This window comes from Lampetra fluviatilis, chromosome 3 (assembly GCF_964198595.1).
Source record: "Lampetra fluviatilis chromosome 3, kcLamFluv1.1, whole genome shotgun sequence".
Taxonomy (NCBI): domain Eukaryota; kingdom Metazoa; phylum Chordata; class Hyperoartia; order Petromyzontiformes; family Petromyzontidae; genus Lampetra; species Lampetra fluviatilis.
The window spans coordinates 30,838,925-30,957,286 of record NC_136277.1 but is presented as its reverse complement, the minus strand read 5'-3'; the positions used below and the strand labels follow the sequence as shown (position 1 = coordinate 30,957,286).

At 51.3% G+C, this 118,362-nt stretch overlaps 2 protein-coding genes across 5 annotated transcripts; one reads left to right on the top strand and one right to left on the bottom strand.

Annotated features, from left to right (window-relative positions):
* Positions 1–59,653: 59,653 nt before the first annotated feature.
* Positions 59,654–75,615, bottom strand: ISYNA1 (inositol-3-phosphate synthase 1). 2 transcript variants are annotated; one of them, XM_078854840.1, is made up of 11 exons: positions 75,295–75,615; positions 70,410–70,541; positions 69,748–69,909; positions 69,292–69,421; positions 68,617–68,810; positions 68,115–68,264; positions 66,509–66,727; positions 63,480–63,644; positions 62,623–62,736; positions 61,922–62,145; positions 59,654–60,829 (listed from the first exon to the last, which is right to left on the bottom strand). In XM_078854840.1, the coding sequence occupies exons 2-11, from the start codon at positions 70,521–70,523 to the stop codon at positions 60,571–60,573; spliced, it is 1,731 nt and encodes a 576-aa protein (XP_078710966.1). In that variant the 5' UTR covers positions 70,524–70,541; positions 75,295–75,615; the 3' UTR covers positions 59,654–60,570. The 2 variants fall into 2 exon arrangements, with proteins under 2 accessions (XP_078710966.1, XP_078710967.1); XM_078854841.1 differs by lacking the exon at positions 75,295–75,615 and adding an exon at positions 73,546–73,780.
* Positions 75,013–118,107, top strand: LOC144930995 (retinol dehydrogenase 13-like). 3 transcript variants are annotated; one of them, XM_078854843.1, is made up of 7 exons: positions 75,013–75,128; positions 108,388–108,528; positions 109,186–109,377; positions 110,602–110,763; positions 112,393–112,509; positions 113,560–113,767; positions 114,929–118,107. In XM_078854843.1, exons 1-7 carry the CDS (start codon positions 75,101–75,103, stop codon positions 115,035–115,037), a joined length of 957 nt encoding a protein of 318 aa, XP_078710969.1. In that variant the 5' UTR covers positions 75,013–75,100; the 3' UTR covers positions 115,038–118,107. The 3 variants fall into 3 exon arrangements, with proteins under 3 accessions (XP_078710969.1, XP_078710970.1, XP_078710968.1); XM_078854844.1 differs by lacking the exon at positions 75,013–75,128 and adding an exon at positions 75,651–75,656; XM_078854842.1 differs by lacking the exon at positions 75,013–75,128 and adding an exon at positions 99,352–99,522.
* Positions 118,108–118,362: the final 255 nt, after the last annotated feature.

The window sequence follows — 118,362 nt, the reverse complement described above, 5'->3', positions numbered from 1 at the left end:
ACGCGTAGAGATAATCAGAATTAAGTCGGCGATGAAATCAGTCGCGTCCTTCACTCATTCAAAGCACGTGTTTATTCATTCCCCATCACTGCTGCTGCGCTTGCCACAATTCCCCGAACGAAAAGCACCGTCGACTGTACCTTCATCCCGAGATAGCTGACAGTCATCGTCGAGCTCCCGGGTCGATACAAAATAACTCGCCGCGTTTGTGTGATTTGGTGCTTCGGTTAAGAAGGAAGCAACGCCATCGACAGCGACCGTCTCTCGACTCGATCCCAGGTGTCCTACGGGCGCCATGCAGCACGTGCCACGCGCTTCCACAACGGCATGTCGCGTCACTGGTGTCACGTGATGCGGGTGACACAGTTGCCATGGTTTCCAGGTGACACCCGCGCGCCGTGCCACGTGTCGTCACGTCTCTCGGCTGTGGGGGGCAGGGGGCGAGGTCTCCCCCCCCCCCCTCCACCCGCCGAGAAATGCTATGTTAACGCTATTCACCAGATACAATAGATTGCCTTTTTGATGTAAGGCTCTATTTAATTGTACATGCCCGATATCAATGGAGGGACATATTTTAAAAGCTTGACATTTCGGGACCCCCCCCCCCCCAGCCTCCCTGCCCCCACCGCCGCCTCTCTTGCACTCCCTTGGGAAGTGTCTAAACCAGTGAATCTTCTAAACCAGTGGTTCTTCTAAACCAGTAGTTCTTCTTTGCCTGGGAAGCACGCATCCTCTGGGCGTGCGAGATGCCATTTCTGGTGGTGCGATACATGGCCAAATTTTGTTTTTACTGGTAGGAACATCCTGGTTACACCAGCCCACAGGGGATTATTGTGTTCGTCGTGCAGGGAGGGGCTGGGTGGGGAGGGGAGGGTGGGGAGGGGCTGGGTGGGTGGGGAGGGTGGGGCTGGGAGGGGAGGGGAGAGGAGGGTGGGGAAGGTGGGGAGGGGCTGGGTGGAAAGGGTGGGGAGGGTGGGGCTGGGTGGGGGGTGGGAGGGGTGGGGCTGGGTGGGGAGGGGCTGGTCACCCGGTGGTGCCCTTATAAAACTCAACGTTTAACCTACTCACGTCGGCTTGTGCCCGCCCTCACAGTCGGGCATATTTGCGGAATACACCATGCCGCCGTTCACCCTGGCCATTGACCGAGCAACCCAACGTTCCTACCAGCTCCCCCCGCAGGAATTTGTCATGTATATCATCGAAAAAAACACAAATTATGCACGGGCATGTAAGTACAACTACTTTGTTTCATCAAAGCTACGTATGTATTAACATTACTACAGAAAAAATTAAGAACCAAAGGGGTGCAAGTCTTGAGTAAAGGTTTAAGAACCACTCTTGTAGATCCACGTCTGACCCGACGCATCGCCATCCTCTGATTCTCCCCCCCCCCAACACCGTCACCATCAACCCGGGCTCGCTCGCTCACACATTCACCAATCTTACGTAACGCGCGCGAGCAACCACGTGCGCGGCCACGTGCGCGCGCGTGGACCGGCATCTCACGTGCGCCAATTACAATTCGTCATCGGCGGCATCGTCGTCATCATCATCAGTAGCAGCAACAGCAGCAGCTACGTAAACATTTCAAAATGTAAATCATCTTGCCTTGCCGTTCTCGCGGAGCGCTCCCACGTTACCATCTCGTTGAAACCCCCCACGCGCAAACAACCCAGCAAAAACTACCCGACAGCTGTCATCATCCATCATCATCATCATCTATCCACTGCTGGATTACTGGATGTAAGACACCCCAAAACGATCGTCGTGCGTGAGCCATGCTTGACAATAGACCATTTCAATACAATTGTCATCGAGCTATTATCTTTCCACTATCGGATGAAGGTCTCTTCCACGACAGCTCCATCCCCCCAAGATCTTATCATTACCATATTCGACGTATCACTTCTCTCCATCTCTCACACACACACACACATCCACACATTTTTTCCACGCATGGGCTTCTATATACTGTTGGAGCAAGCGGTGATAGCGAGCACCTGTTAAAATCGTCCGCCTTTGTCCAGGTATGCATTTAAGGCTAAGTCGACCTAATGGAGGCAAAGGCCAAGTTCTGACATAACACACCCGCACACAGAAGCGCACGTATAAGCGAGTCGAGAGAATTGTGGAGCCGTGGCACGGCGGTTAGCGTGCAACGCGATGAGACCCCAGAGTTCGATTCCCGGCCACGGACGGAGCTAGCACCTGCAGTGGCGATGGATATCATAACCGGTCCAGAACCATCCGTTCCCCAATCCGCACTGACACAGCCTGGCTAAGCATGGGCGGGGGGGGGGCTCCATAACCGACACATCTTGGGGAGGCTTTCATACATTTGTAGATTGAGAATGGCTGGAATTAATCTTGTTATTGTTGTAGAAATAGGCTGTCGCGATATAGAGAGTCAATGCATAAAGGCTGACCCACTTAAGAACAGCAATCGCATTTACTCGATTAAATGTGTACAGAGGGCCCATTGAATAGAGGACATTCTTTCCAATCCATCGCGTTAAGTTCAAATCACTCAAATATCTCACGAGCTGCGTTGATTCGCGCGATGCCATTGTGTTGCGCTATTGCACAAAAGCAGTGCCAGAGCGAATGTGGGATGGGATGGGGAGGGGGGGCCTTCGGGGGAGGGGGGGAGCAAGGGGGGGGGGGGTCGCCCCAGGCGTCCCATCCCTACGAGGAGCGGTGAGTGGAGGGGGGGGGCTTCGTCGAATTGTTGAAAACGAAGCCAGCAGTGGCTGCTGGTTTGGCTCTCGTTTTTGGTGGGGCGGTGCCGACGCCGCAGCAGGCGGCTTAATCACGGTCGGTGGACGAGGGGGGGGGGGGCGGCGGGGGTGGCTGAAACGAAAATTTCAAACCCAGGATCTCAGCGGTGCCTCTCCGCAGTGTCTCTGGACGTCTCCGCATCCCAGCCAACCTTCACCGAACCTCACTCCTCACCAGCCGTGGTGAAGTATGGTCAAACAACCTCCCGTGAAATTTCGATTTAAAGCTTTCGTGACTGCAGGGATTCATCTTATTGGCTCTTTCGGTGAAGTCACGTAGAAGGGAAGTAATAAAATAATAAAAATAAAACATAATAAAATATTTTATTATGTTTTAAAAATAATATTATGTTTTAAAAATTAAAACATAATAAAATATTTTATTATGTTTTATTTTTATTATTTTAACAGGACCCTGCGGGGTGGGCTGGTAGGAATAATACTAATACCGGTACAGGGATATCGACCGCACACACACGCGCACACACACACGCACATACGCGCACACACGCACATACACGTACACACGCACACACACGCACACACACCGCACGCACACACACACACACGTACACACACATGCACGCACGCACACGCACACGTAATGAAGTTGTGTTGCTACGCTTCCAGTTCGCCGTGAATAACGATCCGAAGCCCAATAGCGCCCATTCATCACGCCGCTCGAGTAGGCCGGACACGCACACACGCACGCACACACACGCACACAGTCACACAGATACACACACGCACGCACACACGCACACACAGACACGCACACACACGCGCATACACATGCACACACACGCACGCACGCAAACACACACGCACACACACACACACGCGCATACACACGCACACACACACGCACACACATACACGCACGCACGCGCACACACGCGCACACACACACACGCACCTCTCACCTGCAAGGCAGCGGTCGCCGCTTCTCCTCAATTCCTCCTCCACCCCTCCCCGCCACTGTTCACCCACCAGAATAAATGAGTTCGCCCATAGTCAGTCGATCAAAAAGTTTCGCCGTGAGGCGCCGGAAGCGACGGCCATCTTGTTTAATTCACAGATCGCAGGGGGAGCGGGCGGCCATCTTGTCGGACAGGGTCATGCCAAGTGTTTGCAGTAGGGGGCGATGTTGATACACGGACGGACGGACGGACGGACGGACGGACGGACGGACGGACGGACGGACGGACGGACGGACGGACGGACGGACGGACGGACGGACGATATAATCTATTGGTGGTCTGGTCCACTTCGTTCCTACCAGTATTACTTCCCTTCTACGTGACTTTACCGAAAGAACCAAGAAGATGAACCTCCCGTGAGTGACACGTTGCGAGGAGGCTTTGTTGGTGTGACGTTCTGGCCCCGTGCCCCTACTGGACATCTGTGAAAAAGAGCTTAATAGCTCATCGGATTCCTCCAGTATTCATAAATATTCTTTCTTTTTTAATTAAATATGTATATGGATGAGTGCGCAAGGGTTCGAGGGGTGGCGCAATGGTGAGCGCCCCGCGCTACAAAACCAGGCCGACATGAGTTCGAATCCCGGCCACGGCTGACATCAGCGGCGAGTGTGCTCTCTCAATCGGTCCTGCCCTCTCACATTTCATCCCAGCCGCCCTGACCACTGGCGTGCTAAGGTATAGCTGCCACATTATGAGGCTTTCATCCAGCTGTGGAACTAACAAAAGGGCTGTGTATTAACATTAACCCCCACACACACACAAAGACGCGTGCGACGCTGGACATTTGCATGGAAATGGAGCGAACGAAGATGAAAGGCAGGCGGATGAGCACGCATTTCAAATCCACCCACCCGCTCCAGCCCCGGCTCAAAGTACCCCCCCCCACCCCTGCCATCTCCCCCCCCCAGCTTCCCTCTCATGCCACGTTCCCACGGCCACTAACAAGGAAACGGGCCTGCTCGGGCCAGAATTGGACTCGCGCAGGCCCGGACGCAACACAAGCGTCCGTCATCAGGTGAGGACGGACGCTTGTGTGAGGACGGACGCCTGTCGTGTTCTTTTATTATTTTTTCTATCTACGTGACTTTACCGAAAAAACCAGAGAGCCTGCTGTATATTTGGAGTTTGCGTGTCTCTCTCTCGCTCTCTCATTTTTTTTCCTTTGGGTTTTCCCCTCCACATGTAGAATCAACATCACGCGTTTCGAGACATTTGGCTACTGCTATGCATTTCCACGTGATAAGCCACTTTACTTGGTTGAGCAATCATTTGTGGCAGCCAGGTCGCTTCTGAAAAAGAGCTATAGAACTCAGTGGGCCTTGCTTAGTAAAATAAAAAAAAACATTATTTAGTTTTGTTTATGTGGGCCGCGGTGCTCGTTTTCGTAAGCAAGATTCCCGATTATGATGTTTTATTTTTATTATTTTATTATTTCCCTTCTACGTGACTTTACCGAAAGAACCAAGAAGAAGAAGATGCCCGACCTTACCCCAGCCGACCTCTGAGCAAGTCGAGACATCTATTGGCTTCCACGCCTTAACCTCACATTTCAACTCTTAACTTATACCAGCAGTCAAACTCTTATTATCCGTCATCTATCCAGCTATCTTGACTCTGTACCACCTACCGACGTTACCTGCCTACCTATATTCTGACTTTCGTTTAACGCACGGGATCGGCAATCTGCGGAGCGGCATGCGGCTATTGAAGGTCTCCTCGTGTTCACATTGCGGCACATGATTATAGTGAATTGTTTACGGAATTCGAAAATCAAATGTCTCATGTTGTTATTTGGGTTGCCGATCGCCTGGTCTAACAGAGGACTCACCCAGCTACCTGTAACCTGCCTTATTAACCATATAGATAATAATGACTTTCTATAAATCTAAACGCCGCCCTGCCTACCCAACTACCCCTTGATATACAGCAACGTATCTGTGTGCAGAGACCGGCTTGTGCTGCTGGAACGCAGGCAGGCGTGGGAGAGGGGAGGAAGGGAATGAAATGGGCTGTGACATCGCGACTTTTAATTGAATGTCGATTCATCGATTCGACTGGCGTCCAATCGCAGAAGCGGTATGACACGCGTTCTACAGAGACGGGCAGGCAGTCACAGACAAGATAATGGAGAACTGGAGGAACGTGTTGACCCAGGACTTGAGCCAGGAGCATGGGAGCCGACCGCACATGTGTCTGGCGTCTGGTGGAAGACGGATTTCCACAGCACGGGCAGTGCAGAGGAGAGGGAGCGACCTCCCACTGAGAGAAGGTTCACTGGGAAGCATGGACCGAAAGCCGCGGTTGCTGGAACGATCCCCTGGAGGAGAATTTAGTTTTTTGTGAGAGTCCGTGAGTCCGTGCGAAGGCGCAGAATTCTGTAAGGGCCGCGCTCGCCGCGGGCCAGACGTGAACTCTACCACGCTGTGGAGAGAGGGGGGGGGGTGTGGGGGTGTGTGGGGGGCGAGGGGTGGGGGGCGAGGGGTGGGGGCGGGGCTGTGGTGGTGGTGGGGGGAGGCGCTGGGGGGAATAGGAACTCCCTGGTGAGACACGGGGCGTCGAGCGAGGAGGCCCTTGTTAACATGTAGTCGGAGCTAAATGTGATTTGTAAATACCACGCGGAGTGGCTGGTGCTGTCTGCTTTGGTGGGTGGGGTGGAGGAGGAGGACATGGGGGGAGGGGGGGAGCGGCAGTGTAGCGGTTAGCGCGCTGCGCTACGAACCCGGCCAGCCGAGCTCGATTCCCGCTCGCAGGCGATTATCCGAACCGGTCCTGGGCATCCCCAATGTCGACTCAGCCTTAAATGAGAACCTGGTGTGGTGGGTAAGCATCAAACATCGGCATTGGGGACTGGGGAGAGAATGGCGGCTGGGTGTGGTTGCCGGTCACCTTCCCCCCGTCGTGGGCCGTGCCGGCCTTAATAGGTGCTCGCTAACAGCACTGGCTCCCAACAGTCTGTTAAAGGCTATCTAGCGGATCTCTGTTTGCGCACGAGTGTAAGTGTGCGTCCGTGTGTGTACACGTGCGTAGGGATTGTATGAGGAGCTCACAGATCTTTTGAAAGATCGAAGCACAGTCGCATCAGTAAGCATACTCGGGCACGCTTCTGTTTGGCCGGATAGAGGGGGCTAATCGGGCGCGGCACAGGCGAGAGAAGAGATGGACTGATGCGGTACGGGATGATGTGGAGCTGAGTTGACTTGCCGATGTCCGATACCAGCAGTGTCAAGATCGGTCAATTTGGAGGGGGTTCGTGAAGGACGCTCCTGGGCAGTTGGAGGCAGTCGCTCACCAACAATAAGGGAGGGCGGAGGAGCGACGCTCACAACAACGAGCGGAGCGCGTGGCGTATAAAACACAGCAAGCTGGCACAGTAGGTAGCACAGATGGTGCGTCTGCCAGTCATCTCAGCCAGTCAAACCATGGCACCTGCTGGGTCTGTCCCGTGACCTGCCAACAGCGAGCCCTCCACATTGCAAGCGAAAGCCTTAAGTGCACCTAGGCTGGCGTGAGCTCTGGTGGTGTCGTCACCGCCACTTAGTGGCGAATGACGGCTGCTGCTGCTGTTGTGTGTGCACGTGTGCGTGCCTCTCTCAGTTTCCATGGTGACCCATCCACACCAGGACCATTCCTCCCACCCACCCATACAACATCCAACACATAGCACGGTCCCTTTATATATTTCATGTTTTGTCGTTAAAAAAAGAGAAATGTATATCACGTGCAGTAACATACCCATCATCATCATCATCGTCCAGCTACATACACGATGTAGGCTCACACACACACACATCAATCTCCGTGTCCACCCAGACAAACCCATACTTCACCCACCCGGCTCCTTCCACCGACACATCAGCACGGCTCCTAACAGAATCAGAATATTTATTCATACCGGATAAATCCTGTGAGCTGTGAAGCTCTTTTTCACAGTCAAATCAACGCACCATCAACTACTGAAAGACAAATCCTTTAACAGACTTTTGGGGCAAGTGATGTTAGCGAACACCGATACGAAAGCCACTACTACCACCACCACCAACAACAACCGCCGTTTGCCACTAAGTGGAGGTCACGTCACCGCCGCGCTCACGCCAGGCTAGGTGCACTTTGCGGTCACTCGAAGTGTCGTTCACTCCTCGTCACCGCAACCCCCCCCCCATCCACCAGCAAACCAAATCCATCACAGCCGTTGCTGTCAACAAAGTTGCCACCACCACGTCCATCGCACCCACCACCGATACCACAACCGCCATCACCACCAGCAGCATTATCCAACAACCTCGCTTTTCCACCTCCACCAGTCCAACCACTCACACTCTCTACAACCTCCGGCAAGCACACTACAACATCAACAGCAACCCACCACCACCTCCACACTCACCACCACCCACCCTGCCTCGCGTTAAACGGGAGCAAAGAATGAGGAAGTCATTTGCAGGCGATAATTAAGGTTGGCCGTGGCGATAGAGGGACGCAGGGCGGTTGGGAGGCGAGAGGGGGGAGCGGTGGTGCAGTGCTTAGCACAGCTGCGCTACGAACCGAGTTCGTTTCTCGCTCACGGACAACCCCAGCTGACAAATATCTGAACTACCCGTGGGCCTCTCATCTAGGTCCACTCAGCCTCAAATGAGTACCTGGTTCGGTATAAAAAAATTAGCACTAGGAGAGACAAAGACGGCCGGGTGTGGTGCTGGCCACCCACACCATCGTGTGCCGTGCCGGCCTTCATAGGTGCTGCTCGCTAACAGCACTTGCCCCAAAAGTATTTGAAGGCTATACGGGCGATCTTTGTCTTTGGGAGGTGGGGGAGATCTGAGATGTAATTCGGGGTAAGGGATCTCCGAGGAGATGGAGCGATTACATCAGCTGGGTGTGCAGGTGCTGGCTGTATTGTTACATCGCTGGATCGCGAGAGATGACGGTGGATTGGGGGTGGGAGGCCCTCATCCAGCAGTGGATAGAACATGGATAATGATCAATTTAACACGTAGGCTTTCGCGACCAATATTATTCATAATATAGGTTTTTGGGTCAGATCGCGTTATTTATAAATGTGTCGTAACCCTCCACCACCCGACACGGCCAAACAGTAAAAAATGTGTCACGTTTTTCAAAGGACAAAATAATTCACTTATTTAGCCCACCGGTGTGCTGAAGAGAGAATTATTTTGTCCTTTGAAAAACGTGACACATCTTTTACTGTTTGGCCGTGTCAGGTGGTGGAGGGTTACGACACATTTATAAATAACGCGATCTGACCCCAAAACCTAGATTATGAATGGATAATGATGACAAAAGTATCTTGGGGGTGGGGGGGGGGTGGTTTAGATTCAGACGCCCCCCCCCCCCACCACTTACCCCCCTCGCGATGAAATTGAGTGTTGCCTAATATATTAACTAGTATACTGTTAACAAGTACACTCTTAACTAGGACACTGTTAACGAATATTCTTCACAAGGGAATGGGGGACTTTAATTAATTGGGCTGGGTTGGTATTTGCCGTGTATCGTTATTATATTAAAGTATATTGTATTTAAACCCCTAATATTCGTTAGCTAGCGTCTCACAGGATTGGACTGTGTCCACGCAGCGCCGGATTAAGCGAGTGCGGGCCTGTAGCATATGTTGTTATAAAGGGGCCCTAAAATAAAATAAAAACCACGTAAATATTCAAACACACAATTTTTTACTTGCACAGTAAATTAATTGTATTTTTTCACTTGCTATACAGCCAGATAATACGACGAATTGCTAACCATAAACACGCAGTCGTTCATAAAAGTTGAAGGGCGGTATAGTACTATAGTAATAGAGCAAGTGCAGAATCACTGAACCGGAATTGATAGCTTGAAAGCATTTAGCGCGGGGCCCTTGAAAGTGCGGGGCCCGTAGCTACTACATATGTAGCAGCTACATATGTAGTAGCTACTACACATGTATCTACTACTACACATGTATCTACTACTACATATGTAGCTACTAATACATATGTAGCTACTCGTGCTACGATGATAATCCTACACTGTGTCCCCGTAAATCGCAGGGTCAAGGTGTGCACGAGCACGTGGGTGGGGGGGAGGGCGGCCAGCGAGACCACGTGACGCCGGGTTACGGGGGGTGAGGTGCAGGGGGGGGGGTACGGGGGAGGGGGGGAGGGACGAGTGGGGGATTGAATGAATGACATTGGATCGGATTGGCATTTCAGTGTCCACCGATATTTCGATTAATCGATTCGTGCTACACGATGCTAGCGTACGAATCGATTACCTTATTTCGATCGTTTTTTGCACGCGATATGAAGAGGGACGGACGTTCGTCCGAAACGTCGAGCTCTTCGATTCCCTGAAGCCTATTTACGATGTGTGCACGTGGGTAGGGCAATGCCACACGACTGACGCAACGCAATCGATGCACACGATGCAAACGAGACGGAACAAACGAGACCAACGTTGATTCTTGATTGCAGTACTGCAGTGGGGATTCGGACCTCGAATCGTGATAAATAATATGATCGAGGAGGCGGATCAGCCTTAATCGTGAAACGCCGAGTACACAGAGGTGGTGTTTATACCTTTGTTGATATCGAGACGAAAAGGCCTTTGACGAGATGTTAACTACCTCGCCTGGTATACAGGAGGTCGTGGGTTCGATCCCGACCCTGACGCCTGCTGTATATTTTGAGTTTGCAGTGTCTATCTCTCTCATCATCACGGGGGCTAGGAGATGTTAACTACCTCGCCTGGTATACAGGAGGTCGTGGGGTCGATCCCGACCCTGACGCCTGCTGCTGTATATTTTGAGATTGCGTGCCTCTCTCTCTCCCCATGGTCGCGTGGATTTTTCTCCGGGTCCTCCGCTTCTTTCCCCCTCCACATTTAGAATCAACATCACGCGTTTCGAGCATTTCGCTGCAATACATTCACTTCCACGGGATCATCAGCCACCTCGTGGAGCTACCATTCGTGGCCAGGTCGCTTCTGATAAAGAGCTACATAGCTCAGTGGGGCATTAGCTGGTCAAATAAAAATAAAAAAATTGGTTTTAGATTTGACTGTTTGGGGCTTGGACTGGACACGAGTTTGATGGCCGTTGGTCGAGACTAAGGACGGAGCGGCAGTCAAAGGACGGAACCAACGTCCAGGGGACATCAGCCCGTGGTGGTGCGTAGCAAAGACCACGAGAGATGGCGACAAGCTTTGGGGACGGCGTAATCCAGTAGATGGATCACGGCTGCTTCCGTAGCAGCTGATGATGCAAATTCCGTTGAGTAAAAAAAAAACACCTTGTTTTAAAATATATACACAAGGACTATCTGCCTCGAGGGAGACCTGGGTAGGTCGAATCTCATCGGTTCGATCCCTGCTCCACTGAGAGTTCGAACCGCAGTACTTCTCGCCACGCGTGTGATTTTTGTATCTTTCATTCGCTAACAAAAAAAATTCTTGTTGTGTCGTTCCGGAGCCGCTATTTCGAGCAAACCCACGTGGCGTCGTGGCCTTGGGCGCTGCTCAGTCCAATTACAGGCGCGCCATGTAATGCATGGAAAAAGACAAAGATCCCCCGTGTAGCCTGAGCAGACTGTTGGGGCAAGTGCTGTTCGCGAGCGCCTTTGAAGGCCGGAACGGCGCACGAGGAGGTGGGTGGCCAGCACCACGACCGGCCGCTTTTGTCTCCCCGAGCCACGATGTTTACTACAAACCGTACCAGGTACTCAGTTGAGGCTGAGTCGACCTAGGGAAGGAGGCCCAGGTCCATGTTCAGATAATCGTCACTGGTGTGCGGACCCTGAGCGGGAATCGAACTCGGAGGGTCGCCGGGTTGGTAGCGCAGCGCCCTAACCACGACACTCAAGCAATGCGAGGCACACACACACACTCATGCCTCGCTCCTTCCCCTAGCTCTCCCTCCCTCTCCCCTCTCTCCTTCCCTCCCTCGCCTCTCTCCCACCCCACCCCACTCGCTCGCTCGCTCTCTCTCTCCCCCTGCTCAAACACAGCAAGAAGCTATATGCGGCACACCACGTACGCGTGCATGCGGCACACCACGTATACACCAATGCAAGTGAGGCCACGCACGGTGTTACCGCTGCACACGGTCAGCGGCTCCGTTGCAGTACACGGAGTACGCGCATGCACTCCACCAGAGGTAGACGATGCACCACGGACAGCCCTGTGCATGCTTGCACAGCGCACCGGCTACGCGCAGTGCACCGCGTGCAATGCCGAACCCTGCCGCGCTGGTCAGACGCGCCTCGGGAGGCGTGGGGAGTTACCCCACCGCTCGCGACCCGCCTGCCGACGATCGGACCGACTCCTTTGTGACGTAACCCCCACGCGTCCTTGTTGGGTGGGTGGACAATGGTGGGGGCGGGGCTGGGGGGAAGGGGGCAGGGGGGGGGGCGATTTAAGAGACGTGACCATTCTTTCGACTGCCGCGTCGGAGATCGAAGTGGGCGTGCTTGCGATCAATGCAAGCCCAGCGTGGCCAGCCAATTTACCCCACCACGGCATCACACTGGCAAGTGTGCTGTGTGTGTGTGCGCGCACTGTGCACACACACAGTGCGCACACATACACAGCACTGTGCACACTGCATTGGGAGCGGTGGTGCAGCGGTTAGCGCTACGCTGCGTTACGAATCTGGCCACCCGAGTTCGATTCCCGCTCACGGCCAACACCGGTGACGATTATTTGAACCGGTCCTGGGGTCTCGTCCCCTAGGTCGACTCAGCCTCAAAATTAGTACCTGCCGCGATGTGTAAAATCATCGTCACTGGGGAGACAAAGGCGGCCGTGCATGGTGCTGGCCACCCCCCCCCCTCCCCCTGTGCAGCTCCGGCCTTCCTATATAAGTGCTACTCGCTAACTGCACTTGCCCCAACACTCTGCTAAAGGCTACACGGGGGATCTTTCTCTTTGTGTGCATACTGTACGTATATCGCTGGGATCGGGCAAGGCACGTCGGCGACGGCGAGGATTGCCGGCCCGTGGATGTGCAGAGAACAGCAACGACGGGAGCCGCGCCGACGAAGCGCGGCTGTCTACGTACGGCGCAAAAGAAGTTCAACATTCACACATTGCGCACGGGGGGTGGAATGAAGCGCTCGAGAGGAAATGGGGGCCGCGAATGAATGAATGGATGAATGAATGAACGGATGAATGAATGAATGGATTAATCTCGCGTGCCCTGTCAGCAGGGCAAGGGTTACTGCAGCGCAGGGTGGCAGTGACTGGGGGGGGGTGACCAGGGCCTTCATCCAGCAGTGAATGGACCATGGATGATTATAATGAGTATGATGGATGCCGACGATAAATAAATGACGTGGGCTAAAATGTTAGTTTTATATACGTTACTGTACGTAATATATATAGAGAGAGATTTGTTTTGCGCAGATGGAACGCGAGTGGCTAAGAGATGGAGTTGTGTGTGGGGGGGGGGTGGAGGGGTAGGCGATGGATGTGGTGTTGTGAGCCGACATAAATTGGTCCGATAGGACCAGACGTCCTAATTCTTACTGGGAGCACGACTACTGCCTTCACGCGGCTCGTATCAACATTATCCAAGTGACACCACACACGGCGTGATTGTGCACCAGCTACACACACCCCCCCCCCGCCTCTTCTCCCCCACCACCCACCAACTCCGACTCTCCCACCCATTCCGCGCTCGCCACGATATATTCACCCGCGCGAGTTAATTGCGTGATTAGCACGGCCGCCGACCGTTGCGCTTTGCCGCAGGCTGGTCGAGGTGCGGTCTGGTTCAGTCACTCGCTCACCCCAGCCCAGCCAGCCCTCGTGTGCCGCCTGCAGAGGATCGGTGCTGAAGCTACTCGCGAACTGCAATTGCCCCCCCCCCCCAAAAAAAAAGTCTGTTAATTTTGTGTCTTTGGCGTAAAATATCAGCGCTTGAAGTTAGAGAGACAAAGGCGGGCAGGTGTGGTTCTGGCCACACGACGGACGCGACGTGGTGTCCCGGCCTTCATAGCTGCTCGCTAACAGCACTTGCCCCAGCATTGTCTTAAAGGCAACACGGGGACATCTTTGTCTTTGTTATCTGGAGGAAAACAATTGGCGTGTTTAGAGACGACTACGGAGGCTGTCGGGGCGAGTGCTGTTCGCGAACACCCATGAAGGCCCACACGGCACACCACGGTGGCCAGCACCACGCCCGGCCGCCTTTGTCTCCCCAGTGCCGATGTTTACACACCGCACAAGGTACTCGTTTGAGGCTGAGTCGACCTAGGGGAGGCCCACGAGCGGGTCAAAAGTTCGCCACTGTTAATGGCCGTGAGCGGGAATCGAACTCGGGTTGCCAGGTTCATCGGTCAACGCGTTAACCGCTACACTACATTTCACCATACACAAAAAAAGACAAAGATCTCCCGTATAGCCTGTAACAGACCGTTCGGGCAAGTGCTGTTAGCGAGCACTTATGAAGCCCGGCACGGCACACGAGGGGGTTGGGTGGCCAACACCATGCCCGACCCCCTTTGTCTCCAAGTGCAATATTTACACACCGCATCGGGTATTCATTTGAGGCTGAGTCGACCCAGGGGAGGCCCAGGACCGGTTCAAATAATCCTCACTGGTGTTGGCCGTGAGCGGGAAGCGAACCTCGGGTAAGCCAGGTTCGTAGTGCAACGCGCTAACCGCTACACTACCGCTCCCCCTACGAATTTATACACGCACACACGTATACGTGCACACACATTCCACACGTACCATACTAACGAAATGTGTTTGTACAGCCCGCTATACAATAGCGTGGAAGGTGCATTGACAGGCGAGCTATGCGATTGGGCACGGCCTACAGAGGAAGAGAGGGGATATCAATCTTGGTTTGAAATTTTCGTGACTGCGGGAATCCATACCCTTTGGTTCTTTCGGTAAAGTCACGTAGGGTAGAAAAAGAATAGATCACGACGTTTCGATCGCAACACAAGCAATCGTCATCAGGTGGGATAACCACAGCAAGAAAAAACTGCATTACTCATTTGAGGCTGAGTCTACTTCAGCAGTTTTCTTTCTTGCTGTGGATGTCCCACCTGATGACGATTGCTTGTGTTGCGATCGAAACGTCGTGATCTATAATTGTTCTACCTACGTGACTTTACCGAAAGAACCAAAGAGTATAGTGGGGATATTGCGCGATCGCCGTATTCCGGGGGGGTCACTGTTTGGCACGTGGTGGGTGGCTGCTGCTGCTGTTGTTGTTGCTGCTGCTGCTGTTGTTGTGTTGCACGGGGGAATTGTCTTCGTCACCCTCAAGCACTTGTCTTTCGAGATCCAATCAAAGACGGGAGCGACGCCGCCACGTGGCCCCGTCACGTCGCCGCGTGTCAGTGTGCCGCGTGTCAGTGTGCCGCATGTCAGCGTGCCGCGTGTCAGCGTGCCGCGTGTCAGCGTGCGGTGCGGTTGAGCAGTGGGCCCGTGCGGCCACTGCTCGGTCGCGTCCCTACGCGCGAGACGCGCTTCGCTGCTGCGTGGCTGTCTGGTGTGATCGTGGGGTAGCGGTAGAGGGGTTATCGCACTGCTGCCCCCCCCCCCACCCCCCACGAAAACTGGCGTCCCGAGTTCGGGGGGCGAATGCGGGTTTTTGAAACCGAGCCGAGGGTTTCCCCTGGGTCGACTGAACCTCCAATCAGTCGCTGGTGCGGTGTGTAGTAAACATCGCCGCTCGGGGAGACAAAGGCGGCCGGGCGTGCTGCTGGCCACCCACCGGCCTCGTGCGCCGTACAGACCTTCCATCGGTGCGTCTCGCTAACAGCACTTGCCCCAACGGCCTGTTAAAAGGCTATACGGGGGATCTTTGTCTTTGTGTCACAGCGTGGTTGACCGTGTGTCACCGTGCGTGAATTAGCGTTGGTTGAGCGTGGCTGGGCGCCGCATGACCCCCACCCCTCCACCTCCCCCCGCCCCTCCACCACCACCCCCGCCTCTCCACTACACCCGCCCCTCAAAACCCCACCACCGCCTTCCATCGATATGTTCTTTTGGCCGAAAGGAACGACAGCCAACTTTGTAAAATGTCAAGATGCACGCACGCACGCACGCCCAACCAACTATCCACACATCGACACCACACAGACAAAGATCCCCCGTATAGCCTCAACAGACTGTTGTCGTGGGGGGGGGGCAAGTGCTGTCCGCGAGTGGCGCCTATGAAATGCGGCACGGCACACGAGGGAGTGGGTGGTCAGCACCACGCCCGGCCGCCTTTGTCTCCAACCAACTATCCACGCGTAGACAAAGACAAAGACCCCCCCCCCCCCCGTACAGCCTCAACAGACCGTTGGAGCAAGTGCTGTTAGCGAGCACCAAGACACACACAGACACGATAGCGCACGCGTACGCATGCAGACAAACGGATATACGCTGGACACACACACACGCATATACAGTAATGTACATACATGGGACCGACATAAAAAGACACACAAACACATGTCCAGCAAGATCTCTCGCGACAGGAGCGCGGATTATTCTGGATTACGATTGCGGATTATTGTGGATAATGATGGTGGATAATTATTGTAGATGATTGTGAATTCTTCTGTATGATTGTGGATGATTGTAGACAATGATTATGGATCATTCTGGATAATGATCGTGGATAATGATTGTGGATTGTTCTGGATAATTATTGTAGATAATGATGGTAGATTACTGCGGATAATGATTATGGATTGTTCTGGATAATGATTGTGGATAGTGATTGTGGATCATTCCGTATAATAATTATAGATGATTATTGCGGATAATGATTGTGGATAATGATTTCGGATAATGATTGCGGATAATGATTGCGGATACTGATTGTGGATAATGATTGTGGATAATGATTGTGTATCATTCTGGATAACGATTGTGGACAATTCATCCAAACCCCGGCGCCGCGATGGCTGTTGCGTGTAGTGGCATCACCAACCACGTGGTGGCTCTTCGAGTGCTATGCCTTGCCAGGCTTTGCATTGCTAGGCTATGCGTCGCCATGCAATGCCATGCATTTTTAAACCCCAGGGAGTGCAGACTATTGACCGCTCGGCGCTTCGCTCCCAAATTGCCGTGTTCAGCCCATATGGCGATTTAACCACTCGCGTTCCCACACATCCAGTCGACCACCACCACCTGCCTACCGTGTAGCCCCCCCCCCCTCCTATCTCCATCCCCCCACTCCCCCTTCCTTACAGGGATCGATCCAAAATCCCCGGCTCCGCCTTCCCCCATCCTCGGGTCCCCTGCCTCCTCGTCTCCATCGTGTGTTTTAGCTGCCACTCCCCGCCGCTGCCAATCCCACGGTGACGCCGACCCTCCAACACCGGCTCCCCTCCCCCCACTCCCTCATCCCCTCGCTTCTCTGTCCTCGCCTTCCCCATCCTATATACCCCCCCCCACCGCCCCCCCCCCCTGCCCCAACCTCCCACCGCTGCTCCACCATCATCCACCCACCCACCCACCATCCTCGACTCCCCCTTACGAACATTGCTTATAAATAACTAAGACTTTGTGATGCGCCGTGTGACCCGCCCCACCTCGCCATACACACACCGCGTGTGCCATCAACCGCAGTCCTGCAGGACCCCCACACTGCGTGGGGAGGCCGTCATCCAGCAGTGGATTGGCCAAGGGTTGTACTTCCGTGCCATCGATTGCAAGAGTGAACATACGCTTGTTCACTCTTGCCCACCCAAATCCGCCCGCAAATGTCACCTGGAACTGGCAGTCACGACGGCTGCGATTTGCAACTCTTCTCGTCGGCAATTTGCTCAGAATTTAATAATCACCCAGGATGGGTGGAGGATGGTACAGAGGGATTTCCTGTGGAGTGAGGATGGGTGGAGGATGGTATTAAGGGATTCTCTGTGGAGTGAGGATGGATGAGGCATGGATGGAGGATGGTACAGAGGGATTCTCTGTGGAGTGAGGATGGATGGGACATGGGTGGAGCATGGTACAGAGGGATTATCTGTGAAGTGAGGATGGATGGGACATGGGTGGAGCATGGTACAGAGGGATTATCTGTGAAGTGAGGATGGATGGGACATGGGTGGAGGATGGTACAGAGGGATTATCTGTGGAGTGAGGATGGATGGGACATGGGTGGAGGATGGTACAGAGGGATTATCTGTGGAGTGAGGATGGATGGGACATGGGTGGAGCATGGTACAGAGGGATTATCTGTGAAGTGAGGATGGATGAGGCATGGATGGAGGATGGTACAGAGGGATTATCTGTGGAGTGAGGATGGATGAGGCATGGATGGAGGATGATATAGAGGGATTATCTGTGGAGTGAGGTTGGATGGGACATGGATGGAGGATGGTACAGAGAGATTCTCTGTGGAGTGAGGATGGATGAGGCATGGATGGAGGATGATATAGAGGGATTCTCTGTGGAGTGAGGATGGATGGGACATGGATGGAGGATGATATAGAGGGATTCTCTGTGGAGTGAGGATGGATGGGACATGGATGGAGGATGGTACAGAGGGATTATCTGTGGAGTGAGGTTGGATGGGACATGGATGGAGGATGGTACAGAGAGATTCTCTGTGGAGTGAGGATGGATGGGACATGGGTGGAGGATGGTACAGAGGGATTATCTGTGGAGTGAGGATGGATGGGACATGGGTGGAGGATGGTACAGAGGGATTTTATGTGGAGTGAGGATGGATGGAGCATGGGTGGAGGATGGTACAGAGGGATTATCTATGGAGTGAGGATGGATGGGGGATGCGTGGAGGATGGTATAGAGTGATTCTCTGTGGAGTGAGGATGGATGGGGGATGGGTGGAGGATGGTACAGAGGGATTATCTGTGGAGTGAGGATGGTTGGGATATGGGTGGAACATGGTACAGAGGGATTATCTGTGAAGTGAGGATGGATGAGGCATGGATGGAGGATGGTACAGAGGGATTATCTGTGAAGTGAGGATGGATGAGGCATGGATGGAGGATGGTAAAGAGAGATTATCTGTGGAGTGAGGATGGATGAGGCATGGATGGAGGATGATATAGAGGAATTATCTGTGGAGTGAGGTTGGATGGGACATGGATGGAGGATGGTACAGAGGGATTATCTGTGAAGTGAGGATGGATGAGGCATGGATGGAGGATGGTAAAGAGAGATTATCTGTGGAGTGAGGATGGATGAGGCATGGATGGAGGATGATATAGAGGGATTATCTGTGGAGTGAGGTTGGATGGGACATGGATGGAGGATGGTACAGAGGGATTCTCTGTGGAGTGAGGGTGGTTGGGACATGGATGGAGGAGTGTGTCGCGAGAGAGAGAGAGGCGACAGGGGCAGGCGTGGTCTCCCGACGTCCGCGTCACTCGTTGCCCACAGCGTGCAAGGGATTGCGCCTCACACGAAACTGATGTAAACGGAGCCGTCAATCACAGAATTTACTGCACGAGGAGACGTCGACGCGGCGGGGTGGGGCGGAGAGGAGGTGGGGGGAGCCAGCTGCCGCCGGAAAACCCGGGCCGTGGACTACACTTTCAGCTGGAGCAACATTTAGAGACGGCTTTCGTGACTGCAGGGATTCATCTTCTTGGTTCTTTCGGTAAAGTCACCCGCGTTGGGACCCCACGGCGCCTCTCCGCATCTCGCTGCTCCGCGCATCATAACGGGTGCACACCATGTCCGTGTCTCCGCGTCTCTCACCGTCTCCCCCGCATCCTCCAATTAGCACGGGGTGGGATACGTACGGTGCGAAAGAAGTTCAACATACGTACACACGTAGACTCACACAGAGACCCATAGACTCACACAGAGACACATATACTCACACATAGACACATCGACTCAAACAGAGACCCATAGACTCACACAGAGAAACATAGACTCACACAGAGACCCATAGACTCACACAGAGACCCATAGACTCACACAGAGACCCGTGGACTTACACAGAGACCCTTAGACTCACACAGAGACCCATAGACTCACACAGAGACCCATAGACTCACACAGAGACCCTTAGACTCACACAGAGACCCATAGACTCACACAGAGACCCATAGACTCACACAGAGACCCATAGACTCACACAGAGACCCATAGACTCACACAGAGACCCTTAGACTCACACAGAGACCCTCAGTTTGTTGTCCTTCCCCCCGCACCTCCGATTAGCACGGGGTGGGCTGCGTACGGTGCGAAAGAAGTTCAACATACAGTACATACGTGCACAAACAGACAAGTTTAAATGCGTCATTTGAATTGTTGGATCGGGGGAGTGGTGGGGCGAGGGGGGGGGCGGGCGGTAGGTGTGTAGCCGTTTTTGACATCGCTTTTGCAAAATCCACTGCTGGATGACAGCCTCCCCGCGCCGTGCTCATTCGAAACAGCAGGTGTGAAAATCCGAGCGAAACAAAACTGTGAGATCGATCGCGGTATCGATCATTCGTCACCTTCACCGAGGAATGGATTGACGCGCACGGGGGGGTGGGGAGGAGTGGGTCTCGCTGGCTACGCATTGTGCTGCCCGATCTCCCGTCGCGGCATCGCGATGAGGGCACCAGCGGCTAGGTGGGCGAGCTCTTCGTCCAGCAGTGGATTGAACACGCCTTCTGCTCTGAGCCGTCCCTAGGGCACGGCGAACGAATCGGGGCGACCGGCCTGGGCCCCGCGCGTCTGGGGGCGGCGGCGCGCTTTCGACGTTCCCGGTGTCAGAGGTCACAACTTGCCGGTTAGTTCGGGAGTCGTCTTGGGGGCGCACACACAAAGCGCAATTTGCCCCGGGCCCAGAAACAGCACCCCCCCCCCGCTCCCACTCCCCCATGGACTGCCCCCCACCTCCTCCTACCGCCGATGCTCCCGCTGCTGATCATGATGATGATCATAATCAGAATTTTTTTTTACTGGAGGAATCCGATGAGCTATACAGCTCTTCCCCCCCCCCCACTACCACCACCACAGATGTCCAGTGAGCGAGAGAGTGAGCGAGAGGTGGGGGTTTACATAAAGCAAAGTTATTATTAAAAACAATTACGAAATGATGAACGAAGCAAAGTGCCGACTACACCGAGCATCTTCTTGTTTCCACTGATCGTACAAACAAAGGTGACAACGACGTACACAACGCAGTGTTCGACGAAGAGCATTGGGGATGCGAAGCGGGCGTCTGTGCTTCGAATCGACCGCACTGCGGGTGAAGAGATGCAGCGAGGGCGCAGAATGTATTTGTAGTTATTTATTTATTATCTATCCGCCTTTAAAGGCGTCTGGGCCGGCGTTGTTGCGGCAGGATTATTTATTCGCTTGCTCTGCCGTGCTGCTTGCTGCTTGCTGCCAGCACCGCGAGGCGCGGGCGCGACGAGAAGACGGAGAAGGGGGTGGGCGGGGGGGTATGAATGCAGAGCACGTGGCGGCGGAGAGCGGCAGTGGTCATTCTGACGTTGAAGGCCCCAGCAACGGCGTCGAGAGAGAGAGAGAGCGAGAGAGACTTTGACTTTTAAACAACTTTTATTGCCGCTAGCAGCAACAGCACTGGAGGCGATTTCGATATGAAATACACAGTCACCAGCAAACAAATGAAAATAAACGCTACAAATCCACACGCTGTGGCGCTAAATGCACCGCGCACAACACGAAAAAAAAGTCACGTGGTGGTGGTTATCGCGCACGCCACGGTGACGAGCGAGCACTTCAGAAGGTGAACACGAGGGTGCCGTCCACGCTGGTACAGAGAGGGGCTTGTCCGGCTCCCCAGCGTTTCTTAGAAAACGTGCACATCACCGACATGTGTGTGGTACGCGTGCTCCAGCCGGAGCCGCGCCTTGAGCAGGCCCCTGAACACTGGAAGCACAGAGCAGCCGTCAGTGTCACCCTCCAGCATCTTTTTCCTCGTTCTGTATACCCCCATCTTCGCCTGAGCACAGGCGAATTTGGCGAGGTCATGGTGCTTGTTAGCCAGGTAAGGCACCATACCATATACGAAGCTGCTGTTGTAGAAGGTCACCCCCAGTTTCCTGAAGATGTCCCCCAAAAGGCAGAACATTGGTTTGAGCCGCTGGCAGTGTAAGTACTGGTGGGGCAGATCATCCCTTGCACCGCAGGAAATGCACAAGTCTGTTACCCCTGGCGAGATTCGGCTGAGCCACACGGACGATGGCAACGTGCAGTGTGCCAATCTCCATTGGAGGTCACCGCAGCGTTTGGCTACGGGGGAGACTTAAACATTTGTTTCCACTGGGGGGAGCGGCCGCTATGAGGAGGAGCGAAATGGTATCTCCATTTTGTATCCTGTAGGTCGGCCAGGTCCCGGGAAATGCAGCGCCTTGACACAGCCACGTGTAGAGCGCCTTGACACAGCACGTGTAGAGCGCCTCGACACAGCCACGTGTAGAGCGCCTTGACACAGCCCGTGTAGAGCGCCTTGACACAGCACGTGTAGAGCGCCTTGACACAGCCCGTGTAGAGCGCCTCGACACAGTCACGTGTAGAGCGCCTTGACACAGTCACGTGTAGAGCGCCTCGACACAGCCACGTGTAGAGCGCCTTGACACAGCCACGTGTAGAGCGCCTTGACACAGCCACGTGTAGAGCGCCTTGACACAGCCACGTGTAGAGCGCCTCGACACAGCCCGTGTAGAGCGCCTTGACACAGCCCGTGTAGAGCGCCTCGACACAGTCACGTGTAGAGCGCCTTGACACAGCCCGTGTAGAGCGCCTTGACACAGCACGTGTAGAGCGCCTTGACACAGCACGTGTAGAGCGCCTTGACACAGCCACGTGTAGAGCGCCTTGACACAGCCCGTGTAGAGCGCCTTGACACAGCCCGTGTAGAGCGCCTTGACACAGCCACGTGTAGAGCGCCTTGACACAGCCACGTGTAGAGCGCCTTGACACAGCCCGTGTAGAGCGCCGTGTTCGGGGCGCTCTTCAGGGGCACGTTCCTGCAGCCTCGGAGCTTCAGTAGCTTGCCGGAGTCGCTGTGTCCAGGGGGCTGCGCGCATGAGAAGCACAACTCCGGGAAGGAGTTGTGATAGCAAGAGAGAGAGAGAGTGAGATAGCGAACAAGAATATTTGGAGCGAGAGAGCGGATGGCTAATGACAGGTCCCCCCCCCCCCCCCCACGATTGTAATACGAAACTTTATTTTCAGTCACCAGTCTCGTCCATCGCACCTAACTTTGCTGCGGTGAATAATCCCTGCTCTCTTTGGGTCCTCATCTGCTTCAACAAAATGCGCTGTATGTTGAACTTCTTGCGCATCGTACGTAGACAATCGCACTAATCGGAGGCGCCGTGGGGGGAGGGGGGACAACAAACTAAACACAACAATAGCGGCTCCTTAGAAATGAGCTCTCAATCGAGAAGCTTTAAAAGTGCGTAGCTCCAGTGGCTTCCTAGTGTCGGAAGGAAGCGAGAGCGTTCCAGACGGCCGCTGTAGCGCATCTGAAAGAGCCGGGCGACGACGCGGCGACCGCCGCCTTTGTTCGAGGGCTGAGCAGCCAAAAGCCGCCGCCGCTGCCGCTGCTGCTGCCGCTGCTTCTGCTGCTGCTGCCGCTGCCGCCGCTGCTGCTGATGCTGCAAGGATAAGCGCAGTCCGAGCGACGCTTTTCCTCTCCCTGACGAGATCAGCAGCGACGAGCTCTTGTGGTTCATTTGTGGCAAGCGGCGTTGTTTGCGGTGTAATGAGTTTGAAAGGAAATGTTGGAGTGACAGCTCGCAGCGTCTGTTTGCGGAGATTTCTCACTGAGATGGGGGTGCGGGGGGGGCTGTAGAGAGATTCGTGTACGCGTTTAATCCCCGTCACACATCGCATTTGCCGTGTAGAGGTGATTATGGTAGCGGATGTATAAATGTAACCGCCCCCTCCCCCCCGACTACTCGGTATGCTCGACCACCAGCGTTATCATCATCATCGCATACCTGTCAACCCCTTGCCAGTGCCCTACCTTATCGCAGACCAATTCAGAGATCGTATCTGTCACCCCGCGTTCCTTATACATCTCAACGTTCGCCCCATCACAAGGGAGAAACACAAACAAATAGACAAAACGGTGTTTTGTGTTGCCCGTATTGCAACGGCTGTACGCCGTACGGACCTGAAAACTAAATTTCCCTGTGCAAGAATATGGGGTGACCTGTATGGATTTACAGGTATGCCATCGTCATCTTTATAGTATCATTATCATCGATAAGGTCATCATCATGAAACTCACTGATAGTTCCCTCCTCTTCTCCCTCTCAATACCGCCACCGTCACCGTTCCTTCTTCATATTGCTATCGCGTGAATTTCACTCATTCCCCATCCACTCAATCCATTCACGATCACCATCGTCATCATCATCATTTACTGTCATCAATTTCACTTTCACAGAATTCCCGCATCATCGCAGATTTGGCCCCCATCGCCTCCTCTCATCTATTTCATTCAACTCGTCTCCACCGTTACATTCATCATGTTCATGCACCATTGTCAATTAGTTTAAGATAACAAGATCACCGTCAATTGACCAGTTACCATCGCTGTACCGTTGCTGCACCTGGTCCCACCACAGTCATCGCGTTGTCGCCTCCTGTTGCTTGTGGTCATTCACGAGCCGCGGGTTCCATACGCGACGACTTGATCAATGTCATTTGGTTCATTAATCGATTGATTTGGTTCATTAATCGATTGAAAAGATTTCTCCGGATCTCACGCAGAACTCTATCGAGGCCTCTTAAAAAAACTCTTAAAAACTATAAAATAAAAACTCTTTAAAAAACTCAATCAGCACTGCAGTCACAACGATTAAAACCCCCAACCACTCCAATTTACCCCTCAAAGCGATTCGATTAATTCTCCCGATTTCAGATCGATTTTAGATTTGAGAATCGATTATGTTTGCATTTGACCGTCTCGTTTGTGTTGTTTCTCGGCTGTTGTCTCGTCGATGCAGTCGTGTTCGTTCTTACTCGCCCGAGGTGTAACTTCGGAATGTAATTTGATGAGCGTAAATAAAAAAAAAACATCGTTCTTTGATCTATCGATTTGTTTTCTTTCATCTGCATCTTTCGATTTAAAGCTTTCGTGACTGCAGGGATTCATATGCTTGGTTGCTGTCTTTCCGACAGCTCTGTTCTTCACCTGAGGACGGCTGCTTGCGTTGTGGCCGAAACGTCGTGAGAATGTTTTTGTATTATGTTTTATTTTTTATTATTTTATTGTTTCCCTTCTACGTGACTTTACCGACAGAACCAAGAATATAATGTGTGCATCGTTGGTGGTTGGTGGTTGTCGTTGGTGGTGGTGGTTCTAGATTTGAAGCTTTCGTGACTGCAAGGATTCATACTCTTTGTTTTTTTCGGTAAAGTTACGTTTTCCCCACCTGAAGAAGGACGCTTGTGTTGCGCCCGAAGCGTCGTGATTTAACTTAGTTGTTTTCATTTATTTTATTTTTTACCTACGTGACTTTACCGAAAAAACGAAAGAGTATAGTTGCTGGTGGTGTTGGTTTATGGCCGTGGTGGTTGTTGGTGGTGGTTGGTGGTGTGTGGTATTGGTAGTTGCTGGTGGTTTGTGGTCGTGTTAATTTGTGGGTGGCAGTGGTGGTTGATGTGGTGATGGCAGTGATTTCGGTTGGGCGTTGCTGATGGGGGGTGGTCGTAGTCTCTGAATTTGGTAGTGCCCCTAATGGTGTTGGGCTTCTGATCCCTGATTTGTGGTTTGTGGGGCTGCTTGTGTTGCCGTTGTGGTTGGCGGTGGTGTTCGTAATTTCGTGGTTTGTGGTGATGATCATGTTAGTGGTGGTGGTGTTGGTGTCGATGTTGATTTGTGATGACTGCTGGTAGTCATTATTATTCATTGTGATGATGACGATGGCAGTGTTTGTGATTCGATGATGATGACGATGATGATTTTTGTGGTTGGGCGCTAGTGAGTGGTGGGGGTTTTGGTGATTTGTGGCGATAATGGTGTTCAGTGATTGTGTGGTTTGTGATTGTGGCGGTGCAGGAGAGAGGGGAGGGAAGGGGATAGTTGGGGTGGAGTGGAGGGACGGAGGCAAGGAGCGAGAGCAAGAGAGGCAGGCAGCGAGAGCGAGGACATGGAAGGAGGAGGAGGAGAGCGAAGGCGAGGGAGGCATCTCATCTCTGCGGGAGAAGCGTGGGTCTCAGCGTGCGTGGGTCTCAGCGTGCGTGGGTCTCAGCGTGCGTGGGTCTCAGCGTGCGTGGGTCTCAGCGTGCGTGGGTCTCAGCGTGCGTGGGTCTCAGCGTGCGTGGGTCTCAGCGTGCGTGGGTCTCAGCGTGCGTGGGTCTCAGCGTGCGTGGGTCTCAGCGTGCGTGGGTCTCAGCGTGCGTGGGTCTCAGCGTGCGTGGGTCTCAGCGTGCGTGGGTCTCAGCGTGCGTGGGTCTCAGCGTGCGTGGGTCTCAGCGTGCGTGGGTCTCAGCGTGCGTGGGTCTCAGCGTGCGTGGGTCTCCTCGTCTCGTCGCGGGAGCCCTCGCGTCGCGCCGTTTACGATTCGAGGCGTCGCGGGTGCCGCTGGCCCCGTGGCTCCAAAATCAAAGCCACGACCGCCCTCGCACCCGGGGGACAATTTCGCTCATTTCTTCTCATTTGGCTCCGCGTGCAAACGCGCAATGTTATTCCCCGCTCCGAGAGATGACGACGACGATGATGATGATGATGATGTTCATATGATGATGATCATGTTTATATTTACGTGATTTAACCCAAAAAAACACTATTTTATGGATTATATTGGTCGCGAAAGCCTACGTGTTAAACTGATGATGATGATGATGTTGTTGCAAACCATCATGGATGATGATGATGATGATGACATAGATGATGATGGCTGGCTATGTGTCGTAATGATAATGAGCTGTTCATTATAATGAATGCCTAATGATGAGGATTATAATCATGACATATTTATTCGCACGATTACAGCCTCATGTTGATGATTAGCTAACTGAATTAATTTTGCCGATTAATAATGATGGAGCATGTGTGCTCATTCTGTGTCGCTTTCAGCTCTCGGAGGGCCGTGATGGTGATGACTTTGATGATGCTATTGCTGATGATGATGCTGCTGATGATGATGATGACTCTGATGATGATGATGCTATTGCTGATGATCATGCTGCTGCTGCTGCTGGTGATAACTGTTGAATATTTATCGAAATGAATATCGGCTTCTGATCATAATTGGTGTTTTTATGGCTATGATAATGAGCTATTATCAAACCACAAATGCTGATGTTAATGATGATGATATATTTAAAACAATGTTCATTGGCGATTATTTGTTTCAGATGAAGAGCTACGGGCCAGCAAATACGTATGCAGTCCAGTACTACATATATTGTAATACAGTATAACTACATACTGTACAGGACATCCTTCGTTCAGATCGAGAGCTTGTGGGGGCAGACTCAGCGAGCGCATATCAAGAGCGGCACGCAGCACACATCGCACCATCCAATAGTCACTCGCCACTGACGTTATCCGTGGCAATGAATCAAAGTCAAGCCGTACGGGCTTTTAGCGCAGTGCGCTAACCACGGCGCCACCGCTCCCCCCTTCTCCTTCACAACACACGCACAGTGGTGAATGTGTGACACGTGCGTGCGTGAGTGTTGGGTAGCGTTGACGGATGAGCCGAGAGGGTGGGGGGTGGAGTGATGAAATGGGGGGGGGGGAAGGGGGGGGGGCGGTGGAGGGGGGAAGGGGGCCGGGGGGTGGTGGTAGAGGGGGAAGACTAAATAAATAAATAAGGGGTCAGGGTTGTGAAGGGTGGTAGGGGAGGGGTTGCTCGCTTACGGAGTGGGGCATTATCGACTAATTAGCGGCGATAGCCACCACCCGTCGTCATGGTTACGCTTAATAAGCTGCTTCCTCCGCACACGCCCCGCCCCCACTCCATCACCCTCAACCCACCAAGATGCCTGGCGCGCCACGTGATTGGCTCACGGATGGGTCCCTTGAGTGATCGATTGGGAGGGCCTCTGATTGGCTGGTGGCTGAGGACGCCGCTGCTAATTTAACATCCACGGGATGAGAATCGGCGCTCATTAGCTGCTCGGGACAGATGCATTACCCGGTCCGCGTGTCACGCGCGTGACACGGCGGCTGTTAAGCACGCGCGTGCGCGTGCTCGTCTTGTAATTGATTTCGTACCCCGCGCGCGCGCGCGTGCGTGCGTGCGTGTGATATAATAATCTCCAGCAGCCCGTGATCAAATCACACAAGGCGCAGAGAGCGCATCGGTTTCTCGCGTCAGATCTTGAGATCTCAGAAGGCTAAACACGGGGGGGCAGGGGGGGGGGGCAGGGGGGGGCTGAAATAGCGAGTGCTCAGATGGCAGTGCGGTTAAATAAATAAGAATCAATTGTTGGACTGCACTATGCTACGATGTCTATCCCCCCCCCCAACACCACCACCCTCTTTACCAACCAGTACTGTGACCAGGTGTGGTGAAGTATGGTCAAATAAACGTCCACGATTCGCCGAATCGTTACAACCCCCTAGCGTATAGAATGTTGCGTTCAATCTTCACGCACGAAGGCAAAGTTCCCCCGTATAGCCTTCAACAGACTGTTGGGGCAAGTGCTGTTTGCGAGCAGCACCTATGAGGGGCAGGCACGGCACACGGGGGGGGGGGGGGTTGACCTAGCAACCATGCCCGGCCGCCTTTGTCTCCCCGGTGGCGGTGTTGACACACGGGGGGGGGGGGGGGGGTTGACCTAGCAACCATGCCCGGGCGGTGTTTACACACCGCCCTATGTACTCATTCCAGGCTGAGTAGACCTAGGCGGCGGCCCATGACCAGTTCAGATAATCGTCACGTGTGACATGCATACGTCACACGTGTACTGCGAATGCATTCGGTGCATATGGAAGAACATCGATCCGCCGCTGTCTATTTTCGGGACGGATCTATAATATGTTGAGACTGTGACGAATGCAATCATCTACGAAGTGAGGATGCAGGTTACCGCGTGCTCGTTCATCATCTGATCGATTCACAGGAATGCGACGTCTGGCCCCGCACGCAACGCCACCTCCCGGCGATGCGATTAATAATCACCTTGGTCGGTGATGCTGCTGCAGAGTTGATGTTGGTGGGCGCGCGACATCGACAAACAAAGAATGCACGCGCACACACACAGAGAGAGAGAGAGTTCTTGAGGTTAATACTGGTTGGAACCTCCTGGTTACACCAGCCCACAGGGGATTATTGTGTCCGTCCGTCCATCGTGCAGGGAGGGGCTGGGTGGGGAGAGAGGGGTGGGAGGGGTGGGGCTGGGTGGGGAGGGGCTGGTCACCCCGTGGTACCCTTATAAAAATCAACGTTTAACCTACTCACGCCGGCTTGTGCCCGCCCTCACAGTCGGGCATATTTACGGAATACACCACGCCGCCGTTGACCCTGGCCATTGACCGAGCAACCCAACGTTCCTACCAGCTCCCTCCGCAGGAATGTGTTAGCATCGAGGTTGCAGATACGAGGTCAAGGACTTCCCTACCCCTCGGGGGCTCATTGCCAGCAACGTCGCCTGTCACGTGTTTTATTTTTAAGGCCACGGTGTTGTTGGCGAATGTGTTGAGTTTGTGTTCGATTCATTACCAATCATATCTGGATTCGTATTAGTTTAACAATATATTCGCGAGTGTAGTGGCCGCTCGTGAGATAATTTAATGACAGCACACTGATGAAACAATTCAGAAGTATTGTCATCGATTCGTACCCGCGCGCGATTCGATGCCGTGTCTTACGAGCCTCACAGTCATTATTCATCGACGAGCCGATTAGTTTAATCGTATAACGATCCCCACTGCGACAGGGTCTGCCCTCTGCTGGCTCGCGTCGTAACGACGTCTCCGAGGGACGCAACCGCCCAGGCGAATCGGGGGGTGGGGGGGGTGGGTGGGGGGTGGGTGGGGGGTGCGGGGGTGGGTGGGGGTGGGTGAGAGGGTGGGTGAGGGGGTGGGTGAGGGGGTGGGGGGTGGGTGAGGGGGTGGGGGGTGGGTGGAGGGGTGGGTGGGGGTGGGTGTGGTGGGTGGGGGGGTGGGTGGGGGGGTGGGGTGGTGGGTGGGGGGGTGGGGTGGTGGGTGGGGGGGTGGGGTGGGGGGTGGGGTGGTGGGTGGGGGGGTGGGTGGGGGGGTTGGTGGTGGGGGGGTGGGTGGGGGGTGGTGGGTGGGGGGGGTTGGTGGGGGGGGGTGGTGGGGGTGGTGGGTTGGGAGGGTGGGTGGGGGGGGGATGGGTGGGGGGGGTGGGTGTTGGGTGGTGGGTGGGGTGGGGAGTGGAGGGGAGGGGAGGGGAGGGGGGTGGTGGGTGGTGGTAGTGGTGGGTCGAGGAATTGGATTGACGAAGCAGCAGAACAGTGGATAGAGACTGACCGTGATGATGCACCGCGGCAATTATTGCCCTCCCCCCCCCCCCAGTCAAACGGCGCTCGCAGACTCAGCTCGTTAAACCCTAAGACCATCAGAGACTTTGTCTTTTATAATATATAGACAAAGGAACTCTGCTTTGCGTATGCAAACTGCATAACAAACAAAAAAAAACATGCCGCGTCCGTTTCAAAGACAATGCCATATACCATCGGAGTTGGTTTGCATGTTCACCACAGGAACTGTGTGTGGTTAACGCAGACTGGATGCCTTGCGAAAGGGTCTCTATCTGGAGTTTGAAAAACCTCCCCGTTGTCTGTGCCAGAAAGTGTAAAATATCTTCGTGGTTTTAATATTTTATCTCGCGCGGTTCGTCGACTCGACTTGCAGAGAGCTTTTATCGGTGCAGAACGGAACGGCGCACGAGGGAAGAGGTGGCATGGATAGCAAAGAAGCCCGGCCGCCTTTGTCTCTCCATTACTTTTCGTCTTCGTTGTTTTTTGTTGTTGTGGTCGTGCCTGGGACAAGTACTGCACGCACAGCGAGGGCTGCTTAGTCGACATCGGAGAGGCCCAGGGGAGATTCAGATTATCATTCGTCACTGATGGTAGCCGTGTCCCCGAATCGAACTCAGGTCCGTGAACCACCACGCCACCGCCCCTCCCACAACGCACGGCCACAACATGATAAACAAACAAAGATAAAGATTCCCCCGTATAGCCAAAGCAGACTTTCGGGGCAAGTGCTGCTAGCGAGAAGCACCGATGAAAGCCTGCACGGCACACACGGGGGTGCGGTGGTAGGTGGCCAGCCCCCACGCCCGACCGCCTTTGTCTCCCCGGTGGCGATATTTGTCACGTCCTACCAAGTACGTATTTGAGGCTCAGTCGACCTCGTGGAGGCCCAATTCCGATTCAGATAAACTCGGGTGGTCGGTTTCGTAACGCATCGCGCTAACTGCTGCGCCACCGCTCCCCACACACACACACACATGCCAGCGGCCACAACAGTGTTATCGCTTGTATAAGAATCAATGTTGTTCGATGATATTACTGTTGTATGTAATGAGTTAAATCTTGACTGCAGGAATTCATATTATTTGGGTCTTTCGGTCAAGCCACGTAGATATATCAAATAATACAAAATAATATCACGATGTTTCGATCGCAACACAAGCAATCATCATCAGGTGAGAAATATCGCGAGAGAGCTGCTGAGAATATTTTTATTATTTTTATTATTTTTCATCATTTGATCTATCTACTTGGCTTCACCGAAAGACCCAAAGAATGTGTCACGAATGAATGAGTTCACGTGACTCTCTCCAGGCACGAGAGGGCGCTACATTAACGATATCTCGCGGGGGGAGAGAGAGAGAGGATTGTCGCCGATTATGATTGGGCAGTTCACCAACATCGTCGGTGGTTCAGGCAAAAAACTGACTGCTGACGAGACGCCCAATGTCGAAATCGGCCCAGAAAAAGTGCTTGTATTAAAACTAAACTTGATTTTTTTAACCAGGTATATATAGCTCTTTTTCAGAAGTTGACCTGGCCACAAACAATAGCAAAATTCCCACACACATCGCGTGGAAATGTATCGCGGCCAGATAGTCTGAACGCGTGATGTTGATTTTTTTTACTGTGGAGGGAAAACCCGGAGAAAATCCACGCGGCCACGGGGAGAGCATGCAAACTCCAAAACACACGGGAGGCGTCAGGGTTTGGGATCGAACCCACGACCTCCTGCACACCAGGCGAGGTAGTTAACATCGCGCCTCCGCGGCGCCTCTTGTGTCGCTGTTAGACGAACAACACAAGCGATATTAAGCCAATACAAAGCAAGGCCATTGCCCGAAACGTCGCATATTATATTTGTTTGTTTTAAGGCCACAATGTTATTGACGAACGGATTTTTTTGCTGTTGGAGTCTGCGCTCGTGCACCATTACCAACGCAACTGCAGCAGCATCATCACCAACTAATTAGTCAAATATATTACGTGGTAAAATAATAAAAAACGATTCATTCTTAAATCACGTGTCTATTAGCCGGCCGGGGATGGCTATGCACGTGGCCTACAATCCGGCACTGTAGGGACTCAGCGAGGGGGTAGTGGTTCACAACACAACACAAATGTTGTGTTGTGACAACACAACACAACACAGATGTTGTGAACCTCCCTTCTCGTGGACGTCGAGAAGGTATCCATATACCCTGGCTCGCCAGGTCGCCATCGGTGTCCTCATGTATACGCACGTGTGTAATCCGCACCTACGATTTGCACTGATTGGTTCCGTACGGTGCGAAGGAAGTCCAACAACATACGTACACACATAAACTCACACAGAGACCCATAGACTCACGCAGAGACCCATATACTCACACAGAGACCCATAGACTCACACAGAGACCCATAGACTCACACAGAGACTTATAGACTCACACAGAGACCCATAGAGTCACGCAGAGACACATAGACTCACGCAGAGACCCTAGACTCACACAGAGACCCATAGACTAACACAGAGACCCATAGACTCACACAGAGACCCATAGACTCACACAGAGACCCATAGACTAACACAGAGACCCATAGACTCACACAGAGACCCATAGACTCACACAGAGATCCATAGACTCACTCAGAGACCCTTAGACTCACACAGAGACCAATAGACTCACACAGAGACCCACAGACTCACACAGATATCTATATACTCACACAGAGACCCATAGACTCACACAGAGACCCATAGACTCACACAGAGACCCATAGACTCACACAGAGACCCATAGTTTGTCCTCCCCCGCACCTCCGATGAGCACGCTTGGCTACGTACGGTGCGAAAGAAGTCAAACGTACGTTCAACCCCCACTACGCGCGCATCCCCTTGCGATGGGCGTCTCTGCACGACGGCTTCCGTCACGACTCGGCAGGGAAGCGCAATTCGCGAGCCCATTGAGACTTGTGTTACTATATTCATCCTGGTGAAGGTTTGGTTGAATAATTATATTTGTTGGGAGGGGTCTCTTTTTTTTGTGTCCACACTTCTGATTTTGAACCGTCTCGTGCAGGTGGTTCTTTACCTTTCACTGCAGCCTTGCACCCCATTGGTTCTCGATCGTAAAACAATAGATATGTTAATAAATGCACAGGGTTTGATGAAACTAAGTAGTTGCATACTCTTTGGTTCTTTCCGTAAAGTCACGTAGTTCGAAATAAAATGAAACAAACCACGACATTTCGATCGCAACACAAGCGCTCGTCTTTGCCTGATGACGACCGCTGGTGTTGCGATCGAAACGTCGTGATTTGTTTTATTTGATGTTATTTCTACCTACGTGACTTTACCGAAAGAACCAAAGATTATGGATTCCTGCAGTCACGAAAGCTTCAAATCAACGTCGTTGCAACTGACGTTGCCCATGCTTAGCTCAATCTCGATTTGAAGTTTTCGTGACTGCAGGGATCCATACGTCACGTAGGTAGAAAATAAAATAAATTCAACCACGACGTTTCGGGCGCAACACAAGCGTCCGTCATCAGATGGGACAACCACAGCAAGAAACAATTGCTGAAGTGGGAAAAAAAAACCCAAAGAGCATGCTTAATTTGTTTCGATCATTTACCTTCTAAACAAAACACGTCTCGCGCCTCGGGAAAGGGCTTCTGGCACCCACAGGGGATGCGTGCACCCACAGGTTCAAAACTCACTTCTCCAGTGTCCCACTGGCCCGTTTGCTCTGTCTCGATTAGTATCGTTCGTCTAGTTTGTAGCGTCTTGTCTGCAATGTCTTGGTCTCGTTAAAACAAAGTCTGGCTAATAGGGTTAGAGTTAAGGTTTGGGTCTGGGTGACACACGTGGTGATGATTAGCAATAGAGCTATCGAGTCTGGCTCATGTGGTTAGGGTTAGGGGTACGGTCGGCTGGTGTGGTTATGCGCTCCGAACTCGGCATCGCGAGTTCAATTCCCGCTCGCGACCGATAACAGTGGCGAATGTCTGAGCCTCCTCTGGGTTAACTCAGCCTTAAATGAGTAGCGCCTTTGCGCGGATTGTGAACATCGTCAACTGGGGCAAAGGCCCCCGGGCGCGGCGGTGACCGGCCACACCACCACCTCGCGTGCCGTGCAGGCCTCCGTCGGTGCCACTCTCTTGCAGCACTTTCCCCAACAGTCTGCAAAGGCTATACGGGGACACTTTGTCTTTGTGTGTGTGTGCGGCGCGGTAGTGTAGTGATTAGCGCGCTGCGCTGCGAACCCGGCGACCCGAGTTCGATTCCCGCTCACGGTCAACGCCAGTGACGATTATCTGAACCGGTACTGGGCCTCCCCTAGATCGACTCGGCCTCAAATGAGTACCTGGTGCGATGTGTTAACATCGCCACTGGGGAGACAAAGGCGGTCGGGCGTGGTGCTGGCCATCCACCCCCTCGCGTGCCGTTCCGGCCTTCATAGGTGCTCGCTAACAGCACTTGCCCCTACAGTCTGTTAAGGCTATACGGGGGCTCTTTGTGTGTGTGTGCGCACCGCGTAGGCTTGGGTTTACGTGCGTTCACAGAGGGCAAAACTGCGGCACTGATGTAACGCGACGTGTCTGCACGCACCAGCGATCATCGCTAAATGAACGCGTTAGCTCTTCCACCGCCACCCTCACCTTTGGCAGTGGCGAGCGCACGCGCACGCAAAGGTGGGGAGGGGGTGGTGGTGGGGAGGGGGTGGTGGTGGTGGCCCCTGCACTTGGGCTGCGTTGAAGTACGGTCCCACCCCCCCACAGTCCGTCGTGTCGAGCAGCTACGCGGGGGAACACGTTGACAGGCCCCCCCCATCCCTTCACCCCTCCTCCCACTCATGGTGCCCCCCCCCCCTCCGTTGACAACGACCATGTGAGAGATGTTTTGAACAACGGTGTAAAATAACCAATATTTGCGTGTTTTTTTATTCATTTTGAACGCGGTTTAAATTCGGTTTCTTGGTTGTTGAATGAAATGCGCCCCCCCCCCCATCCAGCGTTAAATGCTCGAGACCGTGAGCGTGACGACGATGCGATTGGGGCAAAGAGAAGCCGCGATCGAGAAGAGCATCTAGGGTGCGAGCGTGCGAGACGGATCAAATATTGGGGGCCCCAGCTGACCGATTGCCGCACCCCCTGAGCTGATAATAACGTCGTTACTACACCACTGATAATGTAGTTACTACACCACTGATAATGTAGTCACTACACCACTGATAATGTAGTCACTACACCACTGATAATGTAGTCACTACGCCACTGATAATGTAGTTACTACGCCACTGATAATGTAGTTACTACGCCACTGATAATGTAGTCACTGCTTCACTGATAATGTAGTTACTACGCCACTGATAATCTCGTCACTACACCCCTGATAATGTAGTTATTACACCACTGATAATGTAGTTACTATGCCACTGATAATGTAGTTAATACATCACTGATAATGTAGTTATTACACCACTGATAATATAATGTAGTCACTTGCGTTTAATCGCCCCCACGTCTCGGAAGCCCAGCTTGGTTGAGCCTGGATCGTGCTCGGATTGGGCGCTGGAGTTTCTCGTTTGCAAGTCGTCACCGAGCCAATCATCAGCGCGATGCCGTGGCGACATTCCGGGGCAAAACAAAATTAAATCCAACTCGCGAACGAGGAATGAGGTGTGAAGAGACAATTTGTACAGACGGGGCAGCCCGAACAACGCGAACTGCCACGTGTCATTTTCAATAGATTCGTTTCCCGTCTCGTTTGTATTGTCTGACTCGTTTGTATTGTCTCGTTTGTATTGTCTCGTTTGTATTGTTCTGTCTCGTTTGTATTGTTCTGTCTAGTTTGTATTGTTCTGTCTCGTGTGTATTGTCTGTCTCGTTTGTATTGTCTGTCTCGTTTGTATTGTTCTGTCTCGTTTGTATTGTCTGTCTCGTTTGTATTGTCCTGTCTCGTTTGTATTGTTCTGTCTAGTTTGTATTGTCTGTCTCGTTTGTATTGTTCTGTCTCGTTTGTATTGTCCTGTCTCGTTTGTATTATTCTGTCTCGTTTGCATTGTTCTGTCTCGTTTGTATTGTTCTGTCTCGTTTCTATTGTTCTCTATCGTTTGTATTGTTCTGTCTCGTTTCTATTGTCAGTCTTGTTTGTATTGTTCTGTCTCGTTTGTATTGTTCTGTCTCGTTTGTATTGTCTGTTTAATTTGTTCCGTCTCATTTGTATTGTCTGTCTCGTTTGTATGTCTCATTTGTATTGTCTGTCTCGTTTGTATGTCTCGTTTGTATTGTCTGTCTCGTTTGTATTGTTCTGTCTCGTTTGTATTGTCTGTCTCGTTTGTATTGTTCTGTCTCGTTTCTATTGTCTGTCTCGTTTGTATTGTTCTGCCTGGTTTGTATTGTTCTGTCTAGTTTGTATTGTCTGTCTCGTTTGTATTGTTCTGTCTCGTTTGTATTGTCCTGTCTCGTTTCTATTGTCTGTCTCGTTTGTATTGTTCTGCCTGGTTTGTATTGTCTGTCTGGTTTGCGCTGTCTGTCTGGTTTGTTCCGCCTCCTCTGTACATTCCGTCTCGGCTGGCTCACCTCTCGTTTGCTCCGTCTCGTCGCCCTTCTCCCCAACAACGCCTCGAGGTGACATTCTCAGTCCTCTTTGCACCACCAGACATTCACACGCGCGCGAGACAGAGACACACACAGACACACACAGACAGACATGTCGACGAACAATCTCGTCCCGTCACGCGTCACAGAAGAAAAAAATGCGTCGCGTGTGCTGCGAGCAAACAACGAATCGATCCGCCCCATCGATGAAAGCAGCAAATCGACCTGTCTGTGATTATTAGCCGTCAGACGCCGAACCACGTGGAAACACAGGGACGAGGCCCCCCGTGTGCCAATCGCTGCCGGCTGTGGTGGGCACTCAAGAGGACCACATCGGGAGATGGAATGGGGGTCTCGGCTCAACTTCTCTAATGATACGCACTGGGACCCTTTCGGTTTTTTTTTAAATGGACCGAGGAGGTCGCTTTTTGGCCAGCATTCCGACTCGTATGGGGAAATCATCACACGAGCAACGGGCACCGCTGGAGATTTTTAGGAATGCGGTGATTCTACGGCCCAGCAAATGACGACGAATCGCCACGGCGATTTCGAATCAATAATCGATTTGTTTATTTATTGTACGTGTGTGTGTGTGCGTCTTAATTTCCACCGTGTCGTTCGCCATCGTCCCACCACCGTCCTGCCCAATCTCTTTTTTTTTTATTAACAGTCAATGTGTTGCCGCTGATGTGCAGTGCATATGTTCGCTTCATCCACGTGTTCCTCATTTTGACTCTCAGTGCGCGCGTGCACGCACGTTGAACTTCTTTCGCACCGCACGTAGCCAACTGCGCTGACGTCGGAGGCGCGGGGAATCGGCAGCGCAATATCTCCCAGCGCCACTGCTCTCCAAGCCTCTGTTGCATCTCGTTTGGTAGCGCTCCGTGTGTTTCCGGTCCGTGCCAAATGCCAGGGATTGTCCGCCAGCTACCAGCGACTAACGAGCAATGAATTATTCAATTCCTTCGACAGCTTCTCTCGCCAGATCTCTCTCGTACTTGGATAGAATAAAGGGGCGCGTGCATGGTCGCATGCATGTCGAACTTATTTCGCATCCGTACGCAGCCAGCCGTGCATATCGGAGGTACAGATGGAGAATGATAATAACAACAACAATATTTGTAATCATTCAGGAGAGACCCACACTGAGTCCTAACGACTCTGCCACGTTGGGTTAAATTTTGAGATATTTTGAGCCAATAAATGATTGTATGTTGAACTTATTTCGCACCGTACATAGACAACCGTGCTAATCAGAGGTGCGGATGGGGAGTGATTTTAACATACTTGTTTATTCGGGAGAGGCCCACACTGAGTCCTAAAGACTCTGCCACGTTTGGTTTTATTTTGAGATGTTACGATCGAATAAATGTATGTACAGTATGTTAAACTTCTTTAGCACCGTACGTAGCCAGCCGTGCTAATCGGACGTTGCGAAACTGAGTGGTGTTTATTGTTCACGCGTGGGGAGGAAACCGGAGCAACCGGAGAATAAAATACCCACGCCTTGCGCGAGGGGGCAACGCTCTATCCCCATACAGATGGCCGCAGGTGGCGATTGGTCCACTCGCTGTACTGCCTTCAGACGGGAAACCAATTGGGAGTGACTGTCGGAGCACTTTAGCACAAACAGCACGGAGATAGAGAGAGAGAGGAGTGAATTATTTTTCCTTTGTAAACGTGACACATTTTTTTACTGTTTGGCCGTGTCGGGTGGTTGTAGGGTTACGACACATTTATAAATAACGCGATCTAACCCAAAAATCTTTATTATGAAGAGAGAGAGAGAGGAGTTAAGGCTCTGGAAATGCGACGAGAGACACGGAGAGGCGAAGCGACGTGGGTCGTACATGGGAGACATCAGCTCGAAACGCACCGAGAGATGTCAGAGTTGGTTTGGCCAGACGATTATTTCCTTCCTTCCGATATTGGGGAGCCACTGGGAGCGATGCACTCTCAAATCTGGATTGAAAGCTCGTTTATTAACAACCGATTACTGTTGTGCTTAGTTTACAGCGCTTTGTCTATGTACGGTGCGAAAGAAGATCAACATACAGCGCATGTTGTTGAACCAGACGAGAAGGAATATTCACCGCAGCGTCGTCAGGGCCGACGGTCGAGACTGGTGACAAAGATTCGTGAGACCCAGCGAGGCATTGCGGGGTGAACAACTTTAACTAGTAACATTTTAGAACGGCGTACATTTCTTGACAACTCCTGATTAGTCTGAACAGGCTTTCGCCCTCGTTAAAATTGCAGAACATTCATGGAAATGAACGCAACTTTGGTGATGTTGCTGTCAGCGCTGCATGACCGATAACAATCAACGAACAAAACCCAACGCGTGTGGCTCACCAGAGGGTGGTGGTGGTGGTTGATGGTTGATGGTGGTGGTTGATGGTGGTTGATGGTGGTGGTGGTGGTGGTTGATGGTGGTTGATGGTGGTTGATGGTGGTGGTGGTGGTTGATGGTGGTTGATGGTGGTGGTGGTGGTGGTTGATGGTGGTTGATGGTGGTTGATGGTGGTGGTGGTGGTTGATGGTTGATGGTGGTGGTTGCCTCGGGGTAAATTACGATATTGCTGCTAGGAACCGGTCAATCGTCCCAACGCAAACATTTGTTTAAACTTTAGGTTGCAATAATAATAGATTATTGTAGATGCCTCCTAACCGGCTCCAGTTGATGCTGGAAACAGATGATGATGATGATGATGTCGATCGTGCCAAACGATGATGGGTGACGAAGCAATAATTGATTAAGACAATGACTGACGTTGAAAACTGATGATGATGATAATACATGATCGTTGAAGATGATGACAATCATTTAATCGACGAGAATTTAACATTATATTGATGACGCATGTAATTGTTGATGGTAACGACGATGGTAACGTGATTGTTGATGACTGAATATATTGGGATATGATTGACGATTATATGATTTTAATCATAATATAACGATGACGAAAATGGATTAGCACTATTATAACCGTTAACAATTACAAACTATTATTGACGACAATACATTGCTGACGATGGGATATCATTAATGATGCTGACGACGACGAAAACGATGCCGATTATATTATTCACGTATACTGTTTAAAAGCGTTTTTCTATTAAATACTGTGATGATGAATTCTGAGCGAGACGATATACAGTTTAATAATGAATGAGTCTCGGCATGGCGCGTGTGGTGGGGGTTATGCGGGAGAGGGCCAGACGGGTTACATAACCAGGCGGGCTCTCTTGTTGGACTGGCTTTGCCGAGGCGATTTGTGGCACCCACAGTCACGCAACCTGCCGATCTCCACCCCCCGCTCCTAGCTCATTAGTTAGTCGCTTGAGCGAAGGCGACGGTGTCAGACAGAGAGTGCGCAGTCTGCGACGCAAATCACGCGGCGGCCACGCGGACTCGCCGAGGGAATGGAGAAACCCCCACTGAAAGACGGGAATAAAACAAAACAAAAACTCCTCTTATCCGCGATACTATTGCCCGCCGCAGCTGTAGGGGTCCGCGGATATAGGCCGCGATCATCCGCGGCCCTTATTTCTTCCCGTTATCCGCGATGAGACCCACGATGGCGTAGCGAAGCGGCTTCCTGGCGCGTTTGCTCACAAGATTTTTTGAAGAAAAAAAATCGTGGTTAAGAGGAGTCACGTGGTAATTACATCTTGTTACCCCGAGATGTTGTGCCCCGGCGGAAAACAGGGAGCAAGTGCGCGGAGAACAGCAGCATCCGCGAGATTCCTCCCGCGCATCGGAGGAGTTCTCCTGGTAGATATGTTGTTGAGAAAGAAACCTGTCAAACACCCTGAAGCTGTAGGTTCAAATCGTGTACTGGGTTGACTCAGACCATCACCAACACCGCAATCATCACCACCGGGCTCACAACTGCTTATCGAGGCCGCACCACGTGGAACGGGATAGGGGCAGCGACTACCCCCACGAGCTCCCTCCGTGGTCCCCGTCATAAGAACGTGGAAATGTTCGCCAGCGTCTCAGCACAGCCGCATCCGACAGAGGTTTGAGTGCCACCGCCCCTTCGTATGCGTGGTGGGGTTTTTCCTCCGCGGGGGAAGGGGGGGGGTCACCAATTGCCTCGGAGGCGACGCGAGCGAGGGTTTGCCACGCACAACAGAAAACAAATAAAAAATCATCGTCACAATTGGTTGCTTGCCGTGCCATCGTACTTGCAGCACCACGTCTGTTGACCACTCATTGATATGCTAATTTTTTCTCTAACCCCCCTCCCTCTCTCTGCCTCCGCCCCCCCCCCCTCTGTCTATTTAAGGCCACCCCACAGAGACGATCACCCCTCTCTGTTACCTGTGTTGCTCTCGCTATGTATCTTGGTGATATCTGTCTGCTAATATGTCTGTCTATAGTTTTCTGGTTAGATTTTATGTCGCTATTTCATTATACCTGATGATGATTGCTTGTGTTGCAATCGAAACGTCGTATTCTATTATTTAATTTAATTTATTATTTTATCTTTAGACGTGACTTAACCGAAAGAACCAAATAATAACAATTGGTGGAGTTGTGGGGTTAGGGGGACGGCGGAGTCCGCGCGCTGCGCCCACTGAACTCGACCGCCCGAGTTCGATTCCCAGCCAGCGGCGAGCGATGTCTGCAACCGGGTCGTGCCCTCTCTTCCCCCCCCCCTCACCGCCCCGTCCTCTTCGACTCGTCGCCAAGACCCGACAGAGAGGTCAATCATCCGACAGTTGATTGAAAATTCGTTATAACGATAAAAAAAAATAGAGGGATTATCATTGACCGCAGAGTTGGCGGAGTCCGGGTTCGAGCCAACGGCGACATCTGGGGGGGGGGGGGGGGTGTGCCGGGGTGGGGGCCCTCGTACTCGAGCGAAGTTCGTAAATAAACGCCAGCCCGTGTTGCGTAATTTCCTCCCCCACCACCACCATCAAGCCCCGGGGCCGTCTCTGCCGCCGCCGCCGCATTTACGTAACGCGCACGTGCCGATCGGCCTGACACTCGGCTGACAACGTGACAACCTCCCGGCGTCCCAACGCTCGCGCGGGGGTGGCAATTCCACGTTCGTGTGGCCGGAGACAAGAGCGTCCGGCAAAGAGGCGCCCCACTGGGTTACGTGACAATGATTGGAATTCACGTCCCCCCCTCCACCTCCCCTCCCCACCCACGCGAGTCCGGAACCGAGGTGGCTTTCCGCGTGTCCGTTACTCGTGGACGACGTCATACGGCCGGTGGAAACTGTACGTTCGTGTGGCAGGGGCCAGGTACGTCCACGTGAAGCGCCACTCTTAATTTTGCTTGTCAACCACGCGACGTTTAGCATCGCTTGTTTTGTTGGTGCTCGTGGTGTTATCGACAGCACCCCCCACACCCTCCCCCGAGAAAGGTTTCGCCGATTATCCCACACGACCATTGGCCAGCGCTTATACAATTAGTCGGTCTTCTCATTCATAATAATGTGCAGCCCCTTTGGCAATGCACCGCTGGATGAATGCCTCCCGCACTACGCCGTGTTAGTCGTGGGTGCAGCTGGGGGGGGGGGGTGTTTGACGACGTTTCGCCACGCTGGCCAGCGCTTGCTGGTGGAACGCGTGGGAGATTTTTTTTAAAGATCGCGCGCCAGCCGATGCCAAGCGAGGTGTGGGAATCAAACTCGGGGTAAGGGGCTCAGGCTCAGAGCGCAGTGCGCGCGTACACCGTCCGCGCCCGGCCTGCTTAGTGGCTATATAATCGTAACAGCAACTACCGAGTAGAGAACTTCCGAGTCAGCGAATAGCTCAGCAAACACCACCGCCGGTAGGGATCCTGTTGGGTGCACATCACCCGGCGTTTAAACAAAACAAAAAACCCGATCGTCACACTGCGACCCGCTGATACTTCGAAGAACAAAAGAAATGACAGCGACGTCCACTGAACGATATTTTAATCAACTGCAGGCCCTCCCCAGACGACTAAAAAAAAGCAGCGTTCACTAAACAAACAAATATATAAATATTTATGTAATATGTTATTATGGGGAGGGGAGAAGGGGGGGGTGTCTGGCGAGGCGGTAGGTGGGGGAGAGAAATTATTAAAATCGGGGGGGGTGGGGTATTGGTTGAAGAGTTTTGGGCTGGGAGTTTCTGCCTGGTCGAGGCGAGGCGTGGCATTTTACTCGAATCTCGATGAGCAGAGCGACGGTTGCGCTCCTATATAACACACGCGCACGCGCACGCACGCACGGAGACGCAGAGAGGCGGTCACAGCATCGTCTGCTGTCTAGAGAAGTTCCCCCAGATGACATAGCCCCCCCCCCGCCCCCTCCCATAGTCGCAAGACTCACTCGCTATCACGCGCAGACAAAGATCCCACGGAGAGCCTTTGAGGACTTATTTTTGGGGGGGGTGGGGGGTAAAGTGCGGCCAAGCGAGTAGCACCAGTGAAGGTCGGCACGGCACACGAAGGGGGGTTGTGGTGGCTGGGCCAGCACAAGGCCCGTCCGCCTTTGTCTCCCGAGTGGCGGTGTTATGCCAGATCGTACCAGGTACCTTTTTGAGGCTGAGTCGACCTGTCGGAGACCCAGGACCCGGTTCAGATAATCGACAGCGGTGTTGGCGGGATTCGAACTCGGGTCGCCAGGTTCGTAGCGCAACGCGCAAACCGCTACACCGCCGCTCCCCGCGCTCACTATCACGCGCACTCACACTCCGACACACACGCACGCACCTGCGTACAAACACAATCACACACTTATACACTCAGGCTCGCTCACACTCACTGGGTCATACGCACTCACACTCTGACACACACACGTACGTACGTACAAACACAATCACACACTTATACACTCAGGCTCGCTCACACTCACTGGGTCATACGCACTCACACTCTGACACACACACGTACGTACGCACAAACACAACCACACACTTATACAATCAGGCTCGTTCACACTCACTGGGTCATACGCACTCACACTCGCCGACTCACACGGACTTACACAAAGACAGACTCGCAGACACACACACACACACCCTCTGTCTCTCTCTTACAGACAGCTACGAATACGCTCACTCACTCACACAGATACTCATACATTCACACTCACTGACATGACTCACACACTCTCACTCGCATACACTCACTCGCACATCGACACCGTGCAGACCCATACTCACAATACATACAGACACGCACACACTCACTCGCACTCTCCTACACTAACCGCAAACAAGTCAGGGCTCGGCACGTGGCACAGCTGTGCAGCCTGGCCGCAGTGAGAACGTTTCTTAGCCCCTGCAGATGGAATGAATATGATCACAATCACCATCATCATCATCACTTGCGACGATCATCACTCGCGATGCTGATGTTGGTGATGGTAGCGACTGTGAATATTCCTGTGCCATCAGATGGGGTTTTGGAAAAGTCGAGATTTTGAGACCGACATTTGTTTTTTCGTGAAATAAAAAAACATCGAGATGTAAAAAAGAAGAGTAAGATTGCAGCTGTTTGTATTTAGCTCACACACAGTAGCCCAGGCAAGGCGATTCGGCGTTCCAACCTCGGGGTCGCTTTCCAAGCGGCGCTTACGAGGAGCGTCCAAGGGGGCGAGGGGAGAGCGGCAAAGACGGAAGATGAAGATGATGTGACTCTAGATTTGAAGCTTTCGTGACTGCAAGGATGCATACTCTTAAGTTTTTTCGGTAAAGTCACGTAGGTAAAAATAAAAAAAAATAGAATAGAAATAAAATAATAAATCACGACGTTTCGGAGGCACTTAATACAGTAAATTAAGCTGTGACGGTCCCACCTGATGACGGAGACTTGTGTTGCCTCCGAAACGTCGTGATTTATTATTTTATTTATATAATATTTTTATTTATTTTTACCTACGTGACTTTACCGAAAAAACCTAAGAGTATGATGTGACTCGTGCAGGTTCAGTCTCAGCGCGCGAGGTGTCGTCACGACGAGTATCATCACACGAGGTATCACCACACCAGGCATCAGCTAGGCATCACCACACGGGGCAACGGCGTGCTCATCACTCACTCTCGCACACGAACAGCCTTAGCATCATTCGACTTTTGCGAGCAATTCCTGTCGGCGATCAGCGATTACGGGCGATCGGCCGGCGTCCACGCCCTGTCGCCCTCGTTGTCTCGCCCAGCGCGGACGTGAACACCCGCGGCGCATTCAAGGCAAGCAGATTCACCGCAGGCCGAGTCGAGCTAAGGTGGGAGACCCGAGGACAAGTTCAGATACACACGCACACACGCGCGCGCACGCATCAAAGTGGCACTGTGATACACACGCACGCTCACCCAATGCCAAATTCCACAACCGCACACACGCGCACGCGCGCGCACGTGCCAGCGGGTAGTTGTGTAACGACAGGGGAGCGGAGAGGCAGTCCTTTGTCAATCCACTGCTGGATGAAGGGGGCCTCTCCAAGACGCGCAGGTCGTGGGTGCGTGGGGTTGTTTGACCATACTTCACCACGACGGTCAGTGCGGGTTGGTGAAGGCGGTTCGTTGGGGGGTGGGGGTGGAAGAGGCAGGACCGGTTCAGAGATCGCTACATCATGTTGGTCTTCACATGCGACAAATACGAACACCATCGGTGGCAGTGTTCTCTACTCACGTTCAGAGGTGGGGGGGGGAGTCACTTTTGGCGACGAATCATCGTCAGCGTGGAGTGTTTGCACAAAGTCGCCCAATGTCGGGGGCTGCACTGAAGTCCAACTAGGGGCCCCGCGGGCCTCGCAATGAAGAACACCGCGACGTGGGTTTCTAGCCGAGAGTTAGCGAGTGCCTATTAAGGCTACGGCGAGAGGGCACCACGCAAACGGGCGTGGAGTGCGGAGCCAGCACCACGCCCTACCGCTTTTGTCTACCGAGAGGGGATGGTATTTCACTCCGCGCTCGGTACTCATCTCTGGCTGAGTCGACCGAGGGCAGTTCCAGGACCGGGTTCGTAGCACAGCGCGCTAATCGCTACCCCCCCCCCACTCACACGTGCACCATGACTCACACGTGCAACACGTGCACCATCACTCACACGTGCGTCGTCACGTGCACCGTTCAACTATTACTCGCGCGGCCTCCGTGAGAATGAATCTTGATCGACAAACGGAGAAATCGGCTCGGTGATGTTGCAGCGATAGGTGACAGTGGTGATGGGATGGCAGGGGGATGGTTGATGATTGATAGGTGATCATGATAACGATGAACGTACCAGTTTTGATGATTGATGATGATGAGATCACATTGCTGCTGATGATGATGAGAATACTTATGAAATCCAGTTCAACATAGCAAACACACAATGCCGACATTATACAAGTGAATCGCTATGGGTACGGATTATTGTGAAGATTTAGTGTCAATAATTTATAGCGCTGTCGGGATTATGACTGCGTGAGTGACGATAATATGGACGGAAATATTGAGGACGATTTGATTACTGATTTATGATCATGATGATGATGAATTCAAGTGGAATGCGGCACAACGTTGGGAATACGTGATAGTTCCGTGAACGATATGTGCACGATGTGACTTTCTAACCACCACAACAACAACAAAAATGATGATGATCACTGCCCATTTACCCAGGAAAGTCTCGCGCAGTCCGAAGCATCTGTTTTTTTTCTTTCAGGTGGGACCTCTCTCCAATTGGCATTGTTTGGATCGACCGCCGGTCATGTCGAGTTCCTGTCTGATGACGGCAGCAACACTGAGAACCCACGGGAGGGAGATGGGGTGGGGTGGGGGAAACCCCCATACAGAGAGGCACGCCCGAAACACGACTCGAACCCAGCTCTTAATGATGATGATGATGACGTGTAAACAGCTCGAGGAGGAACTACTTTTCTCTCTCTCTCTGTCTATATCTCTGTATCTCTCCCCCATCTCCATCTCAGAATCTCTACACATATTTATCGGTCGATGGCGCCCGCTCCACACGCGCCTCGCCGCCCTCCCTTATCACTCGTCTGCTCCAGCACTGAGGTTTTATTCCGCTGGACGGAGGACTGATAAGTGTGGGCGGGGTGCCAGTCCACCCCATCCAGCCCGTGCCGAGAAGTCAGCTCCGTCGCGTCGCGCGAGCAGATTCCACGCTCTCGAAATCGCCTGCGACTGAATCATCGCCTGCAACTGCTTTGTCCGCATCCGAACGAGTTGTAGCGCAGCGGAGGTGACGACGGTGATCGCGAGCGTCAACGATTGCGAGGTGCCGATCGTAGTTCGCAACTGAAATCGCGCGTGCGGTGCGGACGCGTCTGCAACAGGTTGCTCGCAGCAGCGCTTTAACTCACCAGGCTAAAACGTTGCTTGGCTTTCGAGTGGCAATGAGATCGCGATGTCGTTTGTGATGCCCCTCTGCACATTGTCGGATGCAGGTGCGTGTGTGTATTGTGAAGATTCATAATCGATATTAATCGACGAGTCGTCGCTGCACTCCCAATGTGAATATTGTTGCGTGGGCATGAACACGTGGGGAGCGGCGACGTTGTGGTTAGAGCGCTACGCTACGAGAATCCGGAATTCGATTCCCGGCTAACATCGGCGGCGTAGTGATGTGTGAACCGGTCGTCGGAGGGCTATTGGCGAATGTGGGGAATTATTGTTACGTAACGAGGTTTTTTGGCAATATTCGTGGTCTGTGCTAGGTATAATTCTCACGGTCTTAGAGATGGCTCAGTGGATTCGCGCTCGCGTATTAATTTAGGACGCGCCTTTACGTTCATATCAGCGATGCGGTTGAAAACTATAAACATTTTTATTTTATTTTACCAGGTAAGGTCCACCTGTGCTGTTCAACTCTTTTTCAGAAGCGACCCGGTCATCACAAATCATAGCTCAAAGAAGTGGTCTAGCATCGTGTGGACATCTATAGCAATAACCCAATAACTCCGAGCGCTGCGCTTTGAATCTCAATGTGGAGGGGAAAAACGGAGGACCCGGATGAAAAAAACGGGGGGGAGAGAGAGAGAGAGACACGCAAACTCCCAAATATAGAGCAGCAGGCGTCAGAGTCGGGATCGAACCCACGACTTCTTGTATACCAGGCGACGAGGGTAACATCTCACCACGGCGGCGCCCCATCGTTACAATCGTTATCATCAAAACACAAATGTGTACAGTGTGAGATGGGTAAAGCAACGTGCGCTTCGAAAAACCCAAAAGTCATCCGGAATTCCGAACGGCGGTGGTGGGTACGCTGCTGCTGCTGCTGCTGCACGTGTCCTGTAACCCATCACTGTGCAGACAACGAATCACACACAGAGAGATGTCGCGGGAAATCTCTTCGCCGTGGGCGTCAAAGGGGAGCCGTAAGGACCCCCATGCTCACCATGAGAACCCCCCCCCCCCAGCCTGTTCAGACTCTGCGCTGATAGAGCAGTGGTTATTCTGAACCTTTGTTTGGCTCCCTGTACCCCCCTTGATGAATTGTGTTTCAAGCCAGTAACCCCCCCCCCCCCCCGCGGTTCCCACTTGTCTGACCCAACATGGTTCTGAGAAATAAACGTACGAATAATGAACGACATCATGGGACCTCCTTTGCCAGCACCAAAATATGAGAATAGGGTTTTCCCCTTTTATCTGGCAACACAACAGCTGTGTTAAGTTGTTAAAACACCAAACTGAAACCTTTTACAAGGAATCATGTCTGCATTAACCACAATACTTGTGGCCAAAATGCAAACAAGAAACACACTCTGATATTATATGCATTGTCTTTGAAACTGATTGGTCCACACCAGAGACAGCTTTCTTTTGAGCCTCGTCTCAAAACGGTGTTAGACCAAAGGACGCCTTTTGACGTCCTCTGTGAGGTATCCTAACTAGCGAATACAAATATTCAACGGACGCTCTCTGCACGCGTGACATAATTAGTTCTCTTGGAAACCACAATGAGTTTAGAGAGGTTGTTTTTATCGTTCTAAGCTAACAACCATATCGAGTCAAATTGTATCGTAGTTATTTTACATTGGCAGATGCACACGTGAGAATTCACCAATGACTCTCACGGGTGATGTCATTTCACACGTTTATGATGAATCACCTCGCGTACCCCCCTGGGACGTTGCCACGTACCCCCAGGGGTCCGCGTGACGCCGGGTGTAGAACCACTGGGATAGAGTGTTTCCCCCTCGCACGCGTGCGTTTTGGCCAGGCGCTCAGATTTCCTCCGACATGTAAACACTCATTTATCGCCCGATTACGCGTCAACGCGTAGAGGACCGCAGACCTTGGGCAATTGTTAGCGCAGGCTCATCGCGTGGCCGATGCTGCCTTCTGCGCCCGTCAGTGCTCCCTCCTCGGGCCTCTGAGTCGTCCCCTCTACGAGAGTGTTGTGCAAATACTGAGCGGCGGCTCGTAACAAGTTGACGATTAATGATAAATAATTGTCGGTCATTATAATTCATTCATAATCAACGTTTTTGGGTTTAGATCGCGTTATTTATAAATGTGTCGTAACCCTCCACGACCCGACATGGCCAATCAGTAAAAAAGTGTCACGTTGACAAAAGACAAATTAGTTCACTGCTTTAGCCCACCGGTGTGTTGAAGCGCGAAACCACAACATTTACAATTTGAGTACGACGTTTCGCTGGTAATTGCATCCAGCATCATCGGGCAATTCGCCAGAATGGTGATAATTCGATGGATTGTAACGTCGCGTGCCCGTGAGAGACGGCGACGGCTTTTGGGGGAGGCCTCTGTCCAGCGGTAGAATTGATGACAATAAATTCTAATAATGGATCCATAAAAGGCACCGTACGTGTGCACGTATCATAACCACCCCGACAGCCTTCATCCGCCATCTCACGGCAGTAACGCGTTGTCACAATTGGCCGATAGACCATTACCAATGTAGTCATATTAGAGAACAAAAAAGTTTTATCCCGAACCCCCACAAATATCAATATCAATACATATATATATTTGGCTTGGCCAGTACGCGGCGCTCGATGGGACAGTGGCCGAAGGTCGCGGCGAGACTGGTGACGGATTGGCAGCCAAAGGAGGGAAATGCACCCCCCGCCCCCCCCCGAGAGATGGGACGTCCGGCCGCTGCACAGGAATGGAATCAACTCGGGTGCCGCCGGATGGATTGTAACGCCGCGTGCGTGTGAGAGATCGGCGCTACTCGCTCACGTCGCTTGCCCCAACAGTCTGCTCAGGCTATATACGAGGGGGCTGGGAGCTGCGTCTGTGTATATCTAGATATGTATGCTGAGTGTATGGTATGTATGTGTATGCGGGGGAGAACCTTTGTCTTTTGTTTTCTTTTTAACCCGAGGGTAAAAGCAGAGTAGAGTGTCTAGACTGACAAAGACAAAGATTCCCCTATAGCCTGAGCTGACTGTTGGGGCAAGTGCCGTTAGCGAGCACCTATGAAGGCCGGCACGGCACACGAGCGGGTGGGGGTGGCCAACATCACGCCCGGCCGCCTTTGTCTCCCGAGTGGCGATGTTTACACACCGCGCCAAGTACTCAGGTCTCGACTGACACACACACACGGACTCAGACAAACTTTATACGGCTCGCGACGCGCATTTATCTTTGGGGCATTCATTTTTTGGCGTCGGTTGCAGCCGTTTACCGGCGACGTGTGAAATAAACCGCATCGATTACCTTCTCTCTATATATATACTATTACACTATGTGTGTGTGTGTGGATAGTGCAAGACGGATACACATTGGGACCTTTTGTGCCAGTATCAAAGTATGGAAAAAAGGAAGAACGTGTGTTTGACCCGTCCTGGCAATAAAACACGAGTTGTGTTAAGATGTTCTAACACCAAAAATGGAAACCTTTAGCAAGGAATCACGTTACTGCATAAACCACAAGCAGTACTTGTGATGAACATGCAAACAGACGTGGCCCTGATGATATACGCATTGTGTATGAAACTGATTGGTCTACAACAGAGACGGCCTTCTGTAGGGCACAGTCTCACCACCTATGTTAAGACCAGAGCACGCTCAGAAGGCGAACAGTTTCAAAGACAATTCCATATATATATTCTTGGTTCTTTCGGTGAAGTCACGTAGAAGGGAAACAATAAAATAATAAAAATATAAAACAATAAAATTCTCACGACGTTTCGACTGCAACACAAGCAATCATCATCAGGTGTGAAATCCACAGCAAGAAATGTTGCTGTGGATTTCACGAAACGTCGTGAGAATTGTATTGTTTCATATTTTTACTATTTTATTGTTTCCCTTCTACGTGACTTTACCGAAAGAACCAAGAATATGAATCCCTGCAGTCACGAAAGCTTTAAATTAAAAAATGCCACATATATTGATTATCAGAGCATGTTTATTTGCACGGTCATCACAAGTACGTCTGGTCAATGCAGACTTGATCCCTTGCAAAAGGTTTCTGTTTGGTATCGAGCATCCTTAACACACCTCCTGTTTTATCGCCAGAACGGGTCAAACCTATTCTTTAATTTATGTCCCCCCATACGCAAATTCACATACAACGCAGCGTAGCGCAACGCGCGCGCACGCGCGCAGAGCACGTGGTGGGAGAAACACCCCCAGCCGGTCCGTCGAGGCGGCGATTCGCGAGCTACGCGAGTCGCTCGGGTCGCCTTCTGCCTCCCCCCTCCCAGCGCTGACGTTCAACTCAACAGAGCGCGACAGAGGTGACTCAAATCGCTCGCACCGCACCTCGTCTCACGGACGTGGAAGGCCGCGGGGTGCCCGGGATGGCGAGAGGGCACTTGCCAGGCTTGGCGCGACTCACTCCCGGCGGTCGAGTGCTGCCAGGTTCACACCCCCTGTCGCGCAGGTACACACTTCATATTTGTGCGTTTATTTATTTCCTCCCTCGAGCGAGTGAGCCGCATTCTCGACAGGCTCGGCGGGAGGGTGGGGGGGTTTGGCTGGGACCGAGACGAAATTAGCGAGCAGAGGGGCTCCTCTACTTACGAACGAGTTCGGTTCCAAGAGGTATAGTAATAGGTTTTTACCCTTTCAACTGGTACAAAAACTGACACCTTTATACAAGGCATCATGTTTGCAATAACCACAACACAAGCAGTCAAAATGCAAACAAAAAGAAACAATTCTGATGATGATATGCACTGTCCTTGAAGTTGATTGGTCCACACCCGAGACAGCTTTTCTTAGAGCCTAGTCTCCATTGGTGTTGGACCAGATGGCGCCAAAAAGCGTAACTGGTCCAACACCAATGGAGACTAGGCTCTAAGAAAAGCTGTCTCGGGTGTGGACCAATCAACTTCAAGGACAGTGCATATCATTATCATTATCAAAGTTGTTTATTTTTGTTTGCATTTGACTGCTTGTGTTGTGGTTATTGCAAACATGATGCCTTGTATAAAGGTGTCAGTTTTTGTACCAGTTGAAAGGGTAAACACCTATTACTATATTTTTCCACTGGTAAAGGAGATGTCTCATAGTGTAAATCCAAGAGGTATGTTTAACACGTGCGCTGCCGCCTGATGATGCCGGTTGTAAGTTGTAAATACTGACGAAACGTCGTACTCAAGATTGTAAACGTTGTGCATTTGCTCTCCAACACACCGGTGCATGTGCTGAACTAGTGACGAATTGGGCACGTTCTGTGGACGTGACAACCCCCCCCCCCCCCTTACTATTTGGCTGTGTCGGGAGATGGCGGCTTCACCGACACATTTATTTATATTTACGCGATCTAACCCCCCCCCCCCCCAAACCAAACACCTCTATTATGAATTCCAGAGGTCTGTTCGTAAGTAGAATGTTCGTAAGTAAAATGTTCGTAAGTCAGAGGAGTCCCCGTCCAGGCAGTTTCTCCCACAACGCTCTAGTTGCGTTCCTGAAGAACACCACGTTATGGATGAGAGACCAAAAATATAATAATAATCGGCGCTATAATTGAATCATATATAATATAGGGGGGAGGGGGGGTAAAGCACAGTCACGCAATCCCACGTGAGATTGCGTTATGCGGGCTGAACAAAGACTGAGAGGCCACGTGGGTAGCGTCTAGAAGCATCTAGCAGCATCCCAATGCGATGATGCTACGCCGAGGCAGCGGCGACCACCGCTCTACCCCGACTCGCGCGCCACGTCGTTCCGTTCACTCGATCGCGTTATATCCAATTCGCAGTCCGCGTTATAACAACAACAAAAAATGCGTTCCCTAATACATTATGGCGTTCTATCCAATGAAAACACGGGGCGTTACAGGAGAACAGACAGTACCGTATCTAACATCATCAGTAGCAGCAGCTATGATCTATCCACAGCTGAATGAAGACTTAACCCACCCCGCCCCGACAAAGGCCGTTGCCGTTTCTCGCGGTCGTGAATGATTTGTCCGGCAGCCGTGGCGGTGAGCTGTGGCTCCTGGATGTAGTTGTGTGACCGGGTATCGGCAAGACATTTTTTGTAATGTCCGGGTCACTGACCTGGGGCCACGACCGGCTGAGAATAAGCCCTGGATGCAACGATTCGTCCAGCGCCTGCGCAAATGGACAATTCCATCGCTCCGTCTCCACCGCGAGCATCCCTCCTATTTTTTGGGACGCGATCCACGCGTTTGGTTGTCGCTCCGTTATTAAGTCTCGACCACCGGCCGATTTAAATGTTGGTGGGATAGCCACGCCGTTGGAAGGCGTGCGTTCAGCAGTGGATAGACCATGGCTGATGATGATGATGATCACGGTTGGAGACTGCACCTGTCGCAGCAGCCGACATGAAATTGACGTTTGTTGGGGTGGATGATGATGATGGTGGTGATGGCGGTGGTAGTAGTGGTGATGGTGGTGACAGTAATGAAGCTAGGACGTGGTGGCTATTGGTGATGTTGACTGTCAGAATCAGAAATCAGAATGTTTATTATTATTGGAGGAATCCGATTAGCTGTAAAGTTATTTTTTTACAGATGTCCAGTCGGTTTCACAAATGTGGTGGTGGTGGTGGTGATAGAGTGACGGTCGTGGTGCTGGTGGTAATGTTGGTGGTGATGATTATGAATTTCGTATTGGTGGTGATTACGGTGATGGTTGCGGTAATGACGAGGACAGTCGTGGTGATGATGATGGTGATGATCATGATGACGATGATGGTGATGATGGTGGTGGTAATGAAGACGATGATGATGATGGTGATGATTGTGGTGATGATGGTGATGACGACGATGATGAAGCCTGGACCTACAATAATGAGGAGCTGGTATTTGTCACCAGCACAAGCAGCGAGGTTTAATGTCAGCCGCTTGAGTTCCATCCGTGCCAACTTCTCCAGCCACGCAATATGAGAAGTCCCGGCGACTTTGAGGTTTAGAGAAACCCAGACTGCAGAGGGGATTTAGCACACACACACACAAAAAACACTGCGAAGGAAATGAAAAATAGAAGAAAAAAAACACGAGAGAATTCGCGTGCCGCACACACATGCTTCTCAAAGGGCCAGCCCGTGTTGTACTGTACATGCACAAGAGCCTTTGTCCGCTCCACTGCTGGATGAGCCGTGCGGGCCCTCTGACCCTATACTTCGCCGTTCTCGTGCTGGTGAAGGAATGAACGAAGGGAGGGGCGGTGCGAGCGAGCGAGACGCACCACCGGATCGGATTCATCACTCGCCACTCGACGTTGATCCTGGCTGGGAAGAGCAAAGCAGAGTGGTAACCCAGGTGCCGGCTGCTGGATGTACATCGCGGCGCGCTAACTGCGGCGCCACCGCTCCACACATCTCACCCCCCCTCCCCCCACCGTGGCATAGGGGTGCGCGTTTATTGTCTGCGCTGTTGTGTGCGCGTGCCAACTAAAGCAACACACACACACACGTGGAAAAACTCATAGAAATACCAAACAGGTCCTAAACATTGGGGGGAGCGGGGGGGTTAGGTAACACGATTGAGACCCCCCTCCCCCCACCACCCCCGTCCCTCGATCAGTGATTAGAAAAAACTAATCTGGCGTGTTAGGGTCGCGAATCGATTCTTAAAAAAAAAAGCTCAACGCATTCGTCGATTGAGCAATGCGCCCTTAAAACGGCATTTGATAGGCGACGTTTCGGGGTAACGGCCCTTCATTGCGGGGACTCATGTGGTGATATCCGCACCTTCGATTACCACGGTGTGGTTACGTACGGCGCGAAAGAAGTTCAACATACACGCATGCAAATTATGAAGGGCCGCTGAGCGTGCGTAAGTAGAACTTCCTTCGCGCCGTACGGAGCCAACCGTGCTAATCGGAGGTGCGCGGGAAGGACAACAAACTGTGGGTCTCTGTGTGAGTCTATGGGTCTCTGTGTGAGTCTCTGTGTCTCTGTGTGAGTCTGTGGGTCTCTGTGTGAGTCTATGTGTCTCTGTGTGAGTCTATGTGTCTGTGTGAGTCTATGTGTCTGTGTGAGTCTATGTGTCTGTGTGTGAGTCTATGGGTCTCTGTGTGAGTCTATGGGTCTCTGTGTGAGTCAATGTGTCTGTGTGAGTCTATGTGTCTGTGTGAGTCTATGGGTCTCTGTGTGAGTCCATGTGTCTCTGTGTGAGTCTATGGGTCTCTGTGTGAGTCCATGTGTCTCTTTGTGAGTCTATGTGTCTCTGTGTGAGTCTATGGGTCTCTGTGTGAGTGTATGTGTCTCTGTGTGAGTCTATGGGTCTCAGTGTGAGTGTATGTGTCTCTGTGTGAGTCTATGGGTCTCTGTGTGAGACTATGGGTCTCTGTGTGAATCTATGGGTCTCTATGTGAGTCTATGGGTCTCTGTGTGAGTGTATGTCTCTGTGTGAGTGTGTGTATGTACGTTGAACTTCTTTCGCACGTAGCCAGCCGTGCTAATCGGACAAGAAACTAAACACACCAAAAAAAGCAAATCTAAAGAAACGAGTTCTCAGTCTTGTGCTATGAAGATGGGCCACTTACCGAAACGTCGTCCCGTATATATTTTCCACTTTAAGGCGGCAGTCGTGCTGAGGACTGTGTCGTCGTCGTCGTCGATGTTGTGCTAATTGTGCGATCGCAAACAATGCCATCAAATAAGCTCCGCACGTATTCGAGCGCACGGTTGGGCAACGTACGGCGCGAAAGAAGTTCAACACCCCCGCACGCACACGCGCACGCGCACACGCGCACGCACGCACGCGCTTTCTTTTCTTTCTCACAAGCACCGGCGAGTTTAGCGACCCCTAGCGGCCACGAGAATGATCGCAGCCGCTCGACGCGATGCCGAGGAACCGTCACACGTACGCGCGTGTTGTCGATGTCGCGTCCATTCTCGCGAACTTCCAAGAATACATGAGTAGGTTTTTTCACCCTGTGTGGCAATTAAACAGGTGTGTTAAGATCCATAATAGAGGGGTGCGTTTTTTTGTGGCGTTAGATCGCGTAAATATATAAATGTGTCGTTAAACCCGCCACCACCCGACACAGCTATAACTAGTAAGGGTTGTCACGTGAGCAGAACGTGGCCAATTCGTCACTAGTACAGCACTAGTGTGGAGTGTATAGTAGTATAGTGTATAGTGTAGTGTATAGTGTAGTGTATAGTGTAGTGTACTAGTACAGCAACACCGGTTGTGTGTTGGAGAGCCAAGCCACAACATTTACAATCCGAGTACGACGTTTCGCCAGTAATTACAACCAGCTTCATCAGGCTGTGCTAGTGACGAATTGGCCGTACTTACTCTGGTGCTTATAAGGGTGGCCCAGAGTCAGGACACATGGGATTATTATACAGGGTGGTCCAAAAGTCAAGAAACATAGGGTAATATAATTTAACACTGGCATTAAGACATTTAAATTGTTAATTATTTAAGATAATATTTTATCTATAATCATTAAGGTAAAAAAAGTATTCCTTTTCAGATGACATTTAAAAATGTAAAGAAAATGTACTCATAAGCCGAACGATTCAATTCGTTATGTGTTCTAAAGAAGGTAGCTGTAATATTTTTAAAAAGTCCTAAATTAATTAAAAAATAATCATTCGTTGCACCATTCATTCATGTTGATGATAGTCAGTTTGAACGTGAAAATTTACCAAATATCCCGATGTGATTTGTTGAAATAAATATAACCCTGTGTCTTGACTTTTGGGTCACCCTGTCTCTATCTTTTACTTAATTAATATTTCCGTTTTGCAAAAACCCAACATTCTTCGGGAGTTTTTTTGCAAAGCTCCACGCCCTCCACTAAACTTTTTCTCACGACAGGAGTGTTGGCAGCATCATTGCCGCGGAGGTATCAAGCACGGCGTGGTGGTGGCGGCAGTGGCCGGCTCGTTTAAAGAAAAAAAATCATGAAAAATATCGCGGACGCGACACCATCACTCGTGTTCTCCCCTACCCCAGACGTGTTAGGGGGGGGGGGGCTCCGATCGACTGGACCGGAGAGCAATGACTGTGTAGCGTGCGCCGTGCAATCTAAAGTCGAGACAATGCAAGGGCAGCAACGGGGATGGTCGTTTGCATTTTTTTTTGTGTCTGGGCGCCTCCGTTCAAATTAAATGCGGCGTGCGCTGATTTTTTTCCCCCCTTCCCAAATCCCACGTCTGTGTTTTCAAAAGCGCTGTGAACATTCCTCAAATGGCTTCATGTTTAAACCCGGCAGTTAGGGAGGGGGTGAGTAAAAAAAAACCACAACAGCCAACCACAATCAAGGCGTGCCGGCGTCTTTAGAGAATGCGCGCGAGTTTGCTGTTCGTTTGCTCTCCACTGGGTAGCGAATCCAGAATTCAAGACAACTCGGGGGTCATTCTTGAGTGGTATCCCCCTCTGATAGGTGGTGGGGGCCTTCTCTGGCTGGGGGTCGCCCGATTGCAGGACGTCTGCCAAAGCGAAGCAACGGTGAAAGATGCTTCAATCACCCAGCCTCTTGTCCGCCGAGCGGTCGTTCAGCAGGTTTCGTGCGGCGAGACAGTGTGGGTAAACTGCCCCCTCTTTTAAGATCCGAGACGTCTGGCCGGCGTGGAAGAGTAGGCCAAAACTCACTCGACAACTCCGTCTCGGTTGAGGACCTTGCCGACAGCATTGCGGAGCAAATCATTTCAGGGCTGCACTTTTCATCTTTTCACTCTGACTTCCTCCTCCATAAAGCCATTTACTCTCATTCATAGAATCATTTAAATTTCAAGGCCACTGTCCAAACAAACCAGTGTTGACGTGTACTCCGGATGAGGCAGGAATTCTGCAAAAATGCCCGTGAGTCGCTGCAGTACAGGGTTGGGAGGGGAAACACACTTCGAGACGCAAGCACGAGAGCCAGCGGTGCTTCCCGTCTATTCCCAGGCCTATCCTGAGTTGTGAGCATTCGCCCACTCCCCCCCCCCCAACAGGAGGGGAGGGGGTCCCCCGCGTCGAGGAGGCGGCGGTGTGGGAAGAAGTGCGGGGCTTGCAAATCCCAATAACAACAAAAACAAACACCCGGACACAAACAGCCCCTTCCGAGATTGCATTCGGGGCGAGACGAGGCTGCGCTTGGCGTTTTCATTTAAAAGTCGCTCCAACGGCTACCGGGGAACGTGAAGAGAGACGGAGAGAAGAGAAGAAGAAAAGAGACAAGCCGAGATGCCGAGGCGTCCTGATGCTGTCCCCACCCCCTCTCCCCCCGAGTGGAGATGGAACAAAGCGACGACGATGAGACGAACGGGAGGTGTGCTCCGGCGTGGAAACCCCGTCGGTGTTTATTGCGACGTTCGGTCGACACACGATGGGGGGGGGTGGGGGGGCGGCGGGGGGCTTCACGTCAGTCAAACACAAAATTGCCGCTGTCGCAGATCCGTCGCCGTTCGTGAATAATTAAATACATAGATCCCACATCACAAGTGTGTCAGATGAAACCGTGCGTGCGATCGTGCGTGCGATCGTGCGTGCGATCGTGGGCGCCCCCCCCCCCCCCTTGGTGTGCGCGCGACCCGAGTTTGATTCCCGCTCACGGCCAACACCGGTGAAGGATTTTCTAAACTGGTCCCAGGCCTCCCCTAGGTCGACTCGGCCTCAAATGAGTACCCGGTGCGGTGTGTAAACATCGCCACTGGGGAGACAAAGGCGGTCGGGCATGGCGCTAGCCAGCCCCCCCCCCCCTCCATGTGCTGTGCCGGCCTTCAAGGGTGCTACTCGCCAACAGCACTTGCCCCAACAGTCCTGTTAAGGCTATACGGGGGATCTTTGTCTTTGTGCGCACCCAACCCAGCTTGTAAACCAAACCCATTGCTATCCACCTGCACCACAACGTACACGCGGGCAAGCTGAAAAAAGGCACCACACTCATGGGCACGAGTAAGATATACGCACATAAATGGTTGCTACGAAAGCCTCGTGACCAACTATTGGTCACGTTTCGTGGTGGAAACGAACTCGTTCCTTAATTTTAGCATTTAAAAAAAATTAAATATGAAAAAGTCGGCCAAACACTGCTCAATATAGTGAGACCAATGGTGTGGGCCATTTGTAAAAAATTACTTTAAAACTAAACTATAAACTATTTTTTCTTTTACCAGGTAAGGCCCCACTTTCTTAGAAGTGACCTGGCCGCAAATGACAGCTCAACGAAGTGGCTTATCGCGTGGAAAATTATAGCAGCCAAATACTCGAAACGCACGTTGATTCTAAATGTGGAGGGAAAAACCGGAGGACCCGGAGAAAAATCCACGCGACCACGGGGAGAGAGAGACATACAAACTCCAAATATACAGGCGTCAGGGTCAGCATCGAACCCACGACCTCCTGTATTATACCAGGCGAGGTAGTTCACATCGGCACCTGCTAGTCCAGAAGAGCCGGCAAACACAGCCATCGGTGAGTGTATCCGAGTAACAACCTCCGCCTCGCTCTGTTTCGCAAAACCAAACTCCCGATCATCATCTCAATCACACACCGACTGGACGCCAATGAAAGAAAAGTGAAACCGAACCTCCACACTTACAAAATGCCTCCGCTCTAGACGCACCTTGAATAAAAAACGAACTGGTTGAAAACCCGATCGGTGAATGGGACACATTCATTGCCCATCGGATAGCTTCCGCGATACTCCGATGGGTTGATTTGCTGAGCGTGCGTGTTACAGAGCTCAGATGTTTACCATGGTAGGAGTGTCGGACTCTGAAAGGCCGTTGACAACACTGTGGCCCCATTGCCAATGCTCTGTTTACGTATCATATCGTATACGTAGCATAGCGTTTACGTATCGTATTGTATACATATCCTATCGGTTGTCACTTGATGACAAAGATCACCAATTGAAGAGGAGGATTGGATTCTCATTGAGTTTCTCGCTCGGTAAAATCAAAAGGCCAACGACCAAAGTGAGGAGGATTAACGATGAAAACTGGCCACGCAAAAGCCAGGCGAGATGCGTCTCCGGACGGACGACGCGGCCCGATGTTCCGCCGGTGGTGAGAAGGATCGCTCGCGCGCAGCCACACGGACGTTCAGCGGCGCGTGAGCAACGGAGGGATCAGCGAGAACAAAAGGGGCCACTAGCGCCATCCCGGTGTAGGGGGCGGGGGGACACGGGATTAGGCGGCGAGGTTCGCTTCCAATTTTTATACGAATCTTGTCGTCATCGTCGCTGACGGCGCCGCCTTTTTCCTCCCACTGCTCGATTCAAATTGCGCTTCGGGCGGCGCGAGACGAAGCATCCATCGCGCGGAGCGCGCTGGAAAACTACCGCTACATGAGACATCGTAGAGCTACTTTGGGGGCGGGTGGGGCTGGTGCTGGTGCGGGAGAGAGGCCGGTTTCTACATTTGTGTCCCAGTCGGTACCGATCACGTGGTATATCGTCACACCGGTTCCACGCTCGCCTGCCGGGTGAACGCGAGCGCGGCGGGAAAGTTTCCTTTCACGGTTTAAAAATAAAATGAAAAAACGATCGCGCGTGCGTCTCCCTCCAGGTGACCACCGCCTTCCCACTCTATTTCTCCCCGTTGTCGATTCCGTCCACGAGGAGTTGGGCCCCATTGCAGGCAACGCCGTTGCTCGCGTGGGCGACCCCGTTGCTCGCGTGGGCGACCCCGTTGCTCGCGACCCCGTTGCTCGCGACCCCGTTGCTCGTCCAGGAGCTCGCCAGTTTGCCGACCTTGAGGCCGGTGCCCCTGGCCGGGCTGGGCAGCTCGGCTGCCCGCTTGTACTCCAGCTGCATGTGGTTCTGCGGGGGTAGCCCTACGCAGGCGCTGTTGGTGGGCAGGGGGGGATGTGGGGAAAGAGAATGGGGCGGGGTAGGGGGGAGACGCGGTTAGGCGAAGAGACGATGGTTCGTCGGCGAGCGTCTGGAACGGAAACCGATTTTGGTTGCGAATTTGAGCTTTTCGTTTTCAACGTTTCAGTTCCTCGCTTTGCGCCAGATTCCACGCGCACGTCCAGGTGCGACGGCAGCGGAGCCGGTTTGTAAATCGAATTTTCGTGAATGCGCGCGATTTGGGGGACCGCGTTGCATTCCATTCACCCGGCCACAGACCAGCGATAGACACGCAGACTTCGCATTCCTACGAACCTCACAGATGGCCGGCCCTGTGTACAGCGCAACATACAATCCCAAACGAAAAAGCCGCTCGATTTCTGTTCTTACGTGGGAGGAGGAGGGGGGATTATGTCTTCCTGTCCACCACCAAAAGACCGACAAATATCCCCGCTGGAGCCAGATAGGTTCTTGGGGAAAGTGCTGTTTGCGATACACGAGGGAGTGGGTGGCCAGCACCATGCCTGGCCGTCTTTATCTGCCGAGTGGCGATGTTTTTACACACTGTCCCAGGTACTCATTTTAGGCTGAGTCGACCTAGGGGAGGCCCAAAACCGGTTCAGATAATCGTCACCGGTGTTGACCACGAGCGAGAATCGAACTCGGGTGGCTGGTTTCGTAGCGTGGCACGCCAACCACTGCACCACCACTCCTCCAACAAAGCTCCTGCATATGGCCTTTAGTAGACTGTTAGGGCAGGTCCTGTTAGCGAGCACCTACAAAGGCCGGTGGGTGGTCAAGCACCACACCCGGACGCCTTTGTCTCCCGAGTAGTTTTTACACACTGCCCCAGGTACTCATTTGAGTCTGCGTCGACCTAGGGGAGGCCCATAAGCAGTTGAGATAATCGTCACCGGTATTGGGCACGAACAGAAATCGAGCTCAGGTCGCCATGCTCGTAGCGCAGCGTTCCGACAACCGCACACCACCGCTCACCAGACACCCACGCACGCGCGCTTATATATACACACCCACGCACGCGCGCGTATATATACACACACACGCGCGCACGCGCAGACTCGCTCACCGGAAGATGTTCTCGATGCACGCGCGCTGGCGGAAGAGGGCGTTGACGACGGGCGCGCCGTGCGGCACGAGCGGCGCCTTGCAGAAGTAGGAGAGCAGCGAGAGCACCGGGTGGAAGGGCTCGAAGGTGGCGCCCGCGCGGCTGGCCTCGCGCAGCGACACGCGCTCGCACAGCTCCGTCAGCAGGAGCATGTCGAGCAGCAGCGGGCTGGCGAGCAGCGAGTCCTGAGACGCACGCACGAGGACACGCGTTCAGTCATCCAGGCCGCCGGGGGGCAACGAAGCTGCCGTTTGTGTTTAGACCAGCGGCTCTTTTGAAGCTGGGGTGCACGCACCCACTGGGGGTGCGAGATGTGCCCAGATTTTTGTGAGAAGGTAAATCATCGAAAGGCAAATGAAGCACGGGGCACGTAAGCGCAACTACGTTGTTTCATCAAACCCTATGTGTTTATTAACATTTTTAAAAAAAATTACGATTGAGAATCAAATTAGGCGCAAGGCTGCAGAGTAAAGGTTAAGCACCACTGGTTTAGACAGACGGATGTTTGACGGCACTCGGACAAACTCGAGAGGTCACACGGGGGGTGGGGGCGGAGGTCAGATGTTTGGCGGCGCTCGCACAGAGCTTGGCAGAGAGAGGGGGGCTTGGGAGAAGCGATGAATGGGGGGAGGCGGGGGGTGGGACGGGAGAGGGGGAGTCACCTCGCAGGTGTTGTGGATGACCAGGGTGTTGAGGCCGCCCATCATGATCTCGGATGTGTATTCGTCCATCGCGCGCTTGCTGTCACCCACGTACGGCACGTACTTGATCACCACCTACACAAGCGTCGCACCGCACGCACAGAATCAACACAGCATGAGCACCTGCAGCCGCCACATTGGCAGCGATACTTCTATGGACAAAACATTGATTCAGATGTCAATAACTGTAGAGAGAGAGATAATTGTTAGATCCAATGCAAAGGCAAAGATCCACCGTATAGCCTTAACAGACTGTTGGGGCAAGTGCTGTTAGCGAGAACCTACGAAGGCCGGCACGGCACACAGGGAGGGGATGGGTGGCCAGCACTGCGCCCGGCCACCTTTGTCTCCCTAGTGGTGATGTTTACACATCACACCGGCTACTCATTTGAGGCTGAGTCGACCTAGGGGAGGCCCAGGACCGATTCTGATAATCGTCACCGGTGTTGACCGCTAGCGGGAATCGAACTCTGGTGGCTGGGTTTTTGCGCAGCGCGTTAACCACTACACCACCGCACGCACGCACACACACACACACTTACGAAACCACCCACGGGGCGGTCACCTGCTTGGCTAATGATGTGGAACCAGAGGGGCTGGCAAGCGAGTGGGAGGGGGGTGGGGGGAGAGGGGCGAGGGAGGGGGCGAGTGGCAGAGGTCGCAATCGGGTACCCGATACCCGTACCCTACCCGATACCCGGCTACCCGTACCCGGCCGGGTACGGGTACCCGTTTGCGACCCTGGTGCGGCCGGGTACGGGTACAGGTAAGGAATCAAAACCCGTTTGCGACCTCTGGCAAGTGGAGGGGAAACTCACGCAGTGGTCGGGCCGCTCGCCCGGCTGGTAGAGGAGGCGGTTGGAGTCCACCATGTCGTCCACCACGTTGCTCTTGGAGATCTCCTTGGAGCGGAACTGCTGGGGCGACGACAGGTTCTTGCCGTCGTTGTTGCCCAGGTGGTTGTAGCTCACGATGGATACCGGCTGCGGTGAGGAGGGGGGGGGGCGGTGGACAGTTTTAGTTTATTTTGGAAGTGTCCTGTGACCTCAGGAGCTCTTGAAAATCGGGTTTCATCAAACAAAAAGCATCGGTTCCGTGGCAGAAAAAAACGTAGCGTGCTTGACGGGCCGCAAGAAAAGTTGAAATGCAAATAAAATACGCGATGAAGAAAAGAAAAGGCAACAAATCACAATCTATATTACAAAGTTATATTTTAAATAGAAAAAACTCAAGTGAGGATTGTGATGAAAGAACATTTTACAAATGGGGCATACAAATGCAAGCGGTAAATAGTTTCCGCGACACAGGGCGCACGCTACGTGCGCAGACATCCGCCTGCCTAGCCGCTCGTCCGTTTAGCCGTGTGTCTCTCTGGTCGTTCTGTCCAACCGTCGGTCTGCCTCTCTGTCCCACCGGACTTGCGTGAAAAAGAGCTTAAAAGCTCATCGGATTTCTCCAGCCTAAATCAATATTCTGATTCTATGTACCTGTGTGCCTGCCTCCCGCCCCCCCGATGGCTTGTCTTGTGTCTGCAGGTCTGTCCAACCTGTGCCATCTGTCTACCCGCCTGTTGTCTGCCTGTCCGTCTGTACGTCCTGCCTGTTTGTCGACTTTGTCTAAAGGCCGCCCGCCTGCCTGCTGTGTAGTTGTCGCCAGAGGGCGCTCTACAGCCATGCGTTACGATATACTGCAAAGTTAAAAGCAAAAATATGCAAACATCGGTTAAGCCATTTCTCAATCCACCGCCCAATGACATGACTCCGAATTCCGTGGCAGGCATTAAGGGCGTTTTAACTACACTTCACCACGCTGGTAAGGGGCCGTCCATAAATGACGTCACGCGATTTTGGACGATTTTTTACCCTCCCCTCCTTCGTCACACGGCGTCACAAAAAGTGAGACCCCCCTCAAATGACGTCACAAAGCTCTGCCCCCCCCCCCCCCAAATAAAACATGCTTCAAATCGCTTTAAACTATTGTCATTGTAGTGTGTATTTAATGTGGCGCTGCACTTTGATGTTGTAGGAGAAAACATTTATGAAAAAGTCTATTTAAATATTTATTTAAGTTGCGCATTTTTATGTGACGTCACATTTCTCAAACCCCCCCCCCCTCGTCACACATCGTCACAAACGTCTGACCCCCCCCCGCCCCCCCAAGTGCGTGACGTCATTTATGGACGGCCCCTAATGTCGCACTGTAATATCAAACTCTTCGTCCTTTAACTTTTAATTACGCTTCCTAATTTAATGCGCATTTAAATATTTCGGCTGCCATGATATTCACGCGGACGACTGCCTGTCTGGTCTGGCTGTCGAAGAACGGCACGAGAATTAAACGGACCTTAAGCTCTCGAGACTACATTGCAATTCTCCGCTGCAACCCTCTAAAAACCTTGACATTCCAAAAAGAAAACCCCCCCTCTGACTTGGCAACCCCGTTCGGAGCCATCCCCTTGCGAAATCAGGTCACCATCGCGATACCCTTGGTGGACTGCAGCCATTGGCCGGAGGCAGCCATCACCTGATGACCATGGTCAGATGGGAGCCGGCCAATCGCCTTCCCTCGGAAGGGAGGATCAGGGGGAGGGAGCGGCTGGGTTCATGAGGGGTTGGCGGGGCGGGGTGGATGGGGTGGGTGGGGGGTGGACAGAGGCGGCTACGGGGGAACGGAGAGAGGGCCCTGGGGGATCGTGAATGCCGATTGCTGCAGATACATTTAGCGTGACTGCAGTCAGCTGTTCCCCCCCCCCCCCCCAACTTTAACGACAATGAAAGTGTAAACGATCGCGATGTGCCACGGGCGATTGACGTTGCCACACCGCGGCCTCACGATCAGCTCGCCTCTGTGCTCCTGGTCGGGATTTGTGTGTGTTAACTATTCAACTAAAACTATTCATCTGTGGCATTTCATGATGTTAACTTCTGGGGGTTTTCAGATGTTTGTGTCGCGGGTCAAAACGTTGAAGTGTTTTGCGATGCAATTTGCATGAATGATGCTCTTGAAAAAAAAAGTATTACTTTTAGTGGGGAGGCCTTCATCCTGCAGCGGATTGCCCAAGGCTCGCGGTGATAATGTAAATTACAGAGGCCTCTTCTGTAGATGCGATCAAAAGTTGTTTCTCCTTTGATAAATAAAAACATAACAGTAATAACGCTGACAAATATTTACCCAGGCAAGCTTGTGAGAGTCTCAAGACTGCTACATTGGGATGTTTGTCCAATGCCCCGAATGAGGCAAATTGAAGTGAGCAGAGAAAACCCATCACATGTATGAGGGATTAACACTCCAAGCAACCGCACGGAGAGACTCAGTCCACAGCATCCCCACTGCTCTACTGCTGTCTTCTGGTCACCTCGCAGCCGCCAGGTCCACACAGCACCCCTAGTGGTCACCCATCCAAACGCTAACCAGGCTCAAAACCTGCTTAGCTTCTAAGATCTGATTGAGGTCCACAAATGATAGTTCAACTTTACAATGGGTTCACCATTGGCAGGCCAGACAGGCCGACAGACACACACAGATGAGGGCAGACGGGTGGACGGTATAAAAACAGATGTAGACAATAAAGCTATTTAAAAACTAAGTTATTATACCGGGTAAGACCCAATGACCTACACAGCTCTTTTTCAGAAACGGATGATAGCTTAATGAACTGGCTTATCACGTTGAAATTTATAGTAGCGGCCAAATACTCTAAACGCATGTCGATTCTAAACGTGTAGGGTGAAAAAAACCGGAGGACCCGGAGAAATATCCACGCGACTACGGCGAGAGAGAGAGGACACGCAGACTCCAAATATACAGCAGGCATCGTCAGGGTCTGGCCCTCCTGGCCCTCTCTCACCTTCATGCCGGCGCTCACGAGGAAGTCGACCAGCACCGACTTGAGCTTCGTCTGCCCCGACTTGAAGTCGTCTCCGCCGACGAAGACCCCGTGCTGCGTCGCGAGCTCCAGCACGCCCGGCACGAACGTGTTCTGCGGCGATCCGTTGATGTAGGCGCAGCCCTCCAGGATGGAGGCCACGGCGAACAGGCTCGACGGCGACACCTCGGACTCGTCACGCTGCGCAAAAGCAAAAAACAAAGCCAAGGTAAATTTAGCGGGCAGCGTTCGTCGATTGCTTCTCGAAGTTTCGGACCGATAATTATTTTTGCTTGTTTTTGTAATAAAACCAAGTGCCCCGACCGCACACTCATCGGAGAAGCCTCACGAGATGAAGAGTAGAAGCGTGCGTCACGCACCGCAGCGCCATCGCCCTCTGTGTTCGAAATCAAGATTGAAAACTCGTTTCTATTAGAACTGCCTTGTTGCGTTTAGTTTGTCGTCCTTCCCCTCGCACCTCCGATTAGCGGTTGGCCACGTACGGTGCGAAAGAAGATCAATAGATGAAGGGCACAAATCGGATCTCGCGCACAGCAGCGCCGTCACCCTTTGTGTCCAAGAAACGGCTCGCGGAAGCGGACATAACAGAGCTGCCTCCGGGATACCTTGTGCAAGGCCAGATTCCAATATTGGGCAGTGCTCTATTCCATCCATTGTTGGACGGACACACACTTAATAAAAACCGTGCCAATCCCTAAATCGTCGCGGACAATGCGGTATATCGCAACGGTGATGCGTTCCAGCCATTCCAACAAGATGTGAATCTGTGCAAGAAAATACCGCTCGTTAGATTTTTTTTTCTTGAGCAGGTTTTAAACATACGTGGCAGCGTTTTGCTTCAGTCAACACCGGTGAGACACTTTCGGCCTGTGTTGGGGGTGCAATATTGATAGAGGGTTGTGCAACAGTCCCTTGCGTCCGTTCGCAAACCAGACGCTGCAAGAGTCGAGTCACCTGGCGGGCCGAGTGAACAACGATGTGTTTAAACTGTAGCTTCGTGGCGTGTGACGTTTGGCAAAGGGAGCAAAGTCCAGCGGTAATCTTACACAACGGGACATTTTAAACAAATTTTGTAATTGGATTGCGTCCTGCCAGCAAGGGTGCGGATTTTGTGTGCGCGGGTGTGTGTGTGTGCATATCTGTGTGTGTGTCTGGCGAGCAGGAGCGCAATGATTAGCGCGTCGCGCTACGAACCCGGCGACCCGAGTTCTATTCCCGCTCACGGCAAACACACCAGTGATGATTATTTGAACCGGTCCTGGGCCTCCGCTAGGTCAAACTCAGCCTCAAATGAGTGCCCGGTACGGTGTGTAAGCAGCAACGCTCGGGAGACAAAAGCAGCCGGCCGGGCGTGGTGCTGGCCACCCACCCACCCCCTCGTGCGCCGTGCTGTCCTTCATTGGTGCTACTCGCTAACAATCTGTTATCAGCTATAGAGGGTGGGGGGGGTCTTTGTCTTTTAGCGAGGTATCTCCATCTGCCCTGATGTCCGTTGGGCAAGCAAAGATAAGCGAACTCCGGGAGCTGGGTGTTGGTGCGTCGGGTACGGGGAGAGGGTGGCAGCTACCGCGATGGACTTCATGAGGCTGTCGCTCGCGTCGTTGAGTCCCGCGGCGACCTCGCAGAAGCGCTCCGTGTTGGCCGTCCACATGACGATCACCTTCTCCACGCCGCTCGACGCCTTGAAGTCGCGGATGTCTCGACGGAGCTGCTCCAGCTGCGGGCACACGCAGGACACACGGACGGGTTCAAAACCAAACTCGCAGCCAAGAGTAAGTGGAAAAGCGCCCCGCTTCCTCGGCAAGTGGTCGCTGTCGTTCATTCATGAAAAAATATTTTTGCCCGGAGAGAGAGGCCGTCCAGGCTGACCACCATTTTTTCAAGGGAGGCCTTGGTAAAGCAAGGCAATGCAGTTTGCACGCGACGAGCTTGTCTCGAAAACAATAATCATTTGAACTTCTAACGCGCACAGTATTCACTCGCTCTCTGACAGAGAGAGCACCTGTCCTATCCGATCTGAATCGATCCGATCCGATCCTGATGTTCCCATCCGGGAGCCCCGCTCGCACCTGCTCGGCCTTGGTGCCGGGGATGAGGTTGTTGGCCCGGTCCTCCTGGTTGGCGGCGATGAACTCGGGCACGTAGATGGAGGCGCGAGGCCGCAGCTTCTCCATGTGGGGCCGCAGCTGCTCCTGGAGGCCCCAGTCCAGCACCTCGGCGCGTCGCATCGACTCAGCCAGGTTCAGCGACGAGATGTCCCACCCTGCGGGCGACACGGCGTCACGAGGCGGGACGAGATGGGGGGGGGCGACGTTGAGATTACGCTTTGGAAATTTGGGCAGTCGCGCTCCTGACAATTAAATCAGCATTAAACTCTCACTCTCAGGGAAATTCGGCCGGCTGGCTCTGCGGCAGAGCGAGCGCTTTCACGTGCGCGAATTCAAAATCCTGCGCATCATATCTCTCCGGGGTCGTTGATGAAACGAGTGCTGTTGTCCTATGATAGACCCATCCTCGCCACGGCAATGTGGAATTTACACCGCTGGCTAAGAGCTGTAAAGAGGAGTCGAGCACCGCCTCGATGCTAATAGTGAGCAGGAATTTGCGGACGGATTGAGGGAAGGATGGAGAGAGACAGAGACCGAGAGAGGTGCAGGCCTCGCCATCGGACACGATATCGTTGGGATGAACCATGGGAAGGAAGGATGGAGGGAAGGATGTAGTGAGAGAGGGGCAAGCCTCACCATCGAACACGATGTCGTTGGGATGGACCATGGGCAGGAGGTCCCTGAAGGGAATGAAGACGTCCCCTTGTGGTCCCGAGCCCAGCGACACGGTCGACGACTGGAACACCGACCCAAAGTAGTTGGCGTGCTGCGGACACAAAAAACAACTGTTTGGTCAAACGACTCCTATCAATTGATAAAAAAAAAGCAATGATGCAAGTGTTGGATTGATGGAGATGGTGGCTGGTGGTGTTTGTAACGAGCAGAGCAAGAGGAATGACAGCAAAATTGCCACCGCGACAGAAATTCGTGTAATGCGGCGGTGGTGGCGGCGACGCTGGTGGTGACACTGGTGGTAGCACTAGTGATAGCGATGTGGTGCTGGTGGTGGCGATGGCGGTTCTGGCGGTGGCGCTGGTGGTGGTGGTGGCGATGGCGGTGGTGGCAATGGCACGGGCGGCGTTGTCGGCTCACCTTGACGCCGGTCTTGGTGTTCCACGAGAGGCCGAGGCGGTTGGCGATGGTGGCAGCCGTCACGGTGGAGCCGTTGTTGCCACCCCAGCCCACGAGCATGACGCCGAGACGCGGCACGTGGCGGCGCGTGCGGAACTCATACTCCTTGGTCTGCGGAGAAACCTGCGGCGACACGGGCGAGAAAAAAATCACGCGGCTGCTTCAAACGTCGTCATTATCATCATCGGTGGTGACACAGTGACGAGATGTTAACTCCCTCGCCTGGTATACAGGAGGTCGTGGGTTCGATCTAGAGCATAACACCTGCTGTATATTTAGAATAGTTCAGTTTTGTTTTTAATCGCTTTCGTGCTTATATCTATTTTTATACCATTTACCTGTCTGCCCTGCTGCCTGTGCCTGTCGACCTGTCTGCGTGTCAATGTGAACTCAATTGTAAAGTTGGGCTATATACAGGGTGCTCAAAAAAAGAAAAACAATTATCAGAAGCGTTAAAAAAAAATTAAGCAACCTGTACAGCTTAGTGGGCCTTAACTGGTAAAATAAAAAAATAGTTTTTTAAAGTTCGGTTTAGTTTGATCATCGCCACCGTCGCCGTTTGACGGCTCGTGTGGCCCTCGGCGCGACGAGGGTTGGCGGTTGGCCGGCGCTGCGCGACTCACGACGAGGCGTCCGTTGTGACGCGCCACGTGGCTCGTCTGGTACTGGTACACGGCCTCGATGTGCTCCTCTGTGTAGCGCACGTTCGGACTCTGCACCTGGAACATCTCTGCCATCGTTGCGAATTCTTAAACCTGCACGCCACGCACGCACAAGGACAACATTCCAACCCTCCAGTTAGTTACTTGGGAACACAAAAAGGCAAAGGTTCGCCCAGTATAGCCTGACCAGGTTGTTGGGGCAAGTGCTGTTAGCGAGCACCTACGAAGGCCGGAACAGCACACGAAGGGGGTGGGGTGGCCAGCACTGCGCCCGGCCGCCTTTGTCTCCCCAGTGGCGATGTTTACCACACCGCACCAGGTACTCAATTGAGGCCAAGTCGATATAGGGGAGGCCCAGGACCGTTTCAAATAATCGTCACTGGTATTGGCTGTGAGCGGTCATCGAACTCGGGTCACCGTGCTCGTAGCGCAGCGTGCTCACCGCTGCACTAACGCTCAGCGAAAGAAACACACCCAGACACAACTCGCGCAGACGCACGTGGTGACCTCTGGCTCTGAGCCCAACATCTCGGAACTCCGTGGCAAGCTGTCAAATTGGCTGCGATTTCATCAAAGTATTCCAGTTATGCAATACCATCAACAACCAGTGTCTATATATACACAACGGGATACTGACATCAGCTCGCGATGCTACTGGGAAATCCCCATGAATAGTATGTACACACACACAATACGCCGCGTGTATAGGATTGCAATTCCATTCCATAATCGATTAATCTTAGTATCGATTTCCTCCCTCCCCCCGCGACTCGTTTCTCACGTAACCGTTTGTAGTTTTGTTCGTCACCCAATCATCATTCTAAACGCCCAATGTGCATATCGTTTGAATGTCGTCTGCATCGCATTATTTTTGCGTACGTTGGGAATAGCCCGCGACTCGCACGATGCAATGCACAGGTGTCGTTGCGCTGTTCGTGGCGGATGGATCCTGGCGACGTGGTATGGGCATAAAAGAGATACCGACTGATAAGTGCAGTAATGCTATTTGTATCATCTAATAATAAATGCCAGAACCGCCCGCCCATCTGCACGCGATATGCAGCCGGTGGTAGGGGGGGTGCTGTGACGACAGCACGCGCGATGCGGGTGACGTCACCACCGCACACTTGCCCGCCCGCCCGCCCGCCTGCCAGACAGCAAAACTTTTTTTTATAATAATAATAATAAAAATGTACAGATATTATTTGTGTGCAGCGCAGTAGACGGACAACGTTAGCCGAAAGAGCTTGCCCACAGATGCACAAATTGTCAAATATTGATTTTGGCATTATTTGCCCATGAGCTATATCCACTGCTGAGATGAACGCATCTCCAAATCGAGAACTCATTCCTCTTTAGAGCTGTCCAGAATGCTGCCCACTCCACCCCCGCACCTCCGATTAGCACTGGTTAGCTTCGTACGGTGGCGAAATAAGTTCAACGTGCGGTATTGATGTAATTGATATGGATGCATTACCAAGACCACCACCCCGTGGCATCCGCAACTGAATGACTCGCAAGAGGTGACATCACATGTATCACCCACCCCCCGCCCCCCCCCCCGTATGTTTAAGACCGAAGCAGGAGGGATATCTCCGCAATTTTTGGGCTGTCCCGCCTGATGATGCTGGTTGTACTTGCGGGCACGTGACGGTATTTCGACTGCCAGCGCTGTGTGCTGTACTAGTGACGAATTGGCCACGTTCGGTTTACTTTACAAGATCAAACCCCCCACCCCCACCCCCCAAAAGAAACCCTGTAGTATGGATACAGGAGTACATACATCGCAAGCCCTCGCTATCCCATCACCACTCTCCCCGCGCTGTCGACGGCCACTCTATCGTCAGATTCGGCATCGAACGCCTGCCCCATCAACCCTTTGTGCTTTTCTTACTTAGCGGCCACGATGACGTGTCCCTTGCACCCCCTCCCCACCCCCGAATAACCAACACCAATACCCCGGACATTTTAGGCTGTCGCGTGAAGTGTCGAAGGCTCGCTGCTGACAAGAGGAGGTCTCGGGACAGACCCAGCAAGGTGTCATGGGTCAGCTGACTGAGATGACCGGGCAGATGCACCAGCTGTGACCCTTACTGTGCCAGGCTAGGTGCAGGAGGTCACAGGACACACCTAGCAAGGTGCCAATGGGTCGGCTGACTGAGATGACCGGGCAGATGCACCAGCTGTGACTCTTACTGTGCCAGGCTAGGTGCAGGAGGTCACGGGACAGACCCAGGTGCCATGGGTTGGCTGACTGAGATGACCGGCAGATGCACCAGCTGTGACCCTTACTGTACCAGGCTAGGTGCAGGAGGTCATGGGACACACCTAGCAAGGTGCCAATGGGTCGGCTGACTGAGATGACCGGGCAGATGCACCAGCTGTGACTCTTACTGTGCCAGGCTAGGTGCAGGAGGTCACGGGACAGACCCAGTTGCCATGGGTTGGCTGACCGAGATGACCGGGCAGATGCACCAGCTGTGACCCTTACTGTGCCAGGCTAGGTGCAGGAGGTCACGGTACAGACCCAGATGCCATGGGTTGGCTGACCGAGATGACCGGTGGATGTCCTTCACGAGCCTCCTACCTCCATCAGCATCACCACCACCATCACGGACGTTTCTCGAAGTTCAATAAACGACGCCTTTGATGTGAGCCTGCTCTTAGCACTGCGTAGTGCACCATTCCTGTCTGCCGGGTCGTACGGAGCGGCTATTGCGAGGACAATAATTATTAGCGAGTTCCCCGTTTTAAATGTTTAAACATTACGCGTCCACGCGGCGAACTGTACTTGCGACATACTGTAACGGATGCCGCATTTTTTTTAAAAATAAACCTCCATCACCGACTTGTAGCCATCTCAAGAAATATGTCTTTGATACTGCAGGAAATCCGATGAGCCACGAAGCTATATCGATTTTTTTTTGCGTTCGTGTTACGATCCGTGGCGTTCGTAAGCAAGCAAGCAAGTCGATCTCCAACACAACGCAAGGCGCAGTGGTTTGCCGCACACGTGTCCACGCACGATCTCTCTCCCTCCCTGTCTCTCTTTCTCTCAAGGCGCGAGGGTGGAACGAGATGCGAACCCCGCCGTTACCTGTTCACGAAGGCGCCGACGGAGAACGCCGCCGGTTTCCGAGGAGCTCAAGGCGCTCGCTTATCTGTGCACTCGGACGACGACGAGGTCGTTCCCGAGAGATGCTCCGAACGAAGGGCACAGAACGAGCGATCAAATGCCGCGTGGCAATGCGCGCACCGGCCGGGGCTAACTGGGCCCTCTGTGGTCACAACCAGCGGTGGTGAAACGCGAAACGCCGGCCGGTCGAACGGGTTCAAGTGACTGTAAGTCCGTGCCTTGTGGGAGTGGTGATGGTGGTGGGTGGGTGGGGGGGAGGACCCGGGGCTGTCGTAGGGAAGCGATTTATGTGGCGACCCGGAAGATGTTTCTCGGCTGTGACGAGTCAACAAATTCTGGCGACGAGATGAGCCGACAGCAGAGGTCGCAACCGGGTACCCGATACCCGTACCCTACCCGATACCCGGCTACCGGTACCCGGCCGGGTACGGGTAGCCGTTTGCGACCCTGGTGCGGCCGGGTACGGGTAGGCCGTGAGTCACTGGCGAGTAGCCGTTTGTCACTCATTTCGGGTAGGGTACGAGTAGGATACGGCTACCTGTACCCGGCCGGGTACGGGTACCCGTTTGCGACCCTGGTGCGGCCGGGTACGGGTAAGCCGTGAGTCACTGGCGAGTAGCCGTTTGTCACTCATTTCGGGTAGGGTACGAGTAGGATACGGCTACCTGTACCCGGCCGGGTACGGGTACCCGTTTGCGACCCTGGTGCGGCCGGGTACGGGTAAGCCGTGAGTCACTGGCGAGTAGCCGTTTGTCACTCATTCCGGGTAGGGTACGAGTAGGATACGGCTACCTGTACCCGGCCGAGTACGGGTACCCGTTTGCGACCCTGGTGCGGCCGGGTACGGGTAAGCCGTGAGTCACTGGCGAGTAGCCGTTTGTCACTCATTCCGGGTAGGGTACGAGTAGGATACGGCTACCTGTACCTGGCCGGGTACGGGTACCCATTTGCGACCCTTGTGCGGCCGGTTACGGGTAAGGAATCAAAACCCGTTTGCGACCTCTGGCCGACAGGGAGCGCCCCTGTTGGGTCGCAGCTTAGCCAGGAGTTGCCGGCTCGCCAGCGCGACCCCGCGTGCAACTCGGACACTGCTGCCGCTGCTGCTCTACGATGGGCTTTCTTTTTCGCCGTCGCCGGTCGCGATGCCGAGACGCGCGGCAGCTCGAGACCATCCCCACGACCTTCCCGGGCCTGCCTTCTCTTGCAGCAACAAAAGCTTCAGGGAGTTCTTTACAAATCCTCCCACCCCCCCAGCTCCCAAAAAAACAAAATTTTGTCGGTGCGCGGGGACTGTTGTGCATCCACGCTGGGACGTGCGGCTCCAACCTGAAGTGGATTATTTCGCCGAATGGAGATTGCCCCATTCAGTGGGGTTATTTTTTTTTTGGGGGACGTTTGTGCTGATTTCTTAACGCAAGAGGTATTTTTTTTGCACCAAACCGGTGGAACTGGGAGAACAGAGAGAGAGAGCGAAACCACTGGACACAAGAATCCGACGAAATGCGACCAGCACGAAATGCGGAACAGCACGCGACAGAAAGGAGGTCAGACACCGGACACGGCCACGACATCGCGGTGCGTAGGCGTCGTGATAGTAAAAAAAATCAACACGAGCCAGCCTTCTCCAGCCATACATTGCAATGCACGCGACACATTTATTCTGTTGTCGTTGCAACGTGCCCAAAAGCGATGACGTACAAACACACTCACCTCTTGTTTGCTCCGACGAGGGTGGCACTTTGCTAAGCGCTGCTCAGACTTGGTGTCACGACTGCAAGTGGCTCAGCGGGTGCACAAAGACGCGCACGATGTCACCACGTCCCTTTAAATGTCTTGCCTCCTGGGGTGTCTCTCCGCGGAGAGCAAAAACAGCGGACGTTGACGGCTAAAACGAAATGCGCACAGCGCAAGCGACGCCTCGATTAAAACTTGCTGGCAACGAGGGCTCTCGACGGTGAAGATGCGTGCGTGCGTGCGCAGCTCCTTGAATGCGTCTATCACGAGCGTGATGCCCGGCTGCGCGTCATCCACCCTCTTATATAGGGTCGCGAGCTCGGAGTGGAAATTTACCGGTGAGAAGCACGTGCCGGGATTGCTTGCAGCCCTGCCCCCCCCCACCACCACCAATACTCCCCCTTCAACCTCCCCCATACCTCATTCATCCACCCCACTCACTCACTCACCACCCCCTCTCTCTCTCTCTAAACCCAACGCCCATCGGCATTGTGGGCAAGCTATGCCATGCCCGGCCATCAGCCCTGTCGGTATTGCCGACGGCGGGACACATCACAACAGCAGCAGCAGCATAGTCGGTGGCATACGCAGAGAAGTGTCATTTGTTTTCGAATAATGTATTACACCCCCCACCCACCCCACCCCACCCACGCTGCCATCGATATCGCAAAGAGCTGCGATGCCTCCACGTGAATACGAGACGGCGGGGTCCCGAGTTAAGGATAACGGGTCACGCAGCAGTTGCTTTAAAAACAAATCGTTGCGGTTACCGTGTTTCAGATCGCGTTGAACGCAAAAAACACAAACGCAAATCGCACGCAGCGGTGCCTCGTGACTTCCCTTCACCACGGAAGCTGCCCCACGTGCGGTTGTGTTGTTGTAGTATAATTATCACGGTCGCCATTCATCATCATCATCATTGTCGTCGTCGTCATCATCAGCGGCAGTCTCGCCAAGCCACCGCTAACTCGCACGGTCTTACGACGATGCATCTAGATCGTGCACAGGAGGGGATGACCCACCTCGTAGTAGAATTATTTTTTTAATTTGTGATTATCTTTTCCGGTACTAAATGTTATTGACGCGTTATGTGGGCATGCGTGATCACGATGATCACCATATACTGTAGGAAGCATTGCAAAAAAATGTTGTGAGCGTGCAATGAATCACTGATATATTGCAGATGCATTGGCGTTGTAAAATTCCACTCCCATCCAATGCCCCCCTCCTTCTCCGCCCCTACCACCACCACAACCGCTCAGTGATCCAATGCATTCCTGCGATTCAATTTGAATGGATAAAAAAATGTTGCAAGCACTCTGGTGAATCCATAAGAGGCTTTTTTGGGTTAGATCGCGTAAATAAAAACGTGGTTGTTAAACCCGCCACCACCGGACACAGACAATTTGTCACTTGAAAACAAAACAATGTAAACGAATTACAATTGTAAATGCAAGTGGGTTTACTCTCCAACACACCGGTGTGCTGTACTCAGTAACGAATTTGGCACGTTTTGTTTACGTGACAAACCTCACGAATTGGCTATGTCGGGTGGTGGCGGGTTTAACGACACATTTTCGCGATCTAACCCTAAAAAAACCCTCTATTATGGATATTGGTCGCGAAAGCTTTAACTACGTAGCGGCCTCTAGTGGCTGCAAGGGGTTTGGGTTACGCTCGCTCAATGGGGAACGTAAAAGATTCATACGCGCGCGCGATTCCATTGATCGCGGCGTCGTGCGATAGAGGAAATCATTTCTGAGTCGACGTTTCGTGTAGCTCACCGACGCGCGTGTTTCTTGCACGGCGTCCGACGTTTCGCTCGCCCGCCCGCTGCTGCCGGGAGCTTCGTTCCGGTTGCCGGAGCGACTCCCAACCGCGAAAACAAAAAAAATCGGAGAGCTTTCCGGCACGACCGCGAAAAGCGAACGCCTCTCCATACAACGACGCGGTCCAACTTGGCCCCAGCCACCGCACCCCACCACCCCCAGGTAACAATGGTGCTAGGCGTAGTCGGCAGACGAATTCGGTTCAACGGGGTTCATAGCTCCAACATACAGTGGGTATGGTCACCAGCACCTATACACGCGCAGCAGTCATCACGTCATTGCAGTGCCGTATGTGGCATTGATGTAAGCCGAAGCTAGATTGTAAAAAAATACTTTCAAGAACAAAAGCTATTCAATAACAATAATAAACAGAGGGGCTGGGCCCTAACCGCATATAAGCTAAGTTCGAAATCCGGGTATCAGCCGCTCCTTAATTAAGCGGCTTCTCAAGTTGTATAGAGTTGATGGTCTCAGCCTGGTCACATATGATTGCACACACACACACATGGATACATTCCAGCTCTCAGAATTATAAACAGCAACACATCATTGTTAAACTAAGCCGGCCGGCATGCAGCTGTTTTCGTGAGATCTCGAACATTCTAAGCGAGGGTGAGCCTCGGAAGTTGGCGCTTGAAATTTGTCAAGAGCCAGATGTGATGGACAGACGGTCCGTACAGCAAGGTCCGTTCATCTGCCACCGCCGTCCCCTCAATTAAATAATAACCCCCACGACATCCTCACGGTGTCGTGGGGGTTCATCCAGCAGCGAGATTAACAGAACGAGCTGCTTGCTCCGTGCACAGCGCAATGCCACGACAGCTCACGGATGTCGCTGGCTTTTATGATGCTTTAATCACGCGTTTATTATTCATTGCATGACACCGTTTAGTTCAATAACGTATCATTCGTGTTATTGTTTACATTGCGCCGGTCGCTTTCGTTCAGTCCCGTAGAGCACTTTGCATTGCATTCTTTGCGCGACATTGTGCTGCGACAGGTAACGTTGCATCTTAAGTCGAAGCTTTCGTGGCTGCAGGAATTCACACTCGTCACGCTCTGCGTAGGTCACGTCGAATCGAGCGATTGAAGCGACGCGTGCTATTGTGCGCGTTCACGTTCCGCGGACGCGCAATAGCCGACCTCGCCCATTCACGTTTTGGGGCCGCTCGAAGTCCCCCGGCTTAGGAAATTTCCACTTGAAGGTTTTTCGAGGCCGAGTTTATTGGGGCGGGGGGGGGGCGGCGTTGATGTTTCGTGTGGTCCCAAGACACACGCGCGGATTGACGGGGGGGAGGGAGCGGTAGGGTTGCGGTTAGCGCGCTGCGCTACTGAACCCGGGCCACCTGGGTTCGAATCCCGCTCACGGCCACCAACACCAGTGACGATTATCTGAACCCGTCCTGGGCCTCCCCCTAGGTCGACTCGGCCTCAAAATGAGTACCTGGTGCAGGTGTGTAAACATAGCCATTGGGGAGACAAAGGCTGCCCGGGCGTGGTGCTGGCCACCCACCCCCTCGTGTGTCGTTGCCGGCCTTCATAGGTGCTGCTCGCTAACAGCACTTGCCCCGACACACTCTCGAAGCACCACGCCCGATGTTTCTCTACCCCCCCCCCCCCCCGTGTTCTCACGCATTGCCGTGGGCACCCATGGCCGCACCCCTTCCAAATTTGGCAGCGGATAACCGAATTAATTCTCACGGTGCATTTTTTTTATGGACTTATTATTAAAGTTGACATTCTGAGGGGTTTTGTTTTTAAATTCTTCTTATTCTTCTTCTGAAAGCAATGGCATTTGCCCCAGCCCGTCCGTCAGCGACTTGTGTATGCCTGGTGAATCATCCGACTCGCACGCCTTTGTTGCGCTGCGGATGAAGAAACGACGTGGGGACATCGTTTGGCAGATGCGTGCACGTGAATCGCCACCATTTTGTGGTTATGTTTAACCGGGGAAAAAACAAAAACATTGGAACGGAGGATCATATACGGGATTGATTAGAAATCATGTCCTGTACGTGTAAGATGATCCACACATCCTTGTCTCTCGCGAGTTTTCACCTGGTTAAACAAAACAGAAACTTGAACGCATCACTTCTCGTGAATTGTATAAACAAATTGAGAGAAACGGCGAATTTGCAAGTGAGACCTGGAATGCAAAAAAGCATTGGGCGCTCAGTGGTAAATAAAAAACAGACAACCACAAAAATCAAGATGTAATATGTTTTTGTTTAACTTATTTCGCACCGTACGTAACCAACCGTGCTAATCGGAGTTGCGGCGGGGGGACACACACGAAAAAACTGAACGCAAAAAGCAGTTCTAAAGATGTGGACGTGAAATTTCTGTCGGCAAAGAAGACCATCGACCACTCCCAACCCATATATGGAAATCACCCATCATGTAGATTGATTGGGTGGGTCAGTGGTATCGCAAGTTCAAGTCCTGGTTGGGGGGGGGGTTGACTTAGCCCATCATTAATTTGGGGTCGATATAATAGATACCATTTTGTGGGGGGAATCAACAGTGGTTGTCCTATGGGGTAGACTTGCCCCCCCCCACCCCGACATAAGAATGTGGAACTTCCACCACTAGCTGAGTGCTGCGAACGGAAAAAAGAGTACCAACATCAATGCTCATTTGAGAATATCAAATGAGTTTTCCATCTAGATTATTTAAAAGTGCCATAGCTCCAGTGGCTTCCTAATATCATAAGGAAGAGCATTCCAGACGGCCGCAGAAGCGAATCCGAAAGCGCAGGATGCGGTGACCGTCTTTGTTCGATGGCTGCCCGAAAGCTGCTGAGGGTGACCGAAGTTTGCGTGATGGTTTATGTTCCTTGACGAGATCAGCAAGGTGTTGTGGTTCATTTGAGGCGTGGATCCCATTCACGGGCCTTACCCAATCCACCAAAGCCCATAATGCAGGTGAAATGTGTGTTTGAGGAGCGGTAGTGTAGCGATTAGCGCGCTGCGCTACGAACCCGGCCACCAGAGTTCGATTCCCGCTCACGGTCAACACCAGTGACGATTATATGAACCGGTCCTGGGCCTCCCCTATGTCGACTCAGCCTCAAGTGAGTACCTTGTGCGGTGTGTAAACATCGCCACTAGGGAGACAAAGACGGCCCGGGCGTGGTGCTGGCCACCCAGCCCCTCGTGTGCCGTGCCGGCCTTTATAGGTGCTCGCTAACAGCACTTTCCCCTAGTCTGTTAAAGCTATACGGGGGATCTTTGTCTTTATCGCCACCACACCTAGACAATTGTCCTGTCGGCACACCGGGTCGTGGGGGGCACTGTTATGATCCGCGCTGGATCACACCCTGGCCGTCGTTCGATGGGATGCAAGTCCAAGCCGGATATCTCTTCTCGGATACATTTCCCCGCGCGGCAGATGTCCGCTGACGTTTCCTCCGCACGCGGTATCGTCAACACGGCGGGATCGCCATCAATATTTTTCCGATTGTAGCTTGTAAATAGATGAGAGGCCACTTGGCGCTCCTTCAGTTTCTGGGCCACGAAGCCTCGCGCTCCGGCGCGAACGCAGACAGCCCTCGCGTGCGTGCAACAAACAAAACAAAAAAACCCAGCTGTGATGCGACAACAGCGCCAACACCCTTGCATCAGTGTAACCGAAGACGAATGCGATGCCTCGTGCACATGGGACAACGACGGTGCACCCCGCGTTACTTTTGAACACTCATTCTGGGACTTCAACCTCTTCGATGACTTACTCGGATGCGAAGAAACGGCCTTGGGTTTAACACGGAGGCTTTCGCGACCAATATTATTCATAATCAACGTTTTTGGGTTTAGATCGCGTTATTTATAAATGTGTCGTAAACCCTCCACCACCCGACACGGCCAATCAGTAAAAAAGTGTCACGTTGACAAAAGACAAATAGTTCACTGCTTTAGCCCACCGGTGTGTTGAAGCGTGAAACCACAACATTTACAATTTGAGTACGACGTTTCGCTGGTAATTGCAACCAGCATCATCGGGCAATTCGCCAGAATGGTGAGGCTATGGGTTTGAATTGCCTTTTCAATGCCTATAGACGGTCACATTAATATTGACGTCCAATTCTGATAAGTCTTATAAACATATGTAGTGGCGTGTATAGTGTCTCTGTGGTGTCGCGCCTGTACCGAGGTGTGGAGTATCTAGCACCGGGATGAGTACGGAACGGAAGGGCCTCTAGCGGGCATCGTTCGGGTGACAGCGAGAGAGAGGTCGGGCGAGGACATGGTAGTCTGGGTGAACCCGAGAAGGCACGTGACCGGATGAGGAAGTAACGAGGGCCAAAGAGAAGGCGAGAGGGACACGTGCTGTGGGCCCAGATTCTCCGAGAAGGATCTGGAAGGGGGCGTGGCCAAGGGCGGAGCCTGGCTACGCCACAGCCCATAAAGGCCGAGTCCCGAGAGCGATCTGGGCTGTTCGTCTCTGGGAATGGAATTCGCCGGCAAAGTCTTCGGGCTTCGGGCTTCACGCACGGCATCGTGGACCAGGCAGGGAGTTATCTGACCTGGTCCGAGTATATAGTTACCCCGTTGAGTGGTTACTTAGCTAACCGTGGTGGTTACCGCCCTATATCGTTATCCCGTCAAGTGGTTATATGGTTACCCCGTTGTATTGAGAATAAACGTGTTGCCTCAAAGTTCGAGTGTGCGCCTCTGTGGAACCCGCTACACAATCACAGTATAGTTTCCGTTTATATATTGTTGCGAGATCTGTTTTATTACAATTCGTTTTGGCATACTTTTGTTATCCCAGGGAATCCATTGCCAAATATACTCTTGATCCAAGTAGCCTCTCAGCAGGTGCTGGATGGATTGTTCTCGCATCGCATGACCCTGAGAGTTAGCGAGATACTCATCCAGCAGTGGATCATGGTGGCTTATGATTATAAGAAAGACAGCAAAACTGGCAGTTGGGATGGCCACGTGTCCAACTCTTCTTGAATATCTATGGGCCAATTTGTTCTGGTATAAAAATGATAACAAATATATATATAGGCTTTACCCTTTCCGGCAACAATAAAGGAAGCGTTAAGATGTTCCAAACACCCAATAGACACCTATAGGCACCTATTGCATGTCTGCGTTAACCACACATACTCGTGGGAAAAAAAGAACATATAAACGAATGCGATTTGATGTTATCCGTGGTCCTTCAAGGCTCTTTACCACCAGTGACATTTACGTCCTACAGATAGAAACGCTCAAGCCGAGCCATTGATGCTTTGAAAACCTCGCATTGCGTTACTTGCCCTTCACCTCGTGGCCGTTGTTTTCTGGTCTAACCCTGGTGCAGAGACACGGCCGTGAAGGGGAGGCTGTGTTGGCTCTGGCGTAGCAGACCAATCGGTTTCAAAGACAATGTGTACATTGTTTTCAAATCACGTTTCCGTGTTTTTTTTATTTCCCCCTACAACCATATGTGGTTAATGCAGCCCTGACGATGCCCTGCCGCTGGTGTGTCTATTTGGTGTTTGGAACATCTTGACATCTTCTGTAATATCGCCGGTAAGGGTAAAGTCTCTTATGTTTAGATCTTCTTGAAGAATAATATAAATATGACCACACAATCAGCCCTCTATCGAGCTGGTTGGCAGCTAGAGACAAGGCTTGTGGGCAATGTACAGGGTGATCCAGATGTCTCGTGACCCCGATTTAATTCTCTAAAGCTGAATATTTTGAGTGAGATTTATTTTAAAAACGCAAATGGACGTGTGTGCAAAGGAGGGGGTGGGGAGAATTGTTAGCGGTCAATTAATTGTGGGATCACAAGACATCTGAATAACGCTGTCCGTACATGCAATGCGACGTTCACCCGCCTACGTGATGCATCGATGCATCATGAACGGCAATGCAATGGCTTCCCCTGCTGTGATGTTGCAAGCGTGGGGAGGGGATGCAAATGAACCGGCACGCGATGCAAACCGCATTTAAAACCGTACGCTACAGCGCACGCTTTTGACTCAACAATTTGCAATTCAACGCTCAGGATGGATTCCTTCTGCAACCCCCCCCACGCCTCCCCCACGGGCACGGCTCGAAAACGTGTCGCACATGTTATCCGTGGCGGATGCGCGCTGTCTGTCGATACATCGTCATCTCGTCTCAGTTGTGAACTCTGCTCCCCATTGTTTTGGCTGCTGGGCCATCGAACAAAGACCGCGGTCACCGCGTAACGCGTCTTCCTTCCCGACGTCGGGAAGCCCACTGGAGCTGCGCGTGCACTTTCAAATCATTGAGATGGACAAACTCGTTTCTTTCGAATTGCTTTCGTGCGTTCAGTTTGTTGTCCTTCACCGCGCACCTGTGATTAGCACGATTGGCCGCGTACGGGTGCTAAATAAATTCAACACACGTGCATTAATATCAGTGCAGCAGCAGCAGTACGTTTGCAAGCACGCGGTACATTGATTCCCATGCGTTAGTCATGAGCGTGATAATCGTTGTTTCAAGTCGACGATTCCATTGCACGTCTCGTGGCCACGATGTGCCAAGGGCTTTGACGTTGTCACCATTCTCACACTCTGAGTGTGCGCGCGCGCGATTCAGTGCCGGATGATCCTAGTAGCAAAAGTAGCTTACACATGTAGCTGCTACATATGTAGTAGCAACATGTGTAGTAACTACGGGCCCCGCACTTTTAAGGGCGCCGCGGTAAATGCTTTCAAGCTATCAATTCCGGTTCAGTGATTCTGCACTTGCTCTATTACTATAGTACTATACCGCCTTCAACTTTTACGAACTACTGGGTGTTTAAGGTTAGCGACTTATCTGGCTGTATAACAAATAAAAAAAATACAATTACTTCACTGTGCAAGTAGAAAAACAATTGTGTTTTAATATTTACGTGGTTTTCTTTATTTTAGGGCCCCTTTATAACCCGTTGTTACAGGCCCCGCACTTGCTGAATCCGGCACTTGAGTCAACGTTGTTGCATTTACGGCAGAGTGCCGCCTTGTCGTGCAGTTGGTGCAGAAGACAAGGCCAAGCATCTCAGTCAGTCAAAGCCATGGGCACCTCTGGGTCTGTTGCCCCCCCTCCCAACCCTCCCGTGACCTCCTTGTCAGCGAGCCTTCAACACTACACGTGGCCTCAAAAGCGCGAACCTCGCTACGGCGCGAGCGCTGTGGCGGAAGGCGCCCGTCGTTGTTGTTGTCGTTGTTGTTGTCGTCATTGTTGTTGTTGTTGATCGGCGCGTTTGGCTACGTACGGTGCGAAAGAAGCTCAACGCAGATACGTCGAGTGCCTTGGATCCACACACATAACACGCAAGATGCAATTCACGCATCATTGATTAAATCGGACTTTGCGTCACCGGCGAATCCACGCGTCCCCCGAAAGGCGTGGGGAACGCGAGCTGAGTTCGAGATGACGATTCGATTAACGAATCTATTTATTCACTTTGTTGTTACACCAGATGGCTTAATCTCGTTCGCCGTCTTGCTGCGACTGCCTCGCGTGTGTTGTTGTTATGTCACGTCCGTATTGTTTATACAGAAGCGTTGTTTCTGTAATCTGTACTATGAACGCCGTCTTGTCCCCTACTCCGTAGTCCATACCGTCTCAATTGTTCCCTGCAAAAGGAGACGAACAAATACACACTGCACGGCAGACACAAACGCTATTCATTTACAACGAAATTGAATCTTACACGCACGGTTCCGAACCGAGCGTCGCTCCCCATCGAATCAGCTCAGAGGAGCATCGATTCACGCTTGGCAAAGTACCCCCCCCCCACCGGGTTTCCGAGTCTCGAAACCTCGCCACCGCCTCCGCCGCCTCCATCCTCTCGAGAAACTTCTCTCGCGCGCGCGCGATGCCCCTCGTGTAGAAATCCGCGAGTGCAGGGGGGTTCATGCGAACGTTCCAGACGCTTCGCTCTCCCCTTTCACATCTCTCCCTCTCGCTCGCTCCGTGCGCTCCACCCCGCCTCCCTCCCCCTCTCTGTACCCTCATCCCTCTCTGAGCCCTCCCCCCCGTACACTCCTACCCCACTCCCCCCTCTGTACCCCCCCCCGCACACTCCTACCACACTCCCCCCCTCTATACCCCATCCCCTCTCTGTACCCCCCCCCCCGTACACTCCTACTCCCCCCTCTGTACCCCCCCCCGTACACTCCAACTCCACTCCCCCTCTGTACCCCCTCCCCCCTCTGTACCCCCCCCCCGTACACTCCAACTCCACTCCCCCTCTGTACCCCCTCCCCCCTCTGTACCCCCCCCCGTACACTCCAACTCCACTCCCCCTCTGTACCCCCTCCCCCCTCTGTACCCTCATCCCTTTCTAAGCCCCACCCCCCCGTACACTCCTACTCCCCTCCCCCTCCCACCTCTGTACCCCCCCTCCCTCCATCCTCGCCCTCCCTCCATCCTCTACGCCAGGGGTCCTCAAACCTTTTAAACAGGGGGCCAGTTCACTGTCCCTCAGACCGTTGGAGGGCCGGACTATAGTTAAAAAAAACTATTAACAAATTCCTATGCACACTGCATATATCTTATTTTGAAGTGAAGAAACAAAACGGGAACAAATACAATATTTAAAATGAAGAACAAGTAAAGTTAAATCAACAAACTTGCCAGTATTTCAATGGGAACTATGGGCCTGCTTTTGGCTAATGAGATGGTCAATGTCCGGTTCCATATTTGTCACTGCTAGTCGTAACAAGTGATGCAAGTGTGCATCCGTTAGTCTAGATCTGGTTGGAGATTTCAAATGTTTCATTCTGGAAAAAGTTTGTTCACAGACATAAGCGCTGCCAAAGATGGTTGCCATTTTGAGTGCATGGTTCCTGAGATGAGGATATGTCTCAGAGGGGAGAGATGCATAGAAATTATGAAGGCTGCTTGACTTGAATGCGTCTTTCAGAGAGTCACAATTCTGCAGTTCAGCCAGTTCCATTTGGTAAATTGTATCCACATTTTCAATGTCAATAGAAAATGGGTTACGGAAAAGCTGTATGTCCTGTTCAAGGAGATGAAGCTCTTTAAATCTAAATTGGAACTCCTTTTGCAATTTTTCCAGTGAATCCACACATGTTTTGTTTGGGAATGCAACCAATGGGTTTTCCGCTAACAGATTTTGAGTTGTGGGGAGATGGCAGAAGTTTTCCTCCTTCACTTGTTTGATGAGGAGGCCTAATTTTACTTCAAATGCTTTGACGTGTGATTGCATATCACAGAGGAGCTTCCCCTTTCCTTGAAGTTGCACATTGAAACTGTTGAGTAGCTCTGTTACATCTGTCAGAAAGGCAAGGTGCCATTTCCATTCTGCATCATTGAGCTCTGGTACTTCTTTGTTTTTTGAAAACAGAAAAGCTGTAATCTGTGGAAGTAAATCATAGAAACGTTTCAAAACTCTCCCTCGACTCACCAACGGACTTCTGTGTGGTACAGAACATCTTCATAGTCAACATTTAGCTCAGACAGAAATTCCTGAAATTGTCTGTGGTTTAGTGCATGAGCTCTAATGAAGTTAACAGTCCCACTTCAGTGATTTACTACACAGCGCTTGTTGGTGGATGAGGCAGTGTATGGCTATTGGGTGAGAATGGTTATGTTTGTCCATCTCTTGGTTAATGCGAGCAATTACTCCTTTCTTAGACCCCACCATGCTAGGAGCACCATCAGTTGTCACACTGGCTAGTTTAGCCCAGTTTAGCTCCAAACCATTCACAGTTTGGCAAACCTTTTCATAGATATCCTCTCCTGTAGTTGTTCCTTTGATGCTTTGCAGTGCAGCAAGCTCTTCTGTGACTTCGAAATAGTCATTCGTCCCACGAATAAAAATTAGAAGTTGTGCAGAATCACGAACATGATTGCTTTCGTCGAGTGCCAAGGAAAAATAGGAAAGTTTTTTTGTGGAGTTTTGCAAATGCTGATGGAAATTGTCTCCCATTTCTTCAATCCTCCGTGTAATTGTTGGTCCTGAAAGACTCACTGTAATAAATAAATCGGCCTTCTCTGGACACATCTCTTTGGCAACAGAAAGAAGGCATTCTTTAACAAATTCTCCCTCAACGAATGGTCTGCCAGTGCACGCTATTAGCTTGGCAACTTGAAAACTTGCTCGCAGTGATGAAATATTTAGCTGCTTCTGCTTCACAAAAGTATTTTGCTGAGTTGTTAATGTATTTTTCAGTTTTAATATTTTATCTTTTCTCACTTCTCCGACCAAACAATCATATTTATCTTAATGTTGAGTTTCATAGTGTCGACATATATTGTATTCTTTGAACACAGACACTATATTCTGGCATATCAGACACACAGTTCTTTCCTTGTACTGCATGAAAAAGTAATCATAAGTCCACTGTTTTTTGAATATCCTACACTCCGAGTCAATTTTTCTCTTTCTTTACATCATTGTTTCCTAGGGAGTCAAAATTGCTATTAGTAAAATACCAATATATATACAGCGCTACAAAAACAATATACCAGCAATAACTTTGCCCACACAGAGACATACAGACTGCACTGCCCATCAATGCAGTCTGATTGGGGGAACTCCGCTTTTACCCCAGGCTCACACTGGTGTGGGTGCCATTAAAAAGTTAATTACACCTGCAGTTTTGTTCACAGATCGCAGTGCGATCTGCGAACTCGCATAGGAATCTGATCGCATGGGGGAGAAGACCCATGCGATCCACTGCAGGAAAAAAAGAAGGCACATGTGCCTTTTTTCTTCCGAATCTAATGCAAGTTCAGCCATACAAGCATATGGCTGAACTCGCACTGCTCAGAGATCGCAACAGTATGAACCGGGGCTTACACAACATACAACATATAACCTCATATAATTGAATAGCAATCAGAATATGAATGCACTTACTGTCATTTAAATTGGGTTTCCTACTCCTCGGCTGTCTGTCACTGACCAGCACGGGAAAACAGCAGGCAGCCCCTCCAGAGATCAGAGATCACTCTGTTATTACCCCTCTATCATTTACTCAGCACACAGGAATATCACTGGGAGTGGAGCCGAGGGGCAAGTGAGGGAGCTGAGGGAGGGAGAGCCAGTCAAGCACAGCCAGGGGAGGGCTGGCAGCCTTAGGCCTGGGGGGCAAGTCCAGTCAATTGGCCCATTGAACCATTCACCAGCGCAGCCCAATGAGTGCCCACCGCCGCAGCTCAATCATTGCCCACCGCCGCAGCTCAATCAGTGCTCACCAGCGCAGCCAAATCAGTGCTCGCCACCGCAGCCCAATCAGTGCCCACCACCGCAGCCCAATGAGTGCTCACCAGCGCAGCCCAATTAGTGCTCACCAGCGCAGCCAAATGAGTGCTCACAAGCGCAGCCCAATTAGTGACCATGGGCCGGATAAATGCCCTCGGTGGGCCGCATGTGGCCCGCGGGCCGTAGTTTGAGGACCCCTGCTCTACGCCCTATCTCTAAGCCCGGCTCGCGCCCGCCGCTGAGTGATGTTTGCGAGCACCTATTAAGGCTTGCACGGCCACCTGTTGTGTAGATTATTTTTGTTGCTATTGCACACGAAGCACAGGATACTGGGTCAGATATTGGCCGCTGAGGATCGAACTCGGGATGGCCGGGTCCGTAGCGCAGCGCGCTAACCACTGCGCCACCGCTCCTCCATTATCACCAGAGGCATCGCTCCAAACGACGGAACACGCGAAGACGATGGTGATGGAGGTCTAAGCATGCATCGTGTGACATCGAATCTCACCCGTCAGTATCTGAAGATTGCAGGGCACTGACGTTAATGGTACTTATCATGGCAGCGGTCTTACCCCCCCCCCCAAACTGTGAAAAAGAGCTTTATAGCTCATCGGATTCCTCCAATATAAATACATCTTCTGATTCTGACTTTACTCACTTTAAGGCGACTCGAAGGAGGCTCTGTGCAGGTTCACAATACCGTTCCGTCGGTGGTGATTTGCCAACATGACCAGGGCTCGAACCGGGTTTTTGAGGCTATGTTCACTCCTGCGCTGAGCTAACCGCTGTGACACCGTTCCCCAGTAACATGTTAAACACACGCACGCTCTATTGGGTGTCACTAACTCTTGGGAAACGTCACTTAAAGTCTCAATGGGTTCTCAAATGGTAAAAAAAAAAATGCTATTTAAATAAGCTGCCAAAAACGAAACCGCCTTGATCGACTCGCGGTGGGGAGACTTCCATTCAGCAGTGAATTAAAACAGGAATGTAAACGAGCAGAAACACGTGACGTTTTACAAACAGCCCACGATGTAATAATAGACTGTATATACACGCACGGAATAATTTATCATAGAATATTTCCAGACCTTGCCCACACACCCCGCCCTCCACGGCTGTCGTTGGGGGAGTGGAGGGGGGGGGAGGATATTTTCCGAAGCTCAGCCTCGGTCAGCTCCGGCTGGAATTAAAAGTTTTACATGCCAACCACCCTCCACCCCGCCCCCACACCGATTTCTTCAATAGCCGCAGTTGTAACAGGAAGGGCAGCATAGTCAGCATGTTCAGAGATGACATCACAGTTAGCACGATTTCAAGTTTACCATTTTCTAGAAGCTTCGTCGGGGTGACCGCGGGAGGGGTCCCGCCGCGCGTTCCCCGCTCGAGTTTTGGAGCAGAATTCGTGCAGCGCAGCCAAAACCGAAGCAACGCGAAACCCCCTGACTGGGATTTTAAAAAATAGAGAGAGACCAAAAAAAAAGCGGTGGGAAATGAACAATTGTTCTCATTGTTTTGACGTTATGTTAAGGTTCGTGTACGATGCACGCTAAAGCCACGCTAGTTTTTTGTTTTTTTTGGCCTTAATCTAAGTTGTCTTGTGGTTGTTGTTGTTGTTGTTTGACTTGCATCCCACTGGGATTTTTGCACACAGCGTTGGTGTACGGTGTTTTTTCTGCAATATTTTGCTGTCTTTTCTTGGATTTTCTGTTTGCACTTAGTCACATTCACTTTAAGATGTTTTCTTGTTCATGTTTTTGTTTTTTGTTTGTTGCGGTTGTACCCGATTCAAGAGCCGAATGGCTCACAGGGCTATACTAAATAAATGAACTTGAAACTTCTCGGGACGCAATAACTTTGCACTTTACGGCTGAGACCCTCGTGAATTGAACGTGGATTGTAAGCGTCGCGGTGCAAATCTGCCACATTTGAGAAACGACCCGCTGGGGAAACACTCATCAATCGTCGCCTTCCTACTGCCCGAACTCGGCGGGACCACCTTGAAAAGGAAGCCTTTAGACTCGGTAACAAGTGCATCAAATGTACCGAGACCTACAAAGCCACTGCTGAATGAAGGCCTCCCTCCCCATGCGGTGCTTTTCACGGGGGAGTAGGGAGGGGGGGGTTCGGCCATACTTCACCAAGTCGGTAATTATCCATACGGGTCGGTGAAGGGGTGAGCAGGGCCGGATTAAAATTGTGTATGCCCCTCGGCTATAGGTACTGTGAGGCCCCCAGAAATATTTTCAAAAGGAAAACAAAGTTAAAGAAAAATAAAATGTATGTTTACAATGCTAACAACAAATAAAATGCAGCATTCACGAACGAAATAACGTTTCACTTCATCTCTGGAGGTCTTCCAGCTGGCGGAGGCCCCTGGGCTACAGTCCCTAAACGCCCCACGCCTTAATCTGGCCCTGGGGAGGGGGCATGCGGGACGGGTTTGGGTCTCTCTCGCCACTGATGCCGGCTGTGGCAGGGGCACTGGGCACGACTGAACGGGTTTACGGTGCGGTTACGAAGCCACTGCGCCACCGCTCCTCCTCGCGGCGAATTGCAGTCAATTGAATGTCACGTTTTAAGAATAACGTGTTCATGTCAGCTAAAATTAAATTAAGAGGAAGACGGAGTTTTGAGAGAGAGAGAGAAAATATGCGAAGAAGGCAGACGAAGGTCAGTGCTTCTCATCTTCATGGTTTGAGGGCTGAGTGGCAAAACAAGATGATTGTATGCAATGGAACACACGAATGAGCTCAGCCCAGAATTTGCCCCGCAAGCAGTTTGATTTATTTCACCACATACCGACCATACTTCATCACGCTGGCGAGTGTGGGTTTGGTAAGGGCGTGTCCCAGTTGGGGAGAGGGCGTGGGGGTAATAGGGGTTCAGATTTAACCCATTACTCGTGATCGCCAAGTCCGCCAAACGACCACCAAGGTGCCAGGCTCCCAGTGCAGTCCGCGAACCGTTGAGTCACCCACCCCTCCCCCCCTCCAAGTTCAACATCATCTTTAAGAAGGCATCGATGATAATAACTAGCCCTTTGCCCGTCCAAGGACGGGTGTATTGCAGCAAATCTGAAACTTGTAAGCGAAAAGCAGACCGCGACGTGATATATAAATTGCATCAATTCGTGTGCAATTTGTAAGGGCGCGGTGACACAGAGCTATTTAATTTCAAGGTTATAATCCCTTGTTGATCATGACGTCCTTTTTACTTCGATGTCTCAACAGCGTGACGGAGATCGCGTGACGTGAGGGTTCTGCCTTTGTCGTGAGGGTTGTGAGTTGACGCCGAGGAGGGGGGAGGAGGCGCCTCGCCCCCCCCCCCATGTGGAGTGACGTCAACCGCTAATTATTATGAATGGAGGGGGGGGTCACCTTATAATGATTATTAATGAGGGGGGCTGTTCGATGTGGAATGACGTCACCTGTTCATGATTATTAATGAGGAAGGGCGGGGGGGGTGTCCATTTGGAGGACGTCACCTGCTCATGAATATTCATTAGGGGGGCTGGTCGATGTGGAGTGACGTCGCGAGCGTTAGGGACAGTCCTGGGTGATTATAGTAGGTATGAATATTATTAGAATGATAACATTCGACTTGTAATGCGCTGCACCAGTATTCGCAGGAAGGCAGCCGCGCGATAAACCGGCGGCAACAATTGCCCGCGCTCTGCGGTCCTCTACATATATCGAGGCGCTGTCGGCCAATTGATGAGTGTGTTTACGTGCGGGAGGAAACCGGAGCACCCAGAGAAAACGATCACGCGCGAGGGGGAAACGCTCGATCCCAAACGTCTGCGACAAAAAAAAAGCTTTACAGCTCACCGGATTCCTCCGGTATAAATCAATGTTCCGATTCCGAAGAGGTGGAGTCCACACATTTGTTTTGCTGTAGTGCCGTCTCCTGGCGAGCCAGGGTTATGACGAGACACCTCGACGGCCACCCACAGGAAGGGAAATCCGCAACGGTTATTTTGTAATCCACGAACCGTCGCCTTCACTGCAGAGGTCGCAAACGGGATTTGATTCCTTACCCGTACCCGGCCGCACCAGGGTCGCAAATGGGTACCCGTTCCCTACCCGTACCCGTACCCTACCCGAAATGAGTGACAAACGGTTACTCACCAGTGACTCACGGCCTACCCGTACCCGTACCCGGCCGCACCAGGGTCGCAAACGGCTACCCGTACCCGTACCCGGCCGCAGTTCTGCCAACCATCTAGTGCTACGTACGGTGAGAAAGAGGTTCAACATACATACATGCACACGTCCCACGGTATGCGACCATTCCCCCCCCCCCACCGTTCTCGTATCGACAACACTTCCCGGCGCGTCCTCTTGCAAACTTCCACATCGCCTATTCCGTCTGTGTTGCCCCACGACATGTCCAGGATATGTCACAGCAGGCACTTTGCCCCCAAATGACAACAACTTTATTTGCGTGCTGCTCACAGCACCCAGCTCTCTCCATAGAGCGGTGTTCTTCGTGGCAAGGCTTCCGGGTCACTGGCAGCGCCTGGTGGCCTTTAGTGCGGCCCCCAAAATTACTTCAATGGTGACACCCCCCCCCCCCCATCATCATCATCGTGCTGCTGTCAAACCCCCAATGGTGACAAACGGTGTGGCGGCCCTCACATTGGCGATGTCTTACCGGCGAAAGTGGGCCCCCCCTCTCTGAAAACGAGTGAAGAAACAGTGCCAGAGAGTAAGACAGCCGGCATCCCTGCTTCAAGTACCCGTTTCTTGGCATTCCAGTCCCTCCAGAAAAACGCGATTATGCGATTGCATGATTCCACGCAAAATCAGCCAAAGTCCGCATATTTATGCGGGGGGCGCGTTTTTTCAAATACGCAGATTTCCGCGCGCAAAATATGCGGGCTTGCATGATTTCATAATCCCCGCATTTTCGTTGCAAAAAGTCACATATATCTTAGCAGAAAGTTGAAAAATGTTGCGTTTACTTCACACAAGTGCAGCCATTTCCCCTGTTGCCATGGGAACGTTATGAAGTAACGTCACTCATTACGCGACATCATTGAAAAGCTGCAAACCCCGCGATGCCAATGAAACCATGATGAAGCCCGCAAATCTTTCTCATTTGCCAACAAACATAAGCGCAAAAGACCGCGCAAAGCAGTTGTATGTAAATTTACATTACTGTAAGACTGTACTGTTACTGTATTGCTTACGTTACTGTGCACTGAAAACACTTATTTTAACAGAAGATGTCTGTTTTGTATAGCTACCTCTGTAAAACAGGAAGCACACATTTTATTTTTTAATATTTTATTTATTCATTTTTACAGAAGTTGTAGCATATTCATTTTGTAAAGCTACAAAACTTGTTTGACTCAATGTTTTGTAAGTTTGAGCCATCTGTTTGTTAAGGTCTGAAATAAAACAAGATGAGAACTTAAATATTCCCAGCACTTTCTGTGATGTAGTATGCTTGCTTATCATAGGAAGTAATAAGAAATGACTCTTTACATTAAAGTAGTAGCCTAGTGAATAGGGTGTTGGGGGAATCACTTTTTTTTCTCTTTTTCATCAAACCGCAGTTTTTGCAAGTTCCCGCAGTTTTTGCAAGTTCCCGCAATTTTTGCAAGTTCCCGTAATTTAATCGCATAAAATTGCATAAATATCCCGCATATTCCATCGCATTTTTTAAGAAAACGTGCCGCATAATCAACGATTTTTGCCCGCAACAATCACCAAAAAACTCCGCGTTTTTCTGGAGGGACTGGCATTCACTTGACAACACTTTCTTGTCTTCCAAACCGGTTTTTGACGGCCCATGGCTTTTCTGGCAGGGGCCAGTTTGTCCCGAACGCAATCAATGCCCATCTCCCGACAAGTGGTGGAGCCTCGATATCACCAGTTCAGACAATATGGGCTCGATGATGATGATGATGATGTGATTGTACATTACACAGTGTTTTTAAACGTGTTTATCTACGGATATAAATATTGTTCCGTAAGGTCATGGGAAATATACTCTTAGGTTTTTTTCGGTAAAGTCACGTAGGCAAAAAATAAAAATACATAATAATACAAAATAATAGAAATCAAATAATAATTCTAGATTTGAAGCTTTCGTGACTGCAATGATTCATATTCTCAGGTTTTTTCGGTAAAGTCACGTAGGTAAAAACATTAAAATTAATGAAAGTAAAATAAAACAAAATAAAATTCACGACGTTTCGGAGGCAACACAAGTCTCCGTCATCAGGTGGGACCGTCACAGCCGAATTAGCTTGATGCAGCTAATTCGGCTGTGACGGTCCCACCTGATGACGGAGACTTGTGTTGCCTCCGAAACGTCGTGAATTTTATTTTGTTTTATTTTACTTTCATTAATTTTAATGTTTTTACCTACGTGACTTTACCGAAAAAACCTGAGAATATCAAATAATAAATCACGACGTTTCGGAGGCAACACAAGTCTCCGTCATCAGGTGGGACCGTCACAGCTAAATTTACTGTATCAAGTGAGGAAACATCCAAGAGACAAGCCCTTAAATACAAGTTAAGGGGGGGGGGCTTATCTGAATGTGGTTGCCGGGGAGTGGCGGGGGGTGGCGGGGCTAAAAGGGAACAAATGAGCAGATCGTCTCAGGGTTGTGGCCGGTGTTAGCTGATAGTAAGCATAAAAGTACTGGTAAACGCAGGGGATGTCAACACTCGGTAAAGTAGAATATTACCTGTCAAATAAGATGGTACAAATATGTGTAGTTAAATCCTGGGAAACTCAGCAGTTTAGTGACCACAATGACAAAGATCCCCGGTAAAGCCTCAACAGACTGTTGGGGCAAGTGCTGTTAGGGAGTAGCACCTATGAAGGCCGGAACGGCGCACGAGGGGACAGGAGGCCAGCACCACGCCCGGCCGCCTTTGTCTCCCTAAGTGGCGACGTTTACACGCCGCGCCGGGAACATTTTTGAGCCGCACGGAGTGGAGAGGTCCTCATCCAGCAGTGGATTGCCATAGGGCAGTGCGTAAATATACGGGGTGGCCCCGAAAGTCAGGACACATAGGGTTATTGTATTTACGAGCTTGTTTGCTCGTTCTAGGACGGAAGCTGTAATATTTACGAAAAAAATAGAGTATAATGATATCTTGTGTAAATTTAATGGCAGTGAATCTTTTACGAAAGTACGTCATCAAACACTTCACTGCATTTCACTGCTGTAGCACTGTATTAATGGCAGTGATTCTTGCACAAAACTACGTCATAAAACACCTCACTTCATGCCACTGTAGCACTGTATATAAGTGACCTTCAGTTTGTTCAAATTCACTGCTCTGATACTTTATTCTCTTCTGCTTTCGGTCGCTGGGGTTGAAATAAATTGGAATTCGATACAATATCTGGAAAATCACCGAGAAATGTCTATTTTACCATCATGTAAAAGCATAAAGTAGACTTACCTTTTGTCTCAAGTGCTGTAGAAATAAAGACACCAAATCCACTTTGTTGCTGCGTATAATTATTTATTAGATTAACTTTTAATAAAGAAATGTCAAACTTAAAGCGAATTTGCAAAAAAAAAAATTCCGCTTGACCTGCGGGAGTGTAAAAATCCACCCGCTCATGAATATTAATGATGAGGGGGGTGTGGCATGTGAAGAGACGTCACGCGCGTTACACACGGACATTCTTGGCTCAGTAGTAATTTAACACTTCACATAGGATTATTTATTTATTAGAAGTGTTCAAATGGACTCCCATTAACATGAATGCATGCGTGCAAGAATTATCTTTTGAATTTTCTTTCCATCTTTAAATGTCATCTGAAAAGAAAATTAGTTGTTAATAACGATAACAGATCACATTTTCTACTGAAAGAATAAACAATTAAACGGTGTTAATGACAGTGTTAAAGTACATAAAATAACCACGATGTGCCCTGACCTTTTTTGGGCCACCCTGTATATGAATGTGGAGTGACATCGGGGACAGTGCACGGGTGTTCTTTTTACAAGTTATACCCAAGTATACCATTGCAACCTCCTTTGCCAGTAGCAAAATATGATAATTGCTTTTTACCCTTTTATCTGGCAACAAAACTGACACCTTTTTTTACAAGGAGTCATGTTTGCATTGACAATACCCAGAGGTGTGGACTCGAGTCATGTGACTTGGACTCGAGTCAGACTCGAGTCATGAATTTGATGACTTGCGACTCGACTTGGACTTGCATAACAATGACTTTGTCCCACCTATGAGATGTGGACTCGAGTCATGTGACTTGGACTCGAGTCAGACTCGAGTCATGAATTTGATGACTTGCGACTCGACTTGGACTTGCATAACAATGACTTTGTCCCACCTCTGACAATACCTGCGGTTGGAATGCAAACAAAAAACACAACTCTGATATTGTATGCACTGTCCTTGAAATTGATTGGTCCACACCCGAGACAGCTTTTCTTAGAGCGTAGTCTCACATGATGTTGGACCAGATGACGCCAAAAGGCGCCATGGTCAATCAATTTCAAGGACAGTGCATATATTATCAAAGTTGTGTTTTTTGTTGCCATTCCGACCGCAGGTTTTGTGGTCAATGCAAACATGACTCCTTGTAAAAAAAGGTGTCAGTTTTGTTGCCAGATAAAAGGGTACAAAGCAATTATCATTATTATACCCAAGTATGTTGACCAAAAAAAATGTACTTGGCTGAACAGTACTATTCAAATACCCCCGTAGAATCACTTAGATCAACACATTGGCCACGAAAGAGAAGTGGTAGCAACATGTTTAAATTGGCAATTCGCTTAAAAATGTGGTAATACATTTTACGCGTAAGCAGCGGATAATTTTGACCTTTAAAATCGAGTGTTTTATTTCCAGAAACATTCATTAAACAAATGCCAAACATGATCCTCTTGAAAAGGGGACCTTCAGATCTTTTCTTTTCAAGTCAACATAAAACACCGTTGTTTTATCAGGGTACTGTACTGTGACTGACGTGCAGAAATTAATGTACCAACTCATTCGTTTAGCCAGCAGCCACGGAGCGGGTTTTAATGCCACACAAACCGCACTCACGTGGTCGCTTTTCACGGAATACCTCAAGCGGCATTTCCGTCTGCGTTTCTTTCCCACCCGCTATACTCTCAACGTTGCCCCAATTTTGGTGCTATCGGTGTCACGTTACAAGGCGGAATAAATAATCCATTTGGATGTCTCGCACAGCCGGTGTAACCCCCTCGACGTTAGGAAAAGGCCCGTGGAACAGGATATCACAGGACTACATTCGAGATACGTACAGTCACGGGCCCCCCATACCGTCCCCCCCCCACCTGCCCCTGACTGTAGAGTGGAGTTCAAACCGTGTCGTCGCCCTGAGAGCTGGAACATTTCCAGATTAAGTCCTGAACAGCGAATGCACCAATACGACGACTCTTTGCGCATTCACGAGTGACGGGGCTGAGACCGCTCAACTGGCTACAATCGGGAACCCGTTTTAACCACCGCCTAAGATTCCGGCGGCCGTCCATCTGGAAAACTCCGTCGAGATGGGACATTTCGTTGGCAAGGGTGGTGTCCCAGGGGTGGCGCTTGACAAACTTGCACAGCCAACACGTTCATGCCCAGTGGCGTAGTGAGTCCATTATTATCAGCTCAAGGGGGTGGGGCAATCGGTCACATGGGGGCCCCAAAATGTGATTTGTCTCGCACGGTTGTTACCGAGGCTATTTATATCTATCTCGTGGCTCCTCTTGCCGAAGCACATCATGACATCAGCTTTTGTAGCTTTGGCCACCAGGGGGAGGGGGGGCAAGGCACCTCCTGCCTCCACGCGAGTTACGTGACTGGTAAATGCCACCCAGAGGGGTATCTGCCAGAGGTGGGACAAAGTCATTGTTATGCAAGTCCAAGTCGAGTCGCAAGTCATCAAATTCATGACTCGAGTCTGACTCGAGTCCAAGTCACATGACTCGAGTCCACATCTCATAGGTGGGACAAAGTCATTGTTATGCAAGTCCAAGTCGAGTCGCAAGTCATCAAATTCATGACTCGAGTCTGACTCGAGTCCAAGTCACATGACTCGAGTCCACACCTCTGGTATCTGCTGCCCTGCGAGCAAAGTAAGCGACTCTTGTTCAGAGCAGGGATGTTGTTCGGTGTCTACCATAAAAGGCCATCATTGCCCGAAGCGAAAGCCCGAAGTTCCAACAAACATCGCTCTGCTATGTTGGGTACATTTCCAAAATGTCGCCGATTGATTTTTACTTCTTTAGGGCCATTATTGTTTTGTGGGCATGTATTCTTACACGATGAAACTATTAAAAAGAACTAGAAACTAATTTTATTTTACCAAGGCTCACTGAGCTATATCGCCCTTTTTCAGAAATGACCTGACCGCAAACGATAACTCAACGAAGTGGTTTATCACGTGGAACTTTATAGCATTCGCCAAATATTTTAAACGCACTTTGATTATAAATTGGGAGGCAAAAACCGGAGTACAATTCCACGCGACCACGGTGAAAGAGAGAGAGATGCAAACATCAAATATACAGCAGGCGTCAGGAATGGGTTCGACCCCACGAGGACTTTTCCTGGATTTTTCTGTTGTGCGTAGTCACTTTAAGATGTTTCTTGTTCATGTTTGTTGCGGTTGCACCCGATTCAAGAGCCGCATGGCTCACAGGGCTATACCAAATGAACTGAACTGAGAACTAAACGAAGCTCCGACATGCCAGGCGAGGGAGTCACCATCTCGCCACCGCGTGCTGTACAGCGCACCGCGTGTGTTCCACGTGGTGGACCCAACGCTCCTGCACTGCCAACGCAGTGGACTCCGCGTATTTACCAAAAAAATTAAAATAACGAAGCACTGACACCTTTTAATTTGTCCGCTAGGCGGCGCTCTCGCCAACGTTACACGCTCCGACCCGGGCGAGCAGGAGGAGGGAGGGAGGGAGGAAGGGGAGGAGGGAAACGCGTCCAATGCGCTCAGTGTGCGTTTACCCACGCTTAGCCCAACCTTCTGTCCCATCACCACCACCACCACTCCCTCCCCACGCGCGCCCTCAAGTATCCGAGACGGAGCCGAGAGAGACAGGCAGACGTGTGGAGACGCGAAAGATGATCGAGGTCACGTCCTTCACGATGGACGAACTCAAGAAGGTCTTCAACGACCACTACGCGCCTATCGCGGTGCTCACCACCGCCGGTAAGACGAGGGGGGTGGGGGGGGGTAGGAACGGCATCGATATTCATCGCGTTCATGTTCACACGTGTACAGTCTTACCATGTGTTCATATTTTTAGTTATCCTTGTGAGGACGGCGGGAGTGGTCGCGTTGAAGATGAAAGCGCTCGGGGTGTCCCGAGTCGCCTGCCTGCTCTGCCTTTACATGGACATCGCCACTATGGGGGGGGATACAAAGACGGCCGGGCGTGGTGCTGGCCACCCCCCACCCCCTCGAGTGCCGTGCCGACCTTCATCGGTGCTACTCGCTAACAGCACTTGCCCCTACAGTATGTCAAGGCTATACCGGGGATCTTTATGATTGTGGTCACCGAACTGCTGAGTTTCCCATGACCTTACGCAACAATATTTATATCCGTGCCCCTACAGTCCGTAAAGGCTACACGGGGGATCTTTGTCTTTGTACGTGGGGAGCGGTGGCGCAGTGGGTTAGCGCACTGCGCTTACGAAACCCGGCGACCCGAGTTCGATTTCCCGCTCACGACCAATGACGAATATCAGAGCCAGTTCGGTTCCTCCCCTAGGTCGACTCAGCCTTAAATGGGCACCCGGTGCGCTGCGTTAACATCGGCGCTGGTTGGGGGGGAGGGGTGAGGAGGCGATCGGGCGTGGTCCCGGCCACCTCGTGCACCGTGCCAACGGCACTTGCCCCGACGGTCTGTCAAAAGGCTATCGGGGGCATCTTTGTCTCTTTGTGCGACGCGCTGTGCTTTGTAAGGATCCTGTCGCTTACAGCTGTAATTAATTGGCACGATGCGTGGCTGTGTGCTCCAGCAGGAGTGCCAGCTGCGTTATTGACCTGCAACAGCAATGGCAGCTGTGCATTTGGTTGCAGCAGCAGCAGCTGTTTCACGGCGACAGCTGCGGCGAGACGCGCCGTTTTGCGGGCTGCAGGTTCGCGAATTCGCGTTTGATGCACATTGGTGTTGAAAGTTCCGTAATAGGCTACGGCCGCACGAACTTCCTCGGGCTACAGGGAATACGCGGCGTTAGCTGCAAGCTGCACGGTGCCACGTGCTTGCGAGCGAAGGCGACAGAGGTAACAGTTGCAGTGGGCAGCTATTGTTGGTTTCAGCAGCAGCAGCTGTGGTGTTGTTGTCTACACTCCACACTGCAGCGGTCCCCAACCTTTTTGGCACCTGGGACCGGTTTCGTGGAAGACAATTTGTTCACGGACCGGTTTGGGGGGGGGGGTCATCATTGGGTCTTTCCCCCTTTTCAAAGAAGCTCTCCGGCCACGTTTTTTTTATTTTGACTAAGGTTGGCTTGTGGGCTCACCAAAACTCTGTGACACTGAGACCAGTGCGCAGTGCGGGAAAGAGGCGCGGACGGAAGTGGTCAATAATAAAATGAGGGCGGAGCACGTGCGGCCTCACCGCTCTCACCTCCTGCTGCTGTGGCCTGGTTCCTAACAGGCCACGGTCACCGGTACCGGTCCGCGGCTCGGGGGTTGGGGACCCCCCTAATCTCTACAGCACTGCTGCGTAACAGCGGTGCCCGGGTCACAGGAGCGGCGTTAATGTAGCGCGGATTCGGATTTCAGAACACATTGCCATGCCTGGCATAGTTTAACAAACCCGTTAAGGTCGCGAGGTTTAGTAATTTGCGTTGTGTTGTATCGCATACAAGAGCCCACTGTGTTGCATATGTTTAAAAGGTTTGCTGTCTGGCTGGGCGCGCGCGGGCAAGTCCGCGTTGGTGACGTCACAGCCCATTTCCGCGTGACGTATTCCGTGCGTGCCGACGTCACCCCTCCCTCCAGGGCAGTGGTGGTAATAAAGAAATAGACGCCTTGCCAATTATCTCGGAAAGGCCTTGGGAGTTTCAAGGCCCTCTCCCCCCCCCCCTTGTTCAGAAGGAATCCAGCCACATTGGGGGATGATATCTGGCCAGTTACACTCACGAGTGTCTGTTTGGCTTTAACTTGGGGGGTGGGGACACACCGGAGGATTCCAGGCAAAACCGTGTCTCTCTCTCTCATCATCATCACGGTGGCTAGGAGATGTTAACTACCTCGCCTGGTTTACAGGAGGTCGTGGGTTCGATCCCGACCCTGACGCCTGCTGTATGTTTGGAGTTTGCGTGTCTCTCTCTCATCATCATCACGGTGGCTAGGAGATGTTAACTACCTCGCCTGGTTTACAGGAGGTCGTGGGTTCGATCCTGGCCCTGACGCCTGCTGTATGTTTGGAGTTTGTGTGTGTGTGTCTCTCTCTCATCATCATCACGGTGGCTAGGAGATGTTAGCTACCTCGCCTGGTATACAGGAGGTCGTGGGTTCGATCCCGACCCTTGACGCCTGCTGTATGTTTGGAGTTTGCGTGTCTCTCTCTCCCTCCCCGCGGTCGCGTGGATTTTTTTTCCCGGTCCTCTCGGTTATCCCCTCCATATTTAGAGACATGTGTTTTGAGTATTTGGCTGCTATAAATTTCCACGTCATACTCAACTTTGGTGAGCTATCATTTGTGGCCAGGTCGTTTCTGAAAAATAGCTATTTCATTCAGTGGGCCTTACCTGGTAAAATAAAAAATAGTTTAGTTTAAGTGAGAGGTCATCATCATTATTGTCATCTTCACCCATTTTCAATCCACTGCTGGACAATGGCAGAGCCAGGATTTTCAGGTAGAGGGGGCAACCACTCCAGCAATGAAAAATGATAGAGGAGTTGTTAGTAAGTAAGGACTTGTCCCTTGCTTTTTATTCGATGCGTGTGCAGCGATGGCACAGCCATCGACCGAGGGTCGAAATTGAACCGTGTGTGTGATCGGCATTGCGCTCGCTTAAGGATGCCTTCAGGGAAGTCGTGTACTGTATATGTAGTGGGTTCCAGGAGACTTGAGACGTACATCTACAGAACATGAATAACCAGTGGCATCTACATCTGCAGAACATGAATAACCAGTGGCATCTACACCTACAGAACATGAATAACCAGTGGCATCTACATCTGCAGAACATGAATAACCAGTGGCATCTACATCTCAGAATGTGAAGAACCAGTGGCATCTACATCTCAGAACGTGAATAACCAGTGGCATCTACATCTCAGAATGTGAATAACCAGTGGCATCTACATCTGCAGAACATGAATAACCAGTGGCATCTACATCTCAGAATGTGAAGAACCAGTGGCATCTACATCTCAGAACGTGAATAACCAGTAGCATCTACATCTCAGAATGTGAATAACCAGTGGCATCTACATCTGCAGAACATGAATAACCAGTGGCATCTACATCTCAGAATGTGAATAACCAGTGGCATCTACATCTCAGAATGTGAATAACCAGTGGCATCTACATCTGCAGAACGTGAATAACCAATGGCATCTACATCTACAGGAGATTATACAACTTTTAAAGCCATTCCCCGTGTTTAGTGTACATGCCGTACAACACGTTTGGGATCGACGTACGGACAAACCTCTGGAACCTAACTCATTCGTAAGTAGAGGAGTCCCTGTAGTCTTGAGACTCAGTGAAGCTTCTCTGGGTAAATAAAACGACATTAGAATGTTTGGGAATGTAAATTATTTATTCTGCACGCGGGATGAAACCTGAAGAAAATAAACCACAAATATCATGGGTGGAAAAAACCCGATTTTTCCAGCGACAGGCATCGTTTTTTTTTTTTGAAACAATTAAACCGGATTTCTCCCAATCTCAGATGATCGGGTTTGATATAAAAAGACAATTAAACCCGATTGTAAAAAAACCCGACTGTGCCACCCTTGACAAATGTGCGGTTATTACGCGCAAATAATTACCCACCTTTAAGCCAACAAAACCCACTTGCTGTGCGGCCTTCTCGATGCCCAGACAGGGGGACGTGTCGCACGCGCGTGTGATTTCTGCAGAACTCTCCACGTGCAATTAAAGCACACTCATGCACAACCGACCGGTGGTAGTCGACTGACGAGCTGGGAGGAACCTACCCTGTGGGCTTTGTCGCGGTGAAACACAAAAAAACAGCCAGCGGTCCGTGTGGCGTCCTCCGAATCAACGGTCAGCACGTTCGGCTACGTACGGTGCGAAAGAAGTTCGACATACATCCACTCAACTTTTGAGTGTATGTGGTCACACGCACTTACGTTTGCGGTGTCTTTTGTTTCGACTCTCGTGTTTTGATGTCCCTGTTCGACTGAAGCATCGCGCATACTTGCACTTGAAACTTTTTTTCCTGGCGTCTCCTGCTCTCGTAGTTGCTCTGTTTTTGGTTTCGATTCGCGTTGTGTTTAGTTCACGACCGTTAACTACCTCGTTTGCTCGCTGTGCAATGTCCCTCGGGGGGGACCCTGCTGTGACTCGTTCTCTGCAATGTCGACACTTTTTGTCTTTTGTTTTTTGATGTGCTCAGGAACCACGGATCTCCCGTGTAAACTAGCCGGGCAGCTGGCTAAACGGGATCATCCGTGATTTTAAGCTTTCGTGACTGCAGGAATCCATACTCTTTGGTTCTTTCGGTGAAGTCACGTAGGTAGAAAAAGAAAATATAAAATAATATATCACGACGTTTCGATCGCAACACAAGCGGTCGTCCTCAGGCGGAAAAAATAATCCAGTGGAACTGCTGAACCAGCGAGAGAGCTGTTACAGCAAGAGGTCATATATGTGGCGATGGGCAACACTAAACTCAAATATTTGAATACAGTATACATATTATTACTGTGAGACATCTCCTTTACCAGTGGCAAAGATATAGTAACAGGTTTTTACCCTTTCAACTGGTACAAAAAACTGACACCTTTTATACAAGGCATCATGTTTGCAATAACCACAACACAAGCAGTCAAAATGCAAACAAAAAGAAACAACTCTGATAATGGTAATGATATGCACTGTCCTTGAAGTTGATTGGTCCACACCCGAGACAGCTTTTCTTAGAGCCTAGTCTCCATTGGTGTTGGACCAGATGACGCCAAAATGCGTACAACTCAAAAACAGTGCACTATCAGAGTATTGAGAGCTACAGTGCACTATCAGAGTATTGGAGACTAGGCTCTAAGAAAAGCTGTCTCGGGTGTGGACCAATCAACTTCAAGGACAGTGCATATCATTACCATTATCAGAGTTGTTTCTTTTTGTTTGCATTTTGACTGCTTGTGTTGTGGTTATTGCAAACATGATGCCTTGTATAAAGGTGTCAGTTTTTGTACCAGTTGAAAGGGTAAAAACCTATTACTACAGTATACATATTGTTATTATGTGAATGATACTATTTCATTCGAGAGGGGGCCCCATGTGCTTCTCATGATCAACATACGAGACAGTTTCCTAATCCGACGAGGGAGACAGTGCCATGTCCAATCCTGTCTACAGCCATGAGCCAGTTAGTGGTCGAAATTCCACATTCCTAAATTCTGGACGAGCATCCAAAACGATGGCCAATGTTGACATCACGCATACAATGTGGCAACTCTACGCCAACAACTGCCTCGTAATGAAAATATATAACGGTGTCAGTATTATGGGGGGGGGGGGGGGTCGTCACCGCTGTAGGTTTACGGATTACGGGTTTAATTCCACGTCAGTGGGGGTGAAGGTGAGTCGAGTGGCGGAGGGCGGTAGAATTGGAGGGGGCGTTAGTGATGATCATCTCTCTCCTTTGCTCAAAATAGGAGCAAGGACACGCCATCGACCGGATTAAACTCTGTAATCTGGGGTTAAAGACGCGCATCTGCCCTGCACTGGCACCACGGGGATGGCCCCTTGCTCTTGACCTCATTTAGATGTTGAGTGGCGATAGAGGGGAGTAAGATTTACAATATCATCATCCGAGCAGGCCGGGCCACTGAGTGTAAAACTTAAACTAAACTTTGTATTTTACCAGGTGAGGCCCACTGAGCTTAATACGTCTCTTTCGGAAGCGACCTGGTTATCGCAAATGATTGCTCAACGAAGTGGCTCATCATGTGGGAATTCATAGCATATTCTTGGGTCTTTCGGTAAAGTCACGTTGATAGGTTCAAAGAAAACAAAAGTAACAAACTACGACGTTTCGATCACAACACAAGCAATCGTCATCAAGCGATCTAAACGTCGTAGTTTTTGTTATTTTCTTTGAACCTATCTACGTGACTTTACCGAAAGACCCAATAATGTGAATTCCTGCAGTCACGATAGCTTTAAGTCAAGATTTAAATGTATAGCAGTAGCCAAATATTCTAAACGTGCGCGTTTTCTAAATGTGGAGGGAAAAACCGGAGGACCCGGAGACACGCAAACTCCAAATATATAGCGGCAGGCGTCAGGGTCGGAATCGAACTCACGACCTCCTGCATACCAGGCGAGGTAGTTAACATTTCCTAGCCACCGTGATGATGATGATGAGAGAGAGAGACGCAAACTCCAAATATACAGCAGCAGGCGTCAGGGTCGGGATCGAACCCACGACCTCCTGCATACCAGGCGAGGTAGTTAACATCTCCTAGCCACCGTGATGATGATGAGAGAGAGACGCAAACTCCAAATATACAGCAGCAGGCGTCAGGGTCGGGATCGAACCCACGATCTCCTGCATACCAGGCGAGGTAGTTAACATCTCCTAGCCACCGTGATGATGATGAGAGAGAGACGCAAACTCCAAATATACAGCAGCAGGCGTCAGGGTCTGGATCGAACCCACGACCTCCTGCATACCAGACGAGGTAGTTAACATCTCCTAGCCACAGTGATGATGGCGAGAGAGACACGCAAACTCCAAATATACAGCAGGCGTCAGGGTCGGGATCGAACCCACGACCTCCTGCATACCAGGCGAGGTAGTTAACATCTAGCCACCGTGATGATGATGAGAGAGAGAGACGCAAACTCCAAATATACAGCAGCAGGCGTCAGGGTCGGGATCGAACCCACGACCTCCTGCATACCACGCGAGGTAGTTAACATCTCATAGCCACCGTGATGATGATGAGAGAGAGACGCAAACTCCAAATATACAGCAGCAGGCGTCAGGGTCGGGATCGAACCCACGACCAGGCGAGGTAGTTAAGAGCCCGTTGCCAATCCGCTGCTGGACGGAGATCTCTGCAAACGAATGTCATTCCGAGGAGGTTGTTTGGTTGTACTTCACCACACTGGTCAGTGTGGCCTGGTGAAGGGCGGGGGGCGACCAGAACCACTTTGGCAACACGAGGCACTGACATCAGCTAGCCGTGGCCGGGACTTGAACTCATGTTGGTGGGTTCATTATAGCGCAGTGTACCAATCGCCGTGGCATCGCCGCCACCCCGTTGCAGAAATAGTGCGGAGCATTCCTTCCAGTGGTGTCTTTTAAACAAAACACCGCAGCTTAATCCGGACGGACAGGTTTTATAATACACGCCCTGCGTTGTGCTGAACCGTAGTGGTAATCACAACATTGAACAAAAACCTGTTTGTATGTATGGGGCCGTCCATAAATGACGTCACGCACCTAGATAAATATAAGCAACACGTTCTAATTAAATAGACTTTTTAATAAATGTTTCTCCTACAACATCAGAGTGCAGCGCCACATTAAATACTCACTACAATAACAATAGTTTAAAGCGATTTGAAGCATGTTTTTTTTTGGGGGGGGGGGGCAGAGCTTTGTGACGTCATATTTGAGGGGGGGGTCTGACTTTTTGTGACGCCGTGTAGCGAGGGGTGGATCAACAATCGTCCAAAATCGCGTGACGTCATTAATGGACGGCCCCTATGTATGTTGAACTACTTGAGCAGCGTGCGAAGCCACACGTGCTAATGGGAGTTGGAGCGATGATTGCCTGTTTCGCCGTCAAGTTTTCAGTGTGGAGGTAATCAACACCGTGGAAATCCTGAGTTCAAATCTGGGGTTCAGGCGTCTGTCATTGTGAAGCTGGGTTCTCATGTAGAGTGTGAATTGATGATCTCATCCCCGTCACTAATGACTACACGCACGCACGCATCATTAACGGGTGAAAAAAAAACCGATGACGATAACTTTGGTTATGCACTCAATTTGGCAACATGAAAGACCGTAAAATACTGTCTGGGTCTGTCAGACTACGGGCATCGTTGCTGCTGGGAAAGTGCTGGCCCCTGGTGTAAGTAAGGCGTCACCCGAAGTCGTTTCAGTGGTTCTGCGCAATCTCTTTGCAAGGACCGTTCTATACTAGGATGCCCATAGTACCATTGAGTTCACATCGGGGGAAAGATAAAACATAGATATGATGTATTTGTATAACGACTGATTGCTCAGAACCATGAGTGGGCTCGGACAAGACGCATCTCGCTCGAAGGGATGACCGGGAGTGGAGACTAGCGGCGGAATCGCAGCCAACGTAGAGAACACGCCCCAGATTGCCACATCCACCGTGCAGATGGAGTGATGCGGATCAGCCCGCGCTGAGACGGATCATTGCCTCGCGAGACTGTGAGAGAGGGCGGTGGCTCGGGGAAAACCTTCATCCAGAAGTGGATCGATCACGGCTGATGATTAATGCCAGAAACCGTTTTTCTGCCACCTCCAAAGACAAAGATCCCCCTTATAGCCTTAACACACTGTTGGGGCTAGTACTGTTAGCAAGCACAAATATACACACACACACAGACATAACATTTTTGAAAAGGGCCACTACGATGGCAAGATGTTAACTACCTCGCCTGGTATGCAGGAGGTCGTGGGTTCGATCTGAAAAAGAGCTATACAGCTCAGTGGGCTTTATCTGTTAAATTGTTTTTATTTTAAAGAGTTCAATAATACATAGAGAAAGAGTCCAGTCGCGTCCTTCAGGAATATCGGCACCACTGCCGCCACCGCGTGTTCCGCCCGAGTGTTGAATCCAAGCGCTCGCTGTGCTACGGAATGCGTGTCGCGAGCGCAGGAATGGGATTGGTGCTGCTGCGGCGGTGGATGTCCGGCGGCGTTTGCCGCAGCCTCGCCCGCATGGACGGCAAGACGGTGGTGATCACGGGCGCCAACACCGGCATCGGCAAGGAGACCGCTGTGGACCTCGCGCGCCGAGGTAGCGGCAGAACAAGCGAAACACAAACACGCAAAATTTGAAATATTCATGACGTGAAGAAACGATTATAGAATTAAATCGTGGACCCCGCCCCCCCCCCCGCATAGAGGCAATGGGTTGAATCGCTCGAGGGATCGGTCGTTAAGCGTCAATTGGTCACCTAAGCACGTTACACCCTAGAGTGTCGATTTGGGAAGCGTCTAAATCATCACGGCACCTTGAGACATGGTACACAGTGGGGTCGGGGGAGGGGCATGCAATGGGCCGGGGTCACGACCGCTGGGGGGAGTAGGAAGCAGAGGGGACACTAGTCAAAGGCAGCGGACAGAAGAGGCCATCAGCCTGGACTTAAAGCGTGGTTGCGGGGGGAGGGGGATCAGCAGTGGCGATGTGCGGGGGGGAGGGGGGGGAGGGGGGGAGGGGGGGGGGAGGGGGGGGACCCCAGTCCAGTAACGGCAGCAGAACAGGACCCCCTCCAGCGGGGATCGCCCTTCAAAAAGAGCTTGCGAGCTCAACGAGCCTCCCGCCGGACACACTAAAAAAAAAACCGTTCGAATTTGAGTGAACAACTGTAGAGGTGTTTCGTACTAAACGATATTAACGACGATAAAATATCGCTCGAGTGAATTCCCGAACAAAGCCGCGCGTGCCGGCCAGGTGCGCGCGTGGTGCTGGCGTGCAGGGACGAGGGCAAGGCGCAGGCGGCTGCCGACGAGGTGCGCCGGCGGAGCGGCAACTCCGACGTCGTCGTCGAGCGCCTGGACCTGGCCTCGCTGGTGTCCGTGCGCGAGTTCTCGCGGCGCCTGCACGACACCGAGAAGCGGCTCGACGTCCTCGTGAACAACGCCGGTGCGCTGGCGGTGTTCCCCCGCTGCTCCCACCGCCGACCCCACTTGCCACCGCCCCCTCTCCGCCACTGCGACGAACGAATTCCGACTAATTCTAGATTTGAAGCTTTCGTGACTGCAGGGATTCATATTCTTGGGTATTTTCGGTAAAGTCACGTAGGTAAAAAAAAAAATTAATAAAAGTAAAATAAAAATGTAATAAAAATCACGACGTTTCGGAGGCAACACAAGCTTCCGTCTTCAGGTGGAACCGTCACAGCACGCTTGCTGTATCAAGTAAATTAGAAATTCCAAGAGATCCGACCCCGTATATATACTGGTTGAGGGGGCAAGAGCCAGGACAGGCCCCCTTTTTATTATTATGGTAAGGTTGGTGCGGCTGAAACTACGGCTAGTCTACATAACAAAGGACTGAGCCTTTGTTTTGTAGACTGGCTGAGAGGGGGGGTGCCAGAGTTGTTGAAGTGCAACTGCTGCTAATGGGACCGTGCCCCTGCCATGTAGATGGTAAAAGCAAAAAAGCAGGTCAGGAAAAAACAGCCTCCTGCTATGTTGCTTGGTGGGTAAAACTTAAAAGCGGGAAACCAGCGTGTGAAAAAAGAAGCTAAACATGAATTCCGACTGCGGCGCAGAACGATGACGCGCGGCATTTTTCGCGAACACAAAAGACCGCGACCCGAGCTCGGTGTCGCTCGAAAGCCAGGCCTAAAAGAGGCGGTGGGGCCTTTGAGAGGTCTGGGGCCTTTAATGCTGCTGTGAATGTGCAGTGAGTGGGATGGCGATGGTGGTCGCGTTCTCAACGACCGGGGGCTGCCATGGAGAGACGACGCCTCACAGGACCAGTCCTGGTCGTCGGTGTAGAGAGGAGGAGGAGGACGTTGTGAGTTACACTGTACCTGGTAGCGGCATGTAAACATCAGCAGTGGGGAGACAAAGGCAGCCAGGCGCGGTCCGAGATACACCCAGAGCCGTCCAAAGGAGGGGTGCATAGCCCGGGACAAATCACGCAGTGGGGCCCCCCCAATGCCTTCCAACTAAACCGGAAAGCGCAGACCCCAGGGTGGTCGCCCAGATTCGTCGTACCCTCGGGAAATGACTGGCCACACACCACACCCTTATGTTCCGGGGGTTAAAAAACGCTCGCTAACAGCACTTGCCCAAAACGATGGATGGGACTACCGGGGAGGGAACCTTTGGCAATCACCTTTGCGTGTGCATTTGGCAGGGTTGATGCGGTGCCCCAAGTGGAAGACCGAGGATGGCTTCGAGATGCAGTTTGGCGTCAACCACCTGGGCCACTTCCTGCTCACCAACCTGGTGCTCGACATGCTCCAGAAGTCCGCCCCGAGCCGCGTCATCAACGTCTCGAGCCTCGCCCACACGCGTGGTGGGCGGCATTGCACACACCCAGCCTCAACGCACAACCGCTTCCAGAATTACAATCTTCGAAACAACATTTTTTTCGTCTTCTTTCCCAACTCGGCCGCCCCCCTCACCGCTTTGTTACGACTGCCTGACCGGCGTCGTGTGACGAGGTGAAGAATCCATGAGGAGGTTTTTTTTGGGGGGATTAGATCGCGTAAGTATATGAATGTGTCGTTAAAACCCGCTACCACCCGACACAGCCAACTAGTAAGGGTTCTAGATTTGAAGCTTTCGTGACTGCAAGGATTGATATTCTTAGGTTTTTTTCGGTAAAGTCACGTAGGTAAAAAATTTAAATTAATAACAGTAAATAAAAATAAAATAAAAATCACGACGTTTCGGAGGCAACACAAGCCTCCATCTTCAGGTGGAACCGTCACAGCACGATAGCTGTATTTACTTTTATAAATTTTAATTTTTTACCTACGTGACTTTACCGAAAAAACCTAGTAAGGGTTAAAAAAAAAAGTCAAAAGTCACTTTATTGTCAGGTGTGTTACATGCATGACATACAACACAGATGAAATTACAGTCCTCTCTCTTGGTCCCACGGTGCAACCAAGCAATTAAAAAATGAATCACAATTAACAGATATAAATAAACAATAAACAATCGGCGATCAACACAAGATAAATAATCAAAAATGTAATAGACTTAAAATAAACAACAGTCAAGAATTATAAAATGTAAAATATTATTTAAATAAAATATTTAAAGAAATAAGATATTTAAACCGGTGTGGTAGTGCGATGTAGTGCAATGTGCAGTCCAGAGATCAGAATGTACGAGTGAATGTGTGTGTGGGGGTTGGGGTCAAGGGGCAAAGGGGGGAGGGTGGGCAAAGGGGGGGAGTGATGGTAGAGCAGGGAGGGAGTTGAGTCTCCTGACAGCCTGGTGAAAGAAACTGTCTTTGTCACGTAAGCAGAACGTGGCCAATTCGTCACTAGTACAGCACACCGGTTGTGTTTGGAGAGCCAAGCCACAACATTTGTTTACGCGGGTTTTAACGACACAATTATATATTTACGCAATCTAACCCATAAAAAAAACCTCTTATGGATGATATCGGTCGCGAAAGCCTACGTGTTAAACTGAATCCATGAGGAAATCTCCCAGAGTCGTGCATCCTGTGTGTCAGAGGTCAGCCGCAGTCGAGGGTTTTTCTGACCGTTACTTTACCCATCAAAAGATTCCTCCGTCGTGACTTAAAATGTTCGATTTATTTCAAAAAAATTCCAGAATAAGAGTTGCACTTTTCCCAATGAACACCCTTCTAGGAGGATGTTTTCCCCATTCTTATACGTTCATGTGTCCATTTCTGGTGGGCCATGCAATTGGATTGAGTCCACTAAAATCACTGTTATATATATAAAGAAATTTCAAAATCATAAAGTCGCAACAATTCCTAAATGATCGCAGTGGGGCTGAATTGTTAGGCCCCTAATTGTTGCATGAATGTGTGAATATGAAGGCATGTTATTTTATCTACTGAAAATGTGTCAATAGGAGCTTCAAAGCTCATCGGATTCGTCCAGTCGACGTAAAGATTCCGATTTTATTTACCTGTTTATGTTTTGTTGGTTGACAAAAGGCAAAATCCATTTTGACGACATCAACCTGGACGAGAAGTACAACCCTGGCACGAGCTACAACCAGAGCAAGCTGGCCAACGTGCTGTTCACCAGGGAGCTTGCACGCAGGCTGCAGGGTCTGTATACTAGCCAAGTGCACGCAGCGCCTACCCACACCTTGACTCACACAGACGCACGCACGTGCACACGCACACAACAACAGCAGCCGCCGTTCATCACTAAGTGGCGGTGACGTCACCACAGCGCCTGTGCCAGGCTCGGTGCACTTTGAGGCTGAGGGAAGTGTCGAAGGCTCTCTGGCATCATCAGGTCACGGGACATGCCCAGGTGCCATGGATTGACTTAGATGTCTGGCAGAGGCACCAACTGTGCTCCCTACTGTGCAAACTTGATGCGTTTTAACTGCCCTGTGCTCTGCTGGTGTTGGGAAGGCGACTGTCTCCAGCTGCCCAGTAGCTTCCTTCACGAGCCTTCTCCATTGAGGCCGATCTTGACACCGTCTGTGCCAGTCATCGGCATACACACACGCACGCACGTTCCTACACAGGAAGGCAAAACATAACAAGACGTGTTTCTCCTGCTACTCTTTGACAATCTTGGATAACTTGCTTTAGTTTGGCTTTTGGAACCTTCAGTTGTTACATCGAATATAAAGAATCCTAAATGTGGTCTGTCACTTGGAAACCCGCATTTTTTTAATGTAATGTTTGTCAAGGTATTTCTTGTTTTCTTACAAATAATGCCAATTATGTAATTGTCAGCAGTAGATTTAGACTAATAGTGGACACAACTGTAAGGATGAAACAGAAGGAGAAACAATATTAACGAGACAGCTAAATGAGGCAAAAACATCTGCTTCAATCGTGACAACTCATTGAATCGCTGGTTGGATGAATTATTATTGGATGAATTATTACAAAGCTACCACCCAGCCTTCGTGTGGCCTTCATCCAGCAAGACAGATCATGGCTGACTGGTAATGATGGGAATGATGCATAAGATTGGCTTAACCTGGCCTCACTTAAGATTCCTTTGCATGGGGAGGTGCAAGCACCCCCGACAGGAAAACCAGACGATGACAATGATGACGATGATGACCAGGCGGCGATGACGACGACGACGACGACGATGAACGCCGTGCTGCATGCCTGCGTGGTCGTGCTCAGGCACGGGCGTGACGGTGAACTCGCTGCATCCGGGCGTGGTGAAAACCGAGGTGGGGCGCCACGTGTTGGACGGCGTGGCGGCGTGGAAGTGCGCGATGCTGTACCCCCTCGTCCTGCTGCTCTTAAAGACGCCCCCGCAGGGCGCGCAGACCTCCATCTACTGCGCCGTGGCCGAGGAGCTCGAGGACGTCTCTGGCCTCTACTTCAGGTGACGGCACCCACCCCGCGCAGCGCCTCCCTCCCATCCGCTGAACGTGGGCTCTCACCCTGCCATTGTCGCTCGAACAGCTGCCCGCTCACCAGCACGTTTGACCGTCACCCACGGGTTTATCTGCCCACCCACCCACTCGCCCGCTCGCTTATTCACCCACTCGCGCAGCTACCTGGCCACCAACTCGCCCGCCCGCTCATATGCGCGTTTAACTATCTTGCTTGTCTGGCCCACTCGCCCGTTCACCCACTCACATGCACAGCTGTTTGCCCACCCACCCATGCATCTGCTCACCTGCACTCACCCACCTGTTCACCCACCCACCCCTCCACCCCCACCGGTCCCACTCACCATGCCTATTTTGGGGTGTGTTTTTTTTTCTTCGTCCTGCCGCCATTATTATTCTTGCAGTGCCATCGAGGTGATGTCACAAGATCATTAAAGAGGCTGCTCCAACGAATGGATGAAAACCGATCCCTAACGCCTCCCATTTCCCCGATGTATTCACGCCGTATGTGGCCAACTGTGCTCATCGGAGGTGCGGGATAAGCACAACAAACTAAACAGAAAAATCGCTTCTAAAGAAATGAGTTTTCAATCTAGTTCCAAAAGTGCATAGCTCTAGTGGCTTTTCTAATATCGGAAGGAAGAGCGTTCCAGACGGCCGTGGAGGCGCATCTGAAAGCGTGTGAGACGCGGTGACCGTCTTTATTTGACAGCTGGCCAAAAACACTTTTTATTTTTTACACTTGTTTTTTAATTGCTCTTTTTCATAAGCGACCTGGCCACATTTGATAGCTCAACGAAGTGGCTTATCACGTGGAAATGTATAGCAGGCAAATACTCTAAATGCACGTTGATTCTAAATGTGGAAGGAAAAAAACGGAGGACCTGGAGGAAAATTCCATGCGACCACGAGGAGATAACATGCAAACTCCGAATATACAGGTGTCAGGGTCAGGATCAGGATCGAACCCACAACCTCCTGCATACCAGATAAGGTAGTTAACATCTCGCCACCGCGGGGCCCTGCTGCTGCTGCTGCCGCCAAGGAGGACGACCGGAGTTCGCGCGACGAACGGTTCACCCTCCTTGATGAGATGGGCGAGTTATCGTGGTTCAGTTTGTGGTGAGCGCTTTTCAATTTCTTCCCCGCAGCGACTGCGCCCCCAAGGACGTGGCACCGCAGGGGAAGGACGACGACGCGGCGCGGCGCCTCTGGGAGCTCAGCGCCCGCATGGTCGGCCTGGAGACTGACGGAAAGTGAGGTTGCCGTGGCGACATCACCACGTGCCGCGCGGCACCGCCCTCGCCGATCAGCAGTGCGCTTGGCAAAAACGACATCGCCGTTGTCGTGTGGCAGCGCACCACTCTTGCCGTGCAGCAGAGCGCTCGCCAGACGACAGTGTGGTTGCTGCGTACCGTTTCTCACGACGCCACTCTCACCGAATCGATGGATGGGCTGGGTGGGCACTTGCTCGGCAGGGGCGATGCTGTTGTTTGGAAAACACGCCGTCGATCGGAAAGCGCGGTGACTGCCGGTACATGCTCCTGGCTGCTTGGCACCCGCACCCCGTGACAGAGCAAATCCTTGAGCCGCAGCAGATGATCCCAAATTATCAATTTAAAGTAAGTTTTACACGCACAATGCAGGTATTGAACTGCCCGTGCAATAATAATAAAAAAAATCCATGCTCTGCAATTAATTGGCATCAAATGCTCAGCCACTAGAGGCGCTAAATTCACCACGATGTACCAAAAATAATAATAAATATCTTCAAACGAATCGTGAACTCAAGTTGCGACGATCGATCGAAACGCAAGAGAAGCGGTCACAAACCCGCACACAGCGAAGCGCCCATAGGGTCAAACGGCCCTCGTGATCAACACAGCGCGGCTCGACCTTCCAGCAGTGCACGTATACATGCTTTAGAATTCGCAGCATATTTGACATCGGCATTAGGCAGATTTAGAATGCACAGTCACGTGGTCTGCAGTGCAATAACCCCCCCCCCCCCGTCCGTCCGTTAACCCACGATCTCACGGGGCCACTAGACAACCTCACGTCACGTGCACACTCTGCCACGCGGTGCTTCACTCGCGACCGCACTGAAATCTTCCTCCGTCCGCCACCACTGTATGTGTATAAATCATTTCGCGATGCGGTAGGATTTGCTTGAAAATTAGCATTATAACCAGCATGTCAGAATCGTTATGTTCAGAATCGGAACCTTTATTTATCCTTTGGAGGAATCCGACGAGCTCTGAAGGTATTTTTTTCGACAGATGTCCAGTAGGCGCGGGTCGGCAAGTCGCAACAATGAGCGAGAGGCCGAACCACGAGTCTCAATACCGTCGCTGCTGTTGCCGTGGCGACTGTTGTCGTTGCTACTCTCGCACGGCTGGAATCGCGAGGCTTGCAGTTCGCAAATGTTGAAGAAAATGTGTTTTAAGGTCTGTTCGAGATATTAAAAGGGGGTGCTATGGCTAATACTCAGAAGTGCTTCACTAGAGGGTGGAATATGAACCGCTCAGCCCCAGGGGTCGGCAAACCTGTGGCTTCTTCTTGGTTCTTTCGGTAAAGTCACGTAGAATGGAAATAATAGAATAATAAAAATAAAACATAATAAAATCATTCTCACGACGTTTCGGCCACAACGCATGCAGCCGTCCTCAGGTGGAGAGCAGGTCTGTCGAGAAGACAAAGTCTGAATGACACACTCCAGGCTTGGAGCGTCTATTTAAGCTGGGATGGAGGGGGGAAGGGCGCCTTGACAAAAGAATGTGCATATCAAGAGGAATTTAGCATATTTATGGGCTCTTTGAGGGACCGTTGCTTTGTGACGGTCATTCATTAAGGACCACCGCCGTCTCGTGTTCACCGCACAGTGTTGCATTGCGGGCTCTTGAAATATTGAGGGGGGGTTTGTTTTCTTCTTCTTCCACCGAATTCGAAAAAGAATGGCTCTTCCTGTTAATATTGGTTTGCCGACCCGCCTGGTGTCGTGGGCCCGTGGAGTGACGAGCAACGCGCCAGGCCTTGTGAAGAACACGTGCTGCACGAAGCATACAGAACGCTGTTAGCAGCCGTGCAGTTTCAACGATGTCAAGCAAGCAAGCGGTACGCACGTTCAGGTTTATTTCGTCTTCACACCGTTGTTGTGTGGGGAAAAACTCCAATGCAAATGCTTGAACAAGAGCACGTAAACGCAGAACCGCCTGCTCCAGCAATCACGCGTTAACGCTAGGGTGCAGTGTTGGGCCACGAGACGGCTACGCGACTGTTTCTTGTCCATAGACGTGAACAAGACATTGCTTGCACGAGCTCGTACGAGATATTCACAGAGCCGACAACCCATACGGTTTACCCCGTATTCTGAGACAGGGAAATTTCGTTATCAGGCCCATACGGCGTACAGCCGTTTCAATAAAAAAAGCTATGTTTGTCTGTGTTTCTCCCTTGTAATGGGAACTTTGTAGGATGAACGTTGAGATTTATAAGGGCACGGGGTGAGCAATAAGGTCTGAATTGGTCTGTAATAAGGTAGGCCCACTGGTAAGGGGTTGACGGGTATGTAGGCAACATTGCATTGGTTATAACACGAAGCAATCAAACCGGCACTGACTGTTCATGCACGCGCGCGCGTGTGTCTGTGTTAAAGTCAGTGGAGTAGCATGGTTGAAACGGTGTCAAGTACAAATAATGTAAACGGGGTTCCGTATCCAATTCCCCTCGTAGCCTGGTGCCTGGGCCCATCGGGCCTGGTGACCCCTTTTCAGTCGCACACCCGGTAGCTAAAACCACCGTGCTAAAGGCGCACATGATGTGTGCGTTATGATTGTGGGATGGTGTCACTTAGAATCGTGCAAATCGAATTGGCTAAGACGAAAGGAGCGTTACTTGAAATATTGTGTTTTCAGTAATAGTTCTTAGTAATAATAACAATGTTGCAATTTTGATTTGAAGCTTTCGTGACGGCAAAGATCCGTACTCTGGTTCTTTCGGTAAAGTCACGTCGGTAGAAAAAAATAATAAAATAAAATACGACGTTTCGGTCGCAATACAAGCGTCCGACGGACTTTGTTCAATGCAACATTTTGTTTGCGGTAGTTGCTTTGTGCAATAAAATGCATTGTTAAAATGTCTGCTTTGGTCGGCATATATGGACGGTGAAGATGTTGTTGTGAACAATACCACTGATACCACCACACACATCACCATCGCATCCTTCTGCTAGATCGGTGGTTATCAAGCTGGGGTGCGCGCTGCACCCCCTGGGGATGCGAGACGTGGACAGATTTCTTTAGAAGGTAAATCATCGAAAGACAAATTAAGCACGGACACGTGAGTACAACTACTTAGTCTTGATTTGAAGCTTTCGTGACCGCAGGAATCCATACTCTTTGGTTCTTTCGGTAAAGTCACGTGGGTAGAAAATAAAGTAAATCACGACGTTTCGGGTGCAACACAAGCGTCCGTCATCAGGTGGGAAAGCCGAAACGTGATTTATTTTATTTTATACCTACGTGACTTTACCGAAAGAACCAAAGAGTATACAACTACTTAGTTTCATCAAACCCTATGCATTTAT

What these genes read in the sequence shown, in the direction of transcription:
- ISYNA1 (XM_078854840.1), bottom strand. Translation starts at nt 70,523, where the DNA reads ATGGCAGAGATGTTCCAGGTGCAGAGTCCGAACGTGCGCTACACAGAG. An exon ending in CCGGCACCAAGGCCGAGCAG is followed by an intron (nt 68,265 to 68,616) that starts GTGCGAGCGGGG and finishes GTGTGCCCGCAG; the next exon opens with CTGGAGCAGCTCCGTCGAGA. An exon ending in TCGTGAGCGCCGGCATGAAG is followed by an intron (nt 63,645 to 66,508) that starts GTGAGAGAGGGC and finishes TCCTCACCGCAG; the next exon opens with CCGGTATCCATCGTGAGCTA.
- LOC144930995 (XM_078854842.1), top strand. Translation starts at nt 99,435, where the DNA reads ATGATCGAGGTCACGTCCTTCACGATGGACGAACTCAAGAAGGTCTTC. An exon ending in GAGCCTCGCCCACACGCGTG is followed by an intron (nt 110,764 to 112,392) that starts GTGGGCGGCATT and finishes GGTTGACAAAAG; the next exon opens with GCAAAATCCATTTTGACGAC. An exon ending in GTCTCTGGCCTCTACTTCAG is followed by an intron (nt 113,768 to 114,928) that starts GTGACGGCACCC and finishes TCTTCCCCGCAG; the next exon opens with CGACTGCGCCCCCAAGGACG.